Here is a 144179-nt window from a genome sequence, read left to right on the forward strand (position 1 = left end):
ACAACAAAATCTGCTTGCCCAGAGTGAGCTCAAGATGCCACTGGACCTCTTCTCCAATGTCCACTCAGAAAAGCAGCTCATACTGCTCCTTCTCCAGCAGAGCCAACAACAGAACTTGTGGCAACAAAAGAAGAAACAGCAGGAGCAGCAGCTCCAGTGATAGTACTATCTACCTCTAAAGGCAGCTCTGTGGGTGGCAGAACAGCAGCTTCTTGTAAAAGGACCTTATGAAGCAACATTTTCATAGTAGCCCAGCTAGACACTGGGGTAATGGTGGATTGATCATCTCGTGCTCTCTGCACAGCCTGGGGAGGGTGGGAGGGGACTGAAGAAGCCTTCTCATTCTTCCCACCTGACTACTGTTCTGCTTAGAGAGCCAGTTTGGTGTAGTGGTTAAATGTATGGACTCCTATTTGGGAGAACAGGGTTTGATTCCCCACTCCTCCACTTACACCTTCTGGAATGGCCTTGGGTTAGCCACAGGTATCGCAGAGGTTGTCCTTGAAAAGGCAGCTGGTGTGAGAGCCCTCTCAGCCCCACCCACCTCATAGGGTGTCTTGTTGTGGGGGGAGAAGATACGGGCGATTGTAAGCCGCTCTGAGTCTCTGATTCAGAGAGAAGGGAGGGGTATAAATCTGCAATTCTTCTTCTTAGCCTCACTGCTGGGATGCTTCCCTGCTGGGAACCCCCTAGACTAATTCTTTAAAGAGAGATCTTTTCTTTTAAAAAATAAATAAATAAATATATGATGGTGGTGGTGGTGGTGATGATGATGATGAATTGTCACAGTCAGATACTGGACTGGTAGATGGTTTCTGCAATTTGAGATCTAGCAAGTTCTTGGAAATTGAAGATGTATTTTCTCAAGACTCTTGCTGTTCCAAAGTATCACTGTCTTCTGGAGCTGAGCTGGTATTATTTGCTCAGTGCCCAGAATATTCAGCTATTTCTTGAGACTTCTAGGCACTGCTCCAAAGGCTCTAATGAGAACAGGCATGATGGTAACCTTCTCCTAGAGGTGCTGTAATTTTGTTCATAGGTCTTACTATTTTGCAGTCTTCTCCTGCTCTTTCTTTTCTATTCTTCTGTCTCATGGGATTGCAGTGTCAAGTATCCAAACTGTTTATTCCCCCCCCCCCCTACAACTATGGTATCAGGGGTGTTATGCTCTCTGTTTCACCATTCTCCATGATCTTGTCCATTCTGTGCTCCCATAAATGTCTGACTAATGGCAAGCCATATTTCTTGCAAAGATTCCAGTGCAACACAGCTCCAACTATCATGAAGTTCCTTATAGTCAGTTTGAGCAGTTTTACTGCAAGCACTGATCATGTGGTTGACTGTTTCATCTTTGTCTTGAAAAGTTGACGTTTGCTGTGATCACTGGTCATCTGAATCTTGGCTTTCAGTCTTTTCATTTTGAGTGCCCACTTTTATGCAGCTAGAATGAATATTTCCCTTTCTTTCGTAAGTGCCCATTTTGTAGCTACTTACAGATATTTTCACTATCAACATTATTCTCTATGGCTTTCAAATACTGGGCATGCAAGTGCTTTTGCTTCCAGTTGTCAAACTGAGTTTTGATTGCAATCTTTTTGTAATCTTCTTTGGTCTCCTTTAACCTTAAATAAGTCTGCTTTGTACATGTCAGCTAGAAGCTTCTCTTTGCTTTTCTTGCATAGTCATTCAGTGTTAGTTTTTCTTCTTCAAACTACTTGCTTAACTTTCAGGAGACCTCTTCCACCTAATTTTCTTGGTAAGTAAAGATGAGCAGTATCACTTCTAGAGTGTAGCTATTATCTGTTGAGTTTTGCAATCAACTGCTTCTAATTCTGCTTGTTTCCCATTGATAATGCCAGCTGTGAATCTTAGAACTTGGATGTCCATGTGTTAATTGCCTTTATTGTGTTGCCTCCATTTAATTTTGTTTGCAGTATCTTTCTAACTCTTTTGTAGTACTCCCTGGTTGTATTTTTTTCTCAACAAAAGTATATTTGTAGTTTTTTTTTCAAAATCTAGTGTTTGATGTTGTTCTTTGGCATCCTTCTTTTTCAATAATCTTTTCTCTATTCAATGCTAATGCTGCACAGATGTTAAGGCCAAATTCCATTGCTTTATCTGCTGAATATTTTAACTGTATTTAGTAAAAAGTCAATCTGATGATGACTTTACATATGTTTTCAAGTCATCCACATATAGTGTTGTCAATCACCAGGTGGGGGCAGGGGATCCCCCAGTTTTGAGGCCCTCCCCTCACTTCAGGGTCATCAGAAAGGGAGAGGGGAGAAAAAGGTCTGCTGGGAACTCTTTTATTCCCTATGGAGACTTATTCCCATAGGAAATAATGGAGAATTGATCAGCGGTTATCTGGGGCTCTGAGGGGGGGGGGCTGTTTTTTTAGGTATAGGCACCAAATATTCAGTATAGCATCCAGTGCCCTCCCCAAAATACCCCCAACTTTCAAAAATATTGGACCAGGGGGTCCAATTCTATGAGCCCCAAAAGAAGGTGCCCCTATTTTTCATAATTTCCTATGGAAATAAGACATTTAAAAAGGTGTGCAATCCCTTTAAATGCCCAGAACTCCCGCTGGAGTTCAATTATGCTTGTCACAACCTTGCTCCTGGCTCCACCCCTCAAAGTCTCCAAATATTTCTTGAATTGGACTTGGCAACCCTATACAATAAGTGTGAAATCTTTGGGCTTGTCTTTGAAAGCTGGTATCCTATGCCTGCATTGTTGAGAATGATTGTGAGTGGTATGAGGGCAGTGACAAAGAACAGCAGTGATAGTGAGTGTTCTTGGAAAATTTCTTATTTGATATTAATTGTTCCAATTTCTTCTCCATTCACTATCAACCCAATGTTCCATTTACTTATGGTAGTTTTGATAAATGTTATTATAGTTTTGCTGATGCCTATCATTTTTAGTGTTTTCACAATCTATGTATGAGGTAGGGAATCAAAAGCCTTCTTGTAATCAATCCAAGCAACTTTCAGGTTGGTTTTCTGGCTTTTACAATTCTGAAAGATCATTTTATCAATCAGTAACTGGTCTTTAGTGCCTTGGGATTTTCAGAAAATTGCTTTTTGTCCATGTGATAAAATTGAATAGAGTTATTGTTGAATGAAATTGGCTGCACTTCCTGTCAGTAGTTGAAAAGTTGTGCATGGACAGGTAATGGGGTAGAAGTTGCTTGGCACTGTTCCTTTATTTTTGTTCTCCAGAATGAGAAATGTCCTGCCAGTTGTTATCCAATCTTCTACTGCTTTGAAACAGAGCATATCATTAATAGTAGAGGAAGACTTGTTAATAGCCATGGACTTCATCTCTTCCAAGAGGTACCCAGTTTTTCTTTTTTTTTTCTTTTTCTTTTGATGCTCTCCAGAGTTATTCTCCATTTGCTTTCCTTTCAGTGTGTTTTCCACATCTGTGATCCAGGTGGCTTTTCATTGAATCTTTTGAGTCTTCCCAGAGTTCTTTCCAGAAGGTTGCTGTCTTTTCTTTGTCTAGTTTTACTTCTACTTTTTCATCTCCCTCTAGTGATTTGTAGAATTGTCTTTGGTTAGTCTGAAAGCGGAAATTTTGTCTGTATTTCTGGATCCTACTGTTGTACCTCTTGATCTTGGATACTGGAACAATTCTCTGTTTGATTTCTTCTGCAACTTGGGCTATTGTTTTTATATCTAAATTATATTCTTCATGAGGTTTGTTTTTCTTCTTTCATTCTTGAGTTTCCTTCCTTTTAATTCTTTTAAGACACTTAAGTCTGAACTACATTTGTTGATTCTGTCCCCCCCCCCCTTCTCATTTGCCAGTTTGGTTTCACCTTAAAATCCTTAACTGCCTTTTCTTAATGTCCATTCCCAGTTCTATCATTACTACAACCACTGGACTATACATTAACAGGTTGGTTTCAGTTATGTTTGTTGCAGGGATTACTTCAATTACTGCATTGATATTTTCAATAAGTTCTGCAAATTCTTTCTTTGATGTTGTTCTGAGCACAGGTAATCTCTGTTTTCTTTGCTGTTCAGTTCAGTGATGGTAAAATTGGGACACTTTCTTTCCATATTTCAAACATTTATTTTAAATATCCATTTATGATTATTCTGTTTTGTTCTTGAGACCATTTTGTTTGATGTTACTGGTTTTCCAGTATCTTATCAGGTCCCTGCTCTGATTGCTTTATAAAAGATCCTGCTTCAAGTAGCGCATCAGGCCTCTGCTCTGGTTGCCTACAGAAGAATCTGTGTCCTGTTGCCCATTTTTTCACCAAAAATCCAAGAACACTAATCTATGATGCAGTTCTTGTTAACCCAGGTGACAATCAAGCCTGTATAGACTTCAGATTTAATTTTCTCCCATATTGAATGGGGGTTTGGGATTCATTTAGTCTGACTCCTTAGAGGAGGCCTACCTACCATGGGAAAGCCTGCCAACAGCTATGCTGCTGCTAGCATAGCATCTCATGTGTGTCATTGTTATCTATAGACATATAACCAGTTTCATGTTGGGAAATCTCCTCATTCATTGGGACTAGGTGGGACTTCACTGCATCAGCTATTGGCTGACACTCTGTCACCACTTCCCTCTACCACTGGGTAGCCTCACTGTGACTCAACTACTGCCAGCCCTGCCAGACCAAAATCATATCATAAGACCACTGACCTTTGAGCAAGACAGTTCTCTACTGAGAGGTTCTCCTGGAGCCTTTCTGATTACTACTGCCTCTCCTCAGGGCCTGTTGTAAGAAGTCTGGGTTAGTCTGTCTTTTAGGGTGACCATAATGTCTGAAGGCCAGCCAGGGACACATTGGGGGGGGGAGGGAGGGGTGCGCACCGGAAACAGGAAGTGACGTCACTTCCGGTGACGGCATGCCACCACAGGAAACAGGAAGTGACATCACTTCCTGTGACATCATTTCCCCGCGTCACCTGCCGGAAATGGGAAGTGACATCACTTCCTGTGACATCATTTCCCCCAAATGACATCATTTCCCCCAAATGCCACTGCCGGAAACAGGAAGTGACTTCACAGCACTTCCTGTGACATCCCCAAAAATCCCCCAAATATCACCGCCGGAAACAATTTTGTTCTGAAATCCTGTATATACTTCATCAGTATATGGGATAAGGCACTTTCTCAACTGTGCTGCATAATGCAGCCTATTTATTTTGTCCTGTTTGCTCTGTTGGCTCTATCTGCGCCACTTTCATCACTTTCGGGGTGTGGATCCGCCGAAGCAGCCTGTCACTAATAACACAGGTCGAGATGCAGGACAGGAACCCGGAAGTGACCGACAGGCTGCTTCAGCGTGCCGCTGCGCCGGCCCCCTGGGCCCCACAACGATGGGACCGATGCCACAGGGACGGGCTCGAAACACTCTATAACCCCTCAAAAGAACAGCAGTCTAGCTCGCTTCCCCCGAGCCCTGCCGCCATAAGCCTCAAGGGGGCTCATTTTGCGGCATCTCCCGGCGGGAGGGTGGCACCCGCACGGGACACATATCAAATGAAAGAGGGGGCGCAGGGCTATCAGAAACAGCCGGCGGAGGGAGTCACGAGACCACCCCACTGGGGGATCCACACCCCGAAAGTGATGAAGGTGGCGCAGACAGAGCCAACAGAGCCAACAGGACAAAATAAATAGGCTGCATTATGCAGCACAGTTGAGAAAGTGCCTTATCCCATATACTGATGAAGTAAATACAGGATCTGAGAACAAAATTGCACCAGAAGACACAAACACAAAGCTCCCTTACACTGAATCAGTGCTTGGGTCCACCAAAGTCAGTATTATCTACTCCAGTCACAAACACAAAGCTCCCTTACACTGAATCAGTGCTTGGGTCCACCAAAGTCAGTATTGTCACATAAGAACATAAGAGAAGCCCTGTTGGATCAGGCCAGTGGCCCATCCAGTCCAACACTCTGCGTCACATAAGAACATAAGAGAAGCCCTGTTGCATCAGGCCAGTGGCCCCTCCAGTCCAACACTCTGTGTAACATAAGAATATAAGAGAAGCCCTGTTGCATCAGGCCAGTGGCCCCTCCAGTCCAACACTCTGTGCCACATAAAAATATAAGAGAAGCCCTGTTGCATCAGACCAATGGCCCCTCCAGTCCAACACTCTGTGCCACATAAGAATATAAGAGAAGCCCTGTTGCATCAGACCAATGGCTCATCCACTCCACCACTCTGGTCACATAAGAACATAAGAGAAGCCCTGTTAGATCAGGCCAGTGGCCCCTCCAGTCCAACACTCTGTGTCACATAAGAACATAAGAGAAGCCCTGTTGGATCAGGCCAGTGGCCCCTCCAGTCCAACACTCTGTGCCACATAAAAATATAAGAGAAGCCCTGTTGCATCAGACCAATGGCTCATCCACTCCACCACTCTGGTCACATAAGAACATAAGAGAAGCCCTGTTAGATCAGGCCAGTGGCCCCTCCAGTCCAACACTCTGTGTCACATAAAAATATAAGAGAAGCCCTGTTGCATCAGGCCAGTGGCCCCTCCAGTCCAACACTCTGTGTCACATAAGAACATAAGGAGGGAAGGGAAGGGAAGGGAAGGGAAGGGAAGGGAAGGGAAGGGAAGGGGGGGGAGGGAGGGAGGGAGGGAGGAAGGAAGGAAGGAAGGAAGGAAGGAAGGAAGGAAGGAAGGAAGGAAGGAAGGAAGGAAGGAAGGAAGGAAGGAAGGAAGGGGGAGGGGAGGGAGGGAGGGAAGGAAGGAAGGGGGGAGGGAGGGAGGGAAGGAAGGAAGGAAGAAAGGAAGGAAGGAAGGGAGGAGGGAGGGAAGGAAGGAAGGGAAGGGAGTGAGGGAAGGAAGGGAGGGAAGGAAGAAAGGAAGGGAGGAGGGAGGGAAGGAAGGACGGAAGGGAGGGAAGGAAGGAAGGGAGGGAGGGAGGGAGGAGGGAGGGAAGAAAGGAAGGCCGCCCCCCCCGCTTTCGGCTCCCTTACCTGATTCCAGGGCGGCATCCAGCGGCGGCGGCGGCGGGGAGTCCTGCGGCAGCGGCCTCGCGGCGAGGGAGGGAGGGAGCTGCCGGCGCTGGCCTCTGGAGGCCTCCAGGGACCAGCGCCGGCTGCTCCGCGGCTTCCCCGCGGCCTCCGCTGGTCCCTGGAGGCCCTCCAGAGTCTCTGGAGGGCCTCCAGGGACCAGCGGAGGCCGCGGGGAAGCCTTCGCTGGCCGGCGCTGGTCCCGGAAGGCCTTCCAGAGGCTTTGGAAGGCCTTCCGGGACCAGCGCCGGGTGCCCCGCGGCCTCCGCTGGTCCCTGGAGGCCCTCCAGAGACTCTGGAGGGCCTCCAGGGACCAGCGGAGGCCGCGGGGAAGCCTTCGCTGGCCGGCGCTGGTCCCGGAAGGCCTTCCAGAGGCTCTGGAAGGCCTTCCGGGACCAGCGCCGGGTGCCCCGCGGCCTCCCTGCGGCCTCCGCTGGTCCCTGGAGGCCCTCCAGAGACTCTGGAGGGCCTCCAGGGACCAGCGGAGGCCGCGGGGAAGCCTTCGCTGGCCGGCGCTGGTCCCGGAAGGCCTTCCAGAGGCTCTGGAAGGCCTTCCGGGACCAGCGCCGGGTGCCCCGCGGCCTCCCCGCGGCCTCCGCTGGTCCCTGGAGGCCCTCCAGAGTCTCTGGAGGGCCTCCAGGGACCAGCGGAGGCCGCGGGGAAGCCTTCGCTGGCCGGCGCTGGTCCCGGAATGCCTTCCAGAGGCTCTGGAAGGCCTTCCGGGACCAGCGCCGGGTGCCCCGCGGCCTCCCCGCGGCCTCCGCTGGTCCCTGGAGGCCCTCCAGAGACTCTGGAGGGCCTCCAGACACCAGCGGAGGCCGCGGGGAAGCCTTCTCTGGCCGGCGCTGGTCCCGGAAGGCCTTCCAGAGGCTCTGGAAGGCCTTCCCGGACCAGCGCCGGGTGCCCCGCGGCCTCCCCGCAGCCTCCGCTGGTCCCTGGAGGCCCTCCAGAGTCTCTGGAGGGCTTCCAGCGACCAGCGGAGGCCACGGAGAGGCCTCCACCACTGCCGCCGGGCCCCGCGCGCGGGCGGGGAAGGCGGCGAGTGAGGGAGGGAGCGTCCCTGCGCCTGCGCAGGGGCCCTGCACAGGCGCAGGGACGCTCCCTCCCTCACTCGCCGCCTTCCCCGCCGGCGCCCGCGGCCCACCGGCTCCGGGGCTGCCTAAACCGGGACCTTTAATGGTCCCGGTATAGGCAGCCCGGGAGCCGGGATTCGGTGGCCAGAACCGGGAATGTCCCGGGAGACCGGGACGGTCTGTCTTTCCCACACACACACACACAAACAATGCTGCTGTGAAGCAAACAGTTAAGCAAACAGTAAACCGTGAGAGACATTTTCCTCTGCTCCGCCTATTCAGGCCTGGGAATGTTAACAATCTTACCTCAGAGCAAGCAAACTCTTCTCTGTATCCTCTCTGTCAACCAGTCTCAGAAACGGCTAGAGAGCCACTGTGGCCCTATGAAAGACCTCCCAGCACACGCAGCTTCCAAAGGCCACACAAATAGCTAGGGAGGCAAGGCCCCACTTATATTCCCCCTGGGAAGTGCTAGCCAGAGCCTGTTGCTAGGCAACCCAGGCTGCTTTTCTCAGTAAAGAAAGAGGCCTTAGGTAAATAGAATAGCATACAGTCCACCCTCCAATAGGGTTGCCAATCCCCCGTTGGGGGCATGGGATCCCCCGGTTTGGAGGGCCTCCCCCCACTTCAGGGTCATCAGAAAGTGTGTGGGAGGGGAATGTGTTCTCTATGGAGACCTATTCCTATTGGGTATAATGGAGAATTGATCTGAGGGTATCTGGATCTCTGGGAATGCTGTTTTTAGGTAGAGGCACCATATTTACAGCATAGCATCTGGTGCCACTCCTCAAAACAACCTCCAAATTTCAAAAAGTTTGGACCAGGGGGTCCAATTCTGTGAGCCTCAAAAGAAGACGTCCCTATCCTTCATTATTTCCAATGGATGGAAGGCATTTAAAAGGTGTGTGGTCCCTTTAAATGAAATTGCCAGAACTCCCTATGGAGTTTAATATGCTTTTCACAAATTTATTCCTGGCTCCACCTCCAATGTCTCCTGGCTCCACCCCCAAAGTCCCCAGATATTTCTTGAATTGAACTTGGCAACCCTATTTTCTAAAGCAGTTATTTTCTCCAGAATGAGAAATCTGTTGTCTGGAATTCAGTTCTGATCACAGGAGATCTTCAGGCTCCAAGTGGAGATTGGGTACCTTAAGTCTGGCACCACCCAGACTATGTCACCCAGCTGGCATGACTTAGCTAGGCCCAGCTGCTTGCTCTTGTTCAGCAGCACTCCCTCTATGACAGCTAATGTGAATTAGCAGTTGCCAACTCTAGGATGGGAAATCCCTGGAGATTTGGTGGGTGGGGCCTGAAGAAGGTGAGTTTGAGAAAGGGTGGAACCTCAGCCAGGTACCATAGCATAGAATCCATTCTCAAAATTAGCCATTTCTGCCTGGAGAATGATTGTTGTCAATCTCCAGGTGAGGGCTGTGTCATCATACCCTGCTGAGGTTGCTTGCTTCCTGCTTTTGTCCCCATTGTGGAGAAAGACTGTACTTTTACCAGGTTGATGCTGCAGGGAGGGGGGAGAAGATGGAAAACTTAAATCAGATACATTCCCCTACAGAGAATGCCTACCTTGAGGTGCATACTCTATAACACAACCAGGCCAGGTAAAAAAAAAAAAATCATGCCACAATCTCACGTTGATGCTAAATACCACAAGGCTGGATATGACAGGAAGAGGTGGCAACAATGCACTGCAAACAAAAGGAATGATGTGCTTCAGTGTCTGTGTGACCGTCGTCATGCTCCGCCTGCACCCCTCCCCCCTATTATTCTTCCTTCTCGGCATTCTGGACCTGTTTCAGGGCTGTAAGCCACCACAGACATTGGGATACACACACACATATGCTGGCGGGGGTGTGTGGAATGGAAAGTCGGTGTCTGTTTCAGCTGCAGGGTGGGTGGGAAGACAACAAAGGTGAGGAGCAGTGTTCCCTCTAAGCTGAGTTAGCATGAGCTACCTCACAGATTCTTAGCGTACAGCTCACAACTTTTTGTTTAAGCTCAGGATAAATGGCCCCAGAGTACAATAATTTATGCAGTGTATGCCTTCACTTTAGGCTTCCCAACCCTCCCGCCCTGGCGGGGGACCCCAGGATTTCCAGCCTCTTCCCCCGCTCCCCAAAAAAACGGAAGCAGGGGGAGGGGGAAACGGCGCCAAGGAGCGTGGCCTGGTGAGTGGCAGGGGCGGCGGGACCGTGGCGATTGTCCCGGGCTCGCCGCCCTCTGGCCACTTTTTGCCTTGCTCCCCCCCTTCGGTGCTCCCCCGGAGAAGAGGGGGTGTCTGGTCCGGGCTGGGCTCCGAGCCCCCTTCGGCTGCAGAGAAGGAGGTGCTGAGAGCGGTTTGGGCGTATCCCCGCCGGCCTTGCTGCTGCTGACCAACTGCTGCTGCTGCTGCTTCCCGATGGCGAGCGAAGAAAGAAGGACTGAGCTGCCTGCCAGCCCACAGGCAGCGCTGTCACCGCCACGACACGCCGGAACGCCATGAAGGCGGGCGAGGGAGAGAAAGAAGAGGCGAGAGAGAAGGAGCGGGGGCAGCTCAGCAGCGCCGCCTTATCCAGGCCAGAGGCAGAGCCGGCCGCGGGCAGCTCGCCTCGTCACACGTGTGTGCGTCATGGGATGAAAATACAATAAACAGGGCCCGGTGAATGGCAGGGGCGGCGGGGCGCTGTGGGGCGGCAGGCTGGCTGGCAGGGCTGGCCGCTTTTGGCCTTGCTCCCCCCCTCTGGTGGCTCCTGCGGGGAGGAGGGGGCGTCTGGGTCGTCCCTTTAAATGTGATGGCCAGAACTCCCTTCGGAGTTCATTTATGCTTGTCACACCCTTGCTCCTGGCTCCGCCCCAATGTCTCCTGGCTCCACCCCCAAAGTCTCCTGGCTCCACCCCCAAATATTTCTTGAATTGGACTTGGCAACCCTACTTCACTTGGGTGGGTGAAAGACAGCAAGGGTGGGGGGGCACTCACCCATAGCCTCTTTCTGGAGCCCATTGTATTTTCTGTCGCAACGGGCCTTACTCCTAGTTAATAATAATAACAATAATAATAATAACATAATTTAATTTGGTTTAAATTTGTCTTAAATTTAAATGAGATAACTTGATTTATATTTAAATTTTATCTTAATTAAACATTGACAATCAAGAAATTAAAAAAGAAACTGAGAAATAAAAAATTAACCAAAGCAAAGTAAAACTTAAAAATGTAAAACCCCAACAAAAACCAACAGATTACAGTATAAAATTTCCCAACAGACAGCAAGCTAAATACAAAACCTAATGAAAGGCCATGCTTCCCCTTTCCCACCAAACTCCTTTCATAACTAACCCCCCACCTCGGAAAAAGGAAGCACAATTTTTTTTTAAAAAACCTAGCTAGATAATATAAACAGAAACAATCAAACAAGGTGCAGGGAGGCAAGAGTCCTGAGAGGCTCAGTAAGTGTTGATTGATTCCAGAAGAAATAGGGTCCAGGTGCATAAGCTAAGGCCTACAATCTCCAAGCCTTTTTTAGCCAGCAGGTCATGGTGATGTCTCTGGGAAATGGCTGCTCTGGCCTGCAGCACTCAGTTATTTCCCTTTCTAGACCCATCTGCGTCAAGGAGGATTGCCTGGGGTATAGGGTACTCTCTTTTTTTATATAGAGTAAGTACAATAACATACAATAGCCAAGGGATACTATAATGGAGAACAAAAACCTTCTTAGGGGAATGTTAAGAACATAAGACATCCCCTGATGGATCAGAATTAAACTCTGTGTAGTTGGCAGGCTATTTTCAATAATGGGCAGAAATATAATGCCAGGAAATCTACAAAGAGAAAAACAGCATACCTCCATTTATCCCTAGTGCCTGTCATTCAAAGAAATATTGCCTCTGAACATGGATAAATAAGATGCGGAATTTCTCTGTAGGTGATTGAATCATTAACCAGTTTGGTGTAGTGGTTAAGTACACAGAGTCTTATCTGGGAGAAGTGGGTTTGATTCCCCACTCCTCCACTTGCAGCTGCTGCAATGGCCTTGGGTCAGCCATAGCCCTCATAGGAATTGTCCTTGAAAGACCAGCTGCTGTAAGAGCTCTCTCAGCCCCACCTACCTCACAGGGTATCTGTTGTGTGTGTGTGTGTGGGGGGGGAAGGTAAAGGAGATTGTGACCACTCTGAGATTCAGAGTATAGGGCGGGATATAAATCCAATTTTCTTCTTCTTCTTCTTCTTCTTCTTCTTCTTCTTCTTCTTCTTCTTCTTCTTCTTCTTCTTCTTCTTCTTCTTCTTCTTCTTCTTCTTCTTCTTCTTCTTCTTCTTCTTCTTCTTCTTCTTCTTCTTCTTCTTCTTCTTCTTCTTCTTCTTCTTCTTCGTTTTTGTAGCCATAGTTGTGCATTCTCCAAACTTTCCTCACTTTTCTATCAATAGTACATCCACAATACGTGGATGATAGGAGCTAAATTGTTCTCCTCCTTCCTTTCCTTGCTGCATTAGCTCGATTGCAACATTTTTCCCAGCTTGATTTTCAGGATCAGAATTGGATGCTACAAAAATGTTTCTACCACCGCAGTGATTTAATGAAAAGCAGAATATTTGCTTCTGTTGTCCCCTGCAGGAACCGCTTATCACTTGGGGATCACACAGGACCTATCTCCCCAGTTTCTCCAGCTCTTCCTGTTAGCCAACAGGAGCAAGTAGAGCTTTGCTCCAGACCCTTGCTAATGTTCCCTGTTTGTTTTGTTTTTATTTCTATTTTTGTCAATGGTTTTCATGCTTTTATGCTGTTGGTTCTCATTTGCTTAATATATACATGTTGTACAGCTATATATTAGAAGAAGATATTGGATTTATATCCCGCCCTCCACTCCGAAGAGTCTCAGAGCGGCTCACAATCTCCTTTACCTTCCTCCCCCACAACAGACACCCTGTGAGGTGGGCGGGGCTGGAGAGGGCTCTCACAGCAGCTGCCCTTTCAAGGACAACCTCTGCCAGAGCTATGGCTGACCCAAGGCCATTCCAGCAGGTGCAAGTGGAGGAGTGGGGAATCAAACCCGGTTCTCCCAGATAAGAGTCCGCTCACTTAACCACTACACCAAACTGGCTCTCCCTACACCAAACTGGCTCTCTATTTAGTTTATATATACTGTGTACATCATTTACACATATAATACGGAATTATTGATGATAAAAAATAATGCTGAAGAACAGCACATTTTTCAGGAAAAATTCAGTGTGAGGAGACAGAAGATGGCGTGAAAATGAAGTATCACCAGCTCCAGTAGCACAAAGGAGAAGAAATTAACACAGGGATTTGGGGTCAACACAGGAAGGATGGGAAATTCAAAATAATCTCCTGAGTAAGTAAAGTTCCAGAATATATAATAACTAAAGAGAACTGGGCCCTATAGAATCAGAAAGCATTCTTCAGACTGCTGAGACAATGTAGTCATTGGTGAAAAGAGAAATAATGTAGGCCTAAATACAAATCAGTATGATTGTGCTCAGTAAGAAACCTTTCTGGATGCATAACGTTTCTGTTAGCACGTATCTTCTCAGTTAATGTCATAAGAACATAAGAGAAGCCATGTTAGATCAGGCCAATGGCCCATCCAGTCCAGCATTCCGTGTCTTTGCTTTCCCCCTTTTTGCTTTGTGGAATAGAAACAGTTTCAGCAGGGTGCCAGAGAATAAACATAGGATTAACAGCCTTCCTTCATTATTTTCTTAAATGTCATTAATTCCTGTATGGATTAATTATAATAACTAAATTAATGAATGGGATCTACCCAGGTCACATGTTGATTAGCTTCTATCTCAATGCACACTCCTCTTAGTTCCATGAGCGCTTCAACAGTCTGGGCCATGCAGCAGTTTATCCAATCAGTGCCAGAAGCTTCACTGGCGTAAACTCGAATACAGATATACTGTAAATTAGAGGTGATTATTTGTTCCTTAAAGGAGAAAGATCTATATAGAATTCTCACCTTCTCAATAGAAAAAAAAACATTTTTTTTCCATTATGGAAAATATCCAGAGCTTGAAAATCTTTTTTTTTTAATGCTACAGAGTAAAAGCCTGTCACAGATGGCTTCATAACAGATCACAACAATAATCTACAAACACATACTGAATATAACATTGAAAATCCCTCTTTTCTTTAACTGTGGAATTATTTTCCATGAAAGCATATTAAATAGTTTGGGACCTATCAAACTGTCTCAGAAACCTATTATTACCAAGCCACTTGTCTTGAAAAGCTCCTACAGCATTTAGAAAATGGGGCCTTTATATTTAAGTTCCATGTACCTCCTTCAATAAAAAGTACAAATATGCCTTTAGTTAGTTTCTTGGCATTTTTGTACATATGTGTTTTGTTTGCATTACACCTATTACTTTTGCTAGTTTTTCCATGTGTTTATATCATTTTATGTTTATGTTTCTGTACAAACACATGTTAATTTTACCATAGAATAATCCCTTAATATATTGCACTAGTTAACTAATATATTGCACTAATCAAGGTAGCATAAAGTATCATTATCATCATAATTACCATCATCATCATCATGAGGCAGATGCAACCAGTATCCAAGAAGTCTTCCTGCAGTTTGTGGAACCTTCTTTCCAGCACAGAAAAAAGTCTCTGGCAGAGGGAAGGCATTAGGCAGCCGCACACTCCCAGTCTGCTGCCTCCAGCCTCCAACAGGCTTGCAAAGAGAGCAAGATAAGCAGACCCACCCATGAGCACTGCCTCCTTGGAGAAGCTGGGCCTGCTGCTGCCTGCTCCACCGCTAGTGGCTCTCTCCAGCTATGTTTTGGGGGGGGCAAAACAACATCTCTCATTGGGTTGTGTGAGAACACACTCGTGAAATGCAGTTGATGGCACTGTACTGTTTTGTGTCAATATGCAAAAAGTAACCTACTGAACAGGTGATGTCACTTCCAGTGATGTCAGAGTGTGTGGCCTAATATGCAAATGAGTTCCTGCTGGGGGGGGTTCCTACAAAAAAAGCCCTGAGTGGCCCCATCCTCCTATTTGACTGAGTGCCAAAAATTTCAAAACATTACACATTCACAGTATGCAATCTAGTCCACTCAAGAAGGGGAAGCCAGAGGGCAAAAGTTAATGAAAGGATAAATCAAGGACCAGAGCAACTCTTTATATCTGACCACATTAAGCAAAGACCCAGTTCTCAAAGCAGGGGTCCAAGAGCTTGAGCAACAAATAATTCAGAAGGTAAATCCAAAAGAGGAAGGAGCAGATAAGCATGTGGTATGTTATGTACCACACAGCAGCACAAATGTGGAAGTTTTGGAGTCAAATAGGGTGTCCTTGCAGAACATTACACAAGTACACCCAAGCAATTCTACTTTAGGAACAGACTCTGGGGCTAATAAGATTAGTGGCTTGAGAAAAAAATGCTTTTTACAGACTTGGAAAGAGGAGATGGTGATGAGCATTTGGAAGTTATCTGAGAATGTTTTCAAGTAAAGACAGAGAAATGAGGCCTCCAAGTAGTATGGCAATTTTGGCTGCAACTCAAACCACACTAAATTAGATTAATCTAAACTTTTAGTGGGAAATGCTAATGTGGGCATAGTTCTTTGTAGGTCAGGCTGCTACTACAGCAGGATTATTTTGTGGTGAAATGTGCTGATTAATTTCTGAGACGCCTTGGTGAATAGTGCAATTGATAAGCACAGGAAATGACTTGATGTCCCTCTGGAACGGCTGTCATCCTCAAGCATAGTCCTAGCCAATGTTCCCTCTAAGCTGCAGAGTCTCGTGAGCAAAAATGCTACTTTGTGAGCTACTGGTATGAAAGTTGTGAGCTGCTGGCATTAAAGTTGTGAGCTACTGCATAAATTATTGCACTCCGGGGCCATTTTTCCTGAGCTAAGACAAAAATGTGTGAGCTGGAGGCTAAAAATCTGTGAGCTAGCTCACGCTAACTTAGCTTAGAGGGAACACTGGACCTAGCTCTTGCACTTTTAAAGAGATAGTGGCAAGAAACTATTTTCTTGACTTGCAAACAGAACAAATCTGGTCCCACATCTCAAATTGGGGGGCAAGGGAATATAAAGTCAAATTGTTAATTTGACCAAGGCTTAGTTCTAGCACGGACTCACTGTACAACAGGGTCCTTAAACCAGGACTGTTGCAGCAAATATTACACTTTATATCTGCAGCATATCACAGTTTTAGTGGGCAGACAACATGACATTTGTAACATGAATCTGATAAAATCTTAATATCTGAAGTTGCTCTAATTACTAAGCTTGTTGTAAAGATGAATGACTATTGTAAAGCCTCTAAAGGGCTGTGACAAATGACTAAGAATAATCCCTGCTTGATTGTTCAAGTATTGTGTGATTGCCCGAATGTGAAAAAGTACTATTGCAGATTGGCTGTCATGATTTTGTTATTACATCAGCTATTCATTTGCAGGGAGGGTTCAAGCTGGGAAATGACTGCTGCCATATACATTGATTGTGTGAGATCTGTGCCTCTCCTTGGTGAATTTCCCAAATAGTGGTACAGCTTTAGCTGAGTATTTCATCATTACAAAGCACTACAGGTTTGCAGTTTTAGGAAGAAGTATGGAAGGTATTTATATAGCTAAAAAACTCATAGTAATACAAATCGATGACATGGATCTGAGCCATAGATGAGGTTGGAATCTTCTCTAGGTATGCAAGTGCATCAAGGACTTCTCCATCTACAAACATCTTTTTGGAAGGGCAGATATGCAAAGGTCTCCCTTTATTTTTTGTTTAAAAAGTACAACCCACTTGTCCTCAAAAGCCTCCTCACAATAGAGATGTCTTGCTATATCAATTTTATGGGCAATGTTTTTAATCAGATATCTTATGAGCCAGTGTGGTTTAGTGTATTGGTTAGAGCATTGTGTAATGGTTAGAGCATTGGATTAGCATCTACAGGACCCAGGATCAAATTTCCACTCAGCTGTGGAAGATTGCTGGGTAACCTTGGGCCAATCACGCTTCTCAGACTAACCTACCTTGCAGGATTGTTGTGAGGATAAAACTGAAAAGGGGAAATGTATGTAAGCCATTTTTGATCCTTAGTTCCTAATAATAATAAAGTTCTGTACCAGCTGGAGTTTTTAGGTTATCTTTGAGGGCAGACTCATGTAGAATGTATTGCAGTAGATTAGTGTTGGAATTACTGTAGCATGGATCCACATGAACCATCTTCTGAGCATGGAAAAGTGGGAACAGGTAGAAAGCCTTCAGCTGCTGGGTTAGAGTTGGATGGTTGGGGTAGCTCTGCATCTACTGTTGGCTGCAGGTCAAGGAACACCTGAACCTCATCTCTCTGTTGCTCTACTTCTGTTGGCTGGCCACAGAGGGCCCCTCCTCCTCTGAGGAGTCTTCACAGTCACTGAGCTTTGGCTGGTCCATGACAACAAGTGAGATGGGTGGGCACATAGTTCACCCAGTGCATATACTTCCTTCCCTTGTATACATAGTTCTTAGAAGCCAGCAATCATACAAAATCAGAGTAAATTGCCAATGTGCTTGTTCCTGGCCACCTTTTCACAACATGCAGAGGGGTTATATGTCTTCTGAGATAATTAGGCTTCAGTGAACCCAACTCTGTGTTGGATGATATCTATTTGTGTTTTAAAAGCCACTATTCACTGAGCAACTGAAGATGTAGTTGCAGTTCTCCAAACAGACATTGCTCTTTCCTGTTGCACTTCTTTAGAACAGGTAATTACTACCAAATGACAACAGTAACACTTTCCCCAATGCCTTTTCAGGGTTGTTTTTTTTTTGTAGCAGGAACTCCTTTGTATATTAGGCCCCTTCCCCCGCGCCCTCCACCCCGATGTAACTAATCCTCTTGGCAATTACATTAGGCCTGTAAGCTCTTGGAGGACTGGCTATATCAGGGGTATATGCAAAGGAGATCCTGCTATAAAAAAGAGCCTGTTTTGAAACAAAGAGTCAGTTCCATGATACAAAACAGGTTCTTATTAACACATAGTGGAAAGGAAAGAAAAGGTCCCCTGTGCAAGCACCAGTTGTTTCTGACTCTGGGGTGATGTTGCTTTCACAACATTTTCACGGCAGACTTTTTACGGGGTGGTTTGCCATTGCCTTCCCCAGTCATCTACACTTTTCCCCCAGCAAGCTTGGTACTCATTTTACTGACCTCGGAAGAATGGAAGGCTGAGTCAACCTCGAGCCGGCTATCTGAAAACCCAGCTACTGCCGGGGATCAAACTCAGGTCGTGAGCAGAGTTTAGGACTGCAGTACTGCAGCTTTAACACTCTGCGCCACGGGGCTCTTTCATTAACACATAGTAAACATGTTCTTTATTTCAGTACCTGTTTATGATGACTGCATTTGCTTTTGTGCAGATACTTTCTGTTCAACAAACAAGTTTGTCATAAGAATAGAAGCCCTCATAAGCTTTTCATTATGAGATCTATAATTCAGCTGTCAAAAAAAAAATGCTACCTGCATCTTTATACTTTTAAAACCACAGTGGTCTGAACATTTAAAATAAATTAATGAAAATGCAAGGAAGAAAGAAACTTGCAGCTTTTTTAGTATTACATTTAAAACTTCCAAACTGGAGCAAGGGGTGGATTGATGCTCTGACCAAAGGCCTGAAAGAAGTTTCCTACATACCAAGAACTAGTTGTCTTAAGATCACTAATTAATGATTTTCACTCTCTTTCAATTTTCTAAAAGGACCCAACAGCTGAAGGAAGGGTCACATATTTTGTAGGTGGCATAAGGGTCAATTCAAATATTTGAGGTGTACACACACTTTATAGTGGAAGTGAGAATGTAACAAGAAAGATATTGCTCTTAGCCTAGAAACTTCACATTTTCTCTTTTGTTTTAAAACAAACAAAATGTGGGAATTTCATTAGAAGCATTCAGAAAAGGTACTAGTTGAATATCCAGCATGGGAAATGGTCTCCAAGAATACTTCTACAATAAGGGCTCAATTAGATAGGATGGTGTCTTCCCATATATGAAATACAAGTTATAGGCTTATGTAGTCTCCCTTTCCTTCTGGGAAAGGGAAGGGGTAACTGTTGAATCTCTGAATGATTTCCCAATAGGACTTTACTCTTGATTTAACCCTGTCCCTGAAATGACTTTCTATAGTAAATTTGGGTTCACCCCTGGTTTTTTCTCAGGTTATTTTTGTGTTTTCATACTAAAGTGTGGTCACCCTGTGTCCCCCCCTCCCCCGCACTGTCCCAGGTTAACATGAAGCTGTTTATACCAGGGTTTCTCACTCCTTCACAGGGTATCCTAGGTTATGTTAGTGTAGAAGCATAACTTGGTTTTTAATCATTTGGCCTGCTATCCCTGTGCTTGCACTTTCACCCATCAGTCACTTCTCAATGCGTGTAAAGTTTTATGTAGGAGGGTTCTATTATATATTTTCCCCTTCTTTTCTTTGTCATCCATTTTGGGTTGCACACCATACAGTTGCTACCAACAACCCATCTTCTTTTGGGTTGTAGCTCCATTAAAAATGGGCTGGGGGGAGGCTGGCTTCTCCCCCTACGCATGTTGAATGGATTTCAGAGACTAAAATGTGGTGTGGGTATCCCCCTTATAGACTATAGAGGAAAAAACTTAGTGGGCAGAATATGTCAAACTGCCAGAATAATCTTTTTCTCCTGTCAGGAGAAGGATGCCTTCCCCCATGAAGCTCTCTTGCCTTGCTTTCTCCTGTGTTGATCCCCAGGGTTTTGAGGTGCTGGGTCCCAAGTCTGGCTGCTCCTTAGTACCCTGGCCAGTCAGTCAGTCAAAAATTTATTATGAGATTTTTAAGTAAATTTACTTGCGTGGTAGAGTTTCAGCAGTAGCAGTAGAAAAGAGAAGCTTAGAAAGCTGTTAAGACAAAGATGAAGTCGAACATTCACCTCTTGTTGCCGTCATGGCGATCATTGTGGTGGAGTATCGGAGCGACAGGAGGCTCAGGGGCCAGCTGCCGCCATTTCCCCCGGCTTCTGTCAAGCTCCTTACTGTCAGGGGACTCTTGCCTGGGCCCCCTGGGGGTACCATGCCTGTGGCACCCCTTCAACCGCCCGATTGGGGGGGGGGGTCACTGGAGACAAGCTCCGCAGACCCTGCCGAAGACAAAGCGCTGAAACCTGGAAGCTCCATTTTCATCCCCTGATTTGACGTAGATGAGTCAGTCATTGTCCAGGTCATTTTTTCCCAGACCTTCAGAAGAAGGTTCCATCTGACTGAGGTTGATGGACATTGAATCCTCATGCGTGGTTTGTAACACTAGTGCAACGGTCACACAGATCAAAATGCCACAATCCTTGGGACAGGCTGCTCATAAATGTTCTCCTTCAGCCCTTGCAGATTATTGGTTTGTTCGACTGATGTATGCTTAAAGCACAGCTCCGAAGGTGTTCCTGCCAGGTGAAGCATTTGCCACAAATCTCACAAGGATATGGCCTCTCACCTGTAAGGGAGCATATGTGTCACTTCAGAATTCCTTTCTGTTGTCTGTATGGGCAGAAGGAGCATTTGTGGAGCTTGACTGGCACAACTAAATAAATAAATAAACTAGAACATCCCCATCATGGAACTCATGAAAACTCCTACATCTTCTGGCCTGCCCTCAAAGCCATGGACAAAGTGATAGACCACATGCACAACAAGGCTTCCAAGAACTGCTTCATGAAGCCGCCCTGAGCCTGCTTTGGCAGGGAGGGCAGGATATAAACCTAAACCTTCATATGATAATTATTGCAGGCCAGAACCATTCCCTGGCCTTCTATGAAGCCCTTCTATCTGCTCTATGATCAACAGAATTGGGTACTGAGGCAGACGCTCACCCACTTCGACTTTCACTTTATCTGCATCAAATTCCACTTTCGGTTCCACTAAGTTGGGCAGGGAAGAATTAGTGTTGTCTGGTGAATCACTGATTATAGGGCCCTCACTACAAACTCAGTGAATGCAGCTGCTGCATTCTCCACAGGGAGGATCTTGTTGACAATCTGGAATCCTCTCCTTCTCCTGCAGGGATGAAACAGGATGAGCACTGGCTCTTTTTGCTGGCTCTTTGTGTTTGATGTGCCCTTCCTGGCAGAGCTGGAGGTTCCACTGTCAGCCTGATAGAAGTCTGCCTCCCTCTTTATTTTCTGACAGATGTTCAGCGATGACCTCATGTACATCTTACAGACGTTGACCATGTCAGTCATCTGCAGATAACTGGTTGCAGACATGACCTCAGTCACATTTGCTCCCCAAATGTCCAGCTTCCCCAAATAATGGAAGTCCAGAATGATGGAGAAGGCCATGGAAGTCACAATGTCCAAGGAAGCAGTACTGTGATGCCCATTGTCTTGGATGTAGTGGATCAGCAAGGCTTTGAAATAACCACTGTTGACAAAGATGCTGCAATTGCAGAAGTTGTCCCTCTTCCTTTGCTCATTGAGCTCTCCCAAGAGTTTTGCGTAATCAGAGCTTTTTTGGTAGAAAAAGCCCAGCAGGATCTCATTGACATATTAGGCCACACCCCTGATGCCAAGCCAGCAAAAAAAGCCCTCAGTATAATAAGATTGCTTCCCCATTTTCCCTACAGCTACAGCAAAGAGGACTTCTAAACCCTCAACTGTCTTCAGCATTGTGGGACTTGCCCTGCAGGGTTGTGATCTGGCAATGGGAGGGACAAGTTCTACAATCCCAATGGTGGCTGATTAAACCCTGGAGGCTCATGCAATTTTTTTTTCAACATATGAATTCTTAAAACTGGCTGAAGCTTGGATTTGAATGATAGGACACCCCTGACTTAGACTTGGTCAGTCATGCATTAAAGCTATGAATTGCATTGCAGTGACACAAGCCAGAAATACTTGGATCCAATTTATGACAATTATTGGTTTGAGTGACTTACAAACATGCATCTTTAACTGTATAAAGCAAAGAAGCTGCTATGGGGAACATTTGGTCTAGAAAAACAGCAGGCAAAAAGGTGTTAAGTAATTCTCATCCACTGCTCTTCCACTCCAAATGATTATCTCTCAAATCAGCTTTTTGCCCTTCTCTCTGTTATTTGTTGGGTCATTGAGTTTCCTTACATATTTTTCATTGTAAGATTTAGTAAGCTTAACTCCTAGCAGCTTTCACTTTGTACTCTACCACATTGCACAGTAAGATTGCTTGGATGCAGGCCTTTTTAGTTGTGGCCCTCATGGAATGATCTTCCCAGAACAGCTGAGTAAAGATGCTTCTTTGCTGTTTTTAGAAGCAACTGCAAAGCTGGTTATTGAACAGGTGTGATAGTGATAAACTGGGAATATTTCTGCTTCACCAATCATGTCCTGAGGCACTTATGCTTTTCTTATAGGCTAATGAGTTATTTGCCTTGCTTTTGTTATTGTGCTGTGCATACAGGTTTGTAAGCCATCTTGGGCTTCTTTGTAGGAGAACAATAGGGTATCAATAATCTCAATATTTAATTATGGAAATTGCTCATTTGCTCCCTAGCAAACCTAGAAATTGACTGCATAGCCTTGAGTTCATGGGCAGGGTCTTAGATAATTTCAGTCTCTTTAATGTTACTTAATTTTCTCTGACTTCTTCATTTCTTACCGTCCCTAAATCGCAGAATTCATTCTAGTGGGTGGATTAAGGATTCTTGTAGATTTAGGGAAAGCATCTGTCTTCCATCTGGCCATGTAAATCTTTATTTTGCTGAGCTCCAAGGTCACTTCCTAAGCTGTGCTCACCAAAAGGAAGGGGGTGCCACTTCCTTCATATTTGAAAGACAAAGACTTTGTGAGAGGTGTTTTTGCAAGCCAACAGGGAATCTGCAAAACATGCCGTGTTTATGAAGGCAAGTGTTTGGATAATCATAGAAGTTCCATACAATGCTTGTCAGGTAGCATCAGACATTTATTGTGTGCTTTCCAGCTTTGAAAAAAAATTGCCAGATAAAGGATTAATGCAAGATATTGCATTAATGGATGATAGGCTGGATTTGTGTTTTGTTCTGAGTTGACTTGAACAGAGCTCAACAAATGTCTATTTTAAGAGCCCAGAAGAGTGACAGTAAATGGAAATTATGCCTATATTTGTTTCTACTGTGAATTGGGCATTGTGAAAAGAAGCAGTCACAACTCCTGGGTCTATACAATCTAAAGGAGACAGAAAAAGACAAGAAAGTACAGATTTTTAAAATTGCATTAATTAGTTTTATACATTGAATGCTCAACTATTAGAATAAGCCAGATAAAATAAAGGAAGATATGTAAAAGCAAACTAGGTATAAATTTGCTTACATCTATATACCAGTTTGGTATAGTGGTTAAGTGTGCACTCTTATTTGGGAGAACCGGGTTTGATTCCCCACTCCTCCACTTGCAGCTTCTGGAATGGCCTTGGGTCAGCCATAGCTCTCATAGGAGTTGTCCTTGAAAGGGCAGCTTCAGGAACAGCTCTCTCAGCCCCACCCACCTCACAGGGTGTCTGTTGTGGTGGAAGGAGATAAAGGAGATTGTAAACCTCTCTGAGACTCTGATTCAGAGAGAAGGGCGGGGTATAAATTTGCGGTCTTCTTCTTCTTCTTAACCTACTTGTAAGATTGTTCTGAGTATGGTCTGAGAACCACGAATGTTAGCATGAGCTTTGTGGAACTCCAGATTTAAAATATGGTGTTCTGTATCACAATCGGCCAAGTCTGTAGGGTTGGCAGGTTCACCCCTGGCAAGGGATGGGGGAGGGGGTGAGTTGCCAAGTCCCCTGCGGCCTCCGGTGGGGGATTTTTTTCACGCGTGCATCGCACCTATTGTACCATACAGTTTTCCATCCTGAACATCTAGAGTGGCTGGGAAAACCACAGAGTTTTCCCAGAAATGCCTAGAGTGGTCAGGTGATATCATTGCACTGGTGACATCAGGGGAGGTTTCCCCACTGGTCTAATGTGGGCCAGCAGGTTGGGAACCTCCAGGGCGGGAGAACACTTGCAGCTCTAGGGAGGGGCGGGGTAAGATTGCTAGATCCAGTTTTGGGAACTCCTGAAGAATTGGGGATGAAGCCTGGGGACAGCAAGGACCTCAGTGGAGTACAATGCCATACAATCTACCTTTCAAAGCATCCATTTTCTCTAGGGAAACTGATCTCTGTCGTCTGGAGATGAGCTGTAATTCTGAGGGATCTCCAGGTCCCACCTGGAGGCTGGCATCCCTACTAGTCTCAGATAACTATGCTATATAAAGCAAGGCCTTCTCTGTCAGGGTAACATAGAAGTAAATAATCTCTAAGAAAGTTTTGATAACTATAGGCAGAGAGTGCTCAGGATAGCAAACAAACAAGAAATATTAGCTTCATGTGCAATATTCATCTAGAGAGCTTGTGTGCTGTTCAGCCATCTTCCTTCTGTCTTTTCCTTAGAATGCTTCATATATCCAACAGAATTACTGGATTTGTAACTAGGGCCCTAAAGCGAATGTATCAGCAGCAAATGTCCTTGATTCTCGCCCCCCCCCCTTTGTGCTAATTCATCAGGGCACATATAAATATCCACAAGAAATATTTATGGGATGTAAAAAGCTCTGCCCATGGCTTTCATGCTCACTCATCCTTAACCCTGTTAGAATTAAGAGATATACATAATAAATGATTCATTATGAATGATTATCTCTGGAGATTTTTTTTAATCTTATCAAACCATAAACTATGCCAATCATATGCTAAGTCTCACATGGAATTGCATTTAATAATCATCCTCTTTTAAATTGTGTATCTCATTTCTATCATACAGTTTTTTGGGGGGAAAGACTCTGAAAGTACTTCTAGTTCTCAGTGCTTCCAGGAAGAAATACAATAATACTTTATTTTAATCTATCGGCAGCCACATTAGCTGTCAACAGCACAACCCCTAGAGCTTCAGGATTTCTCATAAACTTTTATCAAGAGTAAATCAATCATTTCTGGGGGGAAAGAAGCATCTAGATCCTAGTGGCTGAATACAAACTTCAATGAGATGATATGTATTAAATGTGATTCTGTGCACATGTGTTAATACTAGTTCTCTTTGAAACAATGTCTTGTAACAAAGGACTCTTAAGTAAATATTTTTGAAAGAATATAATAATATATTAATAATATATTAATAATATACCCTGTGGTAAATATTAAAAGCACTGAACAAAACATTACATTGACAAAAATGACATTTGAATGAAATATTAAAAGGGAAATATTCTGTATCAAACAAACTTCCATTAAATTTAATTGGAAACATGAAAAAATTGCATTCACTAAAAGAATACTTTCAGTATAATTAATTTGCTAGGGTATAGGATTGCAGAAGTGGACAGAGGGATTATAATGAATGACAAACTAAACAGGAGTCAATAATGTGATGCTGTTACAAAAATGGAAAATGCTATTATAGGATCAATGAGGAACATCCATGACAAGCAATAGTGCTGATTTACTGAAGAGAGGTACATTTTCCAATTAGATTTTAGGGAAAAGATTTCGAGCTAGAAGACCATCTTGCCAACAGAAGACTTTCTAGTAAGATGTAGACATTTTTATTGGCTAGGCTAATACATGTATTATCATAGGCTTGTGAGTAGCCTAGGACATGTCTGAATTGCAGACCAGTCAGCATTTCTGAACTTTGGTAGGCCTTGAATCTGGACTGGATATTTAGTAACTCTTTATATGGGCACATCTGAGTTACAAACTCCAGACTAAAATTATGTAAGTAAATATAATAGATTTGATCTCTATCCAGGCATAGTTTTGTCAGTTTGATATATCATCACCACTATCACAACATATAGAACTACAACTGGAAGAGCTTAAATGTGTATAACCTTTTACCCAACAAGAAAGCCAATGTGGTATAGTGGTTAGACAACTGAGAGATCCAGGTTCATTTTTCTAGTCAGCTCACTGTATGAATCACTGTCTTGTAGCCTAACCTTCATTAAGGGTTATTGTCACCCTGAGATTCTTGGGAAAATGGAAGGATTGAAAAATAAACTAAATTGTTGGTTTTACAATAGTTAGAAGAGTTCAATTCCTGGTCGTATTTTATATACCCTCCATATGTTCTTATGACAAGTACAACTTGAATCTCAAAACATGCCAGTGCAGATAACGTTACATAATTAAAAAAAAAATGTGTTCAGGCTTGAAAAATACCAGCAGACTAAAAGGGGGGGGGGGGTTCCACAATACTTAACCTGATTTACTCTTGACTTGAAAATTTCATCTGTTTGAATCATCACTGAAGGAAGTTCAAACAGCACAGATCCAAATACTTATCAATATAGTGCAATACAAATGCATACATTATAGGAGGAAAATATAAATACAGGTACAAACAGAGCTTTTCTTGAGCAGGAATGCACAGGAACACAGTTCTGGCTGGCTTGGTGTCAGAGTGTGGCCTAATATGCAAAAAAGCACTATGCAAAACAATGGTGATGTCAGGGTGTGTGACCTAATATGCAAATGAGTTTCTGCTGGTTTTTTTCTATCAAAAAAGTCCTGGGTACAAATATGCAGTGAAAAATCTTTAGGTTAGCAATGTACATAGAGATTGAGAGGGGGAGGATGGTGGGATCTCTAGCTCAATAGTTGAACACATCCTTTTCATGCAGAAAGTCTCAGGTTCCATTCTTGAGATCCTCCAGTTAAAAGATTTCAGGTAACTGATGTTGGGGGAACACAATTCTATGCCCAGGTCTCTAGATGGAATAGAAATTGGACTCCTAGCTCCATACCACCACACTGCCAGCCAGTTCTTTGGGGTTTTCCAGCTCAAGTACTCTTCCAGATCTCCCTTGCAGAGGTCCTTTCTCTGCTGTGATGACTAAGTTATTGCCACCCCTAAGCTTTGCATGGAATTTTCCCTTCTCTTTGAATGAGCTAAGCTTGATCCCGCACTTTAGCTAAATTCTTGCTGTGTATCTAACTTCTGATCAGTTTAAGCTACATTTAATCTGAAAAATGCAGTCTTATTTCTAGTAAAACTAATATTTTGAAGAGGAGATGAAATTAGAGGTCAAAGAATGACTTATTATTCACCTCTGATGAGTCATTAAGGAATTGGCGATTTACATATGCTCTTCGACTGACTCTTCAAAGGTGAATAATTGACTAATGGATACAAAGGAGGCCATTACTCTCCCCTCACCAGCTTGGGGCAAAGATTATGCAATGTCACAACCAATCACAGTGGTTGTTCTGATGGACAGTCCCTTTGTGCGCACCTTTTCTTGCAAGCCCTAGGAACTAATTGGCTTGTGGCTTGAAATGAAGGCTTGGCAGGTCACTTTTTGAGTTTTGCTTCAAAATTATAAACCATTTGACAAAAGCAGAGAACCTCATTTGTAAGAGGCTGCTTTTGCAAAACATGAAAAGGAGATTTTTAAAAAGATTTTTCTTTTTTTAAAAAAGTACTAGGGGAAATGTTGCATTTTTAACTAAATGTTGCATTTAGTAACAGAATACATTTTTCTTTTCTACTCATTATTTTACAAAAGTTGAGCCATTATTCTAAATAAATAAATAAACCACCTCAATATTGCTTTGTAGAAAAAGTTAAAAACAACTTTAGCCCAAGGGTGTTCATGAAGTTATGAATAAATTAAATGGAAGTATTTATATTAATGTTGGGCACAGTGCACCAAACTCTGCAGCTATATAATCACCATTTGATAGGAACTGGATGTGTATAGAAGCAAAAGGTGGGTTGGGAGGGAGAAGAAGGCAGCACCAATATTCAGTGCAACAAGAATCAAAAAGAGGTGAACCTCAAAATAACTCAATTAGCTGAAGCATTTTCAAAGATCTTGCTTGTTTTTTTTTTTTGCCCTGGTGATTGTAGAATGGTCAAAATGCATCAAACAAAATCACTGAAAGTGTTTTCATTGGTAAACAGCACTGCTTCAACATCTTTTGAGGTTCTTCTATTTATTCATTGACTTCTGAAGTAGGGTTGTCAGCCAGTGGCAGGCCCCTGACAGGAGACAAGGAGTGGGGAAATGGGGGGGGGCATCAAGCTGATGGGGTGACTTCACCTTTAGGGTGAACCTGGATGTGATGTTGCACCATTTTCATGGTGCTCTAGGATTCATCATGATGGTGACTTTGGGCTGGTTATTTCCCCTGCCATTTCATTGAGTGGTGTATTTTGAAGGCATACATGATTTGAGCCTCTGCTCTACAGTGCAGTGGACTGCATCCTGCAGGAGACCTTCAGTTTTTTTAAAAAAATGTACAGTTAATTTCCAATACAGCAATTTATTCTTCCATTAAAGTATGAGTTTATGTCACTTCAGGAGTGCAACTGCATTTTAAAAATGGCATAGCCTACCATTTTGAGCTAAGAAAAATAATATTCCCCAATAAAAGCTGCTTAAGGTAACAATAATACCTATATACCCTTAAAGTGATGTCGTGTCCCCCCCCCCACCCAATGTCCAGGCATGCTGAGTCACTCGCTCCAACAGACATGACTTGTTCCAACTGGGAAGAGAGGGTGTGATTTGTTCTTCACTCATCTGTAGAGAAGAACAAATACTTCTATAGTATATAGTTATGTTCAAATGCTTCTATTAGATAAGATAGCTTTGCTAATTGTCCCAAATGGTCTCTGTCCTGAAGCTCATATTTATATTGATTTTTACAAGATATACAATATGAACATCTAGAGGAACTTTTCCTGTGATGATTCATAACTAGATGCACCTTCTACATTATTTCCAAACTTGGAAATGTGAACTGCAGGCAACCATTTCTTCAGTGCCTTCCTCTCCCTAACCGGTTCTCAATTTAAGCAGAGACATTATGACACTGAGCACTAGAATCCAGATTTCAAGTGTATTGGAAATGACTTGGCTAACTGAAGAAGAAATCCAATATTTAATATCTATAAAATACATAATGCTGTTCTGGCCTCTCCACTTTGGATTTGAAAGGCCTTTGTCCTAATGAATTCTAGATACTGAGGAATAAATAAAGAGGGATATGTACAGATGCCTATATTCAGTTTCAGGATTGTCTTGTTTAGTTTTTAAAAATGTTTATTGGATTGTTTAATGTTGTTATGTCATGTGCTGTTGTTATGCCAATGTAATAATCATTTGCATTGGATTTAATGGGAAACACAGTCCCATGCATAACTTTCTATCTATTTGGAATGAAATATTCATGGACCTCTTACCCCAGAGATCTTCCCTCCCAAATTACAGAGAGAGAAAAAAGTTTGGAAGTCATGGTCACTGGACTTTCATTCTGTAACAGTAAACAGACAGACAAACAAATGTACATGGGTACTCCCAGAGATATAGGGCAAGATCTGGCAAATAGTACAAGAATGAGAGCCTTCCCTTACCCAGTGAACCTAAAATGTGATTGGGCAAAACACTTTGCAGAAAAATACATTCTGCTGTGTATCTAGTTAAATTACTATCTTTTTGACCACTTCCAAATTCTCATGGAAGCTCAACAGTACTGTATCTCTATACTCCTGAGGGGAAATCCAGAAATTCTCAATTCAGCCTGAAAAGCTGATATCACTTCAAGTTATTCCCACTCTGCACTTTTGGATAAGGGGTAGAACTGTTTGTCCTTTGCTGGACTTTCTTTCTAGACTCCTCCATTTTCCATTATACGCTTGGACTCTTGGAATAGATAACTGACTGTCATCAACTGGATAGTTAAATTGTCACAGTGACTTCCGATGTCTATTTATAGCATGAAAAGAGCCTACTAGATTAGACCCCTGATCCATTTATTCCAGAAGTCAACCAGTTGCCCTGGAGGGCTAGACAAACAGATGCTAAGCTTACTTAGGAGTCTTTGATATAGTACCTTCTAAAAAGCCTTTTGGATGTCTAAGAATATGATCCCTGTTTCAGATCACCCTTGTCCATGTGCTTGTTAACCTGCTCAAAGAACTCCAAGAGACTGGCAAGGCAGGATCTCTTTTTGCAAAGCCATGCAGATTGTCCCTCAGCAGGCTTTGTTCTCAGTGTTCTTAGTAATCCTCTCTTTAATAGCAGTTTCTACTAACTGATCTGGAGCAGATGGCCTGCAATTTCCTGGATCCTGGATCACACTCCTTTTAAAAATTGGTGTGACATTTACTGTTTTCCAGTTATCTGGCACAGAAGCTGATTTAGCAAAAAATAAATATACTTGTTAATAGATCAAAAATTCAGTAAACCATCAAATTCACATTGGAATTCTTTAAGAACTCAGGCATATGCCATCTGGACTTAGAAATGTAATAGCAGTCCTATTTTGTTTAGCAGTCCTAGAACTTCATCTCTCGCAACCTCAATTTAATTCAGTTCTTCAGACACAGTTCTGAAAACATTGGCTCCAGTATGTGCACATTGGGAGCACTGGGTATTTCAGATCTTTGCCATGTGGAATCCAAGTGACATGGTGAGTGTTTTCTCACCCAGAGCTCTTTTTTTTGCCTGCCCTTCTGGGAAGATGATATGACCTAAGCATGGTAAATTGATACTATCCTCTTCAATCAATTCCTGGGGTTTTATGAGATGACTGCTGTTTTATGACTGCTCTTTTATTTCTGTGACTTGCAAACTGTTATATAACTCAGGATCATCCCTAGCTTTTTCAAGACCATTCATAGGTTTTACTTGTTCCTGTTAGAACAAAGCAGAAGTCAAGTACTACCTTTAAGCCTGGGTCAAAATGAGGGCATTTCTTTCCCAGAGGTTTTTCCTGTCCAACTAATTTACCTTTGACCCAGGCTTATTAGCAATAGAATAATTAACAGACATTCTCACATTCTGACATGTTACCACTTTATTGGTTTCCCATGCTAATGCAACCCAGATCAAAGGTTTTCTGAATTTGTTATTTTTACTGTTCTGCTACTGGATTTTAACTTTGCACCACCTTGCATTCTAAACTCCACCAACTATATGTAGCTCTGCTTACTTTACCTCATTCCTCGTCTGATGAAGTGTGCATGAACATGAAAGCTTACATTCTGAATAAAAGTTTGTTGGTCTTAAAGGTGCTGCTTGACTTCTGCTTTGTTCTACTGCTTCAGACCAACATGGCTGCCCACGTTGTTCCTGATAGGTGACTTTTTTAAAATCTTTCTACCCTGGCACTATAATTAGTATAACACTTTCCATAAAGTCCCTTGTTTTCCCAGACTCTTTAGTTCATACAGTAAAGTGCAGATGAAACATGCTTTTTTACCACTGGGAGACATTTAGCACTTACCTCGCTTTTGCGATATTTCTACTCCCCTCCCATCTTGTTTTCCAGAGCATTAACTGATGCCACCAACACCTACAGCATCATGTGGGATAGTAATTGTTAATGTATTTTCACAGGCATATTCCACTTGACTGTCAGGAAGGTGGGTACTTAGCAATACACTTCATTTAATGTAATGTATTAAAGTAATATTATCTCCATACCGATAAAGCAAACAGCATAAAGCATTTCATGAAATGTAGAGAGGTACCAGATGCTGCAGAGATCAAGAACAAAGAGAGACTCTAATAGGCAGAAATAGAAAAAAAATAGAGCCAAACTGGTAAAGTGGCATCAGAAAAGGAAGGGCAGGACACAGGGAAGAATCCATGTGGTAAATCATTCAACCAGGACTTATCTGGGTATTTTATTAGCATTCAAAGTGACTAGTGATTATGCAGCTGTTGTACTTGTTTGCATAACTGTTCTCAAGGTAAGATTTTTCAAAGACTATTTTGCTGTGAAACAGAAAAGAAGATAAACATATTATCCTTCATCAAATATGGTATGTAATACTCACAATAGACAGCTGCCTCAATAAAGTATGCTGAAATGTGTAGGTTTCCAGCAGCTGAAGATCTCTATATGTTCAAACAAAGAAAGTATCTAGATTCAACAGGTGATTCTTTCAAATAACTTCCAGTGACAGAAAATATGATGATATTGATCCCCCTTATTTGAGAATTCTTAAGTAAATACATTATTTGTTGTCTGAATTTATTTGGGGGATAGTGAAAAAAAGATGATAAAGAAGAAAGCTTTTGTAAATAGGACCATCATAGGAAGGTTTCAGATGGCATGCTTTTGATGCGCATTTCAGCATCCCTTGCTTGCACACTCAATTGCTTGCATACTTAATTGCTATAACAGAAATGATTATAGGTCTGATTCCCAAGCAGCAGAGCAATTTGTTTAAGGAATACTAAAATGATTTGTGACAAACTACATTTATTAGAGAGAGAATACAAACATATACATCAACAGTCTGTATAATTTAAGGAAATGAATTATGAAGTTATGAAATGAGTCATGAACTTTAATATTAAATTTAATAAGTTTTACAAACAGCTTCTCAAAGATAGATAGTTGTGGTGTATATGTGTTTTCCATCTTAAGAAGGAAAAAATGAAATCAAGAAAAATATGACATAATAGTGATCTAACAATAGTGATCCAACAATCAAAGGGCTCTTGGCCTGTGGCTCTTAGCCTGGGGGTCTTGCCTGGGGGTTCTGTAGAAAGGTGGGTACTTACAAGTAGTTACAAGTGGCAGCTGGCAGTGGGATTTTAAAGAGTTTTGAAATGCATTTAAAGAAAATTTTGAAATGCATTGCAGCAGCATGGCTATTGAGGGAGCAGAGGCAGTGATATGTAATGACTGTGGGATGTTTGTATTTCTACCTGAGAGTAGCAGCAATTACACTTGCAGCAAGTGTAAGTTAATGACCCTGCTGGAGGAGAAGATACAGGGACTGAAGGCATGATTTTCCACACTGCAGTGTATAAAGGAAGGTGAAGATTTTCTTGACAGAACGCATGAGGCGCTATTGAAAGGACAAGAGGAGGAAGAGGAAGTGGTATCTCAGCAATTAGAAGAGAACCCAACACAGGAGGAGGGTTCCTGGAAAAATGTAACCTGAAGGAGAAAGAAAATCAGGAGATGTTCTGAGCCTCTGCTGCTCAGCAATAGGTTCCAGGATCTCCCCACAGTAACTGATTCTGAACCATTGGAACTAGGGCTACTTCCCCAGCCTCCATAAAGCTTGAAGAAAGTTTCTGCTCCCCAATATAGAAAGAGGAAGGTGGTGGTGATTGGAGACTCCTTGCTCAGAAGGGTAGAGCCCAAGGTGTGTCGACCAGACTTGTCATCCCAAGAGGTCTGCTGTCTGCCGGGTGCATGCATCCAGCATGTGACAGAAAGGGTTGGAAGACTTATCAAGCTCATGGATTACTATCCTTTCTTGCTGATCCATGTGGGAACGAACGATACTGCCCGTCATAGCCCTGAACATATTAGAAAAGACTATGTGGCTGTGGGTCAGAAGGTGAAGGAGCTGGGCACACATGTTGTGTTCTCATCAGTTCTTCCTGTTGAAGGCCGCGGCTTAGGACAAGAAAGAAGAATACTTCAAATAAATGACTGGCTACATTGATGGTGTCGTCAGGAAAGATTTGGGTTTCTGGACCATGGCTTACGCTTTCGAGATGGTGGTCTTCTATCGGGAGATGGTTTGTACCTTACGGTGGCAGGAAAAAGGATGCTTGGTAACAGCCTTGCTTACCTAATAAGGAGGGTTTTAAACTAAATCGTATGGGGGAGCGAGACAATAGTTCAAAGCCTCATATGATGCCAAAAACTGGGAATAAGAAAATTAAAGATTTGCAGAGAGTGGCACATACGCTAGGTTATGTTAACTTGCAGGTTTGTACAGAAACTAAACCCTCGGGATGCATAAAACATGGATTCTGATGTCTCTACACTAATGCACAGAGTATGGGAAACAAACAGGAGAAACTGGAAGTCCTAATACAGGAAGGAGACTATGACATAATAGGCCTTACTGAAACTTGGTGGGATGACACTCACAACTGGAATATTAGGATTCAGGGGTACAACTTATTTAAAAGGGACAGGCAAATGAGAAAGGGCGGAGGCGTAGCAGTATATGTGAAGGAGGTATATACTTGTGAGGAAATATGTGAATCTGAACATGACAGATCAGTTGAGAGTCTCTGGGTAAAAATAAAAGGAGTAAGAAAAAACAATGATATTATTGTGGGGGTCTGCTATAGACCACCAAGTCAGGCAGAGGACTTGGATGAGATACTCCTACAACAGATTGCAAAGTTTCCCAAAAGAAGGGATACAGTGATCATGGGAGATTTCAATTACCCGGACATCTGTTGGAAGTCCAACTCTGCTAAAAATGAAAAGTCAAATAGATTCCTGACTTGTCTTGCTGACAACTCCCTTTTCCAGAAAGTGAGGAAGGAAACAAGGGTATCTGCTATCTTGGATTTGATTCTCACCAACAAGGAAGAATTGATTGAAGAAGTGGAAATAGTGGGCACCCTGGGCAGTAGTGATCACATGATTTTGGAATTTACAGTCTTTATTTATTTATCTGAGATTTATATATCCTTAAAGAAGGAAAAAGCTATACATACATACATAGTCAGACTTATAAGTTGGACTTCAGAAAGGCAAACTTAGATAAACTTAGAACTATGCTGGGTAAAATCCCATGGTCAGAAATACTTAGGAAGAAGGGGGTTCAGGAAGGGTGGGAGTTTCTTAAAAGTAAAATACTGAAAGCGCAATCACAGACGATTCCTATGAGAAGAAAAAAATGGAAAAAGCCCAAAGAACTTGGCTCCATAAACAGCTCTCTAAAGACTTGAGAAATAAAAAAGACTCCTTTAGGAATTGGAAGGAGGGCCTTATAACCAAGGATGAATATAAACAAATCACCAGTGCTTGTAGATAAAAAGTTAGGAAAGCTAAAGCTCAGTATGAGCTTAGGCTGGCCAAAGATGCTAAAAACAACAAAAAAGGGTTCTTTTCTTATGTTCAGAGTAAGAAAAAGAGCAAAGACATGGTAGGCCCATTGCAAGGGCAGGAAAGTGAAATTGTAATGGGTAATGAAGAGAGGGGAAAAAATATGATCCGGGTAACTACCAACTGTCAGCTTGACGTCCATACCTGGAAAAGTTTTAGAACAAATCATCAAACAGTCAGTCCTAGAACATTTAGAAAGAATGGATGTGATTACTAAAAGCCAGCATGGGTTTCTCAAGAACAAGTCATGTCAAACTAACCTGATCTCTTTTTTTGAGAAAGTTACTACCTTGCTGGATGTTTAGCCTGGAGAGGAGGCGGCTGAGAGGTGATATGATCACCATCTTCAAGTACTTGAAGGGCTGTCATATAGAGGATGGTGTGGAATTGTTTTCTGTGGCCCCAGAAGGTATTGCCATATTCCTGTTCATTGTGGAATACTTTTAACTATGTTGTCTGGTATTCTTTGTAAATGTGCAATGAAGGATATTCACTCATCATACTGTCCATCCTACATTGTACAAGCTAAATGCACTTGTTGCTGTTCCACCCATTAGCATTATTTTAATCCTGAGAAAATATTCCACAATCACATTGTGCTTTACCTTTCCTTCTAGTTATTCAAATGTACCTTTATGGAAGTACACTCAACTAACTTCCAGAAGAAGTATCTTCAAAGGAATGTAGAAAAACAAACTAAGACATCACACGCACTTTCCTACAAATTAAAAGTTTGTGTTGTATGGCCCTTCATTCCTGGTTCAACCAGGAACCCTAGATAACAGGAAAATACTCACAAGAGTGACATAATTGGAACTGGTAATGAGATGCAGTATGAGAACCTGGGCTCTGACACACTACCAAGAGTAGCAGATTGCTTGAATTTAGGTTGATATGAACATACAGTCTAAGGCATGTTCCTACTGGAATGCAATAGCAGTCAATGGCACTGGCCAAAGGGCCAATGTCCCTTTGGTGGCACCCCTACAAGGCAGTAGCTTTGTGATTAAAGTCACCAGTATAAGTAGGTGTGGCAGAGCAAATGGAAGATGCAGTCTTCAGCACAAAGTATTTCCAGTAAAGCAGCATCTCTTTTGAATAGAAAAAAGAAAGAGTGCACAAAGAACACAGAAACATAAAAATCCCTTTGTGTGATGACCAAAGGTCTATTTAGTCAGTCTATACAAAAACACTTAGACTTCTTTTGCCACTGTAGTTAAATTGCTGGGTATCTTTCTGCCCTCCACTAGGATCACTAGAATATCTCTTATAGTTGAATTAAAGCCATTCCAGAGCAGTTCAAAACTCCCTTCAAATCATTCAATTAGTCAGCAAGCTATTGTATGATCAGCTCAGTTTATTCAAATTTTCCAAACGAGGATTTTTTTTCAAATTCATTTTGCTTCTCCCCATTGTAATAAATTTGGATTGCATGTCAATTATCCAAATTTATTGGCTACCCACCTCTCAGGTCTGAATATGTATGTGATTTTTAATTTAAGGCTTCCTGTAGGTACAACATTTATTACCAGTCCTCTCTTTTATACAGCACTGAGTTAAGCAGTGTTTTGCACTCCCCAAACGTCTACTCTGTTCAAGGTCATCAGTTTTGCGACAACGCTGGAAATGAAGTGGGACGTATGGTTCAGTTTAATCAGATTTCATGCTCTACTGCCTTCTACTTATGGCCTTTCTGCTAATTGATCAAGTTTTCAATTAAAGTCCTCCATCTTTGTTTTAGTTCTTTGTTAAGGTTTTTATTCCATTACATGGTTTCAGGGATCTAAGTTGCTACAAGTGCAAACTGTCTCCTTCCATTCTATCCACTGTCTAGTTACAGTCTTTGACATGATGGCATTTTTCCAGTAAAGCCCTTGTCAAAATAACTTCATCTGTTGGACTTACTTGAGAATTTTAAAAGAACTGGTTCTTCTCTTAGGGGAAAAGGAGTTTCTATCCCAAATTCTCATGCATATGTGTTTTCCCCTCAGTTAATACAATTAAGCATATTGTTTTCAATTAAATGCTGAAAATGATACCTCTAAATAAATAAGGAAATTAGGATCTGTTTCTCTGCTTCATTGAGGACCATTCCAGATGACCATTCTTTTGCCACTGTACGTACATACCTACATACATATACAAGTATTGTAGCTTGCCTGTACGAAGACTGGGCATTCCTATCCTAAGCACAAGGTTCATGGACACTTACTGAATGGTAGAAGGATGCTATAACTAGAGATGAACAATACAGTAAGAATTTTTACCTTACACCTTCACATTCAGCTTGGAATGGTGTTTAATTTTTTCCAGCCTTTCCAGTGAAGGTTCCTGCTATGTCAGAAGAATGTGCTGCTGGAAATAAGCTGTGCAGCAAGTGTATTTTAACTCACAAATGACTGACAAATGCAGAGGTTCACTAGCAGCTCAGAAGGAAGTTTAATCCTCTTTTTTGTTATAGCTTCCTTAGAGGCTAAGCAGATCCCTGCTAAGCCACTCTAGCTCTTTCATTAAAAATGATGATGAAAACAAGAAATGTTTTTGCCTGCACCAAAACCAGTTACCCAGTTTTGTTAATCCTTCCTTCCTTCCTTCCTTCCTTCCTTCCTTCCTTCCTTCCTTCCTTCCTTCCTTCCTTCCTTCCTTCCTTCCTTCCTTCCTTCCTTCCTTCCTTCCTCCCTCCCTCCCTCCCTCCCTCCCTCCCTCCCTCCCTACATCTTTCTTTTCTCTAAATGCTGAGAACTTATAAGGATCCTCCATTTGAAGAACCAGGTTATTTTTACCTGAATGCTTGTTACAATAAGATTTTCCTCTGCAGAAAGACTATTATTTCTATGAGGTCAAGAAACACTGCATAAGAGACTGGTACTCACGTGACTGAAGCATAAGAGAAAAGTATAGGTTTGTTCATCCATGAAGAGACATTTCTGAAGTCTCTCAAATATGTTTTACAAGATGTCTTTAATCATATTTATGTGGATCAAATAAGTGCTTAATATAGAAAACATGAATTGATGTGCAATGGTCTTTGCCCACATCTGTGCTTTACAACTCCATGCCTTCTCCAAAGTAGCAGTCTGTCACATGGACTTCAAAGTGTGTCAACGTGATAGTTTGTTAAAATCAATATTGTCTAAAAGGCCAAAGGAAGAGTGTCAATGGGATCACTAAATACATTTTATACAAGGACGCGCTGTTCATTAAATACAGCAATCAATTTAAAAGATGGAGAGTTTTTTGCTTCCATTCTGCTACACAGGGCTCAGTGGAAACTGTAGAGTGGATTATTCCTTGAAAAAATTGCAACGAATGTCAAGTAGTCTTAAAGGTTTACTGTTTAGAGCCTTTGCAGTGGGAAAACTCCCACTTTATGATAATCTTCAAATACAGCATGAAAGCCTATAAAACATTTTCCATTTTCCTGCTTAAGATGCAGAAACAAGTGCTCTTTCTACCCCCAGTTATCTAAACATTAAACCAGAACTGATGCACTGATCAGAGAGCTGCTGTAGTTCACCACAATTCCACAGTGGCTCTTGTTATGCATTTTAGTTTGGCTGCTGAAATGCAAAGTTTTTCTAGTTATAAAGACTTTGCCCTTCAGGCATTCCAATCCAGAAAATGTCTTAGCTGGATTTAAACTGGCTTTATACTTTGATCTAAAATACATTTACTTGGAGATAAGTGCAGTCGATATCAGTGGACATCCTCACATTAATTTTTTTAGGGTCATATCCTAACAACTCAAACTGTGGGCTGCTGATCTGGAGCTCAAATGCCATCCATGCAATATCATTTTTTTTGCAAATGCCACATATCCAAAGTCAGTCATCTTATAGGGTGCATCCAGTGGCACAAAGAGAGGACAAACTGCAAATGATCTGAATGACTGAAAAGAATACTGCTTCTTCTCAGGTAAATGAGGTAATTTAATCCTTGGACTGGACATATTCAAGAAGTGTGCAGGCCCAAAGCTGCTTGACACTGTGCTATGTCTGAGAGAATCTTCATCAGGGGACACTGAAGCAGTCTAATAGGGACTTGCCTCATTTGTAATAGGTGGAGTATCAGACACATATTTTATCAGAGGTTCAGGTTCACAGCAAAATTCTGACCCTCCCCAGTAGCAGTTGAAAATCATTTTTAAAAATTTAGTGTTGTTACAAGGAGGGCTTAAAGTGTGCCTGGCCTCACCACAGTCCAGCTTGTGAAGTTGCTATTAGTGGGTTCTAGAACATAAGGAGACTGAGGGTGTGACTGAGCTGGTATTTTTTGTTTCCTTGCAACCTGGTTGATGCAATGTTAGCCACCTTGAGTCTGGTGAGATAACACAATGTTTAAAGCAATAAATAGGTCAAGGCAGTCCCTGGGTTACGTTAACAGATACCTATTCCCCCAACCCTTCAGTTTTTCCCAGAAGCTGCTGCCTATGATTGGAAAACCCTCAGGAGCAGTATAGGATGTGGCACCAGGGAAGGGGGAATCAACAGAAATCACTTGTCCCTACACTTCTGAAGGCTCTTGTTCACAAAACTGCATGTGTAAATGAGGCAGTTTCTGCTGATTTCTTTTCAAGATGCAGCCTCCCACCTACTCTGCATCCTACAGCTGTCTGTTTTGTAAATAAGTTCCATTCACAGTTTATCGGATTCAACTCTGTGTACCTTTATTACCTCAATGAAGAAATGTAGGATACGAATGAAATAACTCAATAGTGAAGATGAGAATCTTTCCATTTGTACAAACTATCTTTCTTCTGAACAGAATGTTAGAGTCCAGTAGCATATGTGTGTACACACAAAAGCTTATACCTTTAATAAAACTTTGTTGGTCTTAAAGGTGATACTGGACTCTAATTTTATTCTGTTGCTTCAGACCAATGCGGCTACCTACCTTGATCTTTCTTCTAAACACTCACTCATATACCAGATTCTTTTCTCCTTATACTATTTAGTACCAATTTTCTGTTCATTTATAAAGTACTTTTCAGTGATGTTTTTAATCTTACTATATAGGGAGAGAAAGACAATCCACCAAAATTTCCTTGGTTTCTGTTCATTCTTGCAAAGGACCAGGAGTCATTTTGTATAAAAATAGGTGGTGGAGCTCATCCAGGGATTGTTATGCAGCTGCATCTACTATTAAATGGACAAGGTGGGAAGGAGAAAGGTTCAGGAGCTGTGCTCCTGTGAGCTCCTGCTGAATCTGAGGCCTGCAAAGGACACATTTTATAGCCTCAAAGGAATAGGGATTGTAGAACTACAAATTCAACCAGATATCACCCTGCATTTGAGAGGCATTACACAAAATATGTCAGAACAGAAGCTTTATATGTTGCACAAAAATGGTAATAAAGGTAAAGGTAATCCCCTGTCCTATGCAGCATTGGGTCCACTATTTTTTTCAGTGGTTATAACTAATATACTTTTTTTAAAGGATAAATGTTCTTGGAGAAGCCTAGGCCAGCATTTCCTTTGTCAAAATTGTAGGCACTTTGGGAGATTTCCTTTGGCATCTTTGAACAATGGTGACCTTCCATATTTGCTCACCATTTTGCATAACTTTACATTTTTGCTGTAAATGTCTAATCATGCACAATCATTCTCAAGCATTTTAATAACTATCCAGGCCATGATCAATAGATTTCTTGTATTGGACTAATTCTTTAATCAGCACACCCTATAGCTGATTGGTTACTTTTAGTTTTACCAAGCTTTTAACACATAATTTATTAATTTTGTGTGGGAAACTAGCCAAAGTTGAGCACCACCACTGCAGAAGATAATGACTTCCTATAGTAAAATATTTGGAACTGGTTAAGTTCAGAATGCAATGACTTTAACAACCTTATTTTTAAACTACAGTTTGTGCTATGTTCCAAACAGATCAATATTTATATCTCTAATGAAGCAAAAGAAATAGATTAAAAAATAAAAAATATAGTCTTATGTTTCAAGATAATCAAAGGAGAAACTGAATGGAAGTATATAAAGAAGGTATGGAACAAAATAACATATTTCAAGTAAGATGTCCTTTACTGAAGATTAACATTAATTAATAATCTGGTAAAATATGTGAATAAGAGAATTGCAAAATCTTTAACTGACTGTAAGTCATGTAAGCTTGTTAAATCCAGACAACACTGTGAAGCTGCAGTAAAATCTTACAAAACTAAGTGGTAAAATTGCAGTAGAAATGCAGTGTTGATAAGCAAAGAGCAATTGAACTTCAAAATGCTGCGTTATATAGCACCAGTTATTGCTAACAGAAGAAGCTGTTTGGATGTACATGCAGACCTAAATAAACATTCACTGTGAAAAAGGACCGAAGACATGTGAAAAAGGACCGAAGACATATAAGTTCTTTTAAATATACTCTGTTATATAATCTTATCAGCTGTATGTATGCAAACATTTTAGTGTATTATACTGTAAGATGCTAAAGAAAAAGAATGAAATACAATGTGATTCAGCAACAAAATTCATCTGCATGACAAAATTAACTTTATAGTGTCACTGTCACTGTTTAATTTCAGTGACTGGAGAAGAAAGTGATTTGGGCATCTATGAAACAAAAGTAAAGGTTTTGTATAAGGTAGGTATATTTTTAGCACTCATTAATATAATACAACCTGCACTGGAGTTACTGTATTTCTTACAAAGTTCAGTACAAATGACTTAAAGAAAAACTATGAAGTCTTCATTATTTGTTGGAAATTAGAATATATGAGGAGTCAGGACTTGAATGTCTTTGTGTAAAATCAAGCCCTGGCACTTCTGAGAGGTAAAAAAATGACGGAAAAGAGAGAACATAACCTTTGAAACAGGATTAAAGATCATTTAGAAATTCTGAGATTGAAGCCTTTCATCCTTCACTTCAGAGTGGTCTTCCATGAAATTCCTTTGCAAACTCCAAATTGAGAAACTCTTGGGTATTTGGGGGCAGAGCCTGAGGAGGGTGGAGTTTGGGGAGGCGGGGGAGCTCAACAGGGATGTGACGCCCTGCAGTCCCCCCTCCCCCACCCCCGAGGAACCAATTTCTGTATTCTGTGCATCAGTTGTAATTCCAGGAGAACTTCAGCCTCCACATGGAGGCTGTCACCCCAGCATTATAGCATTATTTTATAATAAAGTTGCAAAGTTCAGTGTCTGTACATTCAATCTTGCAATGCTGATGATTCCAAACTATGTGTGTGTAAAGGGGCACTGTGTCTGTTGATGTGTATTGGCTCTTCCATTTGTCCTTGTGAAGAAAGCTGCAATTATTCGCATTAGGGCCCCCACCACCCCACCAATGCAGTAGGATGCAATGATTCTAGCAAGCTTTACACAAAGCCCCTAAGCTTTAGGGCACTGTCCTAAAACGTGAGGAGACTGAATGCAAACCTTTTATCTTGTTTTAAATTTTATACAAACTCAACCATTCCACTGAATGACCTTATTGCAATCTAAGTGCACTGGGCCAAATTAATTGAATATTGTGCTCTTGTGAAATACCATTGATTTAAAATGAGGTTGTGCAGAAGTTCTGAGCAGAGTGTGCCTATTGTCTCATCTGCTTTGACTTTGGATAAAAAAAAAACATTTGTCTTTATTTCTTCAGGACAACTTTCACAATAGCAGTTAATGTACTCTCTGGAAGAAGTATCATATGTCCCCAAATGATATTACAACAGAAGGACTATTTTGAGAAAAGATATGTAGATTATTCACCATAAATAAGAAACATATACATTTATTGAACACATAAAACATAGAGACAGAAAGCCAGAATTTATAATAATATATGCACATAAGAAGAGCCATGCTGGATCAATGGTCTATTTAGTCCAACATTCTATTTTGCACAATGTCCACATAGATGCCCAAGAAGGTCCAGATAAGAAGCACAGAGGCCAAAGCCTCCACCTGCTTCTGCCCCTCCTCCCATAACTTGCTTTAAAGGTATACTTTGTGAAGGTAAACAGCTATTGATAGATTTATGTTCCATGGTTTTGACTAATCCCTCTTTATGCTTTAGGAGTAAAGATGCTTGGGACAAAGGATTACGGAATGTAGACTATACTACTGTGTATGAATAATCCTGAGTCCATGAGGGGGCTAAAAAGTTGGTCTATTCCATAAACGGAAAAAAGAGCACAATCTTCTCAGAACAACGTCTGAATCCAGTGGCACATTTAAGACCAACAAAGTTTTACTCAAAGTATGAGCTTTCATGGAGTTGGGAGTGAGCAGTGAAGTGGCCAAGTTTGCAGATGACACTAAATTGTTCAGGGTGGTGAGAACCAGAGAGGATTGTGAGGCACTCCAAAGGGATCTGTTGAGGCTGGGTGAGTGGGCGTCAACGTGGCAGATGAGGTTTAATGCGGCCAAGTGCAAAGTAATTCACATTGGGGCCAAGAATCCCAGCTACAAATACAAGTTGATGGGGTGTGAACTGGCAGAGACTGACCAAGAGAGAGATCTTGGGGTCATGGTAGATAACTCACTGAACATGTCAAGACAGTGTGCGATTGCAATAAAAAAGGCCAATGCCATGCTGAGAATTATTAGGAAGGGAATTGAAAACAAATCAGCCAGTATCATAATGCCCCTGTATAAATTGATGGTGCAGTCTCATTTGGAATACTGTGTGCAATTCTGGTCACCGCACCTAAAAAAGGATATTATAGCATTGGAAAAAGTCCAGAAAAGGGCAAGTAGAATGATTAAAGGTTTGGAACACTTTCCCTATGAAGAAAGGTTAAAACGCTTGGGGCGCTTTAGCTTGGAGAAATGTTGACTGCGGGGTGACGTGATAGAGGTTTACAAGATAATGCATGGGATGGAGAAAGTAGAGAAAGTACTTTTCTCCCTTTCTCACAATGCAAGAACTTGTGGGCATTCGATGAAATTGCTGAGCAGTCAGGTTAAAACAGATAAAAGGAAGTACTTCTTCACCCAAAGGGTGATTAACATGTGGCCACAGGAGGTGGTAGCGGCTACAAGCATAGACAGCTTCAAGAGGGGGTTAGATAAAAAATATGGAGCAGAGGTCCATCAGTGGCTATTAGCCACAGTATGTGTGTGTGTGTGTGTGTGTGTGTATATATATATATAATTTTTTTTGGCCACTGTGTGACACAGGGTGTTGGACTTCTCTTATGTTCTTATGTTCATGCGCATTTCCTCAGATGCAATGAATTAGAAATTACCAGTCTATACACACACACACATATATATGTATACATACACACATATAATATTGCATGCTAATTTACTTCTCTCTCTCTCAAATGAGCAGTAAATTAGCATACAACATAATGATGCTTAATAGGCCGTTTTTTCACTGAGCTTATCTCGGAGCGACGTCCCTCTTCACCGCGCAGCGTCTGCGCGGATTTCCCACCAACTGCTCTGAGGCTGCTCCGAGTAATGAAGTAGAGTCGCGGCTTTTGCGTCGCTAACGTAAACTGGTTTTTAGCGGTTTCCATTTGCGACGCAAAAGGTCGGGAACTTCCTGGTTCCTCGGAGCAGTTGGTGGGAAATCCACGCAGACACTGCGTGGTGAAGAGGGACGTCGCTCCGAGGTAAGCTCCGTGGGAAAATGGCCTATTAAGCATCGTTATGTTGTATGCTAATTTACTGCTCATTTGAGAGAGAGAGAAGTAAATAACAAGCTTAGTCTACATAGTTACTGATTTTTTGGTTTCAATTCTGAGGGAAAACATAATGAAGGAAATAAATTGGAGAGTGATGTATCCTTAACTGTAGGATGCTGAAAGTATTTACCTGAGGCCCTGTCATTATGCTCCATCCATCTCCTCTCAAGCATGGAGGTGACCTTAGAGCATCATCTTCTATGAAGTGGGGCAATTGGCTGTGTACAGTTATCTCACCTGTTCCCAGACCAGACACATACATTTCAATATACAATTCTAAATTGCATTACATTCTACTGCTCATTGCATTACATTGTAATCTACTATTCTAATCTATTATTCCAATTAAGAAAATAAAGAAGATGTGTGCTATCTACAACAAACCTTTTTGGAACTAAAGTACCCACCTGATAAAGTCAAGAAGCAGATTAACACAGCTAGAATGGTACCCAGAGAAAACCTATTGCAAGACAGGCCCCAAAGAGACAATAACAGAACACTACTAGTGGTCACATACAGCTTTTAACTCAAACCAGTTCAACACATCATCAGTGACTTACAACCTCTACTCAAGCAGGGGTGTCAAACTCATTTGCTATGAGGGCCAGATCTGACATAAATGAGACCTTGTCAGGTTGGGCCTATGTTTCATAAAATGTAATGTCAGGTAGCGGAGATTTTTTTTTTAATATAAACTTTATAAAGATATACATAAAGATATAAACTTTATAAAGGACACAAACACAATTAAAGTTTATTTTTTTAAAAAAATATATGCTTAAAAGATTAGCATTCTTGCAATGTTTTGAGCCTAAAACCCGGGGAAAACGTAAAATGGCTGGGCATTGTGAGCTTTTGTACATAAGTTGCTTCATGTGCTGGTTAGCCAGTGAAGAAAACAAAGGCTTTGCTCTGTAGCTCTTGTGCAATTGAGCAAGCTTGGCAAAACAAGCTATGATGCAAGAGGAAACAAGAGAGAAACAGATGACAGTGAGGTGCTTGTGGGCCTCATAAGAGCCTTCTGGGGGCCTGATCCTTAGGCCTCATGTTTGACACTCCCTGCTCTACTGGATAATGGCAGTTCTCTTTCACAAGTACTGGAAGGGGGACAAACCTTTTCTTGCACACAGATAGCCCCCTACATCAGACAACTCACCCACAGTGCAACATGTAATCTGAAAATGGACACTAGTACCAGAGCCTGCAATAAATCCAGATGCCAACTTTGCTGCCACGTACAACGTAATCACTGGACCTAACTACATCAACAATACCATCTCAGGTTTAGTTACATGCTCAACTTCTAACGTTGCATATGTCATTAAATGCCAACAATGCCTTTTGACTATCTACATAGGGCAATATGTCAAACGCTACACCAAAGGATAAATGGACACAAATCTGACATCAAAAATCGCATGACTGAGAAACCTGTAGAACAGCACATCAGCATTCCAGGATAAAGTAGCTGTCTTGCTGCAAAGAAATTTCAGGAACAGATTAGCAAGGGAAATTGCTGAGTTGCAAGTTATTATAACACTCAGAACAATGGAACCTAGGACTTTCCCTAGGACCTCTTCTAAGAGCAATGAATATTGAAGAACAATTGTTGTATGGGCTGTTTTGATACTTTGTGAATTTTGTGTAGTGGTAATTTCAGCTGCTACATGTAAACCATATGTTTTGGACAGAAGAAGAAGAGGAGGATGATATCGGATTTATATCCTGCCCTCCACTTTGAATCTCAGAGTCTCCTTTATCTTCCTCACATACAACAGACGCTCTGTTAGGTGGGTGGGGCTAAGAGGGCTGTCACAGCAGCTGCCTTTTCAAGGACAACTCCTATGAGAGCTATGGCTGACCCAAGGCCATTCCAGCAGCAGCAACTGGAGCAGTGGGGAATCAAACCTGGTTCTTCCAGATAAGAGTCTGCATGCTTAACCACTATACCAAACTGGTATATTTAATTATAAGTTAATAAAATCCACAGTATATTATTATAAATTAATTTTTATTATTGTATATTTTATATTTCTGCATGGTTCTTTATTCTTTAGTAACTATATAATGTTCAGCTGTTAAGAAAATTAAGACCATTTTGAAATCTAGTTTTGCCACCAACCCCTTCAAGTAACTTAATAATCTTTCTTTAGATATGACAGGCTATTATAGATCTCACCTGTACTTACAGACTAAGAACTTTTATTCTGTGGGTACATCCAAAAAGTATGGATAAAATTGACCATATTAGCACTACACTTCCAGCATGTAGTGAAAGAATAAATCTGTGATAATCTATCTGGTGTAACTGGAATTTTGTTTTACTAAACTTTGTACAAATCCATCAATATTAGTCTTTCTCCAAATCCAGTTGCATTCAATTTATATCTCTTACATAACATTTTCTTCATTGATTCATGAAACTTGTCTGAGCTAGATTTCCCTGGATTTGAATATTTTGGAAGAGGTAGGAAAAGCATGTAGAATGTGTAATTTTATAAATCTTTATCATGCCCTCCATTGGTTGTCTTTAATAGGTCATTTTATGTACATTTTCCAGTTCTAATGGTCACCAGAATTGTTCACAGTCATTCACCTTCTTAAAATGTGGCTGTACCCTAAATTTATACAAGGGCACTAGCATACTAGTTATCTTGTTACCAGTTCCTTTACTAATAATCCCTAGTACAGACTTTTCCAACAAAGTTGCAATTACATTATCTAATATTAGAATGTAATAACAACATTTTTGAATTCAATAAGTTATTCAGAAGAAGCAAGTCCTAAACAGACCATCAACCCTTCTCTAGTTTATTCAACAACTGTATGTCATGTCCAAAAATAAAATCTATTGTGATAATGTTGTGATAATGACAATAGAGTTACATTCATATCTTGCTAGCAACAGTGATTTCATTCTTTGTGGAGGAACTTTTTCTTGTTGGATGTGTTCACTTTGAGGGACAGAGAAACCTTAAATTCCACTGTATGATTTATTAGTTTCAATTTTTCAGACTGTTCCGTTGATCTTAAAATGCAGTGGTTGAAAACTTGCATTTTACAAGAATTCCTTTATAGCAGATGTATGGTTAGCTTGGGTTCTGACTTCAGAGCTGCACTTTTTGCTCAACTTGCTTCGTTCGCTTTCCAGATGGCCTTGAAGATATTTCACCTATGATAAAAGAGGCAACTGGTGCCAGAAAAATGCCTCTAAGGACCATTTCACACAATATATTTGGTTTCCAGCCCTGTCTCTCCAAGGATGTTCAGATGCAGGTATGGTCAGCAGTAACTTTTCATCTATCATGAGATGTCTTACTATATGGATTATCCTAGGCTTGTATTTCTTATTGTCACCAGCAGAATGGCTCACCTTATCCAAGGTGATTACCTTACCCCTCCCCATAGCTTACAATGAATGTGCTCATTTTGAACAAACTGTTAAAGGCTTATGGCATATATTTCTGTTGGGCCTCTTGAGTCTACAGCTTGACATTTTTATATGTAGCTGGGCCTATGTAACTTTGAACGAGAACCAATGCTGGAAATTTTTTTCTCAGAAATCTGCATAGATTGGTACTCCATGTTGTTGATGGGTTCCTTCCACAGAAAACCAAGAGATGAAGAGATGGTACATGTGCATCCCTATTCTTGTGCCACTGATCACCTGTATCTATCCAAGATGGGCTGGAGGTGCTTCCTATGCTTCTCTCTACGGACCCTATCATGGCAGGGGTGGCAATTACTTGGGGTGGGTCAGCTGTTTGATCTGGCCTTGGCTGTACAACTCTCATCAAGTTCATAATGGAAAAAATAGCTCTAAAATTGCTGAACTTCCTTATGTCAACATTTAGGTAAGTAGTAGTAATAATAATAATACATTTTATTTATATCCTGCCCTCTCCACCGAAGCAGGCTCAGGGCGGCTCACAACATATAAATTTCAATTTACAGTAAAACATCAGTACAATTAAATAGTTAATTCATTAAATAAAAACCATCATATTTAAGTGCATGTATGCTTAGATTTCTTGCAAATCCATTTGGTGCCCACATAGGAACAGAACAAGGAAGGGCATGCTGAGAATTCACCCAGCATTCTGTTGTTTTGGAGAAGTGAATAGAAACAGATAACTAGCATCTTAGTCACCATGGCCACTTCTACAAGCGCACAAACTTCTTCTGCCTACTTTAGACAGGTGCCTATGAAATTTCATTGGCTGGTATAGATAATAAAGAGATCCAATTTTGTATCCAACTGGCCCCATAATTATTTATACTAATTCTTGTCATGGTTCCATAGAAATCCTCAGCTCCTTCTCATAGTTAGTCTTTTCTCTTCTAGGCAACATCTACTTCAGGGAATGAATGAATGATACAAGATTTCTGTAGATTTCTCCTTCAAGCAGCAACCTGAATTTCCAAGCAATCTTGGAGAATATCAAGAGAAAATATCCTGACCCTCAACATCAGCTCTGGGGCTACAGCTGGAAGAGAGAGGGAGGAAAGATCTGTTCCATGAGTGAAATTCTGCTTCTGGTTCTTAGGATCCAACGTATTGTTCTTGTTAATATTAGTTAAGCTTACCTGGAGTTGCTGTGCCAGCTGTACATGGGGTTAAGTTAGGGCTATGAGACTGTCACCTTTGGTGGGCATTGGCCAGCCTCCTGCTGCTCCTCCTCTTGGAGTGGTGATATCACTTCTAAATACATACCAGAATTACCAAGTCCAGCTTTGAAAATTTCTAGAGATTTGGGAGTGGTGTCTGAGGGGAATAGAATTTAGGGAGGGAGCTCAGCAGCGATGTGATGCCAAAGACTCTGCCCTCAGAGGCTGCCATTGTCTCCAAAGAAACTGATTTCTGTAGTCTGGAGATCAGTTGTAATTTTAGGAGAACCTCAGCTGGAGGCTGGCAACACTTGTACTCACCTCATGACATTTTTGACAGTCTGTGCCCCACCAGTTGCCAGTAAAAACAAAACCCTGAGTTAAGATTTATCATGTAGATCCAGAGCCTGGGAGTTCCCCTGGATCCAGTCCTGTTAATGGATACAAAATGCATCAGTATAACTCTATTTCAGATTGTTTCCCTGTGTGTAGTGTAGCCAGGAGTTCCCGTGATTGTCTGGCAGCCAGAAGTGTTATCCAGCGTGCACAATGAGGAGGCAAGCTATAATTATGTCAGAATCAGCGACAGAATTAATAAATGTGTCCCTATAGAGCAAGTAGGATTTAGACCCCATCATAGTTGTGAAGATCAGGTTCTCAGCTTAACTTTCATTGATATGTCTTAAGATATCAGCAGTTTTCATTGATCTGACTGCCACTTATGACACAACCAGGAGGGATGGTTTGCTGTACAAGTTTTCCCTTGCAGAACATTCTTTCAAATACCTAAATGTTGAGTGATAGAACTTTCCAAGTAATTATGGGTCAGTCAATTAGCAAGCCAAAGAAACTGAATAACTGTCTACCCCAGAGCTTCATCCTAGGTCCAGTTCTTTGCAATCTACACATCTCTGATGTTCACAAGATAATATCCAGGAAATTCGCTTATGTCAATGATGTGGTTATTGCAGTAAGGCACAAATAAATGGAAAGGAAATACTGACTAGGGACCTCAAAATTTTGGCTGACTATTATCATAAATGGTGACTCATTCCAAGTCCAGGAAAAACACAATGCTCCTGTTTCCATCTCAATAACAATCTTGTCAACTGTGAGTTGAATGTCTACCTTAATGGCACCCAATTTACACACAACTGTACACCTAAGTATCTTTTTGGTTTTAAACAATTTATTGGTAGCATATGGTTACAAAACTTATCTATTTCTTAATTTTTTCTTTTTTCACATTAACCCATATGACATTTCCATCCCCCCTCCCTCCAATATTGACTTCCTTGAGGTTATAAGTTCAAATCCATACTAAAGGCACTTCTGACTGCTCAAAGTTCCGTATATATATTCTTACAACTAAAAAATTGTCCAATATTTCTTTACTTTCCAAGTTTTCTCCATATATCCTTTAAATTTTCTCCACTCCCTTTTGAATATCTCTAGATCATAGTCTCTTAGTGTTCTGGTTAATTTGTCCATTTCACACCACGATAAAACTTTCATGGTCCATTCCCATTTCTCTGGTATTTTTTCTTGCTTCCAAAGCTGCGCATACAAAGTCCTAGCAGCTGATAACAGGTACCAAATTAAAGTCCTGTCTTCTTTTGGGTATTTTTCTAATTGTAATCCAAGTAAAAACGTCTCTGCAATTTTCTTAAAATCATAGCCCAAAATTTTGGTAATTTCTTGTTGTATCATCTTCCAGAATTCTTTCGCTTTTTCACATGTCCACCACATATGGAAGAAAGAGCCTTCATGTTTTTTACATTTCCAACATCTATCCGACATTTTCTTACTTATCTTAGCCAATTTTTTCGGAGTCATATACCACCTATACATCATTTTAAAACAGTTCTCCTTAATGCTTTGACAAGTTGATATCTTCATTGAGTTCTTCCAGAGGTGCTCCCATGTTTCCATTTGTATTTCTCTATTCACATTAATTGCCCATTTGACCATTTGAGACTTTACTACTTCTTCTTCTGTAGACCATTTCAATAATAACTTATATACTTTTGATATCAATTTTTCATTATCACTTAACAGGACCCTTTCCAGTTCTGTTTGTTCTCGTCTAATTCCCTCTGATTTTATGTCATTTTCCATCAAACTTTTAATTTGTTGCATTTGAAACCAGTCATAATTGTTATTTAACTCTTCTGAGGTTTTTAATTCAATTTTATCTCCTTGAATCTTAAGCAGTTGGTTATATGACATTTCTCTTTTTTCTTCAGAATCAGCTGTTATTTTTATTACCTCTGCTGGCACTATCCATAGTGGTTTTCTCTCGTCCCCGTATTTCTTGTATTTTATCCAAGTCTTTAGTAATGTATTTCTGACATAGTGGTGAGAGAAAAAACCATCCATTTTATTCTTCCCATAGTACATGTATGCATGCCAGCCGAATCTATTTCCGTGAGCTTCTAACCACAAAGGTTTTTTGTCTAACAGCATTATCCAGTCTTTTATCCATGTCAAACAAACTGCATCATGATATAGCCTTAGATCGGGAAGTTGAAAACCTCCTCTCTCTTTGGCATCCATTAAAATCTTCATCTTTATCCTTGGTTTCTTTCCGGCCCAAATGAAATCAGAAATTTTCCTTTGCCATTTGTTGAATTGTTTTGCTTCTTTTACAATCGGGATGGTTTGAAACAAATACATTATCCTTGGCAGAATATTCATTTTGATTGCAGCTATCCTACCCAGTAAGGACAAGTTAAGTTTATTCCATTTCATCAAATCTTTGTCCATCTTACACCACAGTTTTTCATAATTGTTTTTGAATAAATCAATGTTCTTCATTGTTATCTCTATTCCAAGGTATCTAACTTTGGTTGTGACTTCACAACCTGTCACCTTTTGTAGTTCTTTTGTTTTATTTGGTTGCATGTTTTTACAGAGGAATTTCGATTTCTCCTTATTTATATATAATCCTGCTAGTTCTCCGTACTCTTTTATCTTAGCTAACAGCAGTGGTGACACTTGAACTGGATTCTCCATTATGAACACTATATCGTCTGCAAAAGCTTTGTATTTATAAGAGAATCTTCTAATTTTTAGACCTTCTATTTTTTCATCTTTTTGAATTTGTTGTAACAGAATTTCAAGAGTCATTATAAACAACAATGGTGATAGCGGGCATCCTTGCCTTGTTCCTTTACTCACTTTCAATTCTTTGGTAAGGTCTGCATTTATACACAATTTTGCATGCTGATCTGTATATATTGCTCTTGTCATTTTTATAAATTGTTCCCCTAAATTAATTTTTTCCATTACCGCAAACATAAAGTCCCAATTTAAGTTGTCAAAGGCTTTTTCTGCGTCAACAAAAAATAAGGCCACTTCTTTTTCCGGGTGCTTTTCATAGTATTCCACGACATTAATAACAGCTCTTACATTGTCCCTTATTTGTCTTTTAGGAAGAAATCCCGCTTGGTCTTTGTTTATAAAGTTGGTCAGGTATTGTTTCAGTCGCTCTGCTAAGATTCTTGTGTAGATCTTATAGTCATTATTCAACAATGAGATTGGTCTATAATTTTTTACGTTTGTGCTATCTTTATCTTCCTTAGGGATCAAAGAGATTACAGCTTCCCTCCAGGTCTTTGGGATTTTCCCTTCTTCTCTTATCGTGTTTAACAACTTCAACAGTTTGGGTGTTAATTCATCCTTAAGAGATTTGTAAAATTTTGATGTAAATCCATCTGGCCCTGGAGCTTTACCCTCTTGCATTGCTTTTATTGCTGCTTCTATTTCAATTTTCTCTATTGGGTCATTTAATATCTTTTTCATATACTCCGTCAAAGGTGCCACCTGAATGTTTCGTAGATACTCTTCCACTTTTTCTTTACTTACGTTCACACCCTTGAATAAATTTGCATAGTATTTAAAGAATTCTCTTTTAATTCCTTCTTGATCCACTACTGTTTTCCCATTTGCCATAATTTTATTTATAGTCTTATTTTCTTTCTTTTTTTTTAATTGCCAGGCCAGGTATTTACCAGGTTTGTTTGCACTTTCAAACGATTTCTGTTTCAAATTTTTTAAGTTCCATTCTAGTTCTTTATTCAACAAATGTTTAACTTGGGATTGTAATATCGTAATTTCTTTTATTAATTTTTTCTTCCCTGGTCTTTTTTTTAAGTCCTTTTCTTTTTTATTTATTTCATTTTGCAGTGCTGACAGTCTTTCTTCTCTTGCTCTTTTGTCTTTATTATTCAATGTAATTAATATACCCCTCATTACTGCTTTATAAGTGTCCCATACTGTTTGATACTCCATATCATCCGTTTCATTTATTTGGAAGAATGCTGCAGTCTCCTTTTCTAAGAATGACACAGTGTCTTTATTTTGTAGTAAGTCCTCATTAATTCTCCATCTTCTCGATTTTCTTTGCAATTTTGTGGACCAGCATATTGGATTATGGTCCGCCCAAACCTTTGGAAGAATCTCAATTTTTTTTGTTATGAGGCCCAAGCCTTGGGAACCCCACAACATGTCAATTCTGGAAAAAGAGTTATGTCTTGCTGAGAAAAATGTATAGTCTCTTACCTCAGGGTTGAATTTTCTCCAAATGTCTTCTAGATTTTCCTGTTTAATCAACTCAAAGAAAGAATTGGGCAGCTTCCCTTCTTTATCATTCTTCTTTGGACTTGATCTGTCAAGTTTATTTTGTATTGTCCCATTAAAATCGCCCATCATCAATACCTGTTCATAGGTCACTTCATCCATTTGTCGATTTATGTCTTTAAAGAATTTGTCTTTCGCTCCATTGGGTGCATAAAGTCCTAATAGTAACGTTTTTTTCGCCTCTATCGTCACCTCAACAGCAATATATCTTCCTTCTTTGTCTTTAAAGATTAATTTTGGGTCAAGTTGTTCTTTAATGTAAAAAACCACCCCTCTTTTCTTTTGCTCTGCTAGTGAAAAAAATTCCAACCCCAAATTTCTATTCCACAAAAATTTACTGTCCTTGCGTTGTATATGAACTTCTTGTAAACAAATTATATTACATTTTTGCTTTTTAATCCAATGAAATGTTCTCCTTCTTTTCTGTGGTGAATTTAGTCCATTTATATTCCAAGATAGTAATTTGTACTCCATTATGATGTTGGTTCTTTATTTTCTTCAAAAAAGCTATGCATCTCTTGTTCGCTTCTTATTGTAATCCTTTTGCCATTTTGTTCAAATCCAAGACCCTCTGGTATTATCCATCTATATCTTGTGCCCTCTGCACGCAACTGATCGGTTAGCTTCTTATACTTTTTCCTATCGCTGATCACTTCTCTTGGTAGCTCTTTCATTATTTTAACTCTGCTCCCTTCTATTGCCCAGGCTTTTTGGTACCCTTTCCTCAAGATTTTCTCTGCCACCTCTTTTGATCTTAATCTTATGACGATGTCTCTTGGCAGGCCTTTATTTTTCGCATAAACTGAGTTAACTCTATAGGCACCCTCCAACATACTCTTAAATCTGTCAGGGTCTTCTTCTATGTACTCAGTGATGATATCCACCATATAACCTTTTAAATCTGTCTCTTCTTTTTCAGGTACCCCTCTTAGACGCACTTGTGACTCCAGCAACTTACAGTCGTGTATTATGACCTTTTCTTGAATTTTTAGCAAGGCAGAGGCCTGTGTATCCACTTTCATCTCTACCTCTTTCACTTTATTTTGAGTCTCTTCCTTAAGGCCCTCTATCTCCTTCCTAAGGTCTCCAACTTCTTTTTTAATATCTTTTTTTATTGCCAAATGCAATTTGTACATAGCTTTTAACATTTTTGCCTCCAGAGCGTCAAATTGAGACTGCATCTTGTCAAATGATTGGGCTCTTGCACGTGTTGTTCTTTCTACTGACATATAAAAAATCACCAAACCTTAAAAAAATCCCCACATAAAGTTTAGCATCCAATCCAATAGCTTAAAGCCAGTTCTTTCAGGTAAGACTAGTTTCGTTTTTCTCCCTTCTTCCTGAGCAAAGATATTGAATTTTAACAATTTTGACAGTTTTTCTCCCTTTTAAAATGGCAATCGTTATTTCTCTATGGTACAGTTCCAGCCTAGAGAGGTCTCTCTTCGTCTTTCTTGGTCTGAGTCTTGGACTCAATTCCTTCCTAGTTCAAAGGTCGGATGTCACAGCTCTTGTAATCCTTATAGGCTCTGATTTATTGTCCAGCCCCTTTTTGTTTTACTTCCTGTCACAGCTCAGACTGATCTCGTGTCTAATCTCGCAGTTTTATGAGCTGCATGAAGAAACCGCAACCACAAAAATCCACAACAATATGTCCTTTCTCCAAATATCTTTGAAGGGTACACCTAAGTATCTTAGCATTACCCTAGGCAAGACTTTGAGATATAATAATAATAATAATAATAATAATAATAATAATAATAATAATAATAATAATAATAATAATAATAACAACAACAACAACAACATTTTATTTATACCCTGCCCTCCCCGCCGAGGCAGGCTCAGGGCGGCTTACAGAGTGTGGCAAAAGCCATGTTAAACAATAAAACAATTATACATTTCTATACCATTTAAAATTTACCATTAAGTTTACATAATATAAAAGTCTAAAATCAATCTAAAATAATCTCATCTTATTGCTATCTCGATTGTTGATGTTAGTGATGGCATGGTGTTCATTTCAGGTTCCATCTTGGAAGGCTAGCCGGAAGAGGGTGGTTTTGCACGCCCTACGGAATTGGCTAATGTCCCGTAGGGCCCGCACCTCTATAAACACCACCTTACCAATGTTGCAGCAAAAATATGCATACAAAATAACATTCTCCAAACATTGTGTTACAACATGGGGTGCATCTGTTACACAACACTTAGATGCTCAGCTTTTGGGTTGGTAGTACTGCAGAATATGGTGCTTCAACAACCTCCATTCCACAAATTTGATGTCCAACTCAGTACAACAATGAGATGTATTATTCATTGATTGAGTCAATTTATATCCCACTCCTTCCCAAGGACTCAGGGTGGCTTCCAACAAATACATAATAAAATCAGCATAGCAATTTTAGAATCCATTTTTTTTAGGTTAAAAAGCCTAACAACAACTATGTCAGATGGCACCCAACATTAAATCCACCAGTTTTGTGTAGTGGTTAAGTCCACAGACTTATCTGTGAGAACTGGGTTTTATTCCCCACTCCTCCACATACAATTGCTGGAGTGACCTTGAGTCAGTTATAACTCTGTCAGAAGCTTTTCTGGAAAGAGCAGTTTCTGTCAGAGCTCTCAGCCTCACCTACCTCACAAGCAGTGTTCCCTCTAAGCTGAGTTAGCATGCGCTAGCTCACAGATTTTTAGCCTGCAGCTCACACATTTTTGTCTTGACTCAGGAAGGATGACCCCAGAGCACACTAATTTATGCAGTAGCTCACAACTTTAATGTCAGTTGCTCACAAAGTAGAATTTTTGTTCACAAGACTCTGCAGTTTAGAGGGAAAATTGCTCACAAGGTGCCTGTTGTGGTGAGGGGAAGGGAAAGGAGATTATAAGCCATTCTGAGTCTCCTTTGGATAAGGAAGGATGGGGTATAAATCAAATTTCCCCATCCTCCTCCTATTGGCTACCCACATTGTGCCACATCACTTCCCCTCATCTTCAAAAACGAGATGCTTTTCTTCATGAATATAGAAAGATAATCAAAAACAGAAAATTGCCCATCCACAAAGACATAGCTAAGATCCTAAGATCCAGCAATAAGATCTGCACAAATCCTGCAATCACAAAATTTCAATCTAGGGAATTAATGGTTACAAATTTCACCCAATATTCATTACCTGATAGACACCAATAAGCGGCCCACAGGATTTGACTTACCACGTAAAGTATGGAAGCTGGCTAATAGAATATGAACAGGCTTTTGCAGTTTTGCAGGCCTGTTGTTTAAATGGGGTAAAATACCAGGATTCAAATGTGATTGCAGCACAGCCTGCCAAACTATTTCCCATCTTTCACAGGAATGTGAGCGGCTTGCTTTGCAGGGTGATGTGATGCAACTATTTGAATTCTTTGAAATCAGTGATTAGGGTTGCCAAGTCCCCCATGGCCTCTGGCAGGGGACTTTTTTTGTGTGTGCAACATGCACGTGGTGCAATAACGTCACCCCGAAGTGGCATCATTGTGCTGGCAATGCCGCGTGCCAGCTGTTCTAGGCATTTCCAGGAAAACTCTATGGTTTTCCCAGATGCTCTAACAATTTGGGAGGGAAAAACTCCATAGTGTCCTCCCTCCCAAATTGCTAGAGCGGCCAGCACGCGGCATTGCTGGCACAATGATGTCACTTCCAGGTGATGTCATTGCACCGGCGTTGTTGGAGAAAGGTTCTCGCCACTGGCCCAATGTGGGCCGGCGGGTTGGGAACCTCCAGGGTGGGAGAACCCCCACCAGCCTGGGGGCTTGGCAGCCCTAGCTGTGAGTGAATAGATTGAAAATTTAGATATTAGTATTTTTGGGGATTACCCAGTCTTTATACCTGTTGTATCAACTTGATAATGCATTTTCTATTGTTACATGCTTCCTTGCGTAACTCTGCCATACAACAAATAAATACTCTATTTCAGATGAGATGCTGAAGAATCACAGAAGACAGCTTGCCTCCAAATTCAAAGGCAGTAAACTTCTGGATCCCAATGCCTGGAGGCAAGATCAGTGGAAAGCCCTGGTGTCTATGCTCTGTTGTTGGCCTTCCAGGGGAACTGGCTGGCCACTCTGTGAGACAGGATGCTGGACTAGATGGACCATTGGTCTGTTCCAGCAGGACTCCTCTTATGGTTTTATATTTAAGGCCCACACCAAATTCAGAGCTAGGACAAGATTAGAAATGGAGACCTCCAGGTCTGCAGCACACGCTCTCAGTTACTACAAAACACCAGCTGAAGCCAGTTACTGTGCTAGATTAATATTGTTAAATACAATAGTTTCAGAAGGGAACAGTAAATCACCTTCAGTAAATTAAGTGACCTGTCTACACAGCACGAGAAGACTTATCACCAAAGCTGGGCACCAAATGCCCCAGCAAAAGATCATCAGTCTTTCCAAAAATCCTACCTGCCTAAATCTCCTCTCCCAACAACATTTGCTATGCAGTCTACAGTCTCTGTACGAAATTCAGAAGCACTGCAACAATTGGAAATGAGCAGATGGCATTCACTGAATTAAAAGCAGCAACATTTTGAGGCTGCGATTCAATTTAATCAAAGTGCATCAGGAAGAAATGCTGCAGTACCGCATTGATTTCCATAGGTAATAGTTCTTTGCAAATTTTACTTCAAGGTGTTGCATGAATCAGCACAGCTTTGATTTGGCTTTGTCAAAGTATTTAGATCCACTGTGTTAGACAACACATGGGACTCCACCTGCCAAGAACTATTCAGTTCAGCCTTGAATTTTGGTTACATATGCATTCAGCTTCCCAGTCTGGATAAATTCTTTTGGGAGTTCATTCATTCATACATTTATTAAGGTCTTAAAACCAGCATGCAGTTTAATCACACACAAACTTTTGGTAATTAATTCAAGGAGGTCTGAGCTTGATCAAGCAGTCTAAGACTTAGGTTGTATATAGCAATAACATAAAAATTTAGGGGTACAGAATACATATTTGGAATATACATTTGCCCATCTTGTAATACTCTGCTGCCTTCCAAACTGATGCCACTCCCAGCTATCCCTACTACCAGCAATAGCAAGCAAGATCTAGTAGACATCTGCTTGTCACCTGCAGTGTTAATGAGTCCTGAAAGATACAATGTTCCTAGGCTGTCTGACATATAAAGTCCTGTAAAAATGATATCTTTCAGAAACCCTGGCACCTCGCATACGGATATCCCAATTTCAATAGAAAAGGGAAGGAGGTCTCTTATGCTTGAAGATTTACTTCTCTGCTACCATCTCTACTGAGCCTGGCAGATGTAGGCAGCAGGTAGTGATGCCAGTGTTTGTCTGATAATGGGGCTGAGGGCTGCTCATTCATAAACCCTAATATCTTCCTGATGATGTAATCAGGAAAACATCATTGTTTCTGGATATCTTTATAGGGTGTACAGAGAAGATTAGCTATTTTATTGTCTTTCGTGAAAATAACTTAGTTTACTGGCCTAATTCTGAATCAAACCAAGATGATTTCTTCCACCATTAGTTATAACATTTACCCTTGGGGAGAGGTCAGTTCCTTCTGATATTGGAGTGTGCAGTCATTTCCCATTTATTTCACTCCCAACTGATTTTTTGCTTCTATCTCTGTCCACTTTCAATCATGGTGAAAATCCAAAGTCTAACTAGTCCACCTTTCTGTCTCCAATGTCTATTAGTTTGCAAGTTCACAAGTACAGTGTGATGGGAAAGGCAGCTGTTCTTTGTTCTTCGTTTCTAGAACCTGATATTCAGATATACTATCTCTGAACATGAAGGTTCTACTGAGTCCTGTTAGTTATGGGTGCTTACAATCACTATAAAATGTTGTACCCCCCCCCTTTAATTTTAATGTGCCCCTTGAAACTAGAGACGACTCATAGCTCACATAGTTAAACTGTTTTAATATTTTAATGTTTTAATAATGTTTTATTGTTATAATATGAATCTGTCATCGAATTGTGACCGTTGTTAGCCGCCCTGAACCCGTTTGGGGAGGGCGGAATACAAGTGCAATAAATAAATATATAAATTCCATGTTCATTATACATTACTGAAATACAGGGCTTTTTTTGAGCAGGAACACACAGGAATGCAGGTCCGGCTGGCTTGGGGTCAGGGTGTGTAGTCTGATATGCAAGAGTTCCTGCTGGGCTTTTTTTTTTTTTTAACAAAAAAGCCCTGTGCGAAACAATGGTGATGTCAGTGGGTGTGGCCTAATATGCAAATGAGTTCCTGCTGGGCTTTTTCTTTTAAAAAAAGCCCTGCTAAAATAGTGTTTCCTTTTATATACCTTGACTTTTTTTTGTCAGTTACATTGTGTGATTTCTGGCATTATAAGAGAGGAGGCTGTTTTCTCTCTATCCAGTCTCTAAACATTTCCATAATTTTATAAACTGTTATCATATTTTCTCCTTACCATTCTCCCCTTACTTCTAATTTGTCCAACCTTGCTCTTCCTGCAGGTGATGGCTACTAGTACTACTGCTTCTCATAACTCCAGAGAAACTGCAGAGAAAAGGGAAAAGATATCCCTTTATGGCAGAGTTGCCCAACTTTCTTAATGCATTTCTGCTGTGGTGCAAGAGGATATAGGTCCTGGCATCATTCAAGGTCACATTCATAGCTTTTTAAAGTCAATGGAAGGAGCGTTCTGGGAAACAGCAGCACAAGGGCCTGCAATTTCACTGAATGACATAAACAAACAATATGCAAGTTAAGTACAGGGAAGGAGAGAGGAATGACGTGAGACATCAAAAACAGTATGACAGTAGCAAAGCACAATGCTTGCAGTTTTAGTGGCCCCATGGTGTTTGTTTACATTTCGCTATTTTTTTAAGAGCCAAAGAATCCACAATGAATCCCCCAAAGTCCAAACATGGAGAAGATAAAACATTCTTTTAATGCTTACCAGAAACCTGAAGGCTTTTAGCTGCTGTTCTGTGACTGAAATATGGAGTCTTAGGATCCCATCTGATTTTGCTGCCATAAATAGAGTATAACTAAATAAAGTGTTTTTACTCCTAAAGATATTAAGAAATACATGTCATTTCATCTCATTGCCGTGTATATATCACTGGACACAGATAAGGCTTCCCTTATGTTTCTTTCCAAGAATAGCATGCTGCTCAGAACAAAAAAAAATGACAATGTTGTGTTAATTGTATAACACTATCTATTAGAAATATAGGAGATAGGCCCAAAATACTAGTGAACTAAAACTTACTAGATAACCAGTTCACAAGCAAAGAAGAAAATTCTTTGGAACTCTGCTTGCTTCTAATTTCACTAGATTAATACTCATTGTGCAATTCCTCACTTAAATAAGTCCAAGTCAGTTTGATTTGTAGTAGATTCCAGGAAGACAAAATATCATTATTCATACAACACATAATGAGTTTATGACATTTGCTGCCAAGAGACGAATGATAGCCACTAGATTAAATGGCTTTAAAAGAGAATTAGACACATTCATGGCCTACTATTAGCAGGTGTAACCATAATGGCTAAGTAGTAGTACCTCTTCTCATACTAAATAGTGAAGTAAGGAATCTAAAGGAGAGAGCTATGGCCTTCATGCCTTCCTTGATGACTTCACAGAAGCTTTCTGGCTGGCCATGGAAATAAACAGGACTTGGTTCTACACAAAACTTCTTATTTAGGTCTTTATAGTTCAAGAACACAGTTTTACTTGTAAAGTCTCCTACACAAACCCCATAAATATAAATAGATGTAGTACAAGAATGTTCCATTGTCCTCCTATTAACATCAACAGCTTGTGAAGGAGCCGGTATGGTGTAGTGACTGCAGTGTTGGACTAGGATCTGGGAGACCCACATTGCTGCCATGGAAGCTTGCTGGGTGACCTTGGGCCAGTCACATACTTTTAGGGTAACCTATCACACAGAGCTGGTATGAGGATAAAATAAATTATAGGAGAATGATGTGAACTGCTTTGGTCCCCATTGTGGAGAAAGGCATCGTAGATTATAATAAAAGCTGAACATGTTGGCTCGATCCTCAATTTTTATTGGAAGTTGTGGCTACCACAGGAGTGTTCTTGCACTCTGTCACCACTCCCTCCTGTCATTGGGTAGCCTTGCTGTGATCCTCCTACTGCCAACCCTGTCAGGCCAGAACCCCATCAGTTAGCCTCTGACCTCTGATGAAGACAGTTGTCTGCTGAGTGATTCTCCTCTAGCCTTGCTGATTACTACTGCCTTTCCTCGGTCCATCTCCCCACCCCAAAATAATGCTGTCACCATTTTGCTGTCTCCAACTAACACTGCCCGCCAAAGCTGCACTCGCCCAGTATGCTCCGCCCGCCCCTACAGTTTGGGAGGTGAGGTATTTATATTTATAAATATGCCAGAAAATCCTCCTTATGGGGCAGTATTCCACCTCTTCATTTACAGCACAGTCTGTGGGTGAATCCAGTGTGAATATGATGTGGCACACATACTTGCTTAAGTAACATTGAACATCATTTAATAACTATATACATGAACATAAGAACATAAGAGAAGCCATGTTGGATCAGGCCAACGGCCCATCCAGTCCAACACTCTGTGTCACACAGTGGCAAAAATTTTAATATATACACACACACAGTGGCTAATAGCCACTGATGGACCTGTGCTCCATATTTTTATCTAAACCCCTCTTGAAGGTGGCGATACGTGTGGCCGCCACCACCTCCTGTGGCAGTGAATTCCACATGTTAATCACCCTTTGGGTGAAGAAGTACTTCCTTTTATCCGTTTTAACCTGTCTGCTCAGCAATTTCATCGAATGCCCACGAGTTCTTGTATTGTGAGAAAGGGAGAAAAGTACTTCTTTCTCTACTTTCTCCATCCCATGCATTGTCTTGTAAACCTCTATCTTTTTTTTTTGTAGAAATAGTTTTATTAAGCTAGCAAGCAAGAGTAAAAAAGACCTCTATCATGTCACCCCGCAGTCGACGTTTCTCCACTTGCACCTGCTGGCTTGGCCTTGGGTCAGCCATAGCTCTGGCAGAAGTTGTCCTTGAAAGGGCAGCTGCTGTGAGAGCCCTCTCCAGCCCCACCCACCTCACAGGGTGTTTGTTGTGGGGGAGGAAGGTAAAGGAGATTGTGAGCCGCTCTGAGACTCTTTGGAGTGGAGGCGGGATATAAATCCAATATCTTCTTCTTCTTCTTCTTCTCCAAGCTAAAGAGTCCCAAGCAAACTCTGACAGAAAACAGTTAAATCTCTTCAACAGAAAAGGAATGTTCCATTGCAATGAGGGAGGGGCAGTTCGGCAGAGCAGATAAACAGGCTCTCTATACTCTATATTCTCTATACTCAAGCCCTCTTTTTAACTGCAAATAGTCTTCACTCTATCTATTGAAATTAGACTACAGTGGGCTGTTTGCTTTAAGAGGCAGGAAGCCATTTAAAGGCTCCCTTTTACTCCCTCCCCCCGCACCTGCAAGTGGGAGAGAGTGAAAGGCAGGCTTCTAATGGCTGCCTGCCTGCTTGCCTATCTTCCTGTCACTTCTCTGTCTCCCTGTTTTCCTTCCTTTCCCTTTATTTTATTCCTTTCTTCCAAACTTTAACATAACTCTCGCTTCATTCATTCCTCTCATTCTTTCTCAGTGTTTTTCTTTCATTCTATCTTCCTTCTCCTTTTTACTTCTCTCCCAGGCCTCATTTTGGGCAGGAGCTCACAGGAGCGGAGTTCCAGAACCTTTTTCTTTCTTACCCCCCCCTCCGTACTTGCTTCTGAGCTCCATTGTTCAAACCAGCTGTGAGAATTTTGCTGAACTCTAAGATTTGACAAACTTTCTAATATTTTTCCTCACAAAAAATGGGGAAATAACTAAAACATATAAAGCAGACAGGTTGTAATGTACTGGGAGACGAGACGTGGTGAAGGCTTCAGGCTTTATTCGCTAGTACATTACGGAACTAGGGAACACGCGGCCGGGTCCGCCAATATATACAAACACCCCGGAACAACCCCCCTGCTGGCCAGCCCAATCCTGGCCAGTTAAACTTCCCGCGCTTGACATTGATTGGCCGTGACTTTCCCCGCGCTGCGCCTGGTAGCCCGAGGACGCGCGGCGCGTGTGTAGAGTCCGATACTCTACACTCCTCCCCCCCTAGTTCAGACCACATAGTCCCGGAGGTATGCTGGTGCTCTCCGTTCCCGTGTCGATCTCCTCGGGGTCGCTCTTGGAGCTGGGTCTGATTCTGGTGTGGGCGATGCTGCTCTTGGCTGTGGGAAGCTGGGGTCTGCTTCTGGCTCCGGCTCTGATTCGGTGTCTCTGGGGGCATCATAAGTGGGTAGTTCCTGTATTGGCGAGGCCCCCTCCGGCGCTTCTGTTGCTAGCTGTTCCCTATTCCCTGCCTCCTCTATTTCTTCGGGTAGGGTGCGGCGGCGCAGCTGATCTATGTGCCGTCTTAGTACCTGGCCCCCCTCGGTGGTCACCTCGTATGACCTGGAACCTGTCACCCTAAGGACTCTCCCCGCGACCCATTCGGGGCCGCTTGCGAAGTTCTTCGCGTATACAGGGTCACCCGGAAAGAACCCCCGCACTGCCTCCCGGACCTCTGGGGACCCGCGGACCTCGGGGGCCCGGTCTGGGTGCAGCCTGTCTAGACGGGTTGTCAGTTTCCTCCCCATGAGCAGTTCCGCGGGGCTGGATCCCGTTATAGGGTTTGGGGTGATCCTGTTGTGGAACAGGAAGGCTGAGAGGCGGTGGTCCCAATCCCCTTGTACTATTCTCCCCAGTGCTTCCTTGGTGGTCCGCACCATCCGCTCCGCCTGGCCGTTGGTTGCCGGATGGAATGGTGCGGACCTTATGTGTCGTATGAGGTACCTCTCCGTGAACTCCCGGAATTCCCGGGAGGTGAAGGCCGTTCCGTTATCCGTCACCAGGGTGTCTGGGATCCCGTGCGTGCATAGGACCTTCCTGAGTGCTCGGACGGCTGCCGCCGTGGAGGTTGAGGCTACCGGAATCACCTCCAACCATTTTGTGTAGGCATCCACAAGTATAAAAAAGATCTGGCCCTGATACGGGCCGGCAAAATCTAAGTGGAGGCGGGACCATGGCCGCCTGTTAGACTCCCATCTGTGGACCGGGGCTGATGGGGGATCGGGCCAGGATTCTTGGCAGGGTTGGCACCTCCTCACCCACCCCTCAATTTCCTCATCCATGCCCGGCCACCACACATAACTACGGGCCAGGGCTTTCATCCTCACGATGCCCGGGTGGGTCTCGTGGAGGTCTTCCAGTACCTGTTTGCGCAAGGGGGGGGGAACCACCACCCGGCTGCCCCAAAGCACGCACCCCTTGTGTGTCGATAGCTCGTCCTTCCTGGACGCGAACGGTCTGAACGCTTCTTCCACCTTGCCTGCCGGCCACCCCCTCCCCACCCAGTCCCTGACCCGTGCCAGGATGCGGTCCCTCCCTGTCGCCCGGGCTACCTCTGCCGCGTGCAGTGGGCGCTCAGGGAGAGATTCAATGAGCATTACCCCGTGTGCGGGGGCGGGATCGGGTTCTGTTATGGGGAGCGGCAGGCGGCTGAGGGCATCGGCGTGTCCCATGGCTTTGCCCGGGCGGTGTACCAGTTCATACGTGTAGGAGTTCAGGAACTGGTTCCACCTCAGGACCCTCTGGGATAGGATTTGGGGGGTCTGACGGTCTGAAGCTAGGAGGCCCAGGAGCGGCTTGTGGTCAGTGGCGATGGTGAAACGCCTACCGTAGAGGTAGTCGTTGAACTTGTGCACCCCCGCCACGATCGCCAGGGCCTCCTTATCGATTTGAGCGTAGTTCCGCTCCGCTGGGGATAGAGTCCGTGAATAGTATGCTACTGGCACTTCCCTCCCGTCCGGGAGTTGGTGCCCCAAGACCGTTCCCACCCCGTAGGGGGAGGCGTCGCAAGCCAGGATCAGTGGCAGGGTTTCATCATAGTGGTGCAAAACCGCGTTCGAGACCAATAGGTCCTTGACTGCCTGGAACGCCGCGGCTTGGCGCTTCCCCCAGACCCACGGGGCCTGTTTATCAAGCAAACGGTGTAACGGTTCCGCCACGGCGGCCTTGTGGGGCAGGAACGAGTGATAAAAGTTCAGCAAACCCAAAAAACTTTGTAGCTCCGCTTTGCTTTTGGGAGCGGGGGCCTGCACAATGGCCCTAGTCTTGTCTGTAGTCGGGTGAATTCCAGCCGCGTCCACGGCGAATCCCAGGAACTCCACCCGCGGAACCCCCAACAGACATTTTTCCTTCTTCACTTTCAACCCCGCCGCTTGGAACCTCCGGAGGACCTTTCGCAGGCGACCTTTGAACTCTTCTTCGTTCGGGGCGGCGATTAAAACATCATCAAAGAAGGGTTGCACTCCGGGAATTCCTTTCAGGAGAGAGTCCATTATGCTTTGGAAAATTCCCGGAGCCACGCTCACCCCGAACTGCAATCGTTTAACTCTAAACGCCCCCCTGTGGGTCACGATCGTCTGCGCCTCTGCTGTCTTAGCGTCGACTGGCAGTTGCTGGTATGCCTGTGCTAAGTCCAGCTTGCCAAAAACCCGTGCCCCTGCGAGTGTCGATAGTACATGGCTGACTACGGGGACTGGATACGGGTTATCCTGGAGCGCTTTGTTGATCGTGCACTTGTAGTCAGCGCAGATCCTTACGTCCCCGTTCGGTTTCACTGGCGTTACAATGGGGGTCTCCCAAGCCGCATATGTTACAGGCTCCAAGACGCCCTGGGCCGTGAGGCGATCCAGTTCTGCCTCTATTTTCGGCTTTAGGGCAAACGGGACGCGCCTCGCTTTGAGCCGTATGGGCCGGACCATGGGGTCAATCGGTAGGGTGATGGGCGGCCCCTTGTAGCTCCCCAGGGACCCATCGAAAACCTCGGGGAACTCCTGGCAGACCCCTTCGAAGTTGCTGGCGTGCACGTGCTCCACCCCTACCAGCTTGATCCCCAGTGGTTGGAACCAAGCTAACCCCAGAAGGGTGGTCAGTTGGCGCTTGACCACCAGTATGTCTAGGGGCCCCTTAAAGCTTCCCCTCTCCACATGCACCTGGACCCACCCCACGACGTGAACCGGGTTTTTCTGGAAGTCCCTCAGTACGAAATCCGCTGGCCTCGTTTGGAGGCGGCGGCGGGGGCATAGTCTCATAAGGGTCTCCTCTGAAATTATGGAGATCGAGGAACCCGAGTCTACTTCCATGACGCAGGGGGCGCCCTCGATCCGGACAGACATTTTGACCTTGTCCGGGGCTGCGAGGGGCAAGTTCAGTACCTGCAGGCTGGTGGATGCCGTCGTGTGGGTGTCCATGGAATCGTGATGCGCTGACGGTGGTCGACGGCTGCTCTTGGCCCGGCAAGCCCGGGCGATGTGGCCCATCTTCCCACAGCTTCTGCAGTCCAGGTTGCGGTACGGGCAGTCCCTCCTTTCGTGGGGGTCGCCGCAGCTGGCGCACTTGGAGCTGGGGTTGGTGGGGGCCCTCTCCGTCACTCGTTGTCTCGCGGGGACCCGAGTTTCTGTCCTCTGTGGCCGTCGGAGCTGAAACGCTTCTTCCTCTGCTCGGTCCTCCGGTCCCATTTCTTCTTGGTGTACTGCCTCTCCCCGCGGCTGGCCATACACCTTGGTGGCCCTCTCGAACGCCGTCGCCTCGTTGAAGGCTTGTTGTAGGGTGAGCTCCTCCTTTGCGAAGAGCTTCTGCTGCAGTCGCTCGTCTCGGAGGCCCCAGACGAAACGGTCCCTCAGGGCTTCGTCCCTCTTGTCGAAACTGCAGTTCCCGGCGATCTGCCGAAGGGCCGCCAGGTAGACCGCCGCTGTCTCCCCCGACTTCTGGTCCCTCTTGTGGAAGAGGAATCGGCGGGCGACGATGGACGGTTGGGGCGAAAAGTGGCCCGTGAGGAGCCTCACGACCTCCCCGTAGGTCCTCTCAGTCAGCTTCGCCGGAGCGGAGAGGCCGCGTGCGATCTCGAAAGTTTCTTCTCCACAGACGCTCAGCAGGACGTCTCTCTTCCTGTCGTCGTCGTCGATCAGGTTCGCCCGCAGGTAGCACGCGACCCGTTCCGTATAGGTCTCCCATCTCTCGGGGTGCTCCGGGTTGAATTCCGCCAGATGGCCCGTCGTTACACTTGGGTTCGCCATGGCGGCGGCGGGCTGTGCGATCCTGCGGTCTCCGCCTTCCTCGTCTCCGGCCAGGTCTGGTTCCCCTCGGGCGGCCGGACCTAGCTAGATCCCACCTTCGTCGCCAGTGTAATGTACTGGGAGACGAGACGTGGTGAAGGCTTCAGGCTTTATTCGCTAGTACATTACGGAACTAGGGAACACGCGGCCGGGTCCGCCAATATATACAAACACCCCGGAACAACCCCCCTGCTGGCCAGCCCAATCCTGGCCAGTTAAACTTCCCGCGCTTGACATTGATTGGCTGTGACTTTCCCCGCGCTGCGCCTGGTAGCCCGAGGACGCGCGGCGCGTGTGTAGAGTCCGATACTCTACACTGGTGAAAATCTTCATTATGCCACTGTGGCTACATAGGAGAAGGTAATTTTAAAAGTACCATGGGAGAAAGATGACAATTATAATTCAAGAAGCATGTTAAAGTAGATGCTGAGCTGATACAATTTAGTACACCTTCTGGAGATGTCAGGGGTGTATGGCATATGGAAAGAGTTATGCAAAGAGTTGTGCTAATGAGCTCTGGCACCTCTTCTTTTACAAAATGACCCCAGCTCTCACTCCTCCCCCCCTTCATCTTTCTACCTCCCTTCTGTTCTTTCTCTAACTCTTTCTCTGTATCTTTGTATTTCTGTCTTTTTATTTCATTTTGGCTGTGATCATACACACTAAATAATGCACTTTCAATTAGGGTTGCCAGGTCCAATTCAAGAAATATATGGGGGGAGGAATTCTTGCCTGGGGCTTCCTTCTTTTCAAATATAGAACTAAAATGCCACAAAAGGTGAGGAGCATAGTTTTAATGTAGAAGCATTTTTAATGATGCGAGTTTGTAGCAAGTGGATTCAGTGCTCAGTAGATCTGGAGCAAAGCTGAATGGGAAAAGGGCCTTTCACTCTTTTCTTCTGATCTTTTCCCTACCATTCTTTGTCTCTCTCTCACTCTCTCTCTCTTTCATTCTGTTTGTCTATCTTCCTTCCTTCCTTCCTGCCACCTGCACATTCATCATCTGCCTCCAGAATATTTTTTCAAGGGCCAGTTGTTGTATTTCTTTCTACAACGGGCTTTACTGCTAGTAGTATAAATAAAGTAAATAAATAAATAAACTTCCTACTTGTGTCCCCAGACAAATAGATTGCCTTCAGGGGAAAAAAAGGTTGACATTGCTATGAATCAGATTACAGCATGCATAATGTTGATCCATGCCCTAATATTTTCTTTTGTGCTATTAGGAAGCAACCATACATACTGTCATTTCACTTTATTTTAAAGTTAGGTTATCATATATCTGTATTGAGTTTCCATGAATTCTGCAAGACAAGCAAGTGGCCCAGGAAAGCAAATGATCTAAAGTTTCATAGCAATGACAGCAGTTCTTAGGAATATATGGCAAAATCTTACATTGTAAGCTTTGGAAGACTTTTAAACAGAAATTAATAATTAAATAACTGTCTGCGATATTAAAATGTTCCAGATCTAGGGAAAGAAAACTGATTTATCACAAAGTAATATGTTAACAATGTGTTCCAATATTTTTTAGAAAATGAAAGTGGTAGATAGCATTCTAATGAATTATTGAATGTCTCCTACACATATCAGTTTAAGTACTGGTTTAAGTTTCTTTTAATGTATAAATACAATTACAAGTCAACAAAAAGTTAGCGATCATTTAGGAGAAGGTCAAAGAGACTTTCAAAACAAATACTTCCCATTCTTTAATTAGATATTGTTCACTAACTGGACAATTAGAAAATCAATGAAATATCCAAAAATAGTTGGAAATCAATCTGATATATGGAATAATTGTGAATTATAAAATTTGTATCTTCCAATGAAAGTCTTGAATATTTATGCAACACTATAGGTAGAAATTGAGATAATTAATGAATACCAACTTCTTTTTAGGTGCTACCATTGCTCATTTGGTAGAGTGCCAGTTTGGTTCAGCGATTAAGTGTGCGGACTCTTATCTGGGAGAACCAGGTTTGATTCCCCACTCTTCCTCTTGTACCTGCTGGAATGGCCTTGGGTCAGCCATAGCTCTGGCAGAGGTTGTCCTTGAAAGGGCAGCTGCTGTGAGAGCCCTCTCAGCCCCACCTACCTCACAGGGTGCCTGTTGTTGGGGAGGAAGATTGTGAGCTGCTCTGAGACTCTGAGATTTGGAGTGGAGGGCGGGATATAAATACAATATCTTCTTCTTCTTCTTCTTCTTCTTCTTCTTCTTCTTCTTCTTCTTCTTCTTCTTCTTCTTCTTCTTCTTCTCCTCCTCCTTCTCCTTCTCCTCCTCCTCCTCCTCCTCCTCCTCCTCCTCCTCCTCCTCCTTCTTCAATTGCACAGTACCTGTGTACACATGCTTGCATGCATGTTTGAAACCTAAGGATCATTCTTCCGATTAAAGAAACCCCAGAAGAAATGTCCTTTACTGAAAAACTGAATTTCAGTTCCTTAATGTAGCTCTATAGGCCTTGGTAAAGGATAATTTAGCATACACCAGCTTCTCCATCTTTCATTGTCAACAGCAGACCTCCAAACGTTTGGGCTATAAAATTGTTTTCAGGTCAGAAACTGTAGCCATTTCAAAAGGATGAAGTAATCCATTAAGTCAAGATTCTTGACTTGATTGACCATTATGGCAATGGGGATTGTAAAACTGTCTAATTGCCCAATCTATATATTGCAGGTAAATCAGCCTTACCAAAATCAGTGGGCTTTACTTCAAAATAATGTTGTGAGTTTTGTGATATAAGATGTGCAAATATGTAGATGAGGAGCATCTAATTTATTTAGAAGCAAGTGAGATGCCTTATGTTAGTAGTCGCACATCAGCAAACATAAGAGGTTCACAGTATAGCTTTTCATATCTTTGGGCCTTATAGCAACATTGATTTTTAGAGAGACCTTTCTGCTGACTTCAAAGAGTTCCTTATATCATGCCATTGATTTTAAGCAGGCACTGAATTAATGAAGCTGCTTGTACATGAAAAAGTTACCAATGTAATAAGAGGATTAGAATTTCTCACCAGTTGCAAAGCTATAAAATCCTGTTGTCTGCTAAACAACTTACTGCTCTAGTGCAGGAATTATATGGAATAGCACAAATAGTTTCCTTGTCTGCTTTAGATATGTAGACAACACAGGGAAAAAAGGAAACATAGAAATAGAGCATCTGATTTACAGTTTAGTGTTAGAAAGCAGAAAAGTGTACCAAAGTGAAAGTCTGAGGAATGGTTGTTACAGGCTGTACTGCAGTCAATTGTTCTTGAACTTCCAGAATGACCTTTATATCGATCTTTAAATCATGGCACAACTTTTAAATTTGCTAATATATATGCCTCACTTTCTTCTTTCTAGGATGATCAGTGCAAAGACAACCATTGTCAGGTGAGAGGAAGAAAAGCATCAATTGAACATATTGTAAGCATATATCAATTGTTTACAGTAGAGAAGCTCTGTTTTCATTTACATCTTTGCTCTTTCTGTCTTCTTTTTTTATTTCCTCCTCCTTCTTCCAAATAACCAAAAGAAATTGTTGTTAGAGCTACTTGGGTAACTTATCTTGGGGGGAGGAGAGGGTGATGACCTCTGTCTCCCAACCCACCAATTTAAGACTGCATTATTCTTATTAATGATAGACACAAATGAAGAACTGAGATCCTTTGTTAGGGCCACAGGTGGATGAAAGTTAATGCATACAGTTAACTTCTTGCCACATTCAGCTTGTGACAGTTCCCTATGTTTTGTTGCTGTATCACAAGAAGTCTGCAGTTTCACTTGTCAGTGAACTCTTAGGGTTGCCAGTCTCTGGATGGGGGCTGAAGTTCCCTGGAGGAAATGGCAGCTTTGGAGGGTGGAGTCTATGGCATAATATCTCCACTGAGCTCCCTCCCATCCACAAACTCTCCTCATACTCTGCCCCCAAATTTCCAGGAATTTCCCAGACTGGAGTTGGAAATGCTACTCATAATGGAAACAGTGGTGCCATGTTAACTACATTTTCTATTCATAACAATGTAATCAGACCATCTGTTCAAGAAAAAACAATGGGCCAAGAAATACTTTTGCATGGAGGCTGTTCAAGTGATCTAATCCTTAGTAAGTCATTGGAAACACTGAAATAATTGACTTGCATCTAGTCAACACCAATGGAAGGTATGTGGATTTTCCCTGCATAATGCCTCTGCAATGAATCATGGGGCTACTTTTAAGAGAGTGAAGGGGACAAAAATACCTTTCTCTTTGACCCATGTGATTCTGATCCATGTGTCTCTTCATCTGCATGAGTCCTGCACTTTCAGGCACATTTTTTTTGGGAGGGGGGAGGGAAGAACATTCTGTTGATAGTTGACTTAAAGCCTTGTTTTGGAAGGTGACTACAGTTCCATAACAGAGTGCCAATTTTTGTATGCATAGTCCCCAAATTTCAATTCAAATGCAGAAGGGCTGTGAAATGTGTCTGTCTGGGAATCCCAAGGACTATTTTCCTGCCATGCAGTCCCTAATGGGCTCCTAAAGAACTGTACCTCTGACAGTATAATTCAACTTCTGACATCACATACCCATACTTTTATTTGCTACAACTGCTATAACTTCACAAAATCTTTCTCATGTTTTATATTAGCATTATAGAAGGCCCAGCTGTTGCAGGCATATAAAGCAGAAAATTCCTCAGTCCTAAATAGAGTTTGCTAACCAACTAAACAATTAAAGTATTTTTAAAACCATAACTTGCACCCATGTAGAATTTTAGATACTCAAAATAACTTATTTCATTGCTATATTTCTATAATTTTATTCTATAAAAAGCTTTTAAAAGAGGGAAATGATCTGGCAGTCACAACCACAGTGTAAGGTATAGGTAGAAAATCTCTGTTTTGGGTTATTGTTATGATTCTCAAGAATAGAAACAAATCTGGGATACTTAGGCATTATGACCTGCTTCTTCCACGCATGTTGTCTTCATGTTTGCATGTTTATCAGCAGCAGCCGGAGACTTGTTTGTTTTTGATTCTCCAGATTTCCCAGGCAATGTAATTTCTCCCTTCCAATTGGATCCTTGTAAGAGATCAGGAGGTGAGACCTCCTAGTCAGTCACCTGTGAAGTCAAGCCACAGAGAAGTTTGTGGCCAGCAGTGAGTGTTCTGACTACTCCATGTGCAGCTTCAAATTTATGTGAATAGCAACCTGCTATGGGCTCTTTAGCATCAGAGAAAAGACTGGGGAGGAAGCAAGAGCCCAGTCCTCCACACATGCCAGCCTCATCAGCAAAACTAGCTTCTATGGCTTTTTAATTGACATTGTTGGAACTCACATGTGACTCCAATCAAAGTGGTGAGCCTGGAGAAAACTCATAAACAAACATCATGTAGACCTTGGACCCTACATCCACTCAGAGTGGCTTACAATCTCCTTTGCCTCTTCCCCCCAAGAGACATCCTATGAGGTAGGTGGGGCTGAGAGAGCTCTCTCAGAAGCTGCCGTTTCCACCCTGGAAAAAACAAGCAAATATGGATTTGAACCCCAAACAGGTAATGTCCTACAGGAAAATCAGCAGTCATAGTAAAACCCCTCCAGTCTTTGATCCAAAATTATAAAGAATTTTTGTTCCACAGAACATACCCCCAGTCTCAGTCAAGTTGCTTCTCCAAGTTGGAAAAGTAACAGGCAAGTTCCTAGAGAAATCTAAGAATATCCACTGTAACCAGAAGTTATCAACTAGATACCTCATTCCAATCTTTCTGAAAGCCAAATTAGGGCATTTCAGGAGGAATGAAATTTTTACAGTTTGGATAGATGTCAAGAATGTCTTTTTGTCCAATAAGAGAAAGTTAAGGTAGCTAGTCACCTGGAGTCCAGTGCAGGAAAGTGATTCAAGCCAATCTTCTGTAAATGTTCAGAGCATCACTTTGATAGGCAGAATTTATTGCGCATTCTTATCAAGAGATTTTCTGGCAAAACAAACAAACACACTAATATTCAGATAGCTTTTTTTAAAAAAAGAGATTTTCTGGCAACAAATTTTTTTTATCATTTTTAGCACTTATCTCAAAAAAAGGGCTGACTAGAGACACAGAAAACCCCCCATCTAACATATTAGTAAACATGTTTCTGATAAAAGTAAGGAGAATATGTTTCTGGCTGTACTTCAAAATAGGATCCTGAAACAACTTGACTTAACTTACAAATGGCAATTAAAGAAAGCAACATAAATTCAATTAATTGTCTATAGCTGAGATCCACTGTTCTTCGTAATTCACAAATATACAGTGCAGTCTTAAGCAAAGTTACACCTTCAAAATCCACTGAAGTTGATGGGCTTTGATGGGTGTAACTCTCTTTAGGATTGCTCTGATAATCACACACGTAACTACTGAAAACTAGAGTAATAAAAGAGAAGAAATCTAACACTGTGCTTCTGTGGTTTAGATGGTGTCTATCAGTTAAAGAGTTAATCTCTTCCAAACACCCTGTTTCATTTTCTATAGAATACATGAAATAATTCTGATAATAACTGCTAATGCCTTTTTGCAAAAGGAAGCCTTGAACATCTACTCCCTCCCCCCAAACCTGCCTGTTCAGCTAACTCATTCTGCTGATTGCAAAGGACAGAAGAGATTTTTTACTGTAATCTTTGTTGCATTGAAATACTTCAGTAACGTTGAAAAACCCCCAGTTCTGTCTTATTCAGATAAATAATTGACACACCATTCACCTGCATATTCCGTAGCTTTAAAAAAGAAATATAAAATGCAATTAGCTCTTATCTGCACCATGATTCCCAACACAGCATAATGAAATGTAAGTATGAAAAAGCTTAGAAATAAGGGAGTTATCCCAAGCTCCTAGATTTAAGAATAAAGCCCGGGGTCATTTTGTAGAAGAATAGGTGGTGGAGCTCATTAGCATAACTCATTAGCATATGCTGCCTCCCCCCAGCCAAAAGCAACCCAATGCAAGAAAGGAGAGCCCCAGGTAAGTGAGGCCTGCTTGAGCTGGCTAGAGATCCAACCAGCCCAAGCAGCCTCGCTCACCTGGGGCTCTCCTTGGCTACACCCCTCCACAGTCAAAAGGCTAACAAGCCACACACCACTCAAAATCACTTAAGAAGTGGAGAAAGGGTGGTGTGGACTTCTCCAGGGTTTAATGAGGGATGCTGGGGGCATGGCAAAGCTCCTGGCGGCTGGTTAGCTTCTGCTCTCTTAATCCAGGGATTGTTATGCAGCTACACCTATTAATCAATGGACAAGGTAGGTGTGGAGGAGGGAGGGCATCAGAAAGGTTCAGGAGCTGTGCTTCTGTGAGCTCCTGCTGAATTCAAGGCCTGAGTAAGGCTAATTTCATTCAGTGGGACTTACTTCCAGGAAAAACTTTCTTAAAATTGTGGTCTAAATTGCCTAAAGTGTTAATTTTCTGTATTTTTCCTTAAAATAAATTCAGAGGCTGGCATGATATCAACTGAATATGAGAATTCTCCCCTGAATTTGCAGATCTGTGTGCTCCATCAAAATCTGTGCTGACACACTCCCCCATTCCTTTTAAATACAGCTACTGGTTGCCACACCCTTTTTCACCCCATCACAAAAATGAGTACTATTATGAGTACTACTATTGCCAAGTTGCTTCTTTCAGATGAGCTCTCCAATGAACTATGTGTAAATGCATATTCTCCTGCAATTTGCCTATAACATCATGAGTCACCCCAATGTGATGAACATCTTTCGGGCCCTTTGGCACAGATCTCTCCCCCCCATTAATTGTAATGTGGCAGCAATTGTGGTATTTGACATACAGGACAAATACATTCCCATCTTCCTTTTTTGTCTAGAACAAAAATGGAAGGTCACACTACTGTTCCTGGCTGCCTAGTTTATACATGATACCAAAAGTGCAGCAGGAGCAGCTATGGTCTAGATGCACAGCTGCAATTCTATTTCTACCCCCCCCCCTTCCCCATCTTCCGGCTGGCCTATGACTAGCTGGTACAAGAAACTGAGCGTAGTTATACTGGATGTCTGCTGCCCCAAATGTTTTTCAATGTTTTAAATGCTTTAAATGTTTTAAATGGTTTAATGTTTAAATTTAAATGTTTTATGTTTAACGCCTATTTATGTTAGATTCCTGTGTTGTAAGCCGCCCTGAGCCACTTGTTGGGAAGGGCGGGATAGAAGTCATAAAATAAATAAATAAATAAATCACATCCTTAAGTCTTTGGAACTGTGTAGTTGTATACGGGCCAATATGTCAGAGATTTTAAAATGTAACGATCTGGCTCTCTAGTGGTAGAGTCACTTCCAGGGCAATATAGTACTTCAAATACAATGCAATTTTACCATATCACCTAGAAGCAAGACAGCATAAATAGACTTTCAGGTGCACACCTGTGCTTTAAAAATTCTGAGCGTTTTCGCACTGACCTTACTTGGGAGCCATGTCCCTCTTCACCGCGCAGCGTCTGCGCGGATTTCGCACTAATTGCTCCGCAGAACCCGGAAGAGCCGCAAAGTCCCGCGGCTTTTGCGTCACAAATGTAAACTGTTTTTTGGCCAGTTTACATTTGCGACGCAAAAGCTGCGGGACTTTGTGGCTCTTCCGGGTTCTGCGGAGCAATTAGTGCAAAATCCGCGCAGACGCTGCGCGGTGAAGAGGGACGTCGCTCCCGAGTAAGGTCAGTGCGAAAACGCCCATTGTGTAGGGAGTTGCCTTTTGCTGATCATCAGAATTCAAAAAGCACTACATACTGTCTGCCTTAGATAAATTTAAATAGATTATTCATTTGATCATTTTATTTATATATAATAGTATACTATATAGTCATGCTTGACATTTCAGAGTTATATAAAGAAAACAGATGAGTTTCACTGTTTCGCTCTGTGTTACAAAGTTTGAGCTCAGTGGCACCTTTAAGACCAACGAAATTTTATTCAAGGTATGAACTTTTGTGTGCATGCGCGCCTCTTTATATACAATTAAATGGAAATAGTCATACATATTTCTATTTCTATTTCTATTTCCATTTCATTGTATCTGAAGCAGTGTATGTGCACACAAAAGCTCATACCTTGAATAAAATTTTGTTGGTCTTAAACGTGCCACTGAACCAAACTTCGTTCTACTGCTTCAGACCGGCACAGCTACTCACTTGGATCTAGATTACTATGTATTATTGTTTTAATATTTTAACTTACATTAAAGGTCTGTGGCTCAAGTTATAGTATTGGCAGTTAGAATTCGAATGGTCTGACGTTTAATCCCTATATGGTCGAGGACCTGCCTACCTTAGGGACCGTCTCTCCCCGTATGAACCCCAGAGAGCACTGAGGTCAGCTGGGAAAAACCTGCTGAACATTCCCGGGCCGAAAGAGGTGAAGTTGCAAAGCACCCGCAACCGAGCTTTCTCTACTATGGCTCCATGCCTATGGAACCAACTTCCAGAGGAAATGCGGGCCCTGCGGGACCTTGAACAGTTCCGCAGGGCCTGCAAGACTACCCTCTTCCGGTTGGCCTTCACTGATTAAGAGGGAAACTGCTAAAGAACTCGCCATCATAAACGTAAACGTAATCATAGCACCAGTATATTTTATTAATTTTATTAATTTTAGAATTTTAATTAAACCGTCAATGTAGTTTTATTGATATTGTATGACCAATATATGAAATAATGCTGTTAGCTGCCCTGAGCCTGCTCCGGCGGGGAGGGCGGGAAACAAATAAAAATAGTTGTTGTTGTTGATTTTCAGTTTAAAATATATATGTTGCTTGACAGATGAAAGGGCTTTCCATCTTAGAGAACCAGGAGACTATTCATCAGAGGAGGCAACACTGAAATAGATAGAAAATAGTCTGACTTGGTATGGCAAGTCCATATGGTCATCTCATTTCAAGTGTAAGTATAGAAAATAAAATAGTGTACTCTTTTTGTATTTATTTCTATCTAAACCTTTAATTAATTCATTATCCTCAATTATCAGTGTTGTCATTGAGATATATAAAGGTCATTCAGATAAGTAAAAATATGCTGTGCTATTTCTTTTCCTCAATATAATTTTTAATGCAGGAAGAGCAGTTGTGTCTTGTGGTATTTCTCTCACTGGATCACAAAAATGACAGTACAGAGGACAAATTGTTGTGTTTTTTTTTTTTTTTAAATCCAGGATATTTGTTTTAAGTCCATGTTCTAACAGTGACTTCTATTGATTTAGAAGAGTGAAACTCTTTAGGACTGCACTGCTAATCTAGTATTGTTCAAATTTGCAGGCTAATGCAGAATATTTGTGTTCTCCTGTGCACTGCAGATAGTGATTGTTCAAACACTATTTCTTGCATCAAAGCCTCACTGCAGAAAAATTATGGAAATTCACGTGCAGCCAACCTCCTGATTAAAGCAATTGTGATGATCTATATGATTAGTGCCCTCCTTGCCTCAATCTGCATTTAACTAACTGTTTCAAAGTAGATATCCCCAGCAAAATAATAAAGGCTCCTTTCTCTTTGCCTTGAAATCTCGTAGAAAAAATAGTTAAGTTTATTCCTATTTGTTTTATTTTCGGTATATTGTAGGAAACATCAAACACAGCAGAAAATTTGTTCTTCTGTGGCACTGAAATTAGAAATTCTGAAGGAAGAGGGGAAAAATCACTCAAGAGTCTCTAATGTTCACTTTTTTTAAGCTCAGGGGAAGTCCTTCAGTTGTCTTCTAATACCCTTTGCAGAAGACCAATAATTATGGCTGTATGTCTGAATCTAGGACTATGGTCATTTTTGTGATATACTAGAGAGATCAGCTAAAACAGTAGGCAAATGCACTTCCTGGTAGTATGCTTCTTTGCAACCTTAAAAATTAACCTACTGACTTCAAATAGCAACTGGCTGAAATAGGTAAAATTTTGAGGAATATTTGCTGATTATAAAGTGATATGCTGAAGATGAAGACCTCAGCCTAACAAACAAAACTGCTGGGAAGTGGGAACATATGCCATTTTACCTGACAGTTCCTCAAGAAAGTTCATAAATACTAAGCTCCTTGAGCCAAGGGAATTTTGTGCCCAAAGAAAGTTGAGGGGGGGGGGAGCAATGAAGAGGAAGCACAGACACACTCCTGGTTTTTGGAAAAAACTTGGCCATGGCCTACATAAAGATCTGTTTTAATGTTAGTTAATTTATTCACAGCCTAAGCCAGCATTTAAAACAGTAAAATCATACAAAATTAAAACTGAGTGACCATAAAAACATACATAAAAAGACATAAAATGCTGTTGTAAAACTATAAATATAACAGAACATGACAGTTACAGCAAACAGATTGGTAAAGGTGATTAGCCATTTCCTGACTGAATTATAAGAGTTTTCCTTACTCTTGTAACAAGTCAGCCAAATTTTGCTAATTTGTATGTAACCTCAGGGTTCTTATCGTCAAGAAGATTCTTAAGGAGTTGCAGTTTTTGACTATTGCTAAAAGGCATGGCCATACTTTGTGAAGATCATTATATGCCTCACAGTCAAATATAACATGGACTAACGATTCAATACCATCATTGCAGTAGGGACATAACCGTTCTTGGAATGGCACTTTTTTATATCTCCCCTCCACCACTGCTAAAGAGAGAACATCCCACCTTATAAGAGTAAACGTTCTCCTATATTCATTATTTGTGAAGCAGTATAGGTCACCCTGTTAATTGGTTCTGTCTGAGCTCGCCATTTGGTTGTGCTAGTAAGGTCATTTTGTCTGACAATTGGTTGTGCTATTAAGGTCATTTTGTCTGACAATGTCCAATATTCTCTTTCACTATCTCCCTAGCATTAAGAGAACTGAGATATTGTTTTGAAAGGCCGTAATAATGAATTCTGTTCTCTATGGCCCTAACCCATCTTGGGACCAAGGTATCTTGTAGAATTAAACTGATCAAGCCTTTAGGAAAAAACATAAGTTTCAACCAGAACTGGATGGCCAAAATCTAAAGCCTCGCTTCTACTGTAATCATACCAGTTTCTATCCCAATTAATGCGTTTGGAATGCCCTTGGGTACCTGGAGGACTGTTCTTAAAATTTTTGAATGCTCTCCAGTTTTCTGTAATTTGTAGTGATATTAATTGGGGCACCAAATGTTAGCTGGCAGAGGGATTTAACCTTAAACAATCTAAGGGCCGCAATTACGCATTTACCCTGTTTGCCCCAGTAGAAATTTTGGATAGCCCCAGCACTCCTTTTGGCATTTGAGGTAATCATGTTTATATTGGTGGTTCTTCTTCCATTCACTTGAAACATAACCCCCAGGTACTTAAAGCATGAAACTTGTTCAATGTTCAATGGGAATAGAATTTAAGTACCAATGGTGTGATCTGGGTGTCTTTTGCCAAAGGTTATTACTTGAGTTTTAGTGTAATTTACCTCTAGGTTATTTTCTAGGCAATTTTGAGTGAAAGCTTTCAAGGCTTTTCTGAGGCCTAAGTGAGTCCTTGGCCATGGCTTTACTGAGTACAGCAGGAGCCTTGATGTAGCATGGGGACAGACCCCTGCATCTAGTGACCAGCCTACCACTTAATATACAATGATTCTCCCAGACCACCTGCTGGGATAGGAATAATGGGATGGCAACCCCTAGGATCTACCTGAGTGCTGGCTGCTGAGTGGTTTCCTTTGCTGTACATTTTACTGTAATGTGTTAACCATTAATTTGATATGTTTTATTTATTGTTATTGCAATGTTTTAATGTTGTAAGATGCCCACTTTATGGGATAGGGTGGGATATAAATCACAAATTAAATTAAAATTAAAAACAAATAGGTCTTAACATTGTTACAATATTAATACCATTTAACAAAATTCATAATGTTACAGGATAGCAAAAATGATACCGATCGAGCCCATAAGCATAAAGAAGTTAAAACATAGCCAGCAATTTATAACTAAGGTTCCATACCATTTGATCTAATCCTTCTTGCCGCCAGTGCAAACAAAGCAACTATATTAGAGACATAAGCAGCCTCATCTGCAAGCAAAAATATTATTTTTTCCAAATCTTAAACTCCTTCGCACATGGATAACATGTTAGCAATAAACTTATTTCTGGGCTCATGATACAGTGAATCAGATAATCTATTTCTCTCCTGAACCACATGCATAACATCATAATGGGGCAGGAACATTTGAGAAACATCTCAAACAAACTGCTGAGGGCATAGCTTGGAACCTTAGACTAGTAAAGGCCATCCTTACTTTTACTGTTGTTAAAGTCCTTAGATATGATGTCCAGACGTAATCTCTTTTCAGGAATTTAATAGGAGGGCCACTCTTATTAATGGGAAGGCCACTCCTATTAATAGGAGGGCCACTATGGACTGATCAATTATGTGACTATATCTTTCCCCAACCCATTTAAAAAATCCATTTCTTCAGCTGCTGGCTTGATCTTTTAGAACGTAACAGATCATTCAGAATTGTGTACTCTGACTGGATAAAACCCATCAAGTCATCATAACTCTTTAGCATGCTTTAAAAGAAAATTCTTTGTGAGGACAACGAATCCTGGGAACGATCAAGATTCTCCATCCAGTAAAACAAAACTCTTAGATTAGCCCTAGTTTTTAGAGAGGGGATACCAATATTGGCCCTCATTAATGCTATTGGGGAACCCTTAGGCAGCACAATAAACCATCTCATAAAATAATTTTGAATTTTTTCCAACAATTCCAAAATCTGTCCTCCCCAACCCCATATTTCAATACCATAAAGTAAACTGGACGTAACCTTACTGCCCAAAAAATTAATCACCAGATTAACCATACCACCTGCCTTAGAAAAAACGAATTTCACTATTGCCCCCATGGTCTTCATGGAAAAGGAGTTTAACATAGACAAATGTGGCCTCCATGTAAGAGTTTCTCAAAATGTTATTCCTAAATACTTACATGAGCTACACTGTTCAATCTGAACACCCAGAATTTTCCATACTGACTTCCTAGGTCATTTACTAAAGACCATTACTTTAGACTTAGCATAATTTATATGTAGGCCTTCATTGCAATATTGACCCAATTTATTCAATAGTCTTCTCAGCCCAATTTTAGTCAATGAAAATAAAATCATGTCATCTGCATACAGTGTTATCCATACCTTAATTTGACCTATGCCCTTGGCATAAATTTCATGCCCTCTAGTCTATCAATGATATCATTTATATTCAGATTAAACAGGGTGGGGGCTGAGATAAAACCTTGTTTCACCCCCTTCTGAACAGGAATATCATGTTAACATACCTTTCTTTCTATCCTTGACCTTCACAGTAGTGTTTCAATGTAGTTGGTTTATCAAATAGACCAACCTAGGATTAATGCTAATATTAAGAAGTTTATGCTATAATCTATCTCTATCAAGGAAATCAAAAGCTGAAGCCAGGTCAATAAAGGGCGTGTATAAAGCTTTTGTTGGACTTTTAATAGCCTCGACAGCCAAAGTATATAATGTTTGACAATGTTCAATTGTAGAATGGCCTTTTAAAAATCCTATTTGCAGGGGATGGATTAAATTTTTCTCAATAAAACAGTCCTCTAATTTATTTTTAAATGTTTAATATATAATTTAGAGGCTATGGAAAGTAAGTGAATTGACCTAAAATTTTGTGGATCCTTCCTGTCACCCTTTTTTGTAAATTGGTACAACAATGCTATTGTTGTTCAACCTTTAGTAAGTCTGCCCATGTTATTAATTTGCAACCAACTAAATCAAAACCACTCTGTGAACAATATTGTTACAAAATGTAATTCATACAAGGAAAAAAGTGTATTTCAGCAACCTCATCATTTTACATACCGCATGTGTGATATTAGCACCAGACTGTTTTAACTGTTTTAATAATGTAATGTGAACTGTTCTGTTTTTATGTGTTGTGAGCCGCCCTGAGCCTGCTCCGGCGGAGAGGGCAGGATATAAATCCAATAATAATAATAATAATAATAATAATAATAATAATAATAATATATACAACAATGTGCAAATAGTCCAAATTATAAATACGTCCAAATCATAAATCCGAAAAAGAGCTCCAATGGACCGCTAGCAGAGTAAAGCCCGTTTTGGACAGCCAGGTCCTTCCTCCAGGGAGCGTCCTGCAAAACTTGTGGTATATGTGTCGAAAATATTCACAATGTTCTGAAGGGTATATCCATTACAAAATTACAAAAATACATTAATTACAAATTTATCAGTTTACAATTTTTTTAAAAAATAACATGTCAGGGTACAAAATGCAGCGCACCAACCCTTTCACAAATTCATGCACAAAATTGGAACACTGCTGCTTCCATCTGGTCAGCAAGTTAATTGTGTCCAAAGAGGCAAAACTTTCCCCAGTGTATATACCAATTCACAGGTGTGAGCAATTAACAGGTGCAAGCATTTAACAGTAAAAATATACATGACAGTTTTTTCATAGTAAAAATATATAGACAGTTTTTAACCCAGAAAACAACAGAGATCAAGTTCATGATTAAGACCTGAAGGCGCTACAGTTTCAAATCTGTAAATCAGCTTTGCCTCCTGTTGCAACGGGACTTTCTTAGCATTTTGTCTGTTAAAGGGATGTGCATTCCATTTATAAAAGGTAAAGGTGGAGGTAGTCCTCTGTGCTAGCACCAGTCATTTTCGACTCTGGGGTGACGTTGCTTTCACAACATTTTCACAGCAAACTTTTTACGGGGTGGTTTGCCATTGCCTTCCCCAGTCAGCTACACTTTCCCCCCAGCAAGCTGGGTACTCATTTTACAAACCTCGGAAGGATGGAAGGCTGAGTCAACCTGGAGCTGGCTACCTGAACCCAGCTTCTGCTGGGATTGAACTCAGGTTGTGAACAGAGGGCTCCGACTGCAGTAGTGCAGCTTTACCACTCTGCGCCACGGGGCTCTTTTCCATTTATACACTACCATAAAGTCTTCAGGTTTATGCCCCGAGGTTTGAAAATGTCCAGCTAGAGGAACATCTTTGATGTAGTGTCTAATTCTCAAGATATGTTCAAGGCTTCTGACCTTTATTGAGCGTATAGAGTACCCAAAATAAACCCGGTTGCAAGGGCACCAGATTGCATAACAATGTGGGGTTTTTTTTACAGTTTGCAAAGAAATTAAAATGTATAGTACCCCCTGTGCCATAATAATAATAATAATATAATAATAAATTTATTTTTATATCCCGCCCTCCCCCGCCAAAGGCGGGCTCAGGGCGGCTTACAGACATGGCATTCCATGATTCAGATAAAACAATATACACAACAATTTAAATATAATCAGTTACATAAATAATTAAATAAAATAGATAAAATAGGTGCTATAAATACTATAAGTTATGATGTCCACAAGATGGCTAGGTAACTACACATCAGTTTAGCCGGGTTCTATTTCAAAGGCAAGCTGGAAAAGAAATGTTTTGCAAGCCCTGCGGAATTGGTTCAGGTCCCGCAGGGCTCGTATCATCTCTGGAAGATGGTTCCACCATCGAGGGGCCATTACGGAGAAGGCTTGCTCCCTGGTAGTCTTCAGTCTAGCCTCTCTTGGCCCAGGGATTGTTAGCAGATTTTGAGAAAATTCTTTGGTCTCTTCAGCATGTGCACAGGCTTGGCATTAATGGCAACAAAAAACCCTTTCAAAGCATTACTAGGTACATTCCTGGGTAGGCTATCAGCCCTCATCAGTTTGTCTTTAAGATTTTCAGCCCTGTTGTATGATATTATAATAATAATAATAATAATAATAATAATAATAATAATAATAATAATAATAATAATAATAATAATAATAATAATAATAATAATAATAATAATTTTTATTTATATCCCGCCCTCCCCACCGAGGCAGGCTCAGGGCGGCTCACAGACATGGACATATTAGAGGTTTCTGCTTGCATCGTGGTATATTTTCAATTAGATGCCAGTGATGTGTGACAATTTGCTTAATTCTGGATGCCCTGTTACTGTAATTCAAACTAAGAACCAGCCTAGACATTACAGGTCTCTTCTTTTCTTCAAGCAATTGTTTCCTTCTCATAGCTGTAGCCACTAGCCAGTGGTTGTTTTGTAGAAAAATAGGTGGAGGAGCTCATTAGCATATGCCACCACTACTGCTGGGTTCCATGGGGGTGTGGCATTAGCTAGGTGTTTTGGAGTACCTAATAGGAGTGCCTTGATATTTTCTCCTTGGGGTTTGGGTGGGGTAGGCACTGGAATGTGAATACTAGCATGTCAAAAGTAACATTAAATTTAAGACCAAGATAATATATTTCTGGGAAAATAACAAAATTCTTCTTGGCAGCTTCAGGGCCATGCTTTAAGCATAATTAGTTTCAGCTACAATAATATGTGAGATATTTTATATGAGGTCCTGAATATTTATTTATTTAGAGAATTTTTAGGAAAACCTCACCAGGGAAGCTGTCTAACATGACTTAAAAATCAACATTATGATTTTAGTTTTTTAAAAATTAAAACCCACCATAAAACAACTAACCAGAGCACAAAAACAGAGATACTCCTGTGAGCAGGGCCTTTTTTTTTTGGTAGAAAAAGTCCAGCAGAACTCAGATGCATCTTAGGCCACACCCCCTGACATCACCATTATTTCACACAGGAATGCATTTGCATATTAGACCACACCTTCTGACACCAAGCCAGCCAAAACGGTATTTCTGTGCGTTCCTGTTCAAAAAAAGCCGTGCCTGTGAGGATGCATAGCGCAAAGAGTATTGGGAAATGTATTTTCCAGGGATCCCAGCATTCTTTGCTGCCAGTATGACCATATTGTCAAGAGTCATCAGAAACCATGGAAAGTTCTTTTTGCTGATAAACCACTTAGTAGCTTAACCAAAATCATAACATGACTGAAGAAAACTGTTTTGACAGTTTTGCAATGTACCAAGTAGCTTATCAGCAAGAGTGATAATAAGGGATGCCACAAATTTCATCATGATTGCTTTCAATAGTCAAGCATACATCTTAACTGTGGTGATCAAATATGAACTTATAACCAGGTATGTTTAGTTCAGCACCAAATTACTCAAATGTCTGTCAAACATTTGCATTGAGCTTTTGCAAAACCAAGGAGCCCCATGGTGCAGAGTGGTAAAGCTGCAGTACTGCAGTCCAAGCTTTCTGCTCATGACCTGAGTTCGATTCCAGCGGAAGCTGGTTTCAGGTAGTCGGCTGCAGTTCAACTCAGCCTTCCATCCTTCGAGGTCAGTGATATTAGTACCCAGCTTGCTGGGGGGAAAGTGTAGATGACTGGGAAAGGCAATGGCAAACCACCCCGTAAAAAGTCTGCTGTGAAAATGTCATGAAAGCAATGTCACCCTAGAGTCGAAAATGACTGGTGCTTGAACAGGGGATTACCTTTACCTTTTTTTGCAAAACCGCCCGTGAAGGAAAATGCTGTTGTTCCAAACAGGTTGACTGCAACATCACTAAGTACTACTTAGATGAGATCAAATTGTAGTACTTTTAAGCACAGCATTCATTTATGTCGATTTATAACTTGTGACTGGTTTAACTGTTTAGATAATTGCATATCTAATGCAGTAGTAGCGCAGCAAAAACTGGGAAAGCTGGAACTCCATTATGCTGTGCAAGAACTTACATGAACAAAATTCCAATCATATAGTTTTGTTCTATTACGAAGGAAGAGTTGAACAGCCAGCCATTAACGGTCAATTAGAAATGAACTGTTAATCAAAAGCTGGTTCCCTTTTCACTACTGGTGAACAAGACATATGCAGCACTTTCAAGTTTTCAAGCATGCCTAGCGGTAACAACTTGCTCATACATCGTAGTATCATAATGCAACATTGATATATGATACAATGAAAAACAAATGTAGACAACACTGTAGGTTCATTCACATTTGACGTTTGTCACTGAGCAACAGACCCAGTGCAAGGAAGAACACAGCTGGCTGAGATAACTAGTAGAAGAGGAAGGGGGAGTGAGAGAAATTACTCAGAGTTAGAAATATAAGAGCAATATTCAAGTCCAGTAGCACCTTACAAACCAAGGATGTCCAGGGTATGGGGTTTTGAGAGTTAAAGCTCCTTCTGTCTGATATTTATCTGATAAAATGAGCGTTGACTCTCAAAAGTTTATACAATGGAAATCCCATTGGTCTTTAAGGCACTACTGGACTTGAATCTCACTTTGCAGGCCAACCCAGCTACCCACCTGAAACAGCCAGAAATATGAAACACTTTCGCAGATACTTAAACCCGATTAGTCCCGAAGGTGCAACTTTATTTATTTTACTTTGCCACAACAGACAACAACAGAGCTACTGTTTAGAAATATGAGCCAGAAGTGCTCTAGAAAATGGGGTAACAATAGAAAAAACTGCCTTTGGAATACTCCTGTTTGAAATTATCAACTGTTACTATAAAAAAGGAAAGATCCCCTGTGCAAGCACCAGTCGTTTCCGACTCTGGGGTGACATTGCTTTCACGATGTTTTCATGGCAGACTTTTTACAGGGTGGTTTGCCATTGCCTTCCCCAATCATCTACACTCCCCCCCCCCCAACAAGCTGGGTACTCATTTTACCGACCTCGGAACGAAGGAAGGCTGAGTCAACCTTGAGCCAGCTACCTGAAAACCCAGCTTCTGCCGGGGATGAAACTCAGGTCGTGAGCAGAGCTTAGGACTGTAGTACTGCAGCTTTAACACTCTGTGCCACGGGGCACCTAGAAAAATAATAAAGCAACAATAGAAAAAAACAATAGAAAAAACTGCCTTTGGAATACTCTTGTTTAAAATTAACAACTGTTACTGTAAGCTATGGTTAAATGATTTGCAGAATTATTAGCAATTTCATGTTGAAGAGGCATGGACTGATCCTATGAAATATCAGTGAATATTGTAGCAAGAAGAAAATAATGTTTGTAGATTAAAGCATTCCAGAAGGTGGAGGCACCAGAATGTCATCAGACTCAGAGTACATAATATAAGATATCTTATGAGATAAACACCCATCATTTCTACAGTAAAAAAATCAATAATATGTTTTGACTTAAACCTGAGATAGTGTGATTTTTATAAATAATGCTATAATTTCTTTTAAGAGAAGGATGATAAAAAAGCAAACAATGCTAGAACATCATTAGCAGCCCTGGCTTTCAATAAGTTCTCTCAACATGCTAACATTACCTTCAATATTATTCAAACTGTTTATCACTCCAGTAAAAGTAAGCCAGTTGCTATGATGAAAATTTAGCCTTTACAGCATTTACTCCCATATTAAGTAATCTTTCTAGTGCATGTTTATACTCAACAAACTCTGGCCATGCAGTAGCAATGAATTTGATATTCTTTTCCCCTTGTTGCAAATAATTTTAATTGCCTGTGCAAAGGGTAATTGCCCCAATCAGCAGAGGTTGGCAGATCATCCAAGAGCATTTATTTTGCAATTTATCCATTTTAAAATATAGACTTTCCACATGTCTTCTGTATACTCTCAATACATGAGAAGAGTGTCTTTGAGTATTTTCTTGGAGTTCTTTTTGACCCTTAGGTTCAAGAATTAATAATTTCATTTTGGAAATCAAAGCCAAGCTGACATTAATGGAACATTGCCACTTGTCTTTCATGAAAATATGATGCTTGTAAGTGCAGCGCTGCTGTTTTTGTATAATGAAAAACATAACACATTGAATAAATATTGAAAGTTCTTGGCCTCCTGTGGTGTAACATGCCTACTGGCTAGTTTTGAAATTGATGACCTCTTTTTCATTCCAGGTTGAATTTGTACATTTGCTGCAGTAATTATTCTTTGCATCCCAGTACATAATTATTTTGATTCCAATTCAATACATGAGCAATATAAAGATATATACAGAGAAAGCTGTTTGAACAGCAGGTACAGTTATGTTATTTTAATGAAACTGAACTTTTGTTTTTAAAAAATCAGAATTTAAAAACACTACTAACCATCTTATGACTTTCAGAACCCAGTAGAGCAGGGTTTCCCAAACTCCCCCCACTGTGGCCCGTTTTTTTCCCCATGGCCCAGTTGGAGGATGCTCACAAAGTGCTACAGAGACTGCATGCTGGCAGGGAGCTTTCCCCGCTTTTGGCCAGCGCACAGTCTCAGTATTGCTCCCTGATTATCCTCTGGGTGGAGGATGCTCAGGGAGGGATACAGAGACTGTGCACTGGCCAGGAGCTTTCCCTGTCCTCTCTGATGTTTCCGAACATAAGAGAGAGACAGGGGAGGGCTTTTGGCCAGTGTACAGTCTCTGTAGCACTCTCTGAGCATCCTCTGCCTGGAGGACGCTCAGTGAGTGCTACAGTCGGCAGCGGCATGGGAGGCTGGAGTGCATCACCACAAAGATAAATAGAGAGGGGAGGGGGCAGTCGGGGCTAAGGGCAGTCCTGTGCAGCAGGGCACATACATATTGCGACAGGGTTGTACTAAATTCTGTTTCACATAAGAGCTTCAGCAAGCTTCATAATACCATTATACACTTTTCCAAAGAGCAATGGCTAAGAATTTTGAAGCATGTAGTACAACCATGCCACAATATGTATGTGCCCTGCTGCACAGGATTATTCCATCAAGTGGTGATGAAGATTATCTGGTGCTGGGGACTCCTTTGAAGTTTGCACCTTTGCCAGAATCTGGACTTCTTCATTGAATTTATTGATGTTAAGTCGTTTCCCTTTGAATTGTGGTAAGGGTGTGTTTTTGGCTTTCAGTTGTGATTAATTTCACTGCATATAGATATGTTTGTCTTTCTTTATAAACTGAATATATATTTTGTATTATTTTTGAGGCTAGTTTTATGCAGAGGTTTCCTGTTTCCTGGGTCAAAAAGAGGGCATTACTTTCTCAGAAGTTCTGAGTTGCATTCTCATACAATGAATACAAGGGAGTCTAGATCACACAGCCTGTCACACTAAGCAGGATCAAAACAACCAAGGAAAAATACTTGTCACAAGTTTATACTTTTTTCTCTCAGGTGGACTGGGCAAATGAGATATGGAGTCGTGGATGGCCACAAGAAAACAGAATCATAGGAGTTGAAAGGGACCTCCAGGCTCATCTAGTTCAACGCCCTGCACAATGCAGGAACTTCACAAATATCTTCCCCGCACACATACATCCCCAGTGACCCTTGTTCCATGCCTAGAAGATGGCAAAAATCTCCAGGATCCCTGACCAAACTGGCCTAGAGAAAAAATTCTGACTGACCCCTAAGTGTCAATCAGCATTTCCTGGGTGTATAAGAAAGGGCCACAAGAGCAAAGTACTGGTGCAACCTTTCCTACCCTCTTCTCATAATCTGCCTAAGTTCACAGCATTGCTGTCAAATGGTCATCTAGTCTCTTTTTAAAAACTTCCGAAGAAGGAGAGCCCACAACTTTCCAAGGAAGCCTGAGGAATCACTCCAACTGTCGGGAAGTTCTTCCTAATGTTGAGCTGGAAACCCTTGATTTAACTTCAACTCAATTCTGGTCCAACCTTCTGGGGCAACAGAAAACAATTCTGCACCATCCTCTATATGACAGCCCTTCAAGTACTTGATGATCATATCACCTCTCAGTTGTCTCCTCTTCAGGCTAAACATACTCAGGTCCTTCAATCTTTCCTCATAGGAGGGTTTCCAGATCTCTCACCATCTTCATTGCCCTCCTCTGGACACATTCTAGCTTGTCTATATTCTTCTTTAAATGTGGTACCCAGAACTGAACACAATGCTCTAGGTGAGGACTAACCAGAGCAGAGTAAAATGATACCATCACTTTACATGATGTGAACACTATACTTCTGTTGATACAGCCCAAAACTGAATTTGCCTTTTTAGCTGATGCATCACACTGCTGACTCATGTTCAGTATATGGTCTACTAAGACTCCTAGATCCTTTTCACACAAACTACTGCCAAGACAAGGTTTCCTCATCCTATAATGATGCATTTGATTTTTCCTACCTAAGTGCAGAACTTTACATTTATCCCTGTTAAAATTCATTTTATTTGTCTTAGCCCAATTTTCCAGTCTGTCAAGATCATCCTGTATCCTGTCTCTGTTTTCTACTATATTTTGACCCCTCCCAATTTAGTATAATCTGCAAATTTAATAAGCATTCCCTCTATTCCTTCATCCAAATCACTTATAGTATATATCTGCTGCCGAATAGAATACATCAAAATCATTTATGAAGATTCCCAGGACAGTGTGCTAATGTATATGTACAGAACATTTCCAGTCCAAGTTAGAGCCATGCTTGAGTAAAATAAATAAATAAATAACATCAGATTCTACACACAGTTTATATCAAATTGGTTGTTGAGAACAGCAATATTTGTACTACAGAAATATTTTTAATTTATTTGTACAAAAGTATACATTATGCATCTGCTCCCTTTTCTTGAAAGAAATTTTCATTCTGGAAGAAAAGAACATGAGCCCTGCTAGGTCAATCTAGTCCAGCATCCTGTCTCACACAGTAAGCAACTAGTTCCTTTGGAGGGCCAACAACAGGCCACAGAGGCTGAGGCTTCATCCTGACTCTGGGATTCAGAGGATTAGTGGAGGTTCCTGTCAGTTACCATGGCTAGTAACCACTGATATACCTATCTTCCATGATTCTATCTAATCCCCCCTAAAAGCTGTTTATTTAATCACACTGATTACATGATTAAAGCTTATTAAAATCTCCTTCAAGTAGTTATTTCTTGGCGTATGCTAATGAATTAACGTTTTCTATATTTAAAAAAAGTTTATATCACATTTTACAATAGTTCACAACATAATTTCCCCCTGCTCCATTTTATCCTCACAGCAACAACTCTGTGAGGTTAGTTAGGCTGAAAGAAAGTGACTAGCTCAAATTGACTCAGCAAGCTTCCATGGCAAAATAGGGCTTGGAAAGTTGGAACCTGGTTCTCCAAGATGCTGAAACAACACTAGCTTTTCAATGATAAATTACTGCATGTGGCCAGTTGTGCAAAGACAAGTGTTTTGTATTTATTTATTTATAACATTTATTTGCCACCTTTCCACCCAAATATGGTCCCCAAAATGGCACACATAAAACATTCTAATACTTCAGCACTAAAAATAGACATGTCAACAATTAAAGTAGATATACAATATAAAGAGCCCTGTGGCACAGAGTGGTAAACTGCAGTACTGTAGTCCAAGCTCTGCTCATGACCAGAGGAGGTCCTACAACTGATAGACAAATTAAAAACGAATAAGTCACCGGGTCCGGATGGCATACATCCGAGAGTTCTGAAAGAACTCAAAGTTGAACTTGTGGATCTTCTAACAAAAATCTGTAATCTTTCATTGAAATCTGCCTCCGTTCCTGAGGACTGGAAGGTAGCAAATGTCACCCCCATCTTTAAAAAGGGTTCCAGAGGAGATCCGGGAAATTACAGGCCAGTCAGTCTGACTTCAATACCGGGAAAGTTGGTAGAAACCATTATCAAGGACAGAATGAGTAGGCACATTGATGAACACGGGTTATTGAGGAAGACTCAGCATGGGTTCTGCAAGGGAAGATCTTGCCTCACTAACCTGTTACATTTCTTTGAGGGGGTGAACAAACATGTGGACAAAGGAGACCCGATAGATGTTGTTTACCTTGACTTCCAGAAAGCTTTTGATAAAGTTCCTCATCAAAGGCTCCTTAGAAAGCTTGAGAGTCATGGAGTAAAAGGACAGGTCCTCTTGTGGATCAAAAACTGGCTGAGTAATAGGAAGCAGAGAGTGAGTATAAATGGGCAGTCTTCGCAGTGGAGGACGGTAAGCAGTGGGGTGCCGCAGGGCTCGGTACTGGGTCCCATCCTCTTTAACTTGTTCATAAATGATTTAGAGTTGGGAGTGAGCAGTGAAGTGGCCAAATTTGCGGATGACACTAAATTGTTCAGGGTGGTGAGAACCAGGGAGGATTGTGAGGAACTCCAAAGGGATCTGTTGAGGCTGGGTGAGTGGGCGTCAACGTGGCAGATGCGGTTCAATGTGGCCAAGTGCAAAGTAATGCACATTGGGGCCAAGAATCCCAGCTACAAATACAAGTTGATGGGGTGTGAACTGGCAGAGACAGACCAAGAGAGAGATCTTGGGGTCATGGTAGATAATTCACTGAAAATGTCAAGACAGTGTGCGTTTGCAATAAAAAAGGCCAACGCCATGCTGGGAATTATTAGGAAGGGAATTGAAAACAAATCAGCCAGTATCATAATGCCTCTGTATAAATCGATGGTGCGGTCTCATTTGGAGTACTGTGTGCAGTTCTGGTCGCCGCACCTCAAAAAGGATATTATAGCATTGGAGAAAGTTCAGAAAAGGGCAACTAAAATGATTAAAGGGCTGGAACACCTTCCCTATGAAGAAAGGTTGAAACGCTTAGGGCTCTTTAGCTTGGAGAAACGTCGACTGAGGGGTGACATGATAGAAGTTTACAAGATAATGCATGGGATGGAGAAAGTAGAGAAAGAAGTACTTTTCTCCCTTTCTCACAATACAAGAACTCGTGGGCATTCGATGAAATTGCTGAGCAGACAGGTTAAAACGGATAAAAGGAAGTACTTCTTCACCCAAAGGGTGATTAACATGTGGAATTCACTGCCACAGGAGGTGGTGGCGTCCACAAGCATAGCCACCTTCAAGAAGGGGTTAGATAAAAATATGGAGCAGAGGTCCATCAGTGGCTATTAGCCACAGTGTGCGTGTGTGTGTGTGTGTATATATATATATTTGGCCGCTGTGTGACACAGAATGTTGGACTGGATGGGCCATTGGCCTGATCTAACATGGCTTCTCTTATGTTCTTATGTTCTTATGACCAGAGTTTGATTCCAGTGGAAGCTGGGTTCAGGTAGCCAGCTCAAGGTTGACTCAGCCTTCCTTTACCTTTATATATACAACAATTCAGTTAAAAACATATAAACATATAAGCAGACATAACACTAAAAACCAAGGAGGAGGCAAATAACAGTTATTAAGGGTATGCTCAACATAATAAAAAAGTTTTCATCTATCAGTTGATAGAGACAGATGAAGCTTCCCAAGTTTTGGTGCCAGAACCAAGAAGACCACACATTTACAGCACAATCCTAAGGGGGAGCAAAAGTGCTCTGGAAGCAAACTAACCCTTATTTTGGCATAAGACTCCGACCGTTTTCGCACACAGCTCACCTCGCAGTCACAATCCTGTTCCCTCCGCAGCATCTGGTCGGATTTCCCACCATCTGCACCAAAGTTACAGGAAGTGCCGCAGCTTTTGCATAGCAAACGTAAACTGCTAAAACCCAGTTTATGTTTGCTACGCAAAAGCCGCGGCACTTCCTGTAACTCCGGTGCAGATGGTGGGAAATCCGACAGACGCTGCGGAGGGAACAGGATTGTGACTGCGAGGTAAGCTGTGTGCGAAAAAGGTTCCTGTTATGCCAGTCTAAATCCAGTTATGTTGACATAAATGGGACTTACATCAGCACAAGTACAGTATATACCTGCCTCATATATAATGCTATGCCTCCACCCTTCCTTATTCATCTGAACCTTTTAGATAAGGTGTACCCCTCAGTCCTAATATTCCAGTTGTGTCATTATCCCACCAAGTTTCAGTAATGATGCCTTTTATGTCATAGTCCCCTTCCTGTTTTAGGACTTCCAGTTTCTTCTGCTTGTTTCCCATAGTCTGCACATTAGTGTAGAGAAATTGGAATCCATGTTTTATGCATCCTGACATTTTCGTTTCCTTACATATTGGTGAGTTAATGTTACCTAGCATATGTGCCACTCCCCACAAAACTTTAGCATTCTTATTTCTAGTTATTGGCATCTAGGCTTTAAATTATTGTCCCGCTCCCCCATACAATTTAGTTTAAATTTCTCCTTATTAGGTTAACAAGGCTCTTATAAAACACCCTTCTCCTCACATTTTGTGAGGTGCAATTCACATCCCAGTAGGAAACCACATCTTGAAAGCATAAGCCATTGTCCAAAAATCCAAACCTTTCCTAATGACACCATCAATGTCATTTATTTGCAGTATTGTTCTTTCTCATCCTAAGCCACGGCCTTCAACAGGAAGAACTGATGAAAATACAACCAGTGCTCCCAGCTCCTTCACCTTCTGACCCAGAGGGACGGTGGCTCAGTGGTAGAGCATCTGCTTGGTAAGCAGAAGGTCCCAGGTTCAATCCCCGGCATCTCCAACTGAAAAGGGTTCAGGCAAGTAGGCATGAAAAACCTCAGCTTGAGACCCTGGAGAGCCGCTGCCAGTCTGAGTAGACAATACTGACTTTGATGGACCGAGGGTCTGATTCAGTATAAGGCAGCTTCATATGTTCATATGTTCACATAGTCTCTTTTAGTATGTTCCAGGCTGTGCTGGGCAATATCATTTGTTCCCACAAGGATCAGCAAGAAAGGATAATAATCCATGGACTTGACGAGTCTTCCTCCCCTTTCTGTCACATCCTAGATGCCTTTATAAGGGCAGAAAGGTGGAGTATAATTCCCCCCCCCTCCAGTATATATACATCTGCCATATCCAGGAAGAAAAATAAGGAATGGAAGCACTGCTAAGGCCCTTTCTAATAGGCATGCAGGCAAGCTGTGTGGCTACTTTCCAAACTGACCAAAAGTAGAAATCTGTGTTTAATACTAGCCATATGGATTTTGTGCTCTTTATGCATAGTTTACTACATAATCACCAGCTTATCCTCAAGAGTTATTTAATAGAAACTGAAGATCTGCACTGTGAAAAGACACATATGGGAAGTTTGCCATGTGGAGCAACCACCACATGTTTAGCAGGTCCTGGTCACTTTAGAATGTGAGGCCTTGAATAGCCGTGCCCAGAATGTTAGAACAAAAATGCTATATTATAAGATGAAAAGGATCATTATATTATAAAGAATGCACATTTAAAAATTCAAAATACTGATAATTAGATTAGAACAGCCTTCTTTAAGTTAATTGAATATTATTAAAAATAGTGTATTTCTTCATTTTGTCAAAAGACACCATTTAAAAATTTCTTTACAAAACCCCATTATATACCCTTCCCACAAATGTCTCTTTAAACAACCATTCTGTGCGATGATCTTCTTTGGATTCTAATCACTCGATTGTGCTCCAATCTCTTCAAGCTCCAGAATGTATTCTCATAAATATCTCTAAACTCCTGAATTTTGTAGGGCCACAAATTCTCATGTAAGACTATGCTTCTGTTCTGAACACTTGTGCATATCAAACAAACACTTCAGTCTTCTAAAGATTTATTTCACTGTTTTCTTTTCATTTTCTGGTCAAGTGGCCACTTTCCTTTTTGCTGTTCTTTCCAATTGTCCAATTAAGATTTCTGTTTTCTGCCTCTCAGGCAATTTATGCAATCCAAACATGGTTTGAAGTGTCGCTTTAAATTCTTCATATAGCACATAATTTGTCTAAATATTTTCCTTTGAGAATTTAGGTGGCCAGGAAACCTCTCAAAGAGGGTGATGCCTATGGAATTTGCAATCTTATTTTCTCCTTATAATGTGTATGGATGCAGCACATGACCGATGCGCCTTGCAGTTTTACGCCAGCTGTGATAAGATTCTCAGTACTAAACTGTTATCTACACCCACTATCGTTTACATAAACTGCAGGATAAGGTAGCTGAATCCTGAGGTTGTACAACAAACTGCACTTCTTCAGACATCTGGAAGTAAACCCCAATGATAATATCTGCATATGCAAGTAAACAGGTAAGTGTGCTGCTTATTGCTGTTTTAGACACTTTTTTCCGAACACAAATCCAGCAAGATGTAATGACTAGGTCTCAACTTATAGAATATTATTTAACTTCTTAAACTTTTAAAAACATTGCCATTGTACATATAGTAGGGGGAGTACAGGACGTCCCTAGTTTGTCACTGTTGTAACCCACTGAGTCAGACCAACACATAGAAATACACTTTGGGGGGATATATTGATGTCAGAGACTCAAGGCTGGGTCCTTCTGTGTCAGCACTCCTTTTTACCTGAGCAGCACTCAGCCCTGTGGTTCCTTGAGGTTAAATGCACGCAAATAAAGCAGAGCTTTGTAAATATATATCTATAAAGGTTTATCAAAGTTTTAAGAAGGATATCACTATGCAATACAGGCTCTATAGCTTAGCAACAGATAAATTAAAAAGCCAACTTTCTATCTAATACATTCAGTACCTGGTATTAGATGGCACACCTTCTTACAACATAACAATCAAAGCAGAAGCCTGAAGTATTTCATATGTTGCAGTCCATCACGATGTGGCATAACATATCAAGTCATACTAGAATGGCACAAGCATAAAGTTAGCATGGCTTCCTTCTGGCCTGTAGCCTTATAGCCACTGCTAATTCCCCCTCCTATCTAGATACATAAATGAGCACAGGTTCTCATGATTAACCAATTACCATGTTCTTGAATCTGGCCTTGAAGGAGATAAGGATAATATCTTCAGGGAGGCTAACTACCAGGGGTGGAATTCTAGCAGGAGCTCCTTATAGTAGGCCCTGTAATAAGAGCCCTGTAAGCTCTTGGAGGATTGGCTACATCAGGGGTGTGTGGCCTAATATGCAAAGGAGCTTCTGCTAGAATTCCACCCCTGCCAACTACTGATACCTGCAAGCCAGAGCAGGCCTGCTAATTATAACGTTAAACTTTGAGGGAAATTAGGGTGCTTTGCCTCACAGTTGAATAAGTAGGGATGGTAACAAATCAGCTCATAAACTAAATTTCATGATATATTTTGACCAGTTTGTGGTTTGTGAACTGAAGTTCATGGCAGGTCAACCGGCACAAACTTTCACGTGGTTTGCAGTGGTTCATGAATGGATACATTTCCAGACAGACTTGTCTCTGCTCAATAGAAATGTTTAAATTTCAAAGCAACGTGTGTGTGATCATCCAGCCTTGAAAACATCAACAGGAGCCCTCCAAAGCCCTGTGTGTTTCATGGGTGTGGGTCACAGTGGGTCCATTCTATGCACTTTTGAATCTGTGCCTGACATTTTCCCCAAAAGCACTTTCCTAAGAGCATCTTCTTTGGAGGCCATAAGTTGGACCCCCTAAATCCAATCTTCACATAACTTGTAGATCATGTAGAGGAGCATCAGGGGGGGGGGTTCCTCTATGAGTTTGCTATCTCTTGCTTGCACAGGGTCCATTCTATACACTCTTAAATCTTCTGAAACTGCATCTGTCATTTCCCAGAAAGCACTTTCCTGGGGGCACCATCTTTGGGGGGCCATACTTGGACCCTGTAAATCCAATTCTTACCAAACTTGGAGGCCAGGTAGAGAAGAGTCAGCCAGAATTCCTCTGAGAGCTTCATGTCTCTAGCATGCCTGGCAGGGGACTGTTTTACTGCATCATGCACTTCATGAGCCAAACTGGTTCATTTGGCACCTATAAACTCATGACCGTTCATTCATGGCACATGAACCAGGTATGTCACAAACTGAAACTAACCACATTTTCCCAGTTCATGCTCATACTAATGAATAAGTCATTTTTGTTATTAAGACCTGTTAGATTCACAATGCTCACAGGATGAAGAGAAAAAATTTAACATATTCAATAACAGGCACACAAAAGGGATGGACTTTTCTGAATATTTCTTTCTTCTATGAGAAAATGGCTGCTACATTTCCTTTTCTACAGTTTAATCAGAAATAGAAAACCTGGTGGAAGTATTGTGAAATACTGACTTGCTTCTTTTTTTTAAGCTGCTCATATGATGTAACAGATGAAGTTAAAAAGAAAGAAATTCTGTTCAGTTGTGTAGGGGATTCTACATGCAGTTTAATGAGAAATATTTTAACCCCTGAAAAAAACAGGTGACAGAACCTTTGGAGAGCTGACAAATCTGTTCAGAACCCATAACACAATATCTAGTGAAACAGCAGAGCAATTTAAGTTTAACTTACAATCAAGGAGATCTGGGTGAACCAGCAAAACTAAGGAATCTTTCTCAAAGTTGCAATTATTGTGCAGCTAATCTGTGGAATTAATGTGTGGAATTAATCTGTGGAATTAATGATGACCAGTAATGCAAAAGATTACTTTCTGAACCACAGTTTGCACTTGATTCTGCTTTAAAGCTGGTTCAGGTAATGAAATCTGCAAATAAAACTGCACAGTATTTACAGTCACTGCTCTTGGGACCTGGTGAGAAAGACCATACAGGGGACAGCACAACATGTCTTTAAACACATAAAAGAATCTGACAAGGAAATGGATATACTTCACAGAAGTTGTTACCATTGTGGAGTACAGCATGCAATAGAGCTGTAGAAAGGGTTGCCAACTGCCTGGAGAAAATATGTCCTGTCCCTTTATCAGACTTACCATCCTCACAAAAAGCCCTATCAATGGCCCACACAGATGGCCTCTTAGCACATGCAGCCTCCAAAGGCTGCTGCAATGGCCAGGTCACCTGGCACCACCTCATAGGGCATGGCTGTCACTTGCCCTAACTGTCTTTCACTCCCTGTCTTTTTCCTCCTCTCAGCCTTGCCACAGGATGGTTGCCAGAGAAGGAGATAGGGGAGCCTCACAGGGTTGTTGTTCAGATCAAAGGGGGAAGAGGAATGAGGAAAATGATGTAAGCTGCTTTGGTTCCCCACCCCCACAACACTGTGTATAAAGACTGTCTCTTTCCTATCTAGAGGCTGCAGGGTTGCCAAGTTCAGGTTAGCAAATTCCTGATGGCAGAGATCACCTCCCCTTGAGGTGGGAGGGAGTGAATACTTTCACTTGGGTGGGTGGGAAGACAGCAAGGCTGGAGGGGGGGTCACACACCCAGAGGCCTTTAGTGCTACCTGTCCAGGTTGATGGGAAATTCCTGGAGATTCTGTGATGAAGTTTGACGAAGACATATGAGCTACTTTTGTATAGTGGTTAAGTGTGTGGACTCTTATCTGGGAGAACCAGGTTTGATTCCCCACTCCTCCACTTGCACCTGCTGGAATGGCCTTGAGTCAGCCATAGCTCTGGCAGAGGTTATCCTTGAAAGGGCAGCTGCTCTATCAGCCCCAGCCACCTCACAGGGTGTCTGTTGTGGGAGGAGGAAGATAAAGGAGATTGTGAGCCACTCTGAGATTCAGAGTGGAGAGTGGGATATGAGGAGGAATAGGGGGCTACCACATGTCAAATCAAAGATTTGATGAGTCTGACTGGAAGTCTGACTGGAAGTCCCACCGGCTCTGACCGGAAGTCCCACCTGGGACTGTCAGGGGTGGGTGGAGCCATCCCCCCCTGGGGCCTGGAGAGGGGGCTGCTGGGTACAAGGAGGAGACAAAATGGCTACAGTGTTTTTTTTTATTAGGTGAAAAATTGTTTGGTGCAAGCTTTATTTTTAGGGGGAGCTGTGCTTTTATACATTGGAACAGAAAATGGGTTTAAACTTGTGCTTTTGCAACTTATTTTTAGAAAGTGTGCTTTTGTACAATGTGGGAAAAATGTTTGGGGTGCTTTTGAGACTGTATTTGAAAAGGACTGAAATCACAAATTCCTGGAGATTCTCCAGGCCTCTCCTGGAGAATGTTTTGCCAGGAGTTCTCTCTTCCTGCAAGCCCCAGTGGTTCCCCCACAAGGAACAGTGTCCTTTTTTAAAAAGCAAAGCAGCTGCATGTTTTTTTCTGTGAGAGAGTTCTCTTTTGTAAGGAACAGACACCGTTTATTTTTTAAAGCCTGCACAAAAGTTGAGAGAGACCAAGAGAAATCCCCCCAGCCTTCCCACTGCAAGTTACAAACAGCAAACTCTAATAATGCAAGCTCATGTTTCCCTCACACAAGCAGCCCCGAAGACTGCAAAGCCCAAGAGCAAAAAGTTTTCAGCAGTTTTAAGCAATAAAGCAAAATTTAACCATTCTGAGTATTCTAAGACAGAGAGAGAGGAAAATGATTTTAGTTTGCAGTGTTTCCCTTTAGAAACTCCTGTTAGAACAGAGAGGGACAGACAGAGAGAGAGAGAGATCCCCGTTGCCCCTACAGCCAGTCATAGATTGCTACAGACTCATTTTAAAATACACACACACACAGAGGGAGAAAGAGAATGTCAGAATGAGCTATACACACCAGGAAAAAGCTGAAAATCCTACCCAAAGCCCCACTTCCTAAAGCAGAGAGCGAGAGCGACTGCAAACACAGGCAAGCAGTTTTTGCAAAAAGCAACAGCTCCCATTTTCCCCAGACCCCAGCAAGCAGACACAGTGCCCTTGTAAGGTTCACGGTCCTTTTAAGTTTCAGCCAATGCACCCACCCCCTCCTTTAAACAGCAGCCATGCAGCAGAAACACCAGGGGCGTTTTCGCACTCACCTCCAGCTGGCGCGACCCCCCTCTTCACCGTGCAGGATCTGCGCGGATTTCACACTAAATGCCGCGGAGCAGCCTTTTGCGCCGGAAACTCCCGGCGCAAAAGCTGCTCAAACGTAAACCGCCAAAAAGCAGTTTCCGTTTGCGCGGCTTTTGCGACGGGAGTTTCCGGCTCTTCCGGCTGCTCCGCGGCAGAAATCCGCGCAGATCCTGCGCGGTGAAGAGGGGGGTCGCGCCGGCTGGAGGTGAGTGCGAAAACGCCCCAGGAGAGACACACAGAGAACCCCCTCTTACAGACCGCAAAGCCCAAGAGCAAAAATCTTTTAGCATGCAGTGTTTCAAGTCCCTTTAGAAACTCCTGTTATAACAGAGAGAGAGACACACACACACAGACATCCCTGTTGCCCCTACAGCCAGCCTTAGATTGCTACAGACTCATTTTAAAATACACAGACACAGATACAAAGTTTCCTTCAGAGCTTTAGCACATCCCAAGAAAAAAGCCCCTTCTGCTTCCTAAAGCAGCAGACCTACTTCCCTGAAAGAGTGAGAGAGAAATCCTCGCTTCCCCCCTCTCACAGACAGATCTAAGTTTAAGCATTAAGCATGTCCTGTTCCTAAAAGCTAATAAACTCACCAACCACAGCTTTTAAAAAAACAAAAAAAGGCTTTTAAAACACAGCCACATTTTTCCACCCTGAGATGTGTATTGGGAGGCAGGCAGGGAGCTACTGACTAACAGAGTCGGTTGAACAAGCGCGCTGTGGCTAGGGGTGGGACTAGACAAGTAGGGCTCCAATCAACAGCTTACCAGACAGAATTTACCCCAGCTGAAATGGGGGTTTTAGCCAATCAGAAAGCAGGGAATCATATGAGCCTTTTCAGCCAATGGCAGCTGCACCCTTCAGACAGCATTTCTAACGCAGAAGAGGAATCCCCCCACTCGTTTGCTGCCATCTCTGACTTGTTAAAATAAAACACACACACACTTTATAAATAATAATAAGACATTAGATTTATATTCTGCCCACAACACAGAATCTCAGAGCGGCTCACAGTCTCCATTAGCTTCCTCCCCTGCAGCAAACACTCTGTGAGGCAGGTGGGTGTAAGAGAGCCCTCCTAGAAGCTGCCCTTTCAAGGACAAGCTCTGTGATAGCCATGGCTGACCCAAGGCCATTCCAGCAGCTGCAAGTGACTGAATTGGGGAATCAAACCCGCTACACCAAAATGGGCTCTCATTGAAACAATGAAAAACAGTATGTTTTTAAAATTCAGTAGGAAAACTTTTGGGGTCAGACCTGCAAGATAGACCTTGGTGCACATGGTCTTCTCAAGTTTTTGCAGTTAATAGAAGTTTATAATCTATAAATACACACTCCAAATGAGGTTTTCTCAGCTCTTTTAACATTTTTTCCTCCAGAAATAAGAGCTGATACAATACTTTTGCAGTGTTGCTGCAGGATCAGGCCAGTCTACAATACTTTTTCATTGATACAGAGCATGTGTTTTCTAACCAGCAACAGGTATCATGCCCATGAAACAATTCATGCTAGAATTAAGAGGCTGGACCTAACACAGCAGTATACATATTAAAACTTTATTACTTTTTAACTAAGCCACCCTAAAAAGGAAACCTTTTATTAAAAAGCATGTGCAAGTAGATTGTGAGTCTGCCAAAATCCTACCACAGCAAAACCAGGTCATTTTGACGTGGCTGGAAGCCTGGCAAAATTTAATTCAACAGCACTTGTGACCGTGACCATAAGTGTCCCTAATTTTTCTAAGGCTGATTCTCACTGGTTTTAGTAACCCAATCTTCCAAACACTGGAATGCAGGAGGGGGGACCCAGAATCACCAGACAGTATTTCAACAGGCTGGTTGCTACTTTTCTGTTGTTTTTCCTAAACAGGAGTTTGGGGGGAGAGGGTGACGCTCAAAAGCATGATAAAATACTATTTTGTTGTCCAAATTGTAAGTTTGTTTGTGTCTTTAAGCCAAAACACACATCCTAGTCTACCTCAAAGGGTTGTTTTAAAAATAAAATGAAGGAGGGATTCAAAACTATTCAGTCAAAGAGTGAGCCTTTCTGCAACCAGGGGGCATGCTAACAAACCACATGAAAACTTTTTAAAAGAGTGTCCTAATGTTTCACAGTATGCACGGGGGAGCAGCAAGGATTTTTAAAAATAAAATGACAGTCTGCATAGAGCTGTATGAAAATGATTTTTTTTTTAAAAAAATCAGACAATTAGCCTTGCAGAGCAGGCCTAGTGCACTGTCTTCTCAAAGAGGTTTCAACTTCAACTTCTGGAGAAAAGAAGCACATAAACAAAATAATATGTAAATACTTAAGTGTCTTCATAAATAAGAACTGTGCTGGAACTTATCTCAGAGATCAGACTGTTGTTAATGTCACCAGGCATATTTATCTACAATGCAAGGGCCTTCGAGACATTCCCTGCCTATGCTTAACAATAACAGCTGTCACATTTAGAGCCAGAGAGATTATAATGTCAGTCTGCAATGGCTACTATACCACATGCTAACAACAAAATAGTTTCCCAAGGTAGTTTCACAGCCTCTTGGCCTTGCAAGAATATCTATGCCCCACTGCCCCTACACTAAGAGGCTTGTGCAAAGATAAGATGGTTCAACAATTTTGCCTCCAAGGGAGGCACCCCATTAAATGTCTCAGATATACACTGCTTTTGAATTTGTTTTTTTAACGCAGCCTCATGCTGCAAAGAGTCCAGGAATATCTATGTTGAATAACTAAAAAATTATTTTGAAGCACAATTGGGACACAACAGGTACACTGCTGCGCTTTGCAACTAGCATCAACTCACAACTGTGTGAATATCCAACAAAACCATTCCATGCTTCAGTTTTCTCTTTGGCAGTTGACAATAATTCCTGTCACACAGATTATGGACTTCACCACATTATTTGTTAAAACTTCTCATCACTAGCCCTCTGTTAGGGGGCACAGGAGGAAGTCTTAACATCACCGTTGCTATACAAGTCTTTTTAGACATGCTTTATTCACAAACTCTTTTACATACCCACCTGCAGACCATAAAATGGACGGGGGACTCACACTCTTGCAAGGCGGTCCCCAGGAACACACATTGTGGGGAGAGATGGGTGCTTGTGACATTAAATTGCTCCAATGAGAGACGGAGGGCCTGACCTAGCTTCTACTTAAAAATGGGAGAGCCCGTACCTTTCACCACATGCATCTGTTGGTGTTTTTTACCTTGCACCATGTCAAGCACACCGATGACAGTTTTTGACCCACAGGTCCCTGGAGCTCCTGTCAAGAAGTCTAAAACAAGAAAGAGGAGGCGTGAGCTCTGTGATGCTGAGAAAGAAAACTTACAAAAATGCTTGTTTCATTCTGGAGGAGAGGGCCAGTCCCCTGTAAACACAGGTTACAAAGATGGGGAGAGGCAGTCCTCCCCAAACTGACAACCTCTATATACCTTCGAGGTGTGTAAGGGAATTGTAAGGGTGTGAGGGATCTCTGAGTGGGAAATGATGGGCTAATGTATTTTTTGTTTGTCTGTTTTTGTTCGTCTGGCTTTAGAAAATAAAAGTCTCAGATTTTGCAGAAGGGAAGAGTGCCCTGTACTCAGCTATACAGAATTATACGGGTGTGAATGAAGACATACCAGTTGGCAGAGGGATCAGCCAAAGATCCCTCATGAATAAGCTCCTGCCTGATTGCGTGTATGCCATTCTAAAGAGATGTTGCAGTGATTTATTATTTTCAAAATGTGAAGGTTGTGTTATGGACATTTGTAATCAGATGGGGCATAGTTGCCTTTTATGGCCAGATTCCTTTTATGATGACAATTAATCTTTATCTGCAAAAATCTGAAATTTGAGCCAGTGTTCTACACCCTCACAGTGGTTGCGATTTCCATGTGTTGTTTCAGCCTAAACTTTAAGCATATCGTGACACTGGCGAGGTTCGTTGATGAGATAGCATCAAGCACACACTCTGGGGAACGTCTGAAGACAATTTACAAAGATTGTGATCTTAAATACGTAAAACTGTTTGAACGATTTCTTCAAAAAATGTTTAAAGATCGTGAATGTCTAAATGTCTTTCTGTAAAATGTATAATTAAAATTTATATTAAAATGCACTGTGTCAAAAACGTTTTCAAGACCACAGTATTTCTAAATATCTTCCTGTAAAATGTGTAATTAAAATATATATATTAAAAATACAGTGTGTCAAAAAGAAGATATTGAAGATATTGGATTTATATCCTGCCCTCCGCTATGAAGAGTCTCAGAGCAGCTCACAATCTCCTTTACCTTCCTCCCCCACAACAGACACCCTGTGAGGTGGGTGGGGCTGGAGAGGGCTCTCACAGCAGCTGCCCTTTCAAGGACAACCTCTGCCAGAGCTATGGCTGATCCAAGGCCATGCTAGCAGGTGCAAGTGGAGGAGTGGGGAATCAAACCCGGTTCTCCCAGATAAGAGTCTGCACACTTAACCACTACACCAAACTGGCTCTCCACATTTTCATTATGTTTCTAAAAGTCTTTCTGTAAAAATGTGTAATTAAAATACATATTAAAATGCATTGAGGCTTTGTGTGTGATTTTTAAATGTACCCTTGAAATGATGGGTCTTCAGAGATGTTCAACAACAGTAGTGAGTATTTACAGATAACAAGAAGCATGTATTCTTGTACAGTTTTGTAGAACCCGTGGCATGTGTCCCAATTTGATAAGGACAAGTGTATACACCCATCAATTATAAAAAGCCCCTCATGTCACACCCTCATGGTGTTTTAAAATACAGCTCCCAACTTCATAATCAGGACCATGGCTTCAGAAGATCTTGTTAATTTGGAAGGTAATTTTTAACTTATTTTCTATTGATCTTTATTTTAAAAAAAACTTTTGTGAACATGAGAGGGGTCGGGCTAAATGACTCTGGAAGGACCTTCCAAGTCTATGAGTTAATGCTCTTTATGGAAATCTTGTTTGTTCTGCATGTACCAGTCATTTTTGCTGAGGACCAAACACTGACCAGCATTATCAGTATCCATCCATACCAGCAAGATGGAGCCACTGACATCCCTCCAGAAAAACTGCAGGATGACAATGGTGGTTTTTTTACATCTTTGTGCTGGTGGGAGAAAAGTTTCATGGCTTTTCTTGAGACAAGTTTTTTAAATATGGGGAAAAAATCGCATGTGGCTGCAGCAAGGAGACAGCCAAAATGCAGGTCAGGAACTGTTTTGGGCCCCAGAAGTTATTTATAGATTTTTAAAAGTTCTTAAACAGTTTGGCCATTGTGGGGTGAACTTAAAAGTCTTTTACCTAATTGTAACACTTTTATGCAGAGGTGTTTTAAAAATGTGAAGAGTGGGACAGGCAGATCCTGGAGATCTCCAGCTTCCTTGGAGAAAAGGGTAGACTCTATGGCTTAGGTTCAAAGGATTAATGTCCTTTCTTTTTAACAGTGGAAATGCCAATTTCAGTGGGCAGTGCCAATCCACAGCAGGTGGCTTCTATACCTGGTACAGCTTTTCTCCCTTTCTCACAATACAAGAACTCGTGGGCATTCAATGAAATTGCTGAGCAGTCAGATTAAAACGGATAAAAGGAAGTACTTCTTCACCCAAAGGATGATTAACACATGGAATTCACTGCCACAGGAGGTGGTGGCGGCTACAAGCATAGACAGCTTCAAGAGGGGGTTAGATAAAAATATGGAACAGAGGTCCATCAGTGGCTATTAGCCGCAGTGTGTGTGTGTATATAATTTTTTTTTTGGCCACTGTGTGACACAGAATGTTGGACTGGATGGGCCATTGGCCTGCTCCAACATGGCTTCTCTTATGTTCTTATGTTAGCTGACCAACATGTGACAGCCTGACCTGTTCCAGAACCAGCTGTGGAATCTGGTGAGATTTTTAAAAGTTGTGGGGTGAACCTAAAAGTCTTTTACCCAATTGTAACATTTTATACAGAGGTTTTTTTTAAAATGTGGAAGATGGGTGTAGCAGGGACCTCCAGGCATAGCATGGAGATCTCCAGCTTCCCTGGAGAAAAAGGGTAGACTTTATGGCATTGAGTTCAAAGGATTAATTTCCTTTCTTTTAACAGTGGAAATACCAATTTCAGTGGGCAGTGCCGATCCCCAGCAAATGGCTTCTATGTTTGGTACAGCTGACCAACATGTGACTTTTGCTCTTGGGCTTTGCAGTCTTTGGGGCTGTTTGTGTGAGGAAAACATGAGCTTGTATGATTAGAGTTTGCTGTTTGTGACTTGCAGTGGGAAGGCTGGGGGGATTTCTCTTGGTCTCCCTCAGCTGTTGTGCAGGCTTTAAACATGGCTTCTCTTATGTTCTAAACGGTGTCTGTTCCTTGCAAAAGAGAACTCTCTCACAGAAAAAAACATGCAGCTGCTTTGCTTTTTAAAAAAGGACACTGTTCCTTGTGGGGAAACCACTGGGGCTTGCAGGAAGAGAGAACTCCTGGCAAAACATTCTCCAGGAGAGGCCTGGAGAATCTCCAGGAATTTGTGATTTCAGTCCTTTTCAAATTCAGTTTCAAAAGCACCCCAAACATTGTACAAAAGCACACTTTCTAAAAATAAGTTGCAAAAGCACAAGTTTAAACCCATTTCCATTGTACAAAAGCACAGCTCCCCCTAAAAATAAAGCTTGCACCAAACAATTTTTCACCTAATAAAAAAACCCACTGTAGCCATTTTGCCTCCTCCTTGTACCCAGCAGCCCCCTCTCCAGGCCCCAGGGGGGGATGGCTCCACCCACCCCTGACAGTCCCAGGTGGGAGGGGGGAGCCAGGAAGGCGGGACTTCTGGTCAGACCTATCAAATCTTTGATTTGACATGTGGTAGCCCCCTATTCCTCCTGATATAAATCCAATATCATCATCATCTTCTTCTTCTTAAGGCTTCAGAGTGGGATCTGCCAGACCCAGGTTCTTGCTGAGGAAGCTGACTGGGTGATTTCGGGCCAGTCACAGACTTCCAGTCTAACCTGCTTCACAGGGTTGTTGTTCAGATCACCCAGGGGGAGAGGAGAATTAGGTAAACTGTTTCCCCCATGCACTGTGAAGAAATTTTCCTATGTAGAAGTTGCAGGGAGGAGAAAGGCGATGGAAAGCTGAAATGAGAGGGGAAGATAAAGGAAAGGAGATAGGGCTGCCAACTCTAGGTTAGGAAATTCTTAGAGATTTAAGGGGTGGGGCCTGGAGATGGTGGGGTTTGAGGAGGGATAGGACCTCAGACAGATACAATACCATTTCCTACTGGGGAATCACTGAAAATCACTCAGATTTACAATTGCTCTCTAGATGGCAGAGTTCAACTTCCCTTGGGGGGAAGTCAATGGGTGGGAAGACAGCAAGGGTGGTGGGCACTCACCCAGAGCCTCCTTCTAGAGCCTGTTATATTTTTCTTCATAATGAGCCTTACTCCTAGTACAATATAATTCTGCTTTAATTAAAACTCTCATCATCGACTAAGGGGCTCCTGGGAAAACTGACCCTAGTAGACATAGGTTATTGGTCCTGTGCTATTTTTGCCATCTTGCCCACCTAATTAAAATTCCCCAAATTTATACTAAAAGGCAATTTGGCTAACAACAGAGAGAAAAGGCTAATTGGAGAAGTCATAGAACAAACATGGCTGTTCACTTGGATCTATCTACATGGAGAAGGCATAGGAGGTACAACTGTTGGATGTGCCATATGACTGGAGGATCTTTGGAAGTAAATGAAATTTGAGGTGTTGTAGAACTGAGAATGTGGAAGAAGCAGATTGCAAACAAAGGGAAATCAGGGCTTTTTTTTTTTTTTTAAAATCTCATATTAAGAAGAGTGCAGTGAAAGAACATGAGTAAAAATAATAAGCCTTTTATAATTTATTGTCATCTTTTTCTTTTCAGATCCATTAAAAGAGACTGTGGTCTTACTTTCGACAGCCAATAATGAATGCAGGAACTACGTATACTGAAAATTAATGTTTATGGAGCACTCTGAGGCCTCTAAGATAATTTCTATAGATATGTTATAGATATCAAGAAATTCAGCAAATGTGAGGGATGTGGGAAGAATGTGAAATAGTAGCCACAAATATAAGACTGAAAAAGAAAGCACTAATGGACAAAAAGATGATCCATTTTGAAAGTAAGGAGCATTAAAAGTTTTAGTTAACCACAAGTGCTCCTAGGAATTTTAGTGGATGAAAGGAAGAGAAGTCATCATGAGGAAGATGTCTGTCATTGTCACATTAAATACTTTCCACTCCAGAAAAAAATGCATTGAAATCTGATCTTGGCAACATTAACAACGAAAAATATGGGATATTCTGCAGACTACACTAAAATAATTTTTGAAATAGATAAAAGCTTCAGCTTGTACAATGCTGAATTTCAAGAACTGCTAATGATGGGAGAAACTTTCGCTTTGTATAGGCACCTAATTGTTATGAGCAGAATTAAATCTTTATTGTATTTGCACAGAGTTCATGCAAGACCTACAAGCCAAAATGCACACCGGCAATTAAATGCTGATTGAATATATGAATAAGTAACAAATTATCTTCACAAGGAAGCATATGTTTGGTTTCCTGCCTATCCAATTAGCTAGTGCCATATCATTAGATGTAGTCTTGACGCTGTTTATGACTTGTAGGATAAAAATATACTACATGATAACTAAAAGCTATACTACAGTTAACATGCCTAATGATTGCCTTACTCAACCTATGTCACTCTTGGGAATGTCATGGGTTTATTATTGCAATCCCTTTTGAGTGCCTGGTTTGGAAAATAATCAAGATTTAAATATTAAAGTGAACAAATGTATATTATTCACTGTACAGAAAAATAACAATTTCTAGAAGTGTTTGAAAGAGCTATCATATATTGTGTTTCACTATATTGTTCTCCCTGATCATTTTTTTTCCAGGGCTTTTTTTTAAACCCCACAAATCTGTTTACAGGTCATAAATATGACAAAGATCTCTCTTTCAAACAAATTCTCTAGGCAAAAAAGTATTATGTGACTCTTGCTTTATAAGTTATACCTAACAGAATCAAACATAGCATATAATGACTGGCCTGAGATTTATATTCCACTTAATCTAACCAAACTTTAGAAAGGAGTTTAACCCAAAAAATATAAACAGTAAAACTTTGTTATGAAAAGCTTTTCAAGATAAATGAGTGGTAACATAACATATCCATTTCAACAAATCACTCAGCATAACACATGCTCTACACACTTGCTTCAATTTTTTACTTGTACCACATGTATAGCAATTTTTCAATGGCACATTGTTTTGCCTATCCTGTATCTCTATTGACCATCATTTTTGCTGAATACTGATAGTACACAGAGGTTCCACTTGTAGGTTTCAGATTCTTGAAAGTATTTGATTTTTTAAAAATGTTGCAGAGATCCATCTTTTAAACTTCTGGGAGTGTGAAAAGGCCCTTTGATTTGGTGCTAAGGAGATGGTGTGATGAACCTGAATTCAGCATGACTAATGTCATTTGAAGTACAAAGCTTCATTTAGAGATCTGCCATCAAACTATCTATCTATAATCAACCTGAATGTAACACCATTGTTCTCTTTCCTTCACCTTATTTGAATTACCAGACCATTAATTGGATTTTGGAGAGAATTTGTATTCCCTGACTCTTTTCCTTTCTGAGTTTTTCCTCAGTATTTATATCAGGACTTTGATGACTCTGTTCACACCATGAATATAGATATTTAGTCTACTAACGCATGGCGGGGGGGGGGGGGGGACCCTTGTGCTTACTTTTATATAAACATGCATTAGCCAGTTGCAGGATTCTGAAAAGTCTTCAGTCCAGTGTTACCACTGAACATGGTTCTCAAGGGTTAAAAAGATTGGACTACCCTTTCCCACATTAAATAAAATACATAAATATATTACTAAGTATTTGGAAAGATGTGAACAGTGTAGCACCTGGATCACCATGTTTTTATGGGTGTAGCTTCATTTGCCAGGTAATTTAATAAGCCTCATTCACATCTGTCATTTCAATTTTTGAAGCCATATTAAAATGAAACATTCTCTGTCAGGGAAAGAGTGTATGGTTATGGTTCAGTTGCATCCTAGCTTGCGGGATTTGAAGACTGGACCACATACGTTGAATGTGTACAGAAGCTGTATTTATATGTCACAAGCAAATACAGAGGTAAAATTAACTAGTCTAAAAATATTTGACAGCTACCCTCCTTGAGCTACTGCTGTCTCTGCTGTTCCAATATTTTATCAAGCTTCTGTGATACAGAGATCAAAGGAAATAATGAGATGAATCCTTAGCAATATTATGATTATTTGTGTAGTAATGGTTACAGTGTTAGACTAAGATTTGGAAGACCCAGGTTCATGTTCCACTCTGCCACAGAAGTTTTCATGTTGACTTTGGGACAGTAACACACTCTCACAGTCTCACCCTAACCTACCTCACAGGATTACTGTAGGGATAAAATGGAGATGAGGGAAACTATATCAGCTGCTGTATATTTTTAACTTATGTGCCTTGGTTATCCACCTTGATGCGGCCAGGATGGCAAGGTATACATTTTGTAAATTAACACACAAGCAAACATTGTACATTATTGGGACAAAATAGAATGATTTTTTACCCTAAACATTTTCCTGAAAACAATTCTTATAAATCAACCCCCCCCCCCCATTTATTCATGTGTCAGGGTGGAGCTGGGCTGTTCACAAAATGCATATGATCTTGTACAGGAAAAATATTGTACTTGGGGAAAGTTTCTGACTCCAGTCACAGGGCAATAAGGGTGGATGCTAAGTGTTTATTTATTTATATATTTACTTACCCAACTTTTCCTTTGGGTTCCAATTTGAAGCCTTGCTCTAAACCACATCACTTCTTGCATTTCCTTGTCTTCAGCCTCCTGCTGTGACGTGAGCACTATAGTTCCTTTGTTTAGTTCAGGAAATCTTTCAAGAGAAAGTAGTTAAAGAAAATATGTTGATATGCCCTTCCAATCAGGTCATTTTACACATTTACTATGCAGGCACAAGTATATGGGCTGCTATGTTATGGAAACAAAAACAGGCAAAGGCCTATTACACACTTGTGATGTGGCTGAACTTTTTCTTTGCACAATTGGTCTATCACAGCTACAAAGTAATGTTAATTTAAATTCTTCAGTTCAAATTCCCAATGTTTGGTGTTTGCACGTGCTTTAGGACTAGTTTGCTGATTGAACGCTTTGGCTTTGAGTCTCTTTTTTAAAAATATTCACCATGTCTCCTCAAGGTTCTCTCATTTGCACTTACTTGTTGGTTGCCATCTTGGTAGTGCATTAAAGAATCTGTGTGTCAATTCCCTTCCTCCAGATGGATGATGAGCAATGTCAAGATCTACTGTATTTTTATATTCTAGCACTCTGGAAAAAGAAAACAGAAATGTGTTGCATCTACCAGTTGCTGAAAAATCACTACATGGGCAGGTTGAAGTAGATAGCTGGGGAAAGCCCCTCTCCCACCCTCTACTCATCTCTGGAGAAGGCAAAGCAACACAAGGAAAAAAGTGGCTAACAAACACAGCCTTTAATCAGTTAAAAGCCAATGAAGTCCCGCCCCCCAAACATGGGGAGGGTTGTGAAAGAGAGAGAGAGGGAGGAAGAGAACAGGAGAGGGTGTGTGTGTGAGAAGATGAGAAGGAAATGGCTGAAGCTGAAGAACAGCTCTGCTTCTGCTAAGAAAAGCCTGCAGAGGAAGAAAAGAACTGATTGTGCCCAGATCCAAAGTGAAGTGCTGTGGTACCAAGATAATCATGCACAGACACACAAATATACACACTCACACTCATGACCTGCCTCCTTTCTAAAGCAGCTGCCTTGAAGTTTTAAAAGGCAGCCTCTGGCAGCCTCAAGAAGATATGAAAGGAAAGAGGGAAGATAAGGGAGATGCTGGAGGCAAAAGGTGTGCAGTACTCCAATCTTGTACACCTATACTTGGAAGTAAGTCCTAAATTCAGCGGCTCTGTTACACCAAAATAAATGTGCATAGGATTGATGCAACATTTAACTGGGAATTGGGTCCTGAGGATTTAAATTCTTGATTAGCATTTTACCACTAGTCTCGTACCACTAAATTAAAAAAAACTATGGGAAAATAATGAAAAATGATTGTTGTATGGCAATGAAAAAAAGGGGATGGCAGAAGGTAGTTGCATGGGTGAAATGACTTGATGTGAGTGGAGGAGTAGGTGCCAAGGAGCAGCAGAGGGCTGGGGAGTGGGATCTAATGAAAACATGCTCTGGGATACACTTTGACTTGGAAGTGTGAATTTTTTTTTTTGCCCCAACAGTGCTATCAGATAAACAGTGCTATCAGGAGACTGAACAGAAAGTGAAGCAAGCACCCCGGCATACATGTGTGCTGAAAGTGATGGAAAACAAACATGCATAATAGCCCAAAGAAGGAAAGTTTGCATGTTCACAAAAACTTCTTAGACTCATCAAGGCCTTGGGTGCAGGCCAAAATCTGTTCATTAAATGTCTCCATTCACTGAATTGATGAAGTGCCTGACATGGCTTGCTGCAGGGGGAAAGAGACTGATCTTGCTGGTAGGTGTCATGCTGGGACTTATCTTTTGTTGATATTTCTGAAATGGGGGAGCCACTGTTATGCTTGAAGGTTCATGAACTGAAATGCATTGTAAACTTATTTGCTCTTATTGTAACTTCACTGGATTGTGATTGATTACTGAACAGTAGTATTTAATTTATTCAAAGAATGACTGAGCGTTCTGGTTTCATAATGCATCAAGGCAATATCAAAGCTGTTTGTTGATTGCAAGATTCAGTTCCACATGAGCTTTTAGAAATCATCTTGCTTAAACATACTTTGTTTTCCTTCATATTATCAGGAACAACAATAATTCTTCAGAGGCAGATGACTATCCAGAAACATAATTAATCATGATTATTTATGCCATACCTAATTATGGAGAGCTATCCCTGGGGATACACTTCAGCTACATTCCTAAACCTTCTGACTATAATTACTTCCTATTGTATTGTAAATATTCTTCCTCTACTTTTGCAGAAATGTAGAGCATATTTACAATGCCCAGAGTCAAAAGAGTACAAATAAGTCATATACAATTAAGTATAAATACCCTGCATACACATGGATTTTTGGGAAACATTTCATTTGTATTTTTTATACATCAAAGTAAAGAAAATATTCTCCTGTTATAGTTTTCCATGTGGGATTGCACTTGGCTAAATATAAAGAGAATCTTTTTATTTTGTGAATTTAGTACAAAGTAGATTAAAAGTGTGTGGGGTGGATTAAACTTTACCTACAGGGTTCCAATGCTCAGAGGCATTTTCATTTCAAAGATGCACAGGTTATTATTTTTTTCTGCTGCAATCTTATTTCTGTAAAGGAGAACTTGGCTTCTGGTGTAACCGGAAAAGGTATTTTACTGACATTATATAACCCAATATCTGAAATTAAAATGAAATAGTTATGCACAATTATGCAAAAAATGTATATACATTTCTGTGTAAGTAATTATCTCTGGTTGTTAAGTATGCTGTGTAAACCAAGAAGAAGAAGAAATACTAAGAGTATACTATAAAAGACGGTCCTAAAAATACAAGTTTTTTTCTTTTTACTTCAGGGCACATAATAAAGTCATTCCTGTATAAATGAAAAATGGGGAAGTATTTATTTGTACACGTAAAAGGTTTCTGAAGGGGGAGAAGAACATTGTTTGTGAACAGCCATAGCCACAGGCTATGTTCTATGGCAGAGAGATTTACATAATAGATTTGAAGAACTACCTTGGAATGAATGGTAGTTCTACTCAAAAGGAGGGTTTATTTTCTCTCTCAGGGTGTTCCACAAAACAGCTAAAATTAGACTATATGGATTGAAGCTAGTGGATTTTACTTATTTTGTCATTTGCTTTATTTTATTTTTAAACCCGTTACTCTCCTTTTAATTAACCTCATCTTTTTCATTCACCTGGTGTGATCTATGAAACTGTCATTATATCTGGAAAACTGAGGACCTATAGTGGAAAGAAAATGTTTGTTTGATCCTGTTTCAAAAATTTATCTAGACCATGATGGCAATTGGATACTCTTGGCAAAAGCCAGTGTTGGCAATCCTACCTGCTCCTAGGACACTGGTACTACTTTCAGAAGAATGCTAAGGTCCAATCAAGGATGGAACTGCTCTCTTTCCCAGTTCTTTAGAAGCAGCCATTTTTTAACAGCTGTGCAGTTTCTTAAGCGTTCTGTGACAAGGTGCACCAGTTGAAATTCTCTTGTCTATAGTAGTAAAGTCTAGCAAGATACTTGTCATTGTGATGGATGGTGTATTTGTCTAAAAAGAGGCCTTATATTTGGCAAGGACCTGAGAGAGATGCAGATTCTGGTCTGTCAGGGAGGGTCATGCCACATGAGGTTGAGGTAGATGGCATATTTTGCACTCACTATGAAAGCCTTCCCAAATGCAGAGTTTCACTGACTTTGTATTCATGCATATGAGAGAAAGTAAAAGGAATGTTTTTGGGGACATCCCTGTGATGGAAGGTAATCCTGTAAACTGGCACCAGCTGCTGAAAAATGAGTACTGCCTGAACAAACCTATTGCCACCCAATTTGGAATGAAGAGTCGGGCACAAGATATTGGTATAACTAACGGCCACTTTATTAAGTATAATACAAATGGCAAGGGCAACAAGAACTGTGGCCTGGTCAGGGCCAGGGGTCTCAACAGACCGCTCCCCTGCCATTAGTGGGTGATACACCCAGCCCCTCCAGCTGGAGCTGTGTGGCACAGCTCCTGCCAGACTGGCCCAGCAAGGAGGCAAGTCCCAGAGGGCCTGACCACCAGACGCACATCTCAATGGAAGGCACCTTCTAGTTGAGCCTCCAGGGCGGTGTGCATTCTTACACCCCAGGTCATCAAACCCTAAGGTTGAACCTGCCAGACCCCTAACTCCCTAAAAGGGGAATGCTTTCTGGTCCTCCCCTAGCCACATAGAACCATAAACCCATTATTAACCTGCCAAACTAAAGTGACCAACCTATTTAACAGCACCTCTCTATAGCCAAATCCACAATCCACTGACTTGCTATGTAGGATAGGCGAAAAAACACCCCAGAAAACTGCCAATCAGCTGGAGAGCAAAAAATTCCTACCCGGCCCCTCCAAACCATGAGGTGACCAGCACTTGCCTACATAACAAATAGGGCAGGAGGGAGGGCTGATCTCAGCCTAGAGACTGAGGTAGGGGGCAGATGGTGCTGCTGCTAACACAGCAAGCCTCGCCCCTTCAAAAGCATGCCCAAATGGGCTGCAAAAGTCCTCCCTTTCCTCCCAGGGAGGCAAAGACGCTCCAGCAACCTAGCAGCGTGCTGCTGGCTGCTAGAAATGATGTGCCCACCAGGTTGGAATGAAGAGATGGACACAAGGTATTGGTATAACTAAGGGCCACTTTATTAAGTATAATAATAAACAGCAAGGACAACAAGAACTGTGGCCTGATCAGGGCCAGGGGTCTCAACAGACCGCTCCCCTGCCATTAGCGGGTGAGAGACCCAGCCCCCCAACCGGAACTGTGTGGCACAGCTCCCGCCAGGCGGGTTTAGCAAGGAGGCAAGCCCCAGAGGGCCCGACCACCAGACACACATCTCAATAGAAGGCACCCTTTAGTCAAGCCTCCAGGACGGTCTGCATTCTGACACCCAGGTCATCAAACCCTAAGGTTGATCCTGCCAGACCCCTATCTCCCCAAAAGGGGGATGCTTTCTGGTCCTCCCCTAGCTGCATAGAACCATAAACCCATTAACAACCTGTCGCTGCTAAGGCCAAGTCTCTACTTAGGGCTTAGCACCCACCGGGAGGCCCAAGGCCACCCGCAGCCCTTGCCAGAGATCTCTCAAGAAAAGCATGTTACCTTTTTCAGAGAGATGCACTCCACCCCCTCTGTAGAGGTCAGGAAATTTCATAGAAATATCCCGGTGGGACAGAAAGCGGCCCAACCCTCCTTCCAATGCCTTCCTAATTTCTTTGTTAGGTTTATAACGGGCCCTCTCTATACCTTCAGGGTCCCAAGCACTACGCCAAACAAGGCATGGCTGACCAAATTATAGTGGTCCCGGACCATCTCTCCCTCCTGTGCCAAAAATCCTCATGGGTCTGCAAGACCAAAGCCTTGCCTTTTACTAGCCCTAGATCATTCCCTCCCAGGTGGATGATTAAAACCTCAGGAAGAGGGCCCGCATTCCCATGAAATAACAATGGTAGCAGGCCAGGTCACTGAAGACGGTGGTGGCCCCGCCATTCGACAGTAACATATTGGGTGAGTCCCAGCTGAGAGCCGACCAAAGTTCTCCAATGGAACCCCCAGTTCTGCAGTCAGCTCAGTGAAGCCAGACAGCAGCCGTGCTCAACGCCCAGTCCCTGCAGGACCCACAAAGAGGTAGTCATCCAAATAATGAACAACATCCTGAGATCCATCTTTTTCACGAACAGCCCATTCCAAGTACGTGCTGAAACACTCAAAAGTCGCACATGAGACAGAACAGCCCATTGGCAAAGCTCTGTCCATGTAAAATTGCCCCTCAAAGGAAAATCCTAAAAGCTCAAAATCAGCCAGATGGACAGGTAGAAGGTGAAATGCAGACTTAATATCGCATTTAGCCATCTCTGCCCCCTTTCCACAGCGTCGTACAATGCCCACAGCCTGATCAAAGTTGGTATACCTAACTGCGCATAAATGCTCAGGAATCCCATCATTAACTGACACACCCTTGGGGTACGAAAGGTGGTGAATCAAATGAAATTCACCAGGCGCCTTCTTTGGCACCACTCCCAAGGGGAAACCTTAAGGTTAGGCACTGGAGGATTAAGAAATGGGCCCAAAATCCTGCCCTCTGCTAACTCCTTGGCAATCTTATCCTTAACTACATGCTCTAAACCTTTAACAGAACTAAGTTTCCCAGACCCCGGAACCCTGAAAAGGAATTCTAAAACCAAATGTGAAACCACTTAACAAGTAAACCCTATCAGCCCTTGGTGGGTACCTATACAGCCACTGCTCAAGAGGTCCCATCTTTATTGGACTGGGCACCTTTTCCAGCTTGGTAAGTTCTTCCACCCCCACCTTGTCTCTTTTGGCCCTTATGTGGCCGGGCTCTGGGGCAGTTACTAAAGGAGTGCGGGCCACAACACATGGGGCATTCATGCTTGAACTGACAAGCTTTCCTGATGCACACTCCTTGGGAGCCAAACTCCCAGCAAAGCAAGCGGGGTTGAACAGCCTGCCCCGCAGAACTGCTGTTCAAGAGGATGATGAAGCAGAAGAAGTAGCCAATGTCCTAGCAACCAAATGACTGCTGTCAGAGCAGTCACCCACATTTGGTCATGCCGGGAAGATGATCTGAAGCCACAACTGCTGGTGGATGCAATCCCACTGAAGGGAAAAGTACAAAGTGGCTCTCATCCTGAATTCTTCATCATATTGAATCCAGGCAGGCCCACCAAATATCGTGTAGCCCTTATAAATGATATCCATATATTGGATGAGCATAGCCGCCTGCCAAGGCTGGGCGCATGCAACCACGCCAGCATATATAAAAAACCCTAGGCAGCCAATTGGCCCAAGTCCGGTCAATTTTGCACTTCTTCAGTTTCTCTTCCTCTTTGTCATCCAACTCCTCTTTGTCTTTCTTTTCCAACTCACAGAAGAGGAGGGAGAAAATGTCAACATACTCACCCTTTAGGATCTTATCCTTTGTTGCAGGCAACAAATGATCACCTAAAGGTAATGCTACATATCTGAAAGGCATGGCAGTAAATGGGACCAACCCATATGCAGCACCAAACAGCCCCATCCCCCCCAAAAGGGGCATGGCATTCCTTGCTGACTGGCCGCAGGCCAGAGTCCATAGGGGCCAAACTGGCCTGTTGGCCATGACCAAGCTTGCTGCGGACCAGTGCCTATGGAGGGAGAGGTACCTAAAGCCCCAGCAGCAGCAACTGGCACTGCCTGAGAAGCAGGGGCCCAAGGTCCCCATGGCCAAGCCATGCCCGTGTATGACTGTATAGTGCCCCCAGCCTTACCCCTGGATCCAATTGGCACCAGTGCTGACCCTGCTCCAGCATCCGCTGGAAACAAAGCTGCACCTCCATCTGCACCACCGGTGCCCTCGACTCCTCCAGTGCCGATTCCTGCAGACCTGCCCTCAAGGATGGACAACCAAGTTAATATATCAGCCTGCAATGCCACCTTACAAAAGAACATAAGAGAAGCCATGCTAGATCAGGCCAATGGCCCATCCAGTCCAACATTTTGTGTCACATAGCAGCCATATATATATATATATATATATATATATATATATATATATATATATATATATATATATATATATATATATATATATATATATATATATATATATATATATATATATACACACACACACACACACACACACTGTGGCTAATAGCCACTGATGGACCTCTGCTCCATATTTTTATCTAACCTCCTCTTGAAGGTGGCTATGCTTGTGGCCGCCACCACCTCCTGTGGCAGTGAATTCCACATGTTAATCACCCTCTGGGTGAAGAAGTACTTCCTTTTATCCGTTTTAACCTTTCTGCTCAGCAATTTCATGGAATGCCCATGAGTTCTTGTATTGTGAGAAAGGGAGAAAAGTATTTCTTTCTCTACTTTCTCCATCCCATGCATTATCTTGTAAACCTCTATCATGTCACCCCGCAGTCGACGTTTCTCCAAGCTAAAGAGCCCTAAGCGTTTCAACCTTTCTTCATAGGGAAAGTGTTCCATCCCTTTAATCGTTCTAGTTGCCCTTTTCTGGACTTTCTCCAATGCTATAATATCCTTTTTGAGGTGCAGCGACCAGAACTCCAAATGAGACCACACCATCGATTTATACAGGGGCATTATGATACTGGCTGATTTGTTTTCAATTCCCTTCCTAATAATTCCCAGCATGGCGTTGGCCTTTTTTATTGCAAACGCACACTGTCTTGACATTTTCAGTGAGTTATCTACCACGACCCCAAGATCTTTCTCATGGTCAGTCTCTGCCAGTTCACACCCCATCAACTTGTATTTGTAGCTGGGATTCTTGGCCCCAATGTGCATTACTTTGCACTTGGCCACATTGAACTGCATCTGCCACGTTGACGCCCACTCACCCAGCCTCAACAGATCCCTTTGGAGTTCCTCACAATCCTCTCTGGTTCTCACCACCCTGAACAATTTTGTGTCATCCGCAAACTTGGCCACTTCACTGCTCACTCTCAATTCTAAATCATTTATGAACAAGTTAAAGAGCATGGGACCCAGTACCGAGCCCTGTGGCACCCCACTGCTTACCGTCCTCCACTGCGAAGACTGTCCATTTATACTCACTCTCTGCTTCCTATTACTCAGCCAGTTTTTGATCCACAAGAGGACCTGTCCTTTTACTCCATGACTCTCAAGCTTTCTAAGGAGCCTTTGATGAGGAAATTTATCAAAAGCTTTCTGGAAGTCAAGGTAAACAACATCTATCGGGTCTCCTTTGTCCACATGTTTGTTCACCCCCTCAAAGAAATGTAGCAGGTTAGTGAGGCCTGATCTTCCCTTACAGAACCCATGCTGAGTCTTCCTCAATAACTCGTGTTCATCAATGTGCCTACTCATTCTGTCCTTGATAATGGTTTCTACCAACTTCCCCGGTATTGAAGTCAGACTGACTGGCCTGTAATTTCCTGGATCTCCTCTGGAACCCTTTTTAAAGATGGGGGTGACATTTGCTACCTTCCAGTCCTCAGGAACGGAGGCAGATTTCATTGAAAGATTACAGATTTTTGTTAGAAGATCCACAAGTTCAACTTTGAGTTCTTTCAGAACTCTCGGATGTATGCCATCCGGACCCGGTGACTTATTAGTTTTTAATTTGTCTATTAGTTGTAGGACTTCCTCTTTTGTCACCTCAATCTGACTCAGGTCTTTCAACACCCCTTCCAACATTAGTGGTTCATGGATGGGCAAAAAGTTCTCATCTTCCACAGTGAAGACGGAGGCAAAAAATGCATTCAGCTTCTCAGCCATTTCCCTATCCTCCTTCAGTAATCCTTTTACCCCATGGTCATCCAAGGGCCCCACTGCCTCCCTGGCTGGTTTCCTACTTCTAATATATTTGAAGAAATTTTTATTGTTGGTCTTTATGTTTTTTGCAATATGCTCCTCATAGTCCCTCTTTGCCTGCCTGATCACAGTCTTGCATTTGATTTGCCACAGCCTGTGTTCCCTTTCATTAATCTCACTTGGACTGGTTTTCCACCGTTTAAAGGAGTCTTTCTTACCTTTTACAGCTTCCATTACTTTGTTTGTTAACCATGCAGGCCTTTCTTATACCCTTAGAGGTTTTTCCCAAGCCCAAGCCTGACCTTTGTGAGGAAGGAATGCCCGCCATCTTTTCCAATGCCGAAAACCTTTGCAGAATAGCTGCATTAACCCCCTCATTGCCATCTTCATTGGAAGAAGATGAAAGGGGGGCTGGCCTTTTTGGCGGGGCCTTAGGGGCCTTGGGTGCCGGTTGCTTGTCTTTAGGCTTCCCAGACCCTTTCTTTCTAGGCATTTTGAAACCGAGAGAAAAATAAAAACTATCAAAATGCCTCTAAAAATGGTTGCCCTTAAATGTACTGAAACTGATCTAAAATGGCTGCCACCCTAAAATGGCTGCTGCCAAGCACCACTTAAAATGGCTGCCTACACCTTCACAAAGAACAACCACCGGAAGCTGACACTGGATGCCTATATGAAGCTCCCTTATACTGAAACAGACCCCCAAAATGGCCACTACCTCCAAAATGGTCACTGTCCTTATGAAAAAGCAGCAAATATGACCAACCCAGCCTGAAGCAGCCCAGAAAGCCTGGAGACTGAGGTAGGGGGCAGATGGTGCTGCTGCTATCACAGCAAGCCCCGCCCCTTCAAAAGCACACCCAAATGGGCTGCAAAAGTCCTCCCTTTCCTCCCAGGGAGGCAAAGATGCTCCAGCAGTCTAATAGCATGCTGCTGGCTGCTAGAAATGAATTCTAAAGATGCTTATTCTGTTTTTCTCCCCTATATTTATGACTCTTTTTTCTTTTAGCATTTTCTTTTATCAGTAAGTCCTTCTTGTAGGTCTGCAGTCCTCAAATATCAGTGAGCTTTTGGACATAACAGAATTCTGCCTCATTGCAATATTCTTTCTGTTCAACTCCTGATCTCTTACATGAATAAAACCTGTGATTTTGATGCTATTTTCTGTTTCCTCATACTGAGTGAAACCATAGCTCATGTTTACAACACATCAATAGAACACCATTATACATTTTACAAATACATGATATGCATTCTATATAAAAATATTGTACAACAAAAGAAACCATGCTACAAGCATATGCAAGAAAAACACCTCTACAAATCCAACAATGAAAACCAGAAAATTAAACTTGCTAAGACAGTGGAAATAGATTTTTTTAAAAACAAAGATAAGTAACCTCAGTTCATTTCAACCCCCTTCCCAATGCTTTCTTTAATCCACCCCTCAGTCCAGATTTCAGGGCGTTGCATTTGAGAAAGAAGGGGTTAAGCAGATTATTCCTGAAGCATTTCTTAAACACTGCAGGAGTTGCTCACCTGCCCTTGAATTAATCGTTGCTGGACTGAGTTTTTATTCTTACTGTTTTTCTTGATACAGTCTCCAAACCTCTGCAGACCATGGCTTTATGAAACCCTCATTAAAACAAAATTAGAAAAATATTCTATTAAATTATTCAGCATGTTTAAATATTAAGAAAAAATGATGAAGATACATTATTTTAAAATGTTAAAAGGCATAGATTCATGCTACAGTTCAAAGTCAACAAACTTGACTTTCTCTTCACAGAAATGAGCTGATATGCATTTAAATGATTTGCCATTGCTTAACTTATAGATTACCATCAAGTCACAGTCAGCATCTCAGTGTCTTTTTTCTAACACCATCTTCATATCATGCAATGAGGTAAAACAAATGCTTGTGTGAAGAGCTATATTTTCTGTCTCACATAAATAATCATGTGCAAAATGTCTCAGGCACCTGTTTCCATGACTTTTGCCTGCTGTTCTTGAAAATAACTGATATTTTCCTTTTTCAGGCTCCCAGGCTTCACTTATTATTTGTGAAGGGCAAGTCTGCATTTGGCAAAGTCCATTTGATCTATAAGCCTTGAATGCTTGAGGAAATTTAGAGTGTGACCTCTAAGTGGTGTTACACCCATCTAAGCCCACAGAAACCTCTATAAGGGTGTAAATTACATTGTAGCTGACCTTATTATTAGGTATAGCAAAAAAAAAAGTGATTTTTTTGGGGGGGGGATCCAGATAAAGTGGAGCTGAAAAATGCCACTATTCCTGATTTTCTGGGTTCCGAATATCAGTATGCCCTTCACAATATGATATTCGGTTCTGGAGGAGCGTTCTTATATTTTTCAGCTCTATTACTCCTTATGGGGAATCTTTCTGGGGATCTGGCTGGTGTTTTAAAAGGTACTTGCATCAAAATTACAGGGGAGCTGCTGGTGCCCATCATTTTAAATAATGCTCAAACTTCAAGTCAACTGGACTAAGGTGTCCAATTCTATGAGCCCACAAACAATGTACCTCACCAACATCTTCCATTGTTTTTTATGGAGGAAAAAATTGCAACAAAATATTAGAAAAAAAGACTTGCCCTCTGAACACTATTGTACACTAAGAACAAAGTTCTAAAAAAACAGCAAAAAACACTTGACAGTCACAGAATTGTACCAAAAGCAGCCTGGCAATGCAAAGCCCTGGGTGATGCAGAAATATGGGGGAAGGTGGAAAGAGGGAAGAACAGTGATTGGGGCCTGCAAACTCCAAACCCAGTACAGGGAGCCTGGTTGATCCCAAATATTTTCAGGATGATTCAGGACCCATTTGTTTGTTATCCTACAATTTCTCAAATATAATTGGGAGCAGGGTTTTTTTTAGCAGGAACACACAGGAATGCAGTTCTGGCTGGCTTGATGTCAGGAGGTGTGGCCTAATATGCAAATGAGAATATGCAAAACAGCGGCGGCTGGTCCCTGTTCCTCCTGTCTGCCCTGATGTTCCACCATGATGGCGGTAAGAGATGATGCCCGACTGCTTTCTTCTTTTAACAAGGTTCTATCACATCATATTTCTACCTTAATCGTTGAAATGCTATCACGCAAGTAAGTCTTTCTTTTTACTAATATCAATTAATGGATCTTTTGTTATAATGCCAATTGGGACTGTTCAACAAAAAGGGGAAGAGGAAGATATCCTCCCCTTTTTCCCCCAAGGGAGGCTTCAAAATGGCAAAGAACAAACTTAAGAACCTTTAATAAATTAAATTGGACTGAACATGGATATTTGAATGGATTTGGCTTACAATTAAACAAGCTATAATGAGAGCATTACTTTATTTCAATACGGTCTGAACAAAAGTTGGATATATTTTTAAGAGAAATGCTTTCGATACTTGATTGGGACTGAAATGATTACAATTGGACTGTAAAAGAAAAGCACAAGGCTGGAGGAGATTTAGAAAGACTATCTGGGACTTTGCGTGGCTTTTTAACTTTGATTATCAGACTGAGTTATACTGTGGGAAGATGGTGAATCAACCTGAAGCATTTGATAAAAAAGATATTATGGCTGCCATATCCTCCTTAAAGCAGGAAATTGGTTTACTGACAGAGTTGATACAGGGCAAGGTGGAAAACTTTATTTTAAAACACAGCAAAACTGAAAATTTACATGACCGGAGTGGTGAAGGGATCCCAGTGATGTCTACAGAGATGAGAGAGGTGGATAAAGATCCGGTGGGAAAGGAGTCGAAAGAAATTAAAATGGAGACATTGTGCGCAGTTATGAAAAGGAGGCAGAAATCAAGCCTGATTAAAGTTTTTACAGCAGGAAGTGATGGTGTGGAGATCTCATCAGTTTTAGTAAAAGAGATCTAAAGAATCATAGAGTTGGAAGGGACCTCTAGGATCATCTAGTCCAAATCCCTGCACAATGCAGGAAACTCACAAATACCTCCCACTAAATTGACAGGATCTTCATTGCTGTCAGATGGCCAACTAGCCTCTGTTTAAAAACCTCCAAGGAAGAAGAGCCCACCACCTCCCGAGAAAGCCTATTCCACTGAGGAATCACTCTAATGGTCAGGAAGTTCTTTCTAATGTTGAGTCAGAAACTCTTTTGATTTAATTTCAACCCATTGGTTCTGGTTCTACCTTCCAAGACCACAGAAAACAATTCCACCCCATCCTCTATATGACAGCCCTTCAAGTACTTGAAGATGGTGATCATATCACATCTCAGCTGCCTCCTCTCCAGACTAAACATCCCCAGCTCCTTCAACCTTTTCTCATAGGACTTGGTCTCCAGACCCTTCACCATCTTTGTTGCCCTCCTCTGGACCTGTTCCAGCTTGTCTATATCCTTCTTAAAATGGGCCCCCCAAAACTGAACACAATACTTCAGGTGAGGTCTTACCAGAGCAGAGTAAAGCAATACCATCACATCACGTGTTCTGGACACTATACTTCTGTTGATGCAGCCCAAAATTGCATTTGCCTTTTTAGTCACCGCATCACACTTTTGACTCATGTTCAGCGTATGATCCACTAAGACCCCTAGATCCTTTTCACACATAGTACTGCTAAGACAAGTCTCCCCCCATCCTATAACCATGCATTGGATTTTTCCTACCTAAATGCAGAACTTTACATTATTCCTGTTAAAATTCATTTTATTGCTTTTAGCCCAGTTTTCCAGTCTGTCAAGGTCATCCTGTATCCTGTCTTCTTCTGTGTTTGCAACCCCTCCCAATTTCGTATCATCGGCAAATTTAATAAGCATTCCCTCTATTCCTTCATCCAAATCATTTATAAAGATGAACAAAACAGGTCCCAGGACAGATCCTTGAGGCACTTCACTTGTCACTCCTCTCCAAGAGGATGAGGAACCATTCACAAGCACTCTTTGGGTGTGATCTGTCAACCAGTTACAGATCCACCTAATGGTAATAGGATCCAAACCACATTTTACCAACTTGTCAACAAGAATAGTATGTGGAACCTTATCAAAAGCTTTACTGAAATCAAGATAAATGATGAGTACAGCATTCCCCTGATCCAGCAAGGTAGTCTCTTTCTCAAAAAAAGAGATCAGGTTAGTCTGACATGACTTGTTCTTGAGAAAACCATGCTGGTTCTTAGTAATCACATCCATTCTTTCTAAATGTTCCAGGACCGACTGTTTGATGATTTGTTCTAAAACTTTTCCAGGTATAGGCGTCAAGCTGACGGGTCGGTAGTTACCTGGATCATCTTTTTTTCTCTTCTTGAAGATGGGGACAACATTCACTCACCTCCATTCTTCCGGCACCTCTCCTGTTATCCAAGAATTCTCAAAAAAAGCACCCAGAGGCTCAGAAATTACATCTGCAAGCTCTTTTAGAACCCTTGGATGCAATTTATCTGGCCCCGATGACTTAGTTTCATTTAAAGAAACTACTATCCCTATGCTGATCCTAGGTTGGAACTTCATACCCTCCTTATATGTTCTGTTTTTGTCATGTTGAGCACCGTTCCCCTCAGAAGAGAATGAGGAAAAGTAGGAATTGAGCAGTTCCGCCCTCTCTTCATTACCTGTTACAATTTAACTTTCTTGCCCTCACAATGGGCCTACCATGTCCTTGCTCTTTTTTTTACTCTGAAAATAAGAAAAGAACCCTTTTTTGTTGTTTTTAGCATCTTTGGCCAGCCTAAGCTCATACTGAGCTTTAGCTTTCCTAACTTCTTCTCTACAAGCACTGGTGATTTGTTTATATTCATCCTTGGTTATAAGGCCCTCCTTCCAATTCCTAAAGGAGTCTTCATTATTTCTCAAGTCTTTAGAGAGCTGTTTATGGAGCCAACTTGGCTTCTTTAGGCTTTTTCCATTTTTTCTTCTCATAGGAATCGTCTGTGATTGCACTTTCAGTATTTCACTTTTAAGAAACTCCCACCCCTCCTGAACCCCCTTCCTCCTAAGTATTTCTGACCATGGGATTTTACCCAGCATAGTTCTAAGCTTTGTTATTTTTATCTTATATTCTCAAAGCTAAATAGAGCAATTTAATAGAGAGTGGGTTATGGAGATGTATGATTTTTTCCATAGGCAAAAATAAATAAGTGCGAGAGAGGGGGCCGTTTTCATCTAGGGATCCTAATTTTTTTCATAAAGTTATATAGAGCAATATAATAGAGAGTGGGTTATAGAGATTGTATTATTTCTTACTTAGGTAAAATAATAAGTATGGGAAATGAGGCTGTTACTGTTTATTAAACTGGTGCTTCTTGGAATAATATGAAAATAGAAGATATAGTCTCCAAAAAGTTTAATGAATCTTAAACATTCAACTGAGAGAAACAATTAATTTGGGTCCATTTACAATAATGTAGACAACACATTACTTGAAAATTTTAAAGATCTGTTCCTGGTTACTTTTTTTTTCTTTAGCAATAACATTTGTTGATATTGAAATAGATAAAGTACTGCTAGGTTTTATTTTGGTCTTTTGTTATTTTTTCATTTTTTCTCTGTTGGAAGCAATTAAGGTAGTATAAGGATAAAGAAATTATATTCATCTTCTCAGCTTATGACTATTGTCAATACTAAAGTTAGTGCTTATCCCTAACATGGTTAAAATTAATCAGTGGGCTTTATTTTGTGGTTGGTCTCTTTGCTTTCTTGTTTGTTGGTCTTAAAGATGAAAAGCTTAGATTTATATTATAAGCAATAGAATAGTAAAAATATATATATATATATAATAAAATAATGTATAATGTAATGGTTGTATTGGGTTAAAATTTAAGACTTGCAGGTAGAAAGAATTTAATATCAAGTTTGGAAGGTAGAAATATAACAACTATATTTACTGCTTTTCTTTTTTTCCTGTTTTGTTCTTCCCCCAACTCTAACCTTTTTGCTTCTGTATACTCACATCGCTCCTTTCCCTTATACTGAAACCTAATAAAAATTTAAAAGAGAAAAAAAAAAGAAGTATGATATTACTGCAGAGGTCCCTGCAGAGAACTCTAAGAATTATCTCTCATTTTCTTATGGGAGAAGTGACTGGAAGAACTAATGGAGAATATGTGTGATACTCTTGTGCTCTGTTTCATCCAATGACATCAGGTAATGTGTTAATTTTAGCAGAAAAAATTCAGTATGAGGAAAGAGACTGAATTTATTTTTTTCAGATAATATATTCAATTGAAAATGGGAATATCAGATAAATTTCAAAAGTTGGTTTATCACCATTTAGAGCCCCCCCCCTCCCAAGCTTTGGAATGAAATTCCAGAAAGTCACATTATGGCAGACTACTCAGAAACAAACTGCCCTTGGACCCAGTAGCAGGACTCACCTGGGTAGAGCAAGGTGGGAACAAGACCAGAAAGTTGCAGTAGCCTCAGCAACAGGGCAGACTTTGCAATGACTCTCTAGGCTCAGTGGTTGGAAGGCAACACAGGAAAAAGAGGTGAAGAGAGCAAGGTTTAATTCAAGCCCAGGAGTGAAGCTGGGGTTATAAAAAGAGAGGGAAGGAAAATAAGAAGAGGCTGGCAGGAGAAGAAGAAAACTGAAACAGTGCCTTCTGAGGGTTTGATGACAAATAAAAGAACTGATTAAAGGGGTTGTGGTGTCAAAAACCTTCTCATGGACAGTTCCCCTATCCACAGGGGGTGCTACTCACATGCACTGTTGTAATGATTTTACATGGAGGGCAGTTAGATCTTACATTGAAAAGGCATCATTGAAAAACCTTTTCAGTAAATAACACAACAGCAGGAGGACTATGACAGGAAGACAATACAGAATGAAATTCAAGAAGTAGGTGGTGAGGGAATAAGTAAAGGGCAGGGAGACTGATTGTAACAGTTTAAAAATGGAGCCATACAGAATAAACATTTAAAGCCAGAAACAGAGTCAATAGAAATCCATTGATGGAAGAATTGCTGATGTTCTTTTCGTTTTTAAAAAGGATCTATTTCTGATTATTTCTTTCATTTCCCCTTTTTGCCTTTGAGGTGAATGAGATGTCACCTGTCAATTTCTGTCTGTCAGACATCATAGCCTTTAGGCCAGTCTACCTGTGATTGAAAAAAATCAATGGGAGTTTTGTCATTGATTGCAAAAGAACCTGGATTTAATCTATTATGTTTAAAATTGACTCCCTCTTCTCCTTGTGAGAGATGATGACCAATGTTTTCTAGAGAAATCTCTTTTTAGGTTATCCATCTAACTGCCTACTTTTTCAAAATAGAGCTGAAATTAAATAAACAAGTGAGCTGTGTCAGGCTGCTCTGACCCAAAAGACAGTGCAGGCAGTTGCTTATGGCAGCAGAAGTCCAGGAGTGTGAGGCTAAAGCTGAAAAATCCTTTAAGGGGAACATAAAGCAACCACGTTCACCAGATGGTTCAACACAGAAGAAGAAATTCTCCTATCTCCCATGTATTTTCCCAATTACAGCTTTTTCACTGTAATTGTGTGCAAAAAAATATAATAAAGTTTTTTTTTCCCAAGCAAGTTAAAGTTTGAAATCAGGAAAAACACAATACACAAGCTTTTTTTTTTTTTTTTAACATACAGCAAGATGAACATAAGAACAGTTCTGATGGATCAGCCACTAGCACTAAGTTTCTCAAAGAGGACAAAAGACATTCACAAGCAGTATAAGAAAACAGCAGTTCTCTCTATTATGGTCATTGAGGGGCTTATCATCCTTAAATGTATGGTGTTTCTGTAACCAGTTTTGCCCAGGACAGCAAAGTAGTTTCAGGAAAGTGGGGTGGAATCATGCTTCAGAGGCAGAAAAACTGGTTTGCATGCAGGTAGTCTGAAAGGTCTCCAGTTAAAATGATCAAGTACTAGGAGATGTGAAATACCTCTGCCTGGGACTCTAGGGAGCTGGTGCCAGTTAGGGTATAAAACAATGATCTCGACAGACAAATGGTCTAACTCAGCTTAAGATAGGTGTTCATATATGTTCAAAATTAAAAAGAATGTGCCAAAGCTTAATGAGGCAAAGACATGGGGTTAGAAATATCCTACCACATTTTGATTAAACTGTCTGCAAGCAGGGCTTGTTTTTGTAGCAGGAACTCCTTTGCATATTGGGGCCACACACCTCTGATGTAGCCAATCCTCGAAGAGCTTGCTGTAGACCCTGTAAGAAGAGCCCTGTAAGCTCTTGGAGGGTTGGCTACATCAGGAGTGTGTGGCCCAATGTGCAAAGGAGTTCCTGCTACAAATAAAGCCCTGTCTGGAAGCAACAGAAATGCAAGTTCAGATTTCCAATACAGTTGTTTGGTATTCATATTGTATCTGGTGAGTATTTTGGTGAAGATCACTTGGAGCAGCTTCCTATTTTCCACCCAGGCTCACAACTATACAAAGCCTTCCAATACTGTCAGTATGATTCCTTTGCCATAAAACAGAAATGATGGGTACCTTCTTGTGTACTGTTTTGCTACTTTTTTTCAAAATCTTACAGCAAATCTACCATTATTATCCTGCCTTTCTTTCAAAGACCTCAGAACAAATGATGGCCCTGTTCATACAGCATGTTGAGTCTGTGTTAAACCGACCTGGTTCTGTTCCGAACATCTTTGTTCTGGATATTATCGATCAGACTGCCATACTGCAATTTGAATCACTCTTCAGTGAAACTGTCTTTTGCCATCCACGGGACGGCACCATGCACTTTTTTTTTTTTGTTTCCCCCACTATTATCACTAAGTAGTAAAAAAAATGGCAACCATAAACTGGATGTCTGAGGCTCTTTTTGCTCTGGGACAGCCTTCAGACATCTGGAAGTTGGTTAATATCACAGCAGAACTATCCAGACGGAGAAAACTACAAGGTAAAACCAGACAACTCAAAAATACTGCAAAGGATCAGGTAACAAAATAATCCAGTTTGGAGAAGGATTTTTTTTTGGGGGGGGGGGGGGGCAACAACGATTGACTACCGGGAGGCAGATGTTGCTGTCTGATCAGCCACTTTTAATCCAGTAGGAAACAGCAGTGACAACTGATTAAACTATGCGTCTGAACAGGGTCATGGTCTCCTTTCCTAATTTTATTTGAATAATGTCCCTGTGAGATTGAGAGTGAAAGAGTGTGGCTGATTTCTCACTAGCATTGCTCTGCCCCCAGACTTCTGTTTTCCCTGGCGCAAGCAATCAAATCCCAACCACATTTTATTAAGTAAATTATTCTTTTGGTGGCACATGAGGTCCATGTTGAGATGCCTTTAGTTTATAAGAAAAACTCTTCATTGAAACAGAAATAACTCTTTTCTAAAAAAAAGGTCCACTAATTCTAAAAGAAAATTGTTGATTCTCTAAAACCTCCTGAATACGTTCTCTGCCATCCTTGTGAGGGATGTTTGTATACAGGGACACTACACTGAGTGTCACTTCCAGGGCATTGGTTGGTATTTGAAACCTTTCTATGTTATTAATAAATTGCTTAGTGTCCTTCAGAAAGAATGGAATCTTAGTAACATGAGGTTGAAGGTATGCATCAATATATTTAGATAAGGGGTTGAGTCACACCCCAAGACTACAGGTCAGCCCGGGGGGGGGGGCTACCCCCTTTATGAATCTTTGGCAAGGTGTAGAAACTTGGTATTCTGGGATGCTCATTTATCAAGTATTTGGCAGTTGATTCTGAAATATGTTCTTATACCATAGACTCTCTGACCATAGTCTTAACAAATTGCATTACAAGGCTAGTGGGATCCATTGCCAATTACTTGTAAAAGTTAGTGTCCAGCAATTCCTCTGCACTTCCTTTTCATAGTTTGTTATGATAGTTTGTTCTGTCCTGGAGTACCAATGTGCCCCCTTTGTCTGCCTCCTTAAAGATAATGGTGTCATCCTTTGCATGACTCTCTAATAATAATAAATCTCCTCTAGAGATATTATGCCTAATTCTTTTATTGTTGTTTTCCAATTTCTCGACTTACATTAATATTGAAGAATCATTACAATTAGGTGAGTGTGTTGATTTGGGCTTAAACTGGGCTTGCCCTTGATCAGACTGTCCACCAAAGATATTTTTAGCCTCAACATTCAGAAAAGCTTAAACAAATCTATTCTTATTTGAAAAGAGTTATAATGTGGAGTAGGACACATATCCGAATCCTAAATTTAATACTTGTTTCTCTCTGGATGTTAGGGACCAAGATGAAATATTTTCTATTACACTTTCTTCCTCCCTTGCAATTCTGGTAAGTTTGAAAAAAAGAGAACTCTTAGCCTGTTGTTTAGTCTTCCTATCAGATAGAAAACATCAAGGGGGAAGCTCATCAGTGGAGGTGCTAGCCATCTCTTCTCCATCTGAAGTTTCTACATCTGAAACACCCCGTCTGTTAGTCCAAGTCATTCGTTTACTCTTGGGTCAATCTGACATACACCACCAATAAACCTTTGCTTGAGAATAGTCCTTACTATCCCTTTCATATTTTTAATCTTAATTTATCTTGTTTGTTTCTCAAATGCCCTAAGTTCTTCCTGTATCTTTTGGATCTTTCCTCAAAACCCTTCTGCCCCATTATGATGATATTGATGATATTGGATTTATATCCCGCCCTCCACTCCGAAGAGTCTCAGAGCGGCTCACAATCTCCTTTACCTTCCTCCCCCACAACAAACACCCTGTGAGGTGGGTGGGGCTGGAGAGGGCTCTCCCAGCAGCTGCCTTTTCAAGGACAACTTCTGCCAGAGCTATGGCTGACCCAAGGCCATTCCAGCAGGTGCAAGTGGAGGAGTGGGGAATCAAACCCGGTTCTCCCAGATAAGAGTCCACACACTTAACCACTACACCAAACTTTTCCTCAATGTTCTCAATATTCTCCACAATAAGTGGAACACATGGACCCCTTTTGAAGTAACTTTCAAAATCCATGATGTGGGTCCAGTCATGAAAAACTAGAATGTAAAAGCCCTACGAAGAAAGGACTGCCACAAAGTCAAAGAATCATATAGGAATTCAACTCGCCAGTAAAAAGAGGCAAGTTACTACTGAGGAAATAGTCCTACTTCTTTCATTTACCTCCATATTCCTGGAGTATGCTTTTCAATTTTGTTGCCTTGAATTTCTTTCTTCAATCTTAATTTGCCAGTGATCCCATTAGGTTCCTGTTATATGCCCTGTCGCGATTTATGCAGCTTCACAATGCAATCCTAAAAAAACGTTTTCTTGTGAGTAAACCTCATTGAACAGATCTGGGTAGACTTCTTAAAAAAAATCAATCCCTCCTCAAAACCCTTTTTTCCTGCATAGCCCACTTATCACCATTATTTTCATTCAAGCCCACAGGGAACAGGAATGAGGCGATGCTGAGTTCCCTGGTTTCTGTATCAGTGGTGTGGCTGGAAAAACTGCTCACTCTCTCACATTTGTGGGTTTTTTTGAGCTTTAATAAATACATCCAGGTACAGAATAACAGAACAACCCACAAATGTCCTAATAGGATCATTACTTTTTTTTCATTTTGAGTCACAATAATGATATTAACAAATTACTAAACTTTTATTTCTTTTGATTGGTTAATATAAAAAGGACATCCTTTCCCCCCTCTTTATACATCCACCTTCTGAAATGTCATTGATGGGGCTATTGCAGCTAGGACCTTTGCTTGTTTATTTGCTTAAAGCTCCTCTTCAAGATCTCAACGATCACCCCTGGGCTTTTAATTTGCTCTGAAATAGTTAACATCCATCCATCTAGGAAAGTATAAAACATCAGCCTTCCCAACTAGCATCACCTCTGTCTTGTCTGGATTTAGCTTCAGTTTTTTTAATGCCACCACCACTTGACCACAGCCTCAAACCACAGCCCAGAATCAAGATGGACACATCTGGAGATTTGGGTAATGGAATATGTGCTTGTTAATATATTCTAAATCTGATTAATCTATCAATGGAATTTGAGAATTAAGAAGTGCTGTGATTAAGAGCCTCCATTTACAATGGGATTTTATTGTATGCTTTATATCATTAATGATGTTTTTATCAGAATTGGGCTGTATTATCACTGCTGACATTTTTTATTGGAAGAATGGCATTGTTTATGGGATTTTAAATTCTTGTGTGATTTTTAACATTGTAAGCCTCCTTGGGCTACAGTTTGATTGAAACATAGGATGTTTTATGATGCCATATTGATTTGAGAACTCTTCAGCACAGACTGTGTTTTGTTTCTGGCATCAGCTACAGATATACTTTGTACCCAGGTTAGCTGATTTTTTAAAGTATGTGATTATAATGTATATATTTATAGATTTTCTGTAAAATTTATGACCTGGATAGCCTAGGCTAGCCCAATCTTGCTAGATCTCAGAAACTAAATAAGGCCAATATTTGGGCAGGAGACAACCAATGAGTACCAGGGTCACTACTCAGAGGCAGGCTATGGCAAACCACCCCTGAATATCTCTTGTCTTGAAAACTCTATGGGGTTACTGAGTGCATTTGATGGAGCAAGAGAGAGGGGGGGGATTAATTTTTGAAAATAGTATAAAAACAAGCAAAATAAAACTGCAAACCTATCTCTGATTTTTTTTTAAAAAAATCCCAAATATAACAGCTTTACTTCTGTCAACAGTCGGTAAATGAATGTCTCATAATTTTTGTACATTTGGAGGTTAGACTAAAGGAGTTAGATATGCAACCACAATTGGCCTTGCAGTTCCCAGCTTTGACAGTTAATTAGTTCACAGAATGTATGCACATGGGTGAAGTTGGAACTCATTCCGTGAATCAGTGTATGCCATCCTCTTGCTGGATCGACTGTGTGGTGCAGAATTACTGTTTTGTAATTGTGCACCTGATGCTAATTAAAACTGCTTTGGCATTCTGCTGGGAGATACATTTAGGCAGGCAAGAAAGGGCAGCAGGTAAAAACAGGGCTTTGCTTCCCAGCTGCTTGGATCACTGGAACATGCAGTCTTTTCCACCAAAACCTGACTTCAACAAAAGGTAAGGTTTCTGTTGAGCAATTCCCAAGTGTGTGTTTATTTTTTGTCATGTGCTACTGGAAACCACAGAAAGGTCTCTGGCTTTATACAGAAAATGGATGTCTGATTAACAGTTGAAATAAAATAGAAGAATGCAACACAATCTTCTAGTATAAATGTATAGAAATATAAATACACATTTTGATTGAATGCTATATTTTCCCCTCTTATCTGCCTTTATGTGACACTCTAGTATTATGCAAGTTTATCCTGAAGGTAACTTAGTGCACTAGCACTAAAGACACTTTGAATGAATCAGCATTTATTTCCTATTCATTATCTTGTCTAATTACAACATAGCACTTGCATGTTGGGGTTAATATTCTTGCTTTGTACTTTCAATGCTGCACTGGTACAAGTTGAGACATTGTTGCCCTGGTTGACATGTATAGGGCAGTTCAGACATTTCCTTCACCAGTGGATCCTTTTAGTGGCAGGTTTCTGGGTGCAAGCTCCTCTTTTCAGTTGTATACCTACAGTCACAGGCACTGTAATTAATCTATATGGCTTGCATATGAGGTCACCCCTTTCCCCTTCAAAGGACAGGAGGTCTTACACATTTGGGCTGTGTCACAAATGCATAGTGGAGGAAAGAGTCATGAACTCATTCCTCTATCCCATGAAAAATTGACAGGTTAGATGAATGTCTGAATCAGGTCCATGTATCACTTCTCCCTTGCCCTACCAGTGCCATTTCCTTATTCATCCTTGTCTAGTATGTATCATGTTTTACTCAGTTTTTGAAACAGGACTATGTACTTTTGCCTTTGGTAGATGAAAAGTTGATGATGTTTTGCTCTATTAAATAGACCAGTTTCACTTCTTTAAATGTTGCTATTGATTCCAGAAGAAATTGTTTTGCTTTGAGGTTGTTTCATAGAGTATTATTTTATTATTGTTTCTTTATGTATTGTTGCTTTTTCATAATTCTATTTATTTATTATTTCCCATTGGTTTAAATGGAAGACTACCTCCCCCCTTTTCTTAGGTTTGTATCTTTAAGATTTTCCATCCAAATTAGACAAAACTGAGAGGAACTGCAATACTTCCTTTTAAAAAAGGGGTAAAGGTGGTCCCCTGTGCAAGCACCAGTCATTTCTGATTCTGGGGTGACATTGCTTTCACATTCTCATGGCAGACTTTTACGGGGTGGTTTGCCATTGCATTCCCCAGTCATCTACACTTTCCCCCCAGCAAGCTGGGTACTCATTTTACTGACCTCAGAAGGATGGAAGGCTGAGTCAACCTGCAGCCGACTACCTGAAACCAGCTTCCGCTGGGATCGAACTCAGGTCATGAGCAGAAAGCTTGGACTGTAGTACTGCAGTTTTACCACTCTGTTTCCCTGGGCTACCCATACTGCCAGATTTCAAATAGACAGAATAAAGGTGTGATGAACAGCAGCCATATGCATGACAAGAGGCAGTACATATGAGTGATATCTAATGGAACTCCCAGTATATGACGGCTAACAGAACTCACTCTGACAGGGGGAACTGCTTCTAACTGTCAAAAGTATGTGACAGTTGGACAGTTGGAGAAAGCAGTTATAGAGTGGAAGCAGTTGGAGAGTGACTAAAAAGAGAGTGATGGTCATTATGATGCTCTCTTGTGTGTGACAAGAAATGCAAAGCAGAGTCTGATTCAAAGCCCATGTGTTGTGGCTTTGAATAGTGGAGACTCTGATGGAAGGCTGTTCCCAGATGTTAAGAATAGTCTCTGTATTTGTAAAACACAGAATCACATACTGAGAAGGAAAACAGGTTCCTATATTAAACTTAGTGTCCAAGGAGGGAAAAGACTGGAAGCCTGGTAGATCAGACTTTGGCAAAAGGTTTTGAGGTGGCAGTGAAAGGCCCTCAAAATGAGCCAAAGGTGCAGATTATTTATCTTAAAGGGAAGATAGTAATGATCATGCCAGAGAAAGAGGTCTAGTAGCGAGACCTTAGTTTTATAACCCAAGGGACAAAGCAGGGTACACTCAAGACTGTGATTAGAAAGTGGGAAAGTTACCCAGAAATCTAGAATAGCTAATAAAAAGATAGATTTTAAAAAAGATTTTTTAAGTAATTCAAAATGTTTATTAAAATATCAATTAACCATACATATAAAAAATTCTCCATATACTGAGTAATCTAATACAATCACAAAATAAATGTCAAAAGATTTTGAAGCTCAAATTAGACTAGTGCTGTCAATTTACAATTGAGATTATTAATATTTAGCATGTGCATAGAATAAGGTCTTGTCGAGACAAAACACACATATAAACATACACACACACATCCACAACAAAACAAAAACAAAAAAGGGAGGGAGAGAGCAAGTAAGGTCTGTGCTATGCTATTAAAGAAAGATAATCTGCAGTAGGCATAGCATAGGAGTGGGCTGAAGAATTCATATTCCAAGTGAGAAAAGGTTCCCATTTCCGTAAAAAAGACTTGCAAGTTCACATTAAAAAGAAAGATTTTTAACATCGAGGATGCCTTTAGTGAAAGTTAAACCAACTGAAAGGTAACATTGCATCTGATGAAGTCAGCAACCTCAGACACAGTTCTGTGTTCAGTGTTAACTGTCTGTCTACAACTTCTAAATCAGGGGTTCCCAACCACCGGGCTGTGGACTGGACCTGGTCCATGGTCTGCTAGCAACCGAGCCATGGAGGAAGGCAGAGGTGCCGCACTGCCTTCACCTGCCCAGGACCCAGGCAGATAAAAGAGGCAATGTGACCTTGCTCTGAGGCAGGAGGAAACCTCGGAGTGAGGTAGAGCAACCCCACTGCCCCTTCTGCCCACCCAGGACCCAATCAGCTGATTGATAGGGGCATTTAAATGGGAGAGGCAGATTGGTCTTCTGCTTCCTGGCCACCTAGTGGGGAGGTGACAGAAACAGCCCAAGTTCCCCTCTCCCCATTTAAAGACCCCCATATGAGGCAGGGATGGGGCACGGGGGGTAGTCTTGGGCAGCAAAAACCCCAGCACTGCCCCCCCACCAGTCTGAGGAAAAACTGGCTTCCACAAAACTGATCCCTGATGCCAAAAAGGTTGGGAGCCACTGTTCTACCCTGTTCTACCATGAGGTAGATTTGCTTGGATTGGGGATAAGGTTTTGAGAGCAGCAAGCAAACAGCCAAATGCAGATAGCAAGGGAACAAATGGCACAGCAGGGCAGCCATTGGAAGCAAGGGAGGGTGATTTCCCACCCCATTTCCCTTCAGGATTGGAATACTTTAATTTCCCTTCAGGATTGGAATACTTTACACAGCTTGCATTCAATTAAATAAGCCCAGAGGCTGTCTCCTCCTTTCACTGAGGAAAACTATTCCATACAAGTTTGATTCTTCTTTGGGACAATTTTGTTGTTTTTTTAAAAAAGGTTTCCTTTTAAATTGACTCTGACCACAAACTTTTCAATGGGGGGGACTCAGGCTGCAAACACTGACGTCTCCACCGCCTCCTTCTCTCACTGAATTCTTAAAGCAGTGTCTACCATTGTGGTTTTTTTATTCAGCAAACTCCTTGACTACCGATAAGCAGGGAGGGGGGGCAGTAATGGTGATCCCACAGTAAATTCAGCTGGAAGAATCTCCTATCTCAAAAGGCATGCCCAGTGTGAAACTCACCAAACCAATCAGAAAAAACCAATCCTAGAACATTACTTAGGTTTTCTCATTGGTATGTAGAATATATATACCACAATTCTCAATAGAAATTGGAGAGAGAAAAAGATGTAGAATGCAGGACAGCATTCGAAGTAAACCGCTACCAACTCGAGTTCAGTGAAAATCAGAAGTAAGCTGTGTATGCAGAATGGACCTTGGTTTGAACTGGAGGAAGAATTCACCAGTCACTAGAAGCGGAACCTTTCCCCCTTAACCCTATGAGGAAGGTAGTAGTGTGGGAGATGAAGTGTAATTTCAAGTGTTTCCCTCCTGGTTATACTGTAGCTTAAGGAACTGCATACCTAAAAACAAATATACCATACTTTCTTGGGAAACCTAATGTTATACATATGGCTATAATTTTTATATATTAAAACAGGTTGATAACCATGGCAAGGCATAGAATCAAGTTTTCAGCTCATGTCACACACATATATTCCCACTACATATTGTATGGTGTGGTCAGTTTTTATGTATATGTATCCCACTTGTACATATGTATTCCACTTGTGAGAAGAGCCCCGTGGCGCAGAGTGGTAAAGCTGCAGTACTGCAGTCGGAGTCCTCTGCTCACGACCTGAGTTCGATCCCAGCGGAAGCTGGTTCAGGTAGCCGGCTCCAGGTTGACTCAGCCTTCCATCTTTCTGAGGTCAGTAAAATGAGTACCCAGCTTGCTAGGGGGAAGTGTAGATGACTGGGGAAGGCAATGGCAAACCACCCTGTAAAAAAAAAAAAAAAGTCTTCTGTGAAAACGTGAAAACAATGTCACCCCAGAGTCGAAAACAACTGGTGCTTGCACCTTTACCTTTTTTTTAATCCCACGTGCAATCTGTAATGAACTTCCACATTTATGTGAATTGTATGGGTATCCACTGTGAGAATCCCAGACTTGAATCTTAGTACCTTCTCCATATCACTCCAGTGTTCTGATTTATCTTATCATATCCACTCTAATGCAAATCCTTGCTATAGACAATTCCCCGCCCCCAACTTCTCCTAGCTCTGATCAATCACATTCTAATGGCAGAAGGGAGAGATTTCCAGCTCATTAAGGAAAACATCCCAATTCATTTAGGAACATTAAATATTTTGTCAAGTTCTTGACTTCTATTAATTTGCCCAGCAAAATGATAGTTCATCATGCTAATCAAAGTGGCAAAATTCTTAACAAATATTATCTTGAGTTGACTGAGATTTTACCAAAGGTTTATGCCTGTGTGTCATCAAATTGCATATCTCAATATCTGTGTTGAGTGGCAAATGGAGAATGTTACATCTTTTCATGTAACATTTCCACTTAACTCAATTTATTCAGGTGCTGGTGAGCAATCAGTGGTGAAATGCATAAATATAAAGCTAGAATATATCCAAGATAATGATTAGGAAAATCTCCAAATCTTTAGAGGCTACTGTTAGTACTTTACCAGTGGATTTTGATTGATTTAATACAAACATGTAATCATAATTTATTTTTAAAGCCAATTTTGTGAAAACATTTGGGATGCTGCCACCGATGTGGTGGCTGAATGCATGGTGTGGTACTGCCTAGCAATGTTGCTAAGCAACATTATGCTCGTAGAGATGTCTATCCATCTGACTGTAATACCTGAGAGTAAATTAGAAAAATGGTAATTGTAACAGCGAACTTTTCGGTTATGAAAAAGACTCCTTCTTGGTACACATAATATTAGTATAAAGGTATGAAGTTTTGCCCTCAGAAGGAAGGTTGAGCTAGGAATATGAGGAGAGAAAAATCTGGACAGAGAATAAACAGATATCTGTAGTATGATGGCGCTACCTACCAGCCATCCATCTTTAATGTTTTAAGCAAAAATGACAGTAGTCCATATCAAGAACAGCCTCTAGCCTCAGAGAAATTGTAGGGTTGTGGCTGAGTTGTTGGTCTAGTCTTGGATGCCAGGGTTCTAATCCCATTTACCATGAAATTTACTTGGTGACCTTGGCCTAGTCACTCTTTGATAGCCTAAATTAACAAATATGGTTGAAGGTAAAACAGAGGATGGCATGTCCTCGGAAAATTCTGGAGTAAAAATGCTCATCAGATTAACACACAGTGCAATCAGCTTAGTATAATCAGCTTTATGTCTGCACTAGTAATAAGACCCATTGTGTGGAGCAATACAGTAAGTACTAGAAATTTGCTATGGGTGAGTTTCAAGGCCTTGGGGGGCTAGGGAGGCAAGGTATGTTGAAACGGCAGCTGTTGGGAAGGGAAATGGAGACAGTAGGGAGATGTTTGATAGGTTATGAGTGAAGGGAGGTCTCTTGAGAAAGAAGGGATGGAGCAAAAGAGATGGGGGTAGATTGCTTTCCATCTCCTCTTTCCCCCTGCAGCCTCTGCCTAGGAAAAGGCAATCTTTCTCCACAGTGGAGGCTAAAGCAGCTTACATTATTTTTCGCTTCCCCCTTTTGATCTGCACAACAACCCTGTGAGGCAGGTTAGGCTGAAAGTCTGTGACTGGTCCAAAATCACCCAGTCAGCTTCCACAGCAAGAAGCCAGGTTTGGCAGACTGCTCTGAAGTTCCAACTGCCACATCACACTGGCAGTCATGGGGGGGAGGGGTTTACCTCGCTATCATGGAGGGGGGTTACCTCAGCAGTGTATGATGACTCAGAGTGTACCATTTTCTCCAGAGGGACTGATAGCTGTCCATCCAGAGAGCACTTGTAATGCTGAATGATCTCCAGGTCTCACCTAGAGACTGGCAACAATGGTTCCCCAGGAGGAAATGGCTGGTCTGGAGGGTGGAGCTTATGGCATTGTACATGTCTTAGTTCCCACTCTTCCTCAAACCCTACCCTCTCCAGGCTCTCCCCCTCACATTTCCCAACCTGGAGTTAGTAACCCTTTTTCCTTCCCAGCCAACCATCAGCCTACTTTGATCTGCCCCTCTGACTTCAGCTTTCCTCTCTCCTCCCAGTTTTTCTCTACATTGAGGGACCAAAGTAGCTTACATAATTTTCCTCTCCCCCTTTTGATCCACACATCCCTGTGAGGCAGGCTAGGCTGTGACTGGTCTGAAATCCCCCAGTCAACTTTCACAGAAGGAACCTAGATCTGGCACTCCATGCCCTGAAGCACTGACTGCCATGTCACAGTGGCTGTCAAAGTTATTGTGGGCTGAAACTATAGGTAATATTTCCACTTATGTACTTTAAATAGGATAATTTTAAGATACGAACTGAGCTCTATTTCTTACATTTACTAGATAACTGCAGCAGCATCCCCTTTAATGATATATGAATGAAGTATCTAAAACATTTTAAAATCATACCAAAACCTTATTATATCCCTGAGGACCATGAAAGCACCAATATTTTGTTTTAAATTGTTTTAAATTGTAAATTATTATATCTTATCATTTTATATCGGAAACTGAGATGTTGGTTTTATTTTGTTAGCTGCCCTGAGTCCGTTTGGAAAGGGTGGGATATAAATGGAAAGTAAATAAATAAATAAATAAGGATCTAATGGAATGCTGTTTATGAATCTTTACTATATCCCTGAATCTTTGCAATATCACTGTGTCCTATAACTTTAAGAAAGAGCTAGCTAAGACACAGCTGCGTGGAGCTACCTAGAATTGTTTTATTTAAGTAGAGTTAGTTTTCAAGCTTTTTGGAGAGAGCATTTTGCCAGTATAATCCTGAAGGCTTTTGCATCTAGTTAGAGAAGAGGTTCAGAATTGGCTTGCTCCTATATCAAACACTTAAGAGCAATTGAGAGCATTTTGCCATCAAAATTCAGAAGGCTTTTGTGTTTGGATAGAGAAAAGATTTGGGATTGGCTTGTTCCTAGTATAAATATAAACAGTTAAGTGGGATTGAGAGGTAAATTCTTAATAATAATCAAGGATATATTTTTTTAAAAAATTACTCATTAAAATTTTTAAAAATTATCCACTTCCATCCAGCTTTGTGTTGTATCTTGTTATAATCACCATGTTTTATTCCAGGACAAGAAATTCTGAAGAAAATAAAAAGGTTGCAGAGAGCATTTTGCCTGCCAAATTCAGAAGGCTTTTGCATCTGTTCAGAGAAAATGTTAAGGCCTGGCTTGCTCCCAGCATTACACTGAATTGTAATAAGAAGCTGATAACTTTGAAGCTGATAACTTCGAAGAAACTCAGTTCCGCAAGGCCTGCAAAACTTATTAAATTTGAAGATGATAATAAATTGGGAGGGGTAGCAAATTCAGTAGAAGATAGAGTCAGGATACAGGATGATCTTGACAGGCTGGAAAACTTGACTAAAACAAATAAAATGAATTTTAACAAAGATAAATGTAAAGTTCTGCATGTAGGTAGAAAAAATCCAATACCTCATTATAGGATGGGGGAGACTTGTCTTGGCTGTAGTATCTAGGGGTCTTAGTTGACCATGCACTGAACATGAGTCAGCGGCGTGATGCAGTAGCTAAAAAGGCAAATGTGATTTTGTGCTGTGTCAACAGAAGTATAGTGTCCAGATCACACAAAGTGATGGTATCATTTTACTCTGCTCTAGTTAGACCTCAGCTAGAGTATTTTGGGCACCACAATTTAAGAAAGATATAGACAAGCTGGAGCATATCCAGAAGAGGACAATGAAGATGGTGAAGGCTTTGGAGACCAAGTCCTATGAGGAAAGATTGAAGGAGCTGGGTATGTTTAGCTTGGAAAGGAGATGATTCATAGGTGATATGATAACCATTTTCAAGTACTTGAAGGGCAGTCATATAGAGCAGTGGTCCCCAATCTTTTTGACACTAGGAACCAGTTTTGTGAAAGACAATTTTTCCATGGACCGTCATGTGTGTTCGTGTGTGATGATTTTGGGATGATACAATTGTGTACTTTATATTGGTGTGGTGGTTAAGTGTGCAGACACTTATCTGAGAGAACTGGGTTTGATTCCCCACTGCTCCTCTTGCAGCTGCTGAAATGGCCTTGGGTCAGCCATAGCTCTCATAGGAGTTGTCCTTGA

General features: G+C 41.4%; 1 pseudogene; it reads right to left on the reverse strand.

Annotated features, from left to right (window-relative positions):
• Positions 1-20168: 20168 nt before the first annotated feature.
• LOC132569115 (zinc finger and BTB domain-containing protein 8B-like) lies at positions 20169-112676 on the reverse strand (annotated as a pseudogene).
• Positions 112677-144179: the final 31503 nt, after the last annotated feature.

The sequence above is a fragment of the Heteronotia binoei genome, chromosome 3 (genome assembly GCF_032191835.1).
Source record: "Heteronotia binoei isolate CCM8104 ecotype False Entrance Well chromosome 3, APGP_CSIRO_Hbin_v1, whole genome shotgun sequence".
NCBI classification, from domain to species: domain Eukaryota; kingdom Metazoa; phylum Chordata; class Lepidosauria; order Squamata; family Gekkonidae; genus Heteronotia; species Heteronotia binoei.